At 36.9% G+C, this 109,730-nt stretch overlaps 11 protein-coding genes and 1 pseudogene across 15 annotated transcripts; 7 read left to right on the top strand and 5 right to left on the bottom strand.

Moving 5' to 3' along the window:
- Positions 1 to 549: 549 nt before the first annotated feature.
- LOC119998575 lies at positions 550 to 1,424 on the top strand (annotated as a pseudogene).
- Positions 1,425 to 5,996: 4,572 nt separating this feature from the next.
- On the bottom strand, positions 5,997 to 6,419 carry LOC119998573. The gene has a single exon (XM_038845921.1). It carries the CDS (start codon positions 6,417 to 6,419, stop codon positions 5,997 to 5,999), a length of 423 nt encoding a protein of 140 aa, XP_038701849.1.
- A 10,007-nt stretch (positions 6,420 to 16,426) lies between these two features.
- Positions 16,427 to 18,044, top strand: LOC119998836. Its single transcript, XM_038846285.1, has 4 exons — positions 16,427 to 16,708; positions 16,803 to 16,978; positions 17,067 to 17,268; positions 17,547 to 18,044. The coding sequence occupies exons 1-4, from the start codon at positions 16,630 to 16,632 to the stop codon at positions 17,768 to 17,770; spliced, it is 681 nt and encodes a 226-aa protein (XP_038702213.1). The 5' UTR covers positions 16,427 to 16,629; the 3' UTR covers positions 17,771 to 18,044.
- A 5,649-nt stretch (positions 18,045 to 23,693) lies between these two features.
- Positions 23,694 to 24,882, top strand: LOC119998572. Its single transcript, XM_038845920.1, has 3 exons — positions 23,694 to 24,069; positions 24,202 to 24,554; positions 24,817 to 24,882. Exons 1-3 carry the CDS (start codon positions 23,694 to 23,696, stop codon positions 24,880 to 24,882), a joined length of 795 nt encoding a protein of 264 aa, XP_038701848.1.
- A 7,232-nt stretch (positions 24,883 to 32,114) lies between these two features.
- LOC119999119 (probable pectate lyase 4) lies at positions 32,115 to 35,578 on the top strand. The gene is made up of 5 exons (XM_038846638.1): positions 32,115 to 32,590; positions 33,273 to 33,624; positions 33,707 to 33,917; positions 34,066 to 34,134; positions 34,955 to 35,578. The coding sequence occupies exons 1-5, from the start codon at positions 32,332 to 32,334 to the stop codon at positions 35,186 to 35,188; spliced, it is 1,125 nt and encodes a 374-aa protein (XP_038702566.1). The 5' UTR covers positions 32,115 to 32,331; the 3' UTR covers positions 35,189 to 35,578.
- A 4,066-nt stretch (positions 35,579 to 39,644) lies between these two features.
- On the bottom strand, positions 39,645 to 43,469 carry LOC119998571 (UDP-glucuronic acid decarboxylase 1-like). Its single transcript, XM_038845919.1, has 6 exons — positions 42,605 to 43,469; positions 42,403 to 42,459; positions 42,172 to 42,327; positions 40,350 to 40,460; positions 39,822 to 39,950; positions 39,645 to 39,740 (listed from the first exon to the last, which is right to left on the bottom strand). Exons 1-6 carry the CDS (start codon positions 43,268 to 43,270, stop codon positions 39,645 to 39,647), a joined length of 1,215 nt encoding a protein of 404 aa, XP_038701847.1. The 5' UTR covers positions 43,271 to 43,469.
- Positions 43,470 to 44,314: 845 nt separating this feature from the next.
- Positions 44,315 to 46,607, top strand: LOC119998838 (UDP-glucuronic acid decarboxylase 1-like). The gene is made up of 6 exons (XM_038846288.1): positions 44,315 to 44,424; positions 44,536 to 44,615; positions 45,257 to 45,340; positions 45,468 to 45,542; positions 45,859 to 45,951; positions 46,173 to 46,607. The coding sequence occupies exons 2-6, from the start codon at positions 44,586 to 44,588 to the stop codon at positions 46,374 to 46,376; spliced, it is 486 nt and encodes a 161-aa protein (XP_038702216.1). The 5' UTR covers positions 44,315 to 44,424; positions 44,536 to 44,585; the 3' UTR covers positions 46,377 to 46,607.
- A 444-nt stretch (positions 46,608 to 47,051) lies between these two features.
- LOC119998828 (protein SODIUM POTASSIUM ROOT DEFECTIVE 1-like) lies at positions 47,052 to 48,755 on the top strand. Its single transcript, XM_038846274.1, has 3 exons — positions 47,052 to 47,828; positions 48,079 to 48,154; positions 48,249 to 48,755. The coding sequence occupies exons 1-3, from the start codon at positions 47,145 to 47,147 to the stop codon at positions 48,401 to 48,403; spliced, it is 915 nt and encodes a 304-aa protein (XP_038702202.1). The 5' UTR covers positions 47,052 to 47,144; the 3' UTR covers positions 48,404 to 48,755.
- Positions 48,672 to 53,734, bottom strand: LOC119998827. The gene is made up of 4 exons (XM_038846273.1): positions 53,277 to 53,734; positions 50,140 to 52,107; positions 49,807 to 49,993; positions 48,672 to 49,394 (listed from the first exon to the last, which is right to left on the bottom strand). Exons 2-4 carry the CDS (start codon positions 52,039 to 52,041, stop codon positions 48,787 to 48,789), a joined length of 2,697 nt encoding a protein of 898 aa, XP_038702201.1. The 5' UTR covers positions 52,042 to 52,107; positions 53,277 to 53,734; the 3' UTR covers positions 48,672 to 48,786.
- Positions 53,735 to 66,092: 12,358 nt separating this feature from the next.
- On the bottom strand, positions 66,093 to 69,503 carry LOC119998097 (protein SLOW GREEN 1, chloroplastic-like). Of its 4 annotated transcripts, none has more exons than XM_038845317.1 (2): positions 68,338 to 69,503; positions 66,093 to 66,381 (listed from the first exon to the last, which is right to left on the bottom strand). In XM_038845317.1, the coding sequence occupies exon 1, from the start codon at positions 69,396 to 69,398 to the stop codon at positions 68,361 to 68,363; it is 1,038 nt and encodes a 345-aa protein (XP_038701245.1). In that variant the 5' UTR covers positions 69,399 to 69,503; the 3' UTR covers positions 66,093 to 66,381; positions 68,338 to 68,360. The 4 variants fall into 4 exon arrangements, with proteins under 4 accessions (XP_038701245.1, XP_038701246.1, XP_038701247.1 ...); XM_038845318.1 differs by lacking the exon at positions 66,093 to 66,381 and adding an exon at positions 66,528 to 67,039; XM_038845319.1 differs by lacking the exon at positions 66,093 to 66,381 and adding an exon at positions 67,834 to 68,013.
- A 4,985-nt stretch (positions 69,504 to 74,488) lies between these two features.
- Positions 74,489 to 75,330, bottom strand: LOC119998938. 2 transcript variants are annotated; one of them, XM_038846416.1, is made up of 3 exons: positions 75,153 to 75,330; positions 74,942 to 75,056; positions 74,489 to 74,828 (listed from the first exon to the last, which is right to left on the bottom strand). In XM_038846416.1, the coding sequence occupies exons 1-3, from the start codon at positions 75,183 to 75,185 to the stop codon at positions 74,734 to 74,736; spliced, it is 243 nt and encodes an 80-aa protein (XP_038702344.1). In that variant the 5' UTR covers positions 75,186 to 75,330; the 3' UTR covers positions 74,489 to 74,733. The 2 variants fall into 2 exon arrangements, with proteins under 2 accessions (XP_038702344.1, XP_038702346.1); XM_038846418.1 differs by having other exon boundaries at positions 74,942 to 75,047; positions 75,153 to 75,328.
- A 12,737-nt stretch (positions 75,331 to 88,067) lies between these two features.
- LOC119998978 (type I inositol polyphosphate 5-phosphatase 8-like) lies at positions 88,068 to 92,555 on the top strand. The gene is made up of 10 exons (XM_038846463.1): positions 88,068 to 88,239; positions 88,811 to 88,854; positions 88,956 to 89,130; positions 89,268 to 89,361; positions 90,028 to 90,132; positions 90,661 to 91,009; positions 91,143 to 91,321; positions 91,414 to 91,525; positions 91,664 to 91,812; positions 91,919 to 92,555. The coding sequence occupies exons 2-10, from the start codon at positions 88,825 to 88,827 to the stop codon at positions 92,160 to 92,162; spliced, it is 1,437 nt and encodes a 478-aa protein (XP_038702391.1). The 5' UTR covers positions 88,068 to 88,239; positions 88,811 to 88,824; the 3' UTR covers positions 92,163 to 92,555.
- Positions 92,556 to 109,730: the final 17,175 nt, after the last annotated feature.

Genomic DNA, 109,730 nt, shown 5'->3' with positions numbered 1-109,730 from the left:
ATACGAATCTTTAGGTTGATTAGACGAATGATTCGCAACAGACGTGTGTTAAAAGCAAGCTTTGAAGTTATTCATTTGTAAGAGGAAAGTTCAATATTTTGGTTTCAGCGTTATTGCCTTTCCGGGTAGGTTTGAAGTGATAGGATGGGAAGGAAGCTTGGCTCGAGGACGATTCAAGGTTTTTGATAGGAGGGTCTGTTGAGTACGGATGAAGGGATGATTGTTTTTGATAGGAAGCTTTATCGGATAAGAGTTGTTTTGATTCTGACACGGGGTTCGAGGTGGAGATGAGGGGAGGGTCGAAGTCGAGATAACCGTATAGTCGAAGTCGAAGAGAACTTCAAGTGTTTGGAGTTATACCATCAAATGAGAACTTCATTGTTGAAACCCAATGATTCTACTCTCGATCTTTAGTGTCTTGAGTGCTTGCACTGGTAGTGGTGCTCTTGGGAAAGGTACAAGTACTCATTGCCAAACAATTCCAATGGGTTTTGACTTGAATGTCCACATATATAATGCCCTCATACATATCTAATGTCCACATATCTAATGCCCTCATACATATCAGTGTATTGCAAGTGCGGGAGTGTGATGCACTCTGCATATTCGACAGCATGGTGAGTAAAGATGTTGCATCTTGGAATTCAATGATTGCTGGGTTTGCTCAACATGGGCTTGCAGCTCGGGCCATTGGTCTAGACATTCAAACAAATGAAGGAGAAGAGGGTTAAGCCTGATGCCATCACATTTCCTGGCCCCCTTTCACCATCATGCCAGTCTTGTTAACAAGGTCGAATCTTCTTCAATCTGATGGTTGAACATGGTGTTGAGGCAAAAACTAGATCACTATTCTTGCGTTGTTGATCTTCTTGGCTGTGCTAGATTACTCGAAGAGGCTTGAGAGCTCATTCGAAAGATGCCTGCCTATGCATCCCAATGTTGTTATATGGCGCTCACTACTTTCCTCCTGCAGGCTTCATGGGATTATGTGGATTGACATAGAGGCTGCGGAGAGTAGGCTATCGGCTATTTCTTGAGCCAGGTTGTCCTGCCACTCACATGGAATTTGTTAAACCTGTGTTCTAGTACAAGATCCTGGGATGAAGCAGCAAGAGTTCGAAAACTGATGAAGGATAAAGGTCTGAAAACAAATCCTGTGTGGAGCTGGGTTGAGATCAAGAATGAGGTTTTCATGTTTGGAGCAGAGGACATATCAAACGCCAGAGAGACCACCAAAAATAAGAACATAACTATACACACCAAATTTCTTAGTGTAAATTAAAATATACTTAGAACTTTATACAAATTACAAATATGTAAATCAAAGTGGACTTGATCTCTTCTCTTGAAGTATTCCATCCGAATACGGAATCCTCTGATTTTTAGTTGAACACTTCAAATAAATTCTACGAATTTGTAATAAACTCCAATTGGATTTAATTGCTGGACTTGAATTTGGGACTTGAAAAACTTAGACTTTTCACTTCCGAGACTTGACTTGGACTTGAGACTTGAAGGAATTCTAAGAATTCCGGATTTAGAGAACTTAAACTTGAAGGAAATTTGAGAGAGCCTTTAGATAGTTTCTCTCTACCCTTTTTTCCTCCTCTTTTCCAAATGAGCTTGTATTTATAGGCAAAGGGAAAAGCGAAATTGACTTGATGTACCGTTGGTTTTAACCCTTGACATTAAGGGTATTGTAGAGAAATCACTTAATCAAAGATGATCTCTTTGATTTTATTTTTTATTTTATTTGAATTTATCTTAGATTTTATCCATTTAACTAACTTAATTTGATTTGGGTTTCATAAATTATTTTAATTTAGAGCCCATTTAAAGTCCATTATTTTATTTAATTGGGCCGTAATTTTTTTATTTCTACAAATGCCCCCCAAGACTTAATTTATCAAATACTAGATAATTTAAGTCTTGAATTATCTAATAAAATTTGTTTTATCTAATCACAATTTGACTTGTATTTGGTAACTTGTAACTAATCCTACTTGATATAGGAGATTAGAATGAAATTAGGCTTATATAAAGCCAACATTTATCATAGAGCAGGTATACTCCTTTCACACATTATGCATAAAAGGTAAATTCTTTCTTTTAGCATATATCAGTGTTTTTTTTAAAATCATTGTCTACAGTCTCTGTTGATTCAAACGATATTAAAACCTTTGGAAGATAATTTCTATCAAGGGCTGAAGTGACTTTTGTTTGTCGAGAAAATCCAATACCAAAACGAATCTTGCTGGATGAAATCCACTTAGCAAAACCTTGCTCTGAATCACTATTCTCTGAATCAAAATAGGTCTTTGAGCTTGGCCTTCTATTTGCTCCATTGCCTGCTTTCTGCTTGTATGGCTCTTGAGTCTTGCCAAAAGTCTATTGGGGGAGTTCCAAGGCTTTCAGTGTATTGCCGGAGAGAAGGATATTGATCGAATCAAGCATGCAGACTAGATCAATTTTTGACTTAACGGGGTTTCTCGGAAACCCAATCCTCGAGGAGACTCGAAATATAAGAAATTATAGAACTTCAGAAAGTATGAATTTCTAAAAAGTGGAACAACAACAAAAGTGTGGAGGCCCATATTCATTCCAAACCAAAGTGTGTCTTCTGAAGACATCAGAGATCTAAAATGTTTACAAGAGTTAGATCTTGAATTATCTACTATCAAGATTGATGAGTTGGAGATAGCTACATATCTCTCTATTTGGCTTTGTTGATTTGTTCTTCCATCAGGCGATGGCCACTTAAGACCTACAACTTTTAAAGTTTCTTCCCGGATGGCTGCAAGTGTAAGATACAGTTTGGTTCCACCTGTTTTAGTGAGTATTTACAAAGGTCTTACACAGACTTTCTCTTTTGATAGAAAAGATCTTGGAAGAATTACTCAATCATTTCTGGGGCACTTTCTTTATGGCTAGGTAGCATTGCATTTCCCTTGCGGTATATTTGATATCATTGACACATCTTTTGGGCATCCCACACTTAGGAGATATTACAGAGTTCTAAATGTCTATCAGTTTTGGGAGCCTAACATGATAGACTGCAGGAAACTTCTTCATGGAAATATGGACTCAAAAAACTTTAAGTGGGTTGCGAGTCATCCTCCGAAACAAGTTAGTGACCAAAAAGATGTTGGAGACATGCCAGAAGAGATTCAAGAATTTATGATGAGTATTCGACCTAGCTATTTACCATGTCGTCGGGGGTCGTCATACACCTTGAAAGCGTATAGTCGACACCGATTTTTGAGACAACATGGATTCAAACAAATCAATCCTGGGTCTTCGAATATACGTTCTTTTGAATTGAATTCGAGTACCCTTTACATTTGTTGGTTATCTCTGACGAAAGTAGGGAGTAAGGCGAAATTTCATATTTTGGGGCCTTGTACTAATATGTGAGATCAAATTGATCAGAAGTATGAGAATTGGTGGGACACCACAGTGGCTCGCATATTGCTTAACGTTTCTACTACTATTTTGGAGAGTAACGAACGTTCTGATTTTAAATTTGTTGAGAATATTGCATCTACACTTTCTTGGACGAAAAGAAAAGCTGGAGAGGATGACTCCATCCCATTGCCACCGAAAGAAAAAATTCCCATTGTGGATTTAGACGTTCCAGAGGAACGTGCTTTAAAGAAATCTAAAGGTGGACCTTCAAAGGCCAAGACGAAGAAAACTTCAGTTGATAAATTAGTGCCAAAGGTAAAGTCCTTAATTGTTGCAGCTGCACCAGAAGGAGCACATATTGACTTTGAGTTTATTTATGACTCTGACGATATACCACTGGTTAGGAGATCTACTCGTTTACGTTTCGAAAAACAAATTGATCTCAGAACTAATACCAAGGACATCCCTGCGGAAGCAAAGAGTGATATGAATCTCTCTCCATGTTCTTGGAATAAAGGTATTCCTTTATTTTATTTGTCTTGTTATCTATTATTTGCCCATTTATTGTTCGAAAATAAACTATTTTCCCTTTTCTTTTTTTTTTGTGTAGCTTTCGATAAAATTCCTATAAGTGAGATGATTGGTGCCCTTTAGGACTTTGCTGATGAAGGTAGCCCAAATGATTGTCTATTGGGTGAACTTCTTGATAGTATTGGAGGAGGTGTTATTCCATCCACACATTCTTTAGAGAATGGAAGTCTAAATTTGACAGATGATGGGGCTACTTCAGGGACGTTGGATCGAAAAGTTCCCAGCACCAAATCCCAGCAATTGACTGTTGTTTTATCCGCATCAGCGAATCTTGAAGATGAGTCACCAAGTCTTTTAAATGAGCATGAAGAGATGCTCCGTGAAGCAATGACGACATATCTTGAGAAGGAATTTGACAAGGCATTGCATGGAGGCCTATCTGACTTGAGAGGATGGTGGACTCGGAAGTCATCCTGTTATAAAGACTTCTGTAGTCAATTTTTTCACATTGATATTTCTCCTTTAATGGCAAATGTTGTTGAATACTTGAATGACATTGATGACTTCCTTCATGAGGAGAATGACACTATCCGTTTTCCATCTTTAGAAGAAAAGCAAAAGTAGTTGGTTTCTTTGGAAGATCTTATTTCTGCTTGTATGCTTATTGTTTCAGACTTGACCAAGGAACGTTGCAACATAGAAGCAGAACAAAAAGAAGTTAGAATTGAGATTTATCGTCTAGAGAAGCGAGATAATGTTTTGTCTTCCAAACTTGGCTCCATTGATGAAAAAATGAAGAAAGAAAATGATGACCTTAATCAATTGAAGGAATCACATTCAAAGCTAGAGAAGCTCCATGTTAAAGATGCCACTACAACTGAGTCGATTGCTAGACGGAAGGCAACTTTTGAAGATGGATTTTATGGGCTAGCGAATTGGATCAAAAAGAATTAGACTTCTTTATTTATTTATTCCTATTCTTTGTCATTTCGATTAGCTTTTTTTATGTAATGAACATTCATATCAATGAATTCATTTGCTTTTTTTTTTTGAATGCTATAACTTGGCGCACCATCAAGTATGCACATATAAACAATAAACAAAGGTATTCTCATTAAAGAAAGGAACCTTAAATCAGAACATGAATGTATATTTTACATGCTTCGATTTTGTCATTTTGAAATGATAATACAAAGAAATTTTTTTTCCTTTTCATCGAATTTGAATGAACTTGGAAATAAAAGACAAAGTCTTTTTTTTATTTGGATTTGATTGAATTTGGAAATAAAAGACAACGTCTTTTTTTTATTTGGATTTGACTGGACTTGGAAATTCTCAAGCTGCCTACGTACTCCTTTTGAGGAGATCAAATCAAACGTAGTTCCATGCAAGGATATTTTTTTAACTCTTATTTTTGCGTAGACCGCCTTTTCGGGTTTTCGATCTAGCGAGTTTTTTTTTTCAATACCATTCATAGTTTATACTCATATGGGCAAGGAGTATTACAATTTAATTCTAAGCATAAAAATGCTTCAACAATTTTCCATTGATAGGTCCGATCCGTAGACCATCCTTGTCAATAATCTTATAAGCTCCATTTGTGTAGATTTCCATGACTACATATGGTCCACCCCTTTGGGTAGGAACTTACCCCCAGTCTGTCGAGTGATCACAATCGGTCTCTTTATAGCTAAGACCATGTCTCCTATTTGAAATGATCAAGGACGTATCTTTTATTGAAAGCTCCGGACGTACGAGCTTGATAACATTCCAGTCATTTTTGAGCTTCCAACCTCTTTTCTTCTAAGGACTCAAGTTCTTCCAACCTTAATTGAGCATTTTGCTCTGTTGTAAGGCTTTCTTGGATAGCAATCATGAGAGATAGAATTTGACATTCCAATGGTACTACTGCTTCAACGCCATAAACCAAAGAATATGGTGTGGCTTGTATTGGTGTCCGATAAGTTATTCGGTAGGCCCACAAAGCTTCTCCTACCCTTTCATGCCAATCCCTCTTTGACTTGGAGATAACTTTCTTTAGCAAAGTGTAGAGAGTTTTGTTATGCAAGTCCATTTGCTGTTGCATTGTACATGGAAGAATTGTGTTGGACAAAATGAAACTTTTGACAAAGTTCGTCCATTAGACTGTTATAGAATGGTTTCCCATTATCAGTAATGATACATCGAGGAACTCCATATCTATAAATGATTTGACCTTGGTTGAAATTGACAACGGTCTCTTTTTTAACTTCTCTTAATAGAAGTGCTTCCGCCCTTCTTGAGAAATAATCTGTAGCTGCCAAGATATACAAATGGCCAGCGAAAGATTTTGGAGTTATGGGTCCTACAACATCCAAACCCCAGGCATCAAAAGGCCATGAAGCAACAGTCAGATGTAAGGGTTCCAATGGTTGGTATATAAAGTTCGCATGAACTTGACAAGCTTCACATCTTTTAGCATGTTCCATGGAATCTTTCACCATGGTTGACCAATAATGTCCCATCCTTTTTATCCGAAAGTGAAGTTTTGGTCTGAACTGATGAGCACCACATATCCCGGAATGGGCCTCTTCCAATACTTGATCCGTTTTTCTTTACTTAGGCATTGAAGAAACACGCCATCAAAAGAACGGCGATAAAGCGTGTCTTTGTAGTAGATGAATCTAGAGGCACATCGCGAATTTCAATTTTATGGCGATGATTATTTGGTAACTTTCCATATTTAAGAAAGTCAATGATTGGTTGCCTCCAATCCTCATTTTTAGTTGTATCAACTGAGATATTATTAACTTCTGTTTAATCTTCAAGTGTCCATGATGGAATTACCCATTTTGAGAAATGGACATAACCACGATATCTTTATCGGAGTTAGCCAATATAATAGCTGAGTTAGCCAATGCATCTGCTTGTCGATTTTCATTCTCTGGGACATGAATAATATATAAGCATGTCAAATTTTTCCATGAGCTTTGCCGCATGCTATTGGTAAGGAATTAAATTGATCTTTCGGACTTCATATTTTGATAAAAGCTGATTAATTACCAACTTAGAATCTCCAAAAACTTCAAGCTGTCCGAGCTGCATCTCTAAGGCCATTTCCAAGCCAATTATCAAGGCTTGGTATTTCGTCACATTGTTGGAACATATCTCCATCAATGTGAAAGAGAAAGACATGACTTCATTTTGAGGGGTAACAAAAACTACCCCAACTCCTACACCATATTTTCGTGCAGCACCATCAAAGAATAATCTCCATGATGGTATTATATCAGTGAAAAAAGACTTCTTTATCCAGAAACTCTTCTGGAAGCTCCCACTCTGGTGGAATCGGATGGTCCGCTAGGAAATCCGCTAAAGCTTGTCCATTTATAGCCTTTTGAGGTACAAAAGTAATATCAAATTCCGATAAAAAAAGTGTCCACTTTGCTAATCTTTCGGACAGGACTGGTCTTGACATGATGAATTTAAGTGGATCCGCCTTTGAGATCAAATAAATAACATGTGCAAGCATATAATGTCTTAGCTTCTTTGTTGCGAAGACTAATGCTAGGCACACCTTTTCAATTGGCGAACAATTTAACTCCACGCCTACCAACGTACGACTCACGTAGTATGATGCACTTTCTTTCCCCTCGTCATCCACTTGTCCAAGAAGTGCTCCTAATGATCGCTCTTGGGCAGCAATGTATAGGATTAATGGCTTGCCTGGAATCGGTGCCTTTAGTACAAGCGGATATAGGAGGTACTCCTTGATACCTCCAACAAGTATCGTCCCACTTAAAAGAAGTCTCTTTTTTCATCAACTTATTGAATGGGTGGCATCATCCAACAAGGTTTGAAATAAACCTTATAATGTACGCAAGCTTCCCTTGCAAGCTTTTTAGCTCGTGTAAGTTAGTTGATTCTGGCATTTTTAAAATGGCGTCGATTTTTGTTCGATCAATTTTAATACCTCGATACCTTACTATAAAGCCAAGAAATTTTTTGGAAGTGACACCAAAGGCGCACTTGAGAGGATTCATCTTTAATTGAAATCGACGAAGTCTTTCAAAGATAACTCGTAAATCAACTAAATGATCCTTTCGGTTTTTGGTCTTTACGACTAAGTCGTCCACATAACATTCCACCTTTTTATCAACAAATCATCAAAGATCTTCTGCATGGCACGTTGATATGTGGCTCTGACATTCTTCAATCCGAAAGGCATAACTTTGTAACAATATATTCCTTTTGGAGTACGGAATGCAGTGAATTCCTCATCCTTTGGGTTCATCCGAATTTGGTTGTATCCAGAAGAGCCATCCATGAAGGATAACACTTTGTGTCCAGTAGTTGCATCCACCATTAGCTACGTGATGGGCATTGGAAAATCATCCTTTGGACATGCTTTATTTAAATCTCGGAAGTCAACACAGACCCATAGTTGCCCATTTTTCTTTATCACTGGGACAATATTGGCAATTCATGTCGGGTATTTAACTTCTCGAATGAATCCAGCTTCGATAAGTTTATTGACTTTATCGTCAATTTTTGGAACTAATTCTGGTCAGAATCGTCTTTGAGCTTGTTTTATGGGACATACTCCATGTTTGATAGACAAGTTATGGATAACAATCTTTGGATCTAGTCCTTACATTTCTTTGTAAGTCCATGCGAACACATCCATATATTCTTGCAAAAACTAGATGTATTTTGTAACGACCAGTCCTCGAGGGGGGTCCACGGAATTACCAATTTATCCAAAACATAAACTATCTATGCAAATCCTCCAAAAAATCATTTAATATAATAACAAAAATGAATAAAATGTATTTAGAAATCCATTAAGACATAATTAATAAGTCTTTAAAATTTAACAAAGCGGAAGTCTTTAATAATCAAACCCTACTCTACCCATAAACCACAACTGTATCCATGGGAAATCGCGCATGCCTCAAAAACTGGTCACCATCTCCATACTTGACTGAAAAGGAAGAAAAAAATAGAGGTTGAGCTAAATAGCCCAGTAGGGGTAAAATACCCGATAAGGACTCGGATATCCATGATGCGAATACTGAGAGAGAGAGAATCACAATGATAATCACATACGATATGACAGAGTAGAACTAGTCTACAAATATAATAATCAGCTCAAGAGTAATGCAAGAATAGGTAAGAACAATAAGAACATGCTCATGCCACAATCACAACCCAATATGCATATATATAAGCATGCAAATTATATATGCAAAACACACATCTCCTCCCAATGCGCATAGCGCCACAAATCATCCACATCCAATCATCGGCACACGGCAGTATGGATTCCCCCTCGGAGGCCGCGACAATCAAATCCCTGTATAATCACGTGGGTAACAAATAAAGGGGAATAAATCCCAGACAGTGATCACATCTCATGATGGTGTGTCGCGAACACAACCATCGCACAAAACCAACCAACCACAATAATACCATCATATCCTCCAATACAACTATTAGTCACAATCCAATCCATCCAAACACATAATCAACCATATTTCATGATGCATGTATATGATGATTTAATGAATAGAAATCAAGTAACAATCCAATGAAGCGAGTATTTAACGTGCTAGGAACATAATACAGAATCAAAACTCACAACATCACAATTAAGCTCTAGACGAATCCAGATAGAGACAACAGAATATCAATAATTCCCAATGTAAATAACATTAAGGAATTTAATGAAGAATCAAATAACGAGTGGAGTAATATTCTAGAATTTATAATAAACTGAAAGACTAGGTATAAGAGGCCAAAGAGATAAGAACCCCTACATGCCATGACAACGATCAAACCAACAATTCAAGGAACGAGCTCTACACAAATCCAAATCAGATATAGCAGAATACACATAATTCCTAATGTATATGACATTAAGGAATTCAATGAGCAAGCATATAACAAGGGGAATAATATCCCAGAATTTATACTGAACAGAAAAGTCAAGTATTTAGAAGGCAAAGTGAATCAGAACCCTTACCTAGATAGCAGTACGAAATCAAACTACGCATTTACAATGTCTCCTCAATCTCCAGTTTAACATAGTCGGTATTCGGGCACAATCGGGTCGAGCATCTCCGGCTAGTGTTCCGACCATCCAATAGATGTAGAATGTGGGCCTCACTACAACGAGTCCATTGGTTGTGTCTGTTTGCAGATACGGTAGAGGAGGCGACTGGATTAGGGCGACAAAGACATGGCGCATCGTGGCTTCAAGTGGATTTTTTGGTTGCTCTGGTGGCTGCCGGTAGTTTTGCTCAGTTGATTTGAGTTCTTGGAAGCCAAGCGGTTCCTTTGGTGGTCACGGCGTCCGATTCCGTCTCCGGACAGAGAAGGTGGCGCTTGGACATGGTTGGGGAGCTGCTACGGCGGGGAGGAAGAAAAGAGAGGAAACGTGCACGTATCCCTAGATTGTATATATATATATAAACACCTATGCATATATGTATTTCTTTAATCAAAAGAAACGTATAAACCTTTCATTTACTCTCTCCACTATGCTAGTTTACTATTCTGTCCACGTTTTCAAATTATTTACAACTATACCACCCATATATTTATGAAACTGCCACTTGACGAATTTACAATTATTATTCCAATGTCATTTAACTTAAATTCCAATTTAAACCCAGTTTTCATCATTCTTGAACCCCAAGTTTCCACAACATTTAATTATCTACTTTATTTATTTAAATAATATTTTCAATTTCTCAAGTTTCACTTCTCGAATGTAACTTAAATTCTCAAGTTTCACTTCTCAAGTTTCATTGAATTATCAAACCATCCATTTGAATGGTCTCCCAAAGCTTTTGGAAGCTCAATTTCCTTGACATTTCCTTATGTAGAATTAAGTTCACAACTTTCCTAATAGAAGGAATTGGAAGGATTAGGTCTTCCTTGAGAATGTCAATATCAGTCTTAGACAACTCAATTTTTGATGATTTCTTTACAAAGGTTCTTGATAAGATGTTCTCAATTGAGTCATCCTTTACATCATTTTTTTAATTCTGGAATCAACACTGGAAGCGCTTCTTGGGGCATATCTTCTTTTTAGTAAAATTTTGCATCCGCAAAATGAGATTCTTCGCTTGCGAACGATTTTGATTCTGTTACAATGCATTTTTCCTCACCATCTCAACTGTACTTGAAGCATTGGTGCCATGTTGAGGGAATTACTCCATTCTCATGTAACCAGACATGTCCCAAAAGTAATTCATAGGATGTCTTGGAGTCAATTACATTAAATAAAGCTGATGATATCAAGTCATTCATCTCAATCTTTAACCGGACTGTGCAATGACATATTGTCCTTTTTGATTGAAACCTTGGATTGTAAGTTTGCTGTTAGAAAGCTCATTCACTGAGATTCCAATATTTCTCATTGTATGAGTAGACATAATATTTACAGTAGATCCACAGTCAATGAAGATTCGAGATACTTTGTATTCTCGAATAAGTCCACTAACATAAAGTGGCATGTTATGAAGTCTTGTCCCAAGCTATAAGTCATCGTCCGTAAAAGTAATTGTTGTCATACAATCAAAGGGACTAACTTTTCTTATTTGAGATAATATTTTTCCTTTGTATCCTTCCGGATTGAGTTATGTTTGAACCAGAGCCAAACGAGTATCTGTTAGGAGTTCAAGAACTTCTAAGATGTTCATGTCAGAGGGAATTTCTTGGAGTGAAGTAACTGCTTGAGGTTTCCCTCTTAGAACCATCTCTTTCTTCATATGACTCTTTAGAGTCTATTGCATTGATCACATATGATGTCATATGTTCATCTAGAAAGTAATCTTTCGAAAAGTATTCCTTAAGAGTTATTTCTTTTCGGGGAGTTGAATGAGTGCTTTCAGTCTCAACATCAACATGTGTCTTCCTTGAATTTCTTCTTAATCGATTCTTAGGCCGAGATTTCTTAATTTCTCTCCTTCCAAACTCTTTATTCGGAATAGGTATTGGACTTGGAAGAGACCGGATTGGTGATGGGCATTGTCTTTTATTTTTCACCTCTATCCAACCTTCATCTTCACTTTCAGAGGAAGAATCTTACATTTCTGGTGACGAATCCCACACATCCAGATCATCTGTCATAATTTCATATAACGTTGGCCTATTTTGAGCTTGTGGTCTCAACATTTTGTGATATGCATAGACAGTGGTGGCTTCTCCATCTATAATGAACTGGACTCTTACAGCTCCTTCAGGAAGCTCAGCAGTTAGTTCTATATTTGATGATTCCTCGTTAGTTAGGGACGAGGGCATCGTTTGAGCTTCCATTGATATTGGAATGGGATCAAATGATCCAAAAGCCACCAATCCGCAATTAACTTCGACATTGTCAGAAAGATCAAGATCGATCTTGTTTTCCCTATTCAATCGCATAAGTCCTTCACGACAAAACATTTCCAATCGGATGACTACTGATCCGATGATACTTACAGTACTTAGGATTATCATTTTGGTCAATTTCTTCCTACAATTTCGAAGGTGGAAGCTCTATGATCTTCTATTCAAGTAATTGGTCTAGAATTCCAGACACTTTGGAATCCACAAATGGGTATTCCTTCTCTTGCATTTGTTTCAAGGTTGGTCGCTCCTTGATTTGAGTTTGATCCTTAAGAGTCTTGGACTCGAATTTAGATTTTTGTGTAGAAATCTTAACTGGGGCGGTAGTAACAGCCATGGATTCTTTAGTCCGTGAAGGCTTTGAATCCTTCTTCACCTCTTTCTTTAATTCTCTTTTTTCACGAGGGTCACTTGGCATATAGCTTCCATGCCTTGCTATTTGGATTTCCAAGTCATGGGCTCGAGTTGCAAGTTCCTCGAAGGAATGCGGCATATTAGCTTGAAGATTGTATAGTAACCCCCAATGCATTCCTTGAACACACATATCGATGGAGGAACTTTCGCTTATACGTTCCTTATAATTAGGACAAGGTTTCTCCAGTGTTCAATATATGCGACCATAACTTCTTCTTTATTTTGCCTCATTCTTGTGAGTTTCAGGAGGCTAACTATCCGCCGGGTGCTATAAAAGTGAGTTAGAAACTTGCACTAAAGTTGATCCCAACCCTCACTGAAGCCAGCTGGAAGGTTAGTATACCATTCAAATACGGCTCCTTTTAGGAAGCGCACGAATTGTTTCACCATGGAATCACCAAATGTACCCGCATTATTGCAAGTTTCGATGAAATGAGCAACATGTTGCTTTGGGTTGCCCTTCCCATCAAATTGTTGGAACTTAGGGGGTTGATAACCCCATGGCATGCGGATTTCATCCATCCGGCGGCTATATGGTTTTACGTACACTAGAGATGATTGTGGGGCTCCACCATACTGAGCTCAGATGGTGTCAGCAATCATATTTTGGAGTTGATTAACAAAGAGTGAAGCAACAAATAAGTTGGTGGAATCGCGGAGAGCATTTTGTGCTATCATACGATCTTGCTCTTCTTGCTTTTGTTGAGCTTTAAGAGAATTTGAACTTTCTGGAGCTTTACCTTCTCGTGAAACAGAGGTTTCATGGCTCGATTATGTGATTGGTCTTAGGGAATCCAATCGGTTTATGAGTGCAGCAATTTGTTTGTACTTCTAAGGACTTTGTCAATTGATCAATGGTGACATTCATTTGTTTCACCTGATCTTCGAAACTTATTGCCTTAGTCATCATAACTGGTACAGGAATCTCTGATTCCGACGTTGGGATGTAATTATCCCACTTCCGTGATGTGGATTCCTCATATGAGGGGTTGGAATATACATATTCCGTTCCTTTTGACTTGGGAGATTTGGATTCGGATTCAAGCTCCGAAGGAGAGGTGTAATCACCCCACTTCCGTGATACCAACTTCACGGAATGAGATTTGGACTCGGGTTCCGAGGAGCTGGAATATACATATTCCGCCTCTTTTGATTTATGGGATTTAGATTTAGATTTACTCAAAAGGGACTTCTTTTGACCATTTTTTGAGAATTTCTTAAGAGGAGAAATCAATTGTGATTCTTCGGCTTTAACTCGTGTACGAGTTGCGTGGGAGACGTCATCAGTGACATCAATCTCCTTTGAAGGAATCATGGATTCCATAGTTTTGGCTTAGATTGAATTTAATAAATTCAACTGAAAGATGAGAGGAGAAGAGTGTCCCACCAAGTGTGCCAGAAATTTGTACATACCAAATTTCTCAGTGTAAATTAAAATACACTTAGAACTTGATACAAATTACAAATATGTAAATCAAAGTGGACTTTATTCTTCTCTTGACGTATTTCACCCGAATACGGAATCCTCTGATTTTTTGTTGAACACTTCAAACAAATTACACGAATTTGTAATAAACTCCAGTTGGATTTAATTGCTGGACTTGAATTTGGGACTTGAAGAACTTAGACTTTTCACTTCCGATACTTGACTTGGTCTTGAGACTTGAAGGAATTCTGAGAATTCTGGATTTAGAGAACTTGAACTTGAAGGAAATTTGAGAGAGCCTTTCAATAGTTTCTCTCTACCCTTTTTCCTCCTCTTTTCCAAATGAGTTTGGTATTTATAGACAAAGGGAGAAGTGAAATTTACTTGATGTACCATTGGCCTTAACCCTTGACATTAAGGGTATTGTAGAGAAATCACTTAATCAAAAATTATCTCTTTGATTTTATTTTTATGTTATTTGAATGATTTTATTTGAATTTATCTTAGATTTTATCCATTTAACTAACTTAATTTGATTTGGCCTTCATAAATTATTTTAATTTAGAGCCCATGTAAAACCCACTATTTTATTTTATTGGGCTGTAATTTTTTATGTCTACAATAACCATGTTAAAATGTGACAATTTCACTAGTGATAATTGCCCCAAAATTCTTCAAACCAAAACTACAGAATCATCATCATCCTTTTACATTTGGAACCAGTATATTGTAGGACTATCCAAAAAAATCATACCAAACCAAATTGATTGCCAAACTGATTATTTGGTTGGTTATTATCAAATGTATGTTAGTGGGGATAGAACGATTGGTTATTTTTATATAAAAAACCGACAAAACCAACCGTGGACACCCTAATAAATTACACATTCTCTCTCCACATCATAGTTTTTTTTTGTGATGCGCATAACACATATTGTCACTGTAAATCATCTCCTCAGTCTCAGAAGTGAGTAAAAAACATCTCAGTCATCCCAATAGTGGATGTGTCACTCTTTTGTTCAATCACCAAGTTTTGTGAGCCCCACACTTATGTCAATCAAAGGACAAAGTCCACTATTTTTTTTAGTACAAATATAGATACAATATATGACACACCACCAGATCAAACCTAGGAAAATACAGGTGTCAGTAGACCCCAAGCAAGAGGCACAAACCAAACCCACACAGGGACACAAACCAAGCCCATGTAAGGACAAGGTCCACTATTGAGATAATTGAGATGCTTTTTATTGAGATACCTGACATTTTTGCCTCTGTTTTGACCATCTTTTTGAAACTTACCTCGCCTCACCACATGAACTTAATGTACCAGAGAGTAGGGCTGTTACTGGTATGGTAAATTATCCATTGGTATACCGTTACCGATCAATTGGTTACCGAAAATAGCAGAAAATTGGTATACCGTTACCAATTGTTCAGTACGGTAAATTTACCGATGATTTCGGTAACGGTAACGGTAAGCAAAGTTCAAAACCGGTAAATTTCCCGATTACCGACATATATATTAAATATATATTAATATTATTTTTAGTTTTAGTTTTATTTAATTATGACCATTAGATTGATCTAATTTAATCTAGACCATTGATTATTTTTAGGGTTATCATTTATATATCACTCGTAGCAATTTCATTAACTTTAAAGTAGCGTTTGCTACATAACAAAATGCTTTGTTGGTATTGATTACATGTTTTTCTTCTCCATTTCCATTATGGTCTTTTATCTTTATTTATCTTGTTTCTTATAGCTTTCATGCTATGGAGTTTAAAACACTTCGGATACTAAAAATATTAGAAATTAATGAAATGAAAGATTTTCCGTTATAGATTGTTGGAATAATGTTATGTGAATTCTCCTTTCTTTTTTTCTCCGATTGATAGGTATTTTCTCTTATTCACATGTAGCACAATGATCTTTCTCTTTAATCTATCATTTTTATTATTAGTATTATAGGCAAGATGAAAGTGTTGTAGTTTTATACAATGACTATTAAGCATAATGCTACTTGATGCATTTTTTTTTCTCTCTTTTTTAAATAAGTTTAAGAATTGGTAAATTTACTAATTATCGACTTACCATTACGTCGGTATACCGACCATCGGTATACCGACTCTTCCGGTAATGGTAACGGTAACGGTAACAGTTTTTGAGTTACCGAAAGAATTAGTATGGTAACGGTATTCCTTGTTTGATAACGGTAACCGTACCAATAACAGCCCTACGAGAGAGTCCCAAACCGACCCAAATGATGCTGGTGCGCACCACGCACCTAGTATAGGACGGAATCCAACCCGGTCCAGTAAGGCGCAGCGCTTAACCAGTCAACTTACCCTTCTCCCTCTCTCTCTGTACGCAAAGCAAATTCTCGAACCGCCAAAGCTTCCACCTTCAACAAAACCACGCCAAGGGAGCCCCGCCGTCAATAAAAACCAAGACAAGCCGGATCACTGAAACTCGCTATGTCGAATCGTTATACGTTGGATTTCGGCGTTTCTGCTAAGTTCCTTCTTTTTTGGATTTTGCTCAGCTTCTTTTCAGGTATATACTTTCCCCCAAAACTGAAACATACGGCTTCTTTTCTTTGTGGGTTTTTAATTTTAATCGGAAGCTGGTTTCTGGTGTTCTGATGCAGAAAGTGTATCATCGATGGTAGTCACACTGGATTCGATTGAGATATTCAATACACACGAATGGTTAAACTCTAAACCGGAGATTTATTTTCAGTGTAAAGGAGAGAACAAGACTGAATTACCAGATGTTAAGAAAGCACATGTTCTGTATAATTTCAATGGGGAAGAATCTTGGCAGGTATTGATTGAAAAGCTCATTCTTTGTTTTTTTTTTTCTTTCTATGTCCTGGGATTTTTTTAAAGGTTATTAGGTTGTTTGTTTTCAGCCTCTGATAGAGCTTCCCGATAAGAAATGCAAGAGATGTGGATTCTACGAGAAGGACTCCTTAAAATCTGACGATGTATTTGAGGAATGGGAGTTTTGTCCTTCCGATTTCAAGGCTCCTTATGGCAAATACGCACGATTCAAGGAGAAGGAATTCAATGCCACATTTTCTTGTGTACAGTGCGTCACTGTTGATGCAGCTGGTAAGGTGTCTCTACCGCTGATGAGCTCTGTTACAGTTATTGGGTTAGATTGGAGTCCATTTTTGGGTTTTTTATTGCGTGATGACTTATGCTAGGAATTCTATATGAGCAAGATTGGATGTTTTGTTTGGCCGTTAATATTTTTCTACTGCTTAGCATGCTCTATGCAGTTGCCTCAAATTTATCCATCGTACTTTGCAGCTGAAATTGGCTAAATTACTACTTATCTTGTTTTGCTAAGGTTTTAATTTTTCATTGTGTTCACCACATGATTACAGCTTCAAATTCTGATTCGGGTTCCCACAGTAGAGGGAAGGGAATGCACATTGTCCTGGTGATTTTGATAATTTCTCTGGTTACAACTGTATTGGTTCTTGGTGCGGTGGTTGCATACAAGTATTGGCAAAAGAAGAGGAGGGAGCAAGAGCAAGCTAGGTTCCTGAAACTCTTTGAAGATGGGGATGATATCGAGGATGAACTGGGTCTTGGCACCGTAATATGACAAATGAATGTCATGGGCTCGTCATCTGTACAGTAAGTTGATGTTACACAGGTGTTTGGGAAAAAATGAAAAAAATTGAGTTTTGTGTGCAATTTTTTATATCCTTTTCAACTTTGTGAATATACAGAGAAATATGGGTTACAAGAATAACATTACAATTAGCATATGGTTCAGGGTTAATAATCTCTCAGAGCAATTGTCCTCAACTATAGCAGAATGTAAATTGTTGCAGTTTTAAATGAAAGATTCATATTCGTCAATCTGTTAGGTTTCATATGACTGAAATTGCAACTGTTTGTACTTTGTGCAGAACTTAATTAGTTTGTGTTATTAGAAACGCACAGAGAAATGGGTTAGTGATCAGCTTCTGGATTTAATATATAGAGTTTTAACTTGAACTGCATTCTGCATCTCTGTTTCTTTTTTATTGCTTATATATCATGGCGAATTATACGTTTTTGATGTTGAGAATGGGATAACATCATTCCAAAAGGACCCCAACAAATCTTCATAATTAAATTCCGTTACTGTATTGGGTGGATCGCCTTGTGAAAGGTCTATTACTGGATAATCCCATGGGTAGAGTCCTAGGTCGGAACAAGTTGATAGGATCCCCTTTTTTACGTCCCCATGTCCCTCCCGTGTGGCGACATGGGGACGTAAAAAAGGAAAGAGAGGGATGGGGTTTCTCTCGCTTTTGGCATGCGGGGCCCAACAGGAGGCCTGCATGACTTGCTATTAGCTCAGTGGTAGAGCGCGCCCCTAATAATTGTGTCGTTGTGCCTGGGTTGTATGAGATCCACATTGTTCACAAATATTCATTTTTAACTTACAAAATTTCTTACAATTTAATCCATGACAATTTTCGCACTGAACCCAGTGATGCCAGTGATGCTTGTATTTTTGAGTTACATCGAGATCATTAGAACTTTCTCTTAGAGTGAAATCAATATCATTCGTGATAGGTCTTAAGAGAAACTACCTAAGTAGTATTAGAGCTAGAGAATTAGATGTTCTTCAACAATTTCTGCTATGTTTCATTGACCTATCTATCACCTTGTTAGGATTGTTAATGCTAACCTTCAATGAGCTTAATATCTTCTCAGCCTGTTAATTACAAGACAAATCCGCAGCCAAAAACGTATTCTGTGAAGAACTTAATTAAGTTGCTTGTGTTATCTCGTATGGCTGAAATTGCAAATGTTTGTATTCTGTGAAGAACTTAATTAGTTTGTGTTATTAGAAACACACAGAAAATGGGTTAGTGATCAGCTAGAGAATTAGATGTTCTTCAACAATTTCTGCTATGTTTCATTGGTATATCACCTTGCTAGGATTGTTAATGCTAACCTTCAATGAGCTAAAAACCTCTTTGCAGCCTGTTACTTACAAGACAAATCTGCAGTAAAAAACCGTTTGACGGCTCGACGAAGAAAAACAAAGTCGAGAAAGAAATGACAAATGTAGCATCTCCAACACTCACACCCAATTCATTCAGTAGAAACTGAGTTCTTTATCGATCGATTAAAGTTATCCGACTCCTCTGAATGTGAACCATAAACTGCTTTACCGGTGTCCCTGCAACTACCGCAGAGCAAAAACAAAATATGGACGATCTGGAGTGGAGGAATAAGCAGTTACAGTGCAAGAAAATTCACAGGTTGAGGCTTCCATTATTGAGAGCTAGACCAAAAATATGTCTAACGAGGGATATCCCTTGCGATGTAAGGAAACCTTATCGCCGAAAAAAAAAAAGAAAACCTTATCGAGTCTTGACTAAGGTGGAATACTGGAATCGAGGACACCAACCGAGGACATGGCATCTGAGAGTAAACATAAGGCCACGGTAAAGAGCATCTCGGCGAGACCAAGTGGCCTCTCTTGGTGTAACGTGTCCTCAATAACCCATAACGACTAAATGCCACGAGGAAACTAAAAATCCCAAAGGAGACCGACTCCACGAAAAGGAATCAGTATAGAATTCACCTTCTTGTAAATTCACCTAAGATCAGGGAGAAGAGAATTACTCCGTCATCTGACTCATATAAAAAGGGACCCTATTAGTGATAAACAATCTCAACTTTTACACTTTTGCATTATATTAGCTATTTGAGAGAGCGACTTCTGAGTATCGAGCATTCATATTTTATAGTTATAGACTTATGTGTTCTCTTATGAAACTCATCCTCATCAGCATTGAGGATACTTTCTGACATCAGTCCTACCACCTGATACGTCATCAAGATCGAAGCCAATTTTGAACATCATCAAAGTATGTTGTTTAATGGTTAATTTTATATATGTGCGTTTGTGTATTTAGGTGTTGGATGACTTTTGAGTGGAATCAATGAAATGAAAATAAACAAGCCTGCAGAATTTTCCCAATTAGTCAATTTGCGTACTGTTTGACGTCCTATTTCGAAAGTATTGGACTTTGTTGTGGTCCATCACAAACATGTAGGGCATACAAGAGCACTGACTAAATGACGACTGTTAGACATTTTCCCTCAATTGCAAGCACAAGTCCTATAATCCAGGAAACTGGAGCAAGCTACATGCCTCCAATATTCCCACGTCTATCTCGAACAAGGAGCACGACTTGAGAATTCTCTCACCATAAGACCCATTACCTTGAGAAAGTTGCAGTTACAAAGAACTTTGATCTAGAAATTCAAGCAACAAGTAAGAAGACTGTTCCTCACAATTACCCATGACAGAACATGTCCAAATTGTGTCAAGGGAACATGTGTTAAAGATCACCATGAAGACTATAAAAAGGAAGAAGAGAGATTTACAACTATCACATGTCAAATACAGACTCGGTGTCTACAAAACTTTACTGTTTTTTTTAGGCAATGACTCCGGTCACTTATCTTTACAATTAGCATGGCTCGGGCCAACTAATTATTATATTAGCCCATTACATTCAAGGGTCCACGGCTATGTTTCTGTTTTAGCTTGTAAAGCATGCCCCAATACATCCCAGAATGTATTCCCAATCAATGAAATTTCTCAAGCATTCTAGCAATGTGTTGTTTTTCATCTCATTTCAATAGGGATTCTTTCATTCCGGTGTTAAGTCTTCTATATCTTGTTTTTCACGCTTGACAGTAATTAAATCCTTTTCCTAGAAGGCAGTCTCAAACTAGCAGCCATGTGCTCTCATACTGCATATAACTCATTTGGTGACAGATCACAGTTGATCCAACTGCATACCGAGATATTTGGACTAACAACATGTCCTGGAACACCTGAACACATACATCATCCATAACTCAAACACTCTCATCCCCATAACACAAGCAAAACTTCAAAGAAAGATACATAACACAAATAAAATGTCGATTCTTATAAATTTTGATTATTGAGAGAGAAGACCCCATAATCAGGGGCGGAAGGAGGGGGGACTACACTAGGCTGTGGTCAGTGGTCACCCCAACCCCCAACCCCCACACCACAATACTAAATATATATATACAACATATATATGTACACATATATATACTATATATATATATGTATCCTACAATATATATATACAGCATATATATACACACATATATACACTCTATATATATGTTTGTATATATCTTTTATGTGTATTTTTTAGTAAGTGTACATATATATGTGTGTATGTGTTTGTATCTTTAGACTATGATGCTTTATTACCTAATAGTAACGAATGATAGATAACAATAGTAACTTTCATTCTATTATTATTATTTATATTAAACAATAATACATAATAATACTTAGGTGTTCTAGTTATCTTACATGGTCTTTAATTAATTTTCATCAATTTTAATATGTATTTATATTAAACTATTGGATTACTTTATGATACCAAACATTAAGATGAATCTTCATCCATAATATCATTTTAATAAGTTCTATTGTTGTAAAATACCCTTAAAAAAAACCAAAATGCGTCAACCCACCCCATGATCAATTCCTAGCTCCACCCCTGCCCATAACAATGCTATACATATACCAAGGAGAGACTGCTTCCATTCCTGCTGCATCGCCTGCTCTTGAAATTTCTTCACGGACATATCATAGTGGCTTCATATTCCACCATGCATTAGAACAATGCTGTAACATTAAACTACCATCTTGTATAAATAAGTATAAAGATGCAGTAGAATAAAGCTAATAGATCAATTCTACATCTATATTTCAAGATTTCCCAGGTCCACCGTGACACTATTCCATGTCCAACCTACACAAATATATTTATTTCTATTCATAGTGTGTGTTTTTTGTTAAATTTTTATTTCACCAAATTGATTCTTATGCTGCCTTGCTGGATAATAATAATCTCGAGATACAGAGCTGAGAGCTTCACATATGAGTAGATGAGCAAAAATTATAAACATTTTAATTTGTATTTTTTAGTCATTTTACAAAGGGGCGTTATTTGTCCAAAAATTATAAAAATTTTATGATATTTGTTTAACAAAAATTATTTTGGTGCACTGATTCAAAGCATGCACAGGTTTTTTAAAAAAACTTACACACACAACTAAACACATAAACACCAATCAACCACACACTAGGGACCCATAAGGGCTAAAACTAAAAACAATAGTTTAGCTTGTGGTGTGTGTGGGTCGTGTTGTTTGTTGCTTGTCTTCGGTTGAGAACTAATACGTTCTCCCACATTGCTTGTTGCTTGTGTGTGTGTCTAACATATAAGCCTTGTCAACCACATTAGTTTCAACCCTCATAGGCTCCTAGTGTGGTTGATTGGTGTTATGTGTTTAGTTGTGTGTGTAAGTTTTCAAAAAAGCTAAAAACAATAGTTTAAGGTTTGGTGTGTGTGGGTTGTTAGTTTTAGTTTTTCCAGTTTGGTTCATTATAATAATAACAAATAAGGGTAATGGTATTACACCAATAATGTATAGCAGTAACAAACAAGAATAATGAATGTTTAGGTAAATTTTACCCTTCTTTACCAAACAATGGTAACTTATTCTCCATAATTATTATTATCTTTGTAATATTTATATGAATAACAAATTATACCCCAAATTCTTACCCCCATATCAAACGCACTCCTAGTGTGATTGATTGGTGCTTATGTCTCTAGTTGTGTGTGCAGGTTTTCAGAAAAAAAAAGGGTTTCATTTAAAAATAACCCCCGGTAATAAACAATTTTGAAATATAACAATTTTTTTCAAAACACTTAAATATAACCCATTTGACGCGTGAAAAGACAAAATTACCCTTGCACGGTTCAAAACTCTACAAACCAACAGTAACCGTCTCGATTTGCGTTATACTCGTCCTTTCATCTTCTTCGTCTTCACACACAAGCAAGATAAAAATTTTTCTCTCACATCTTCATCTTCTTCGTTCTTCCGAGACTACCACTTTGTTGGAATTTCTTCTGGTTTTTTACTAACGAACAACAACAACGAACGCGACTAAGGTTAGTCTCATTTCATGGATTGACGGTGCTGGTTTACGTTATTTTTGTTTGAATATTCGTTCATATGTATGAGATTTTTGGAAGATGTTAGTGAAACAGTCATGCGTGTAACATATATGTTATAGGGTGTTGGGTTTCGTTGGTAAAGGCAGGCATGTTGGTTGTTATCAGTTTCCAGTACATGTAGAAAGGTGTTGTACTGTTCATGAAAGTTTATACCTTTTTCGTTGATAACTGTATTCCTTTTTCGTTGATAACTGTATTACTTAGGTTGATAACTGTATTACTTTTTCGTTGATAACTGTATTACTTTTAGGTTGATAACTTTATTAATTTGTCGTTGATAACTGTATTACTTTTTCGTTGATAACTGTCTTACTTTTTTTTTCGTTGATAAATACATGTATATTTAGTTGATAACTGTTTTGGTTTTGTGTTTATGTTTGATAAACTTATTTTACACTTTTCATATACATGTAGAATTGACATAAAATGACGTACAAGATTCCCATCAATGAGAGATTTGGTGCCAAGGTTCTTTCATTTTCAAAGTTATATGAAACAATAAGCGATATCAAAAGTAAACTGAGCGAAGATCAGCTGACTTTGTTTAGGGGATCTTGTTTTGGTGCGTTCTTACAACTGAAAAACATTAAATGGGCTCCACAGATTGTACACCAACTCATTCTTAGGCAAATACAATCAAAAGAGCATGAAAAAAAAGGGAAGTTGGTGTTTTTGATTGGTGGAAAAGAATCTAGTTTTTCAATAAGGAAATTTAACCTCATAACTGGACTGAGGTGTCACTCCCTACCAGACATCTCATTATATTTGAAAGAGATGGAGAATTCTGGTGAACCTAGGGTGGGTTTGCAGTATAAGTATTTCAATGGAAGCTATCATATTTCATGCCAACAGTTACAAGACTTTTATGCAGTGCCAAGATCCTGAAGATGTTTTTAAGTTGGCACTTGTATATTTGCTGAGTCTGTGCTCTTAGGTAGAGATGTTAAGCTATTGATTGATGTTGATTTGTTGAATCTGGTCAATTATCTTGATATGTTCAACAAGTACCCATGGGGAACTTTGTCATACAAGAAAACAATACAGTCTCTGACTAATTGTCTTGTTGGAAGGTCCGACAAATTTAAGGCTAAGCAGAATGATTATGAATGGTACAATCTACTGGGTTTTTCTTGGGCTTTCCAACTATGGGTATATGAGGTTATTCCCAGTATTGCAGAAAATTTTGCAAACTGTGTTGATCTGAATTTGCTACATAGAATGTTGAAGTGGTCATCAACTAGGGCACCAAAGTCGAAGATTGTCAATGATATACTAGAGGCGGATGAGGTAATTATATTTTTCTGGCTTATAATGAAAATGTTTAGGTTGATAATTTATAATTTAGATGTTTTAGTTGTTAATGAGAATTTTAAGTTGGTATTGTATATATTTACGTTAGTATTGTATATTTTTACGTTGGTATAGTATATTTTACGTTAGTATTGTATATATTTACGTTGGTATTGTATATTTTTACGTTGGTATCGTATATATTTACGTTGATAATATGATGTAGATGTTTTAATTTATATGATTTTTTCATCTTCAGGTTACAGTCTTTGAAATGGTCAACACGCACTTAGAAAGTGAGCAGGAGTACACATCTAATTGTTAAGGGAATGTAGGAGTCGTATTAAAGAAGGCAAAGAAAGCTAAGCAACCCATGCAGAACCCTGGAGCTGACTCTAATGTCAGTTCAGTTAAAAAGTCAGATGATACATTTGAGATGGGATTGCTTGTGAGTTCGTTGATCAGCGGATTGGTCAAGGATACTCTTGTTGAATTAGAAAATAAACTGGATGGAAAGATAAATGATATCTCAGTGAGGCTCAGTTCTATTGAGAACGAAATTGTGGGCCTAAAATCTGCTCAGAAGCTGAGCAAAAAAGAAGAAGAAAATAAAATTGTACATGATAAAGTTGAGGAAGAGGAAGAAAGGGTGGGGATTAAGAGGAAGATTGTGAAGATGAGGGCGATAAAAAAGGGGAAGCAGGTAAAGAAAAATACTCTGAGAAGGAGCACACGTTTAATGCCGAAGGCAGACAAAGAAATATCAGAGTTACAAGAGTTGGAGAAGAAGAAAAATGTGGGTTTGGAAATGCTCATTTCCAGGAGAAAGAAGGCTTCAATGAAGAAGAAGCCGGAAATAAATGATGATATAGATGGAGTTGGAGTTGAGCAGGTGGAAATTGGGCACCTGGACAAGGGTGATATAACATCCATCGAGGGGGAAGATCACTTACCAAATGAATCCAATGAAGATTTGGATAAAGTTATTAGCAAGATTATTGAGAAGGTGGATCATTTGCCAATTGAATCAACCGATGATGATGATGATGCAAATCGATTTTATGTTGCCCCCCATGTTGATGAGATTGTTGATGATGATGATCGTCATGTTGATAATCTTTCTGTAGCCGACAAGAAGGTTTACAATGATGATATCAAGGTTGATGATAAAGTAGATAATGATCAGTTTGAAGTTGAAAACAGCGAACTTAAGGTTGATAACCTTACGTTTATGGTTGACAACACGGTTGAAACTACTTCATATATGGTTGATACCAATGAGCTTATGGTTGGTATCACTGAAGTTAAGGTTGATCAACCTGATGAACTGGTTGATTTGAATGTGGATAAGGTTGATGCCTCAGTTGAAGAAACTATTGATGCCCTAGTTGAAGAAACTGAGAACGAAGAAATGGTTGATGGGATTAGTTCTATTGCTAATGAGGAGGATGATACTGATGCGAATAAATTACGTTTGTTGGCAAAGCTGGCAACCGAAGGTCAACAGTATCAGAGCAAAATATTGAAGAAGAGGGGTCCGTACCAAGTGTCACCATATACGGACCCTTCCAAAAAGAAGAGAAACATCCTACCAGAGTTCAATCCTATTTCAGAGTATCCGAACGAATGGGAAGTTGAAATGGATGAATTCTATAAGAATCCCATCAATCAGGATAAGATAATTGATCTAAAAATAATTGATACAAAAAAGATTGGTTTGATACAATCATGGACCAAAGCAAGTGGCTATTAGATATGGTACGCACTTATAACTCTTAATTTGTACATTATTTTTTCTGTTAATGATATAGAAATTTATACATTAGTTATTATGTTAATGAAAGTTTTTAAATTTTTTTTATAACTGAATTACTTTTACGTTGAGTACTGCTTCTATTTAGGTTGATATCCAATGGTTGTCGTTATACGTGAATTAATTATAGGTTGATATATGCATATAGATTTGGTTGATAACTGTATTGGTTTTGGTGTTTATGGTTGATAAACTTATTTTATTTCTTATAACGATATAAATATGTTCTGCAGCATCTTGACGTTGCATTCGAGTTCATTCATAAAAGAATGTCTGAGAATACTGATATTTTCAGACAAAAATGTGGGATTATGGATACACCTTTCCATGTAAGTGTTTTAATTCTCGTTGATTTTATCTATGTTTAGGTTGACATTTATATTACACTTTTCGTTGACAATTTCAATATAATTTTTTTTCCAGACATATCTCAACATCCGTTACAAATTGCACGAAGAGAACAATGAGCCTTCACATTGGGACCGTGATGATCTTCTACTGCATTTTGTTGACGGATCTAAGGCAAATATGGTCTCTTGGTCCAATTCGGATAAGGTTTATTTCCCAATTAATATAACTATTGATCATTGGGTTGTTGGTGTGATTGACCTTCAAAAAAAGAGGATCATTTGTTATGATTCACTTATCAAACAGACCAGACAGGAGACGTTTAATAATGAAATGAAATCCATCGCAACATTGATCCCCAAGATGCTAAAGCGGGCCAATGTCATCGACAATGAATCTCTATGGACCATAGAGCGTCAACCTGAAGTTCCTCAACAACAAAATGGGTAAGGTTTTCTATTCCTTTAATAAATATTCTTCTAATCAATAATTGATCTAATTTCACTTGCTTTTTCGTTCAGTTCGGACTGCGACATGTTCTATATAAAATTCATAGAGATTCTCTCAGCCGATAAGGACGTGACCATTTTGAAACCTGAGGACATGGGATTTATTAGGAAAAAATTTACCGTCGAGACATGGAAAATGGGCATGATGGGAATGTAATTATTATTTCATTAACATATTATCTTTATTTAATATATACAACTGTCATTATTTTATTTATATATATGATATTCTATATTTACCAACGAAGACAGTTTGAGTAATCAACGTTACGAGTAATAGTTATCAACGAAAAACTATGGACCATAACAGATAACTATCAACGGAAACAATTAGAGTAATCAATGTTACGAAGAATACTTATCAACGAAAAACTATGGACCATAACATATAACTATCAACGAAAACAATTGGAGTAATAAACGTTACGAATAATAGTTATCAACGAAAAATTATGGATCATAACATATAACTACCAATGGAAACAGTTAGAGTAATCAACGTTACGAATAATAGTTATCAACGAAACATTAGATACACTAACAAATAAAAACCAATGACCAAGTTCAAACATAATTCTCATTGTGCTGATGTGCTAGGGTGTAAACAAATGGGCTCACTACAAGTTTGACGGTTGTAACCATCTTATTTGTAACGACTGCATTTTCTTTTTTGTATTTGCTCACCGGATGATGGAATTCGATGTTTCTTTGGTCGTCCACTTTTTCTCCTTGTTTCTGGTGGTAACACAACCCTCACTTCCTCAGTCAGAACATTAGTGTATGTGTTCAAAACAGGGTTGATTGGTTCTGCGTATGCCAGTAGCAGCATCTCAGTACGATAATATTGCGAACAGAATGAAATTATTGGTAATTTTCTAACTCTACATGCTGCAAAAGCGTGGACGCAAGGTATATGGTCAATATCAAAAACTCTGCAGGAGCAAGTCTTGCTGGCCAAATCCACTTGTCCTCCATCATCACTATTTTTAACAGGAAAAGTATTTATACTAATAGGCTCCACAGTCATGACTCTAGCCCTAAAAAATTGACAATTTTTAATTATCAACGATAAAATTATAGTAGTCAACGAGAAAAAAATAAGTAGTTAACGAAAACAATATTTATCAACGAAACATTTATTCAACGAAAATAACAAAATTCTCAGCGAAATATATAAATAATCAAAGTTATCAACGATAAATTTTATCCACTAAAACAACAAAATTCTAAACGAATACATAACCCATCAACAAAAATTCTCAAAGTTTTATCAACGAAAATAACAAAATTCTAAACGAAATAAATAAATCATCAACGTAAATTCTCAAGGTTATCAACGAGAATTAAATTACTTTACATACCTATTCCTTCTTTCTTCTACAACTTTATCGTAATAGTCAGTCAATTCACCTTTCATTTCAAGAGCTATTGATCGTCTCTCATGAAACCATCGTTGTAATAAAGATTGCAGATGATCCATCAACTTTGTAATAGGTAAGATTCGAGCATCCCTCAATATTTCATTTAAGCATTCAACAATATTTGTTGTCATGATGTTATACCGTTGTCCAAGAAAATAAGCCCTAGACCATTTCTCAAAACCAGCTTCACTTAAATACTTAAAAACATTACCTGCATCGAATCTACGTATTTGATTCATGATATGGTGAAACTCCACCTTATCGTATGGCTTTGCTGCCTTGTAGAATACAGGGATGACGGAATCACTGAACTTTTTGGACTTCAAATTCTGACCAAGGTGATGCATGCAAACACCATGTATGGCCTCTCGAAAAACTCTCCAGATACTTTTTTCAATACTTGCATTCTTGTCCGATATAAAAACAAGTGAATCCATGCTTCCAATAGCTCCATTCAATTTTTCAAAGAACCATGTCCACGTATCATCATTTTCTAAATCCCCTACTCCAAAAGCCAAAGGATAAACCTAGTTGGTTCCATCCAAACATGTGGTAACAAATAATGTTCCAAGATACTTACCTTTCAAATGAGTTCCATCAACACAAATTACAGGTCTTATACAAGTACGAAAACCTCTTAATGATGGTCCAATGGGCATGAAACAGTATTTGAATCGATTGATAGAATTCGACTCCATATGTGTTACTGTTCCTGGATTTTTTGATTCCAATTGTGCAAAAAAAGAGGGAAGTTCAACAAAAGATTGTTCTGGCGTACCATGCAATGAATGTAGGGCACTTTCTCTAGCCCTCCAAGCTTTCCCATAAGTGATTGAAACTCCATGCACTCTCTCAAAATCCTTGACAATGCCATTTGGTCTATAAATGCAACTAACCCCCTCATATTTAGACTTAATGCATTCCCCCACAACCCAACCTGTTGCTTGTCGAGCTTCATGAAATTCAAAACAAGAAGAAGACAAATGTTCGTCACGATATACCTTTATCACGAAAAAACAAGTGTCCTCAACTCTTGTTGCTCGAAGCCACCACTTGCATTCACTTACTTTGCATCGAACAACAAAAAGAGTTTTTGTCGATTTTGTCACTTTGAATTCGAAGTGCAAATGAAGCGCATGCATGCATAGCTTTTTAAACAAGCTCTTTTTGTCTGGAAATATTTCTCCGATTTTCAAAACAACATATGAATCATCATGTACAACAGGTGAGATCATATTACCACAGCTTTGTGACGCACCAATTGAATTAGAACCGGCAAATCCAGCATTACCCTCAGAAGAAAAATTTTCCTGGGCAGTTGTATGATCATTGGCGTTAACTTCTGATATATTTATCTAAGATTCGTTACGATCATCAATGTTCTAGCTGAATCCAATTATGTCGGGTTCATCAAACAATTCTGTATCTGTAATATCATATCGATCATCATTTAACTCAAAATTTACCTCAGTATCATCATCATATACCTCTCTATCAGTGTTTGAAATGCATAGAGATGTCCCAGGTATGTTCTTGTCGCTGTTGCATTGTACAAAAAAATGAACATCCCTGTCACCTTCAATCTCAAAAAGTTCAGTTGGACCATGGACATTGAAAATATACTTCAATTGGATGTTATGTGTCCGACAATCGATATTGGTCGATTCGTACACCATATCCAATAATTGGTTGTAGGAAATGTCATTTGGAATGATCATGCCCTTCCTCTTGCCACCTTTATATGCATAACTGAGACCAACCTTTTCCCAAGACCCATAATAACGAACCAATATGTTAACCTCTTCCATTTCTGAATCACAAAATAAGTGAGTATTCAACCAAAAAATTCAATGAAAAGCAACAAGGTTATCAACCAAAACTTGCATGTGAAAAATTAAAAACCAAAAACATGCAATTTGTCAACGAAACATGCACAAATTATACATGTTTAGCAACGAAAAGTAAAACAGTTATCAACGACATACCTGCACTTGGTATGATTTAAGAAAAGTAAAACAGTTATCAACTAAAAAAGCTGTCTGATATCAACAACAATACAGACATTTATCAACGAGAGTACACACGTTTAGCAACGAAAATACACAAGTTTAGCAACGAAATATATTTACTGGTGTTTTTATTACACTAACAGAACCTAATACCGAAACTACAAACCCAGCAACGAACTAATATGATAACCATAAAGTTGCTATTATTCGTCGAGATTTGCTGCCTTTTGAACAGTTTATATGACATCCTCTGCCATATATGCCTTGGGCTCATCATCACTTGAATATTTGTGGGAAACAAAGACGTTGATACATTCGTATCCATTAACCGCTGCAATCATATCTCTTATATCGCAGTTGTTCTTCAATATCCGAAGTCCATGTTCTAGATCTTTGTACCTGGTACTTGGTAGTAGCACTCATCATATGTTTCATACCCTAAACCCTCAAGATACAATTCAATGTCAAACATGGACATCGAAGAAGGGTCACAATTAAATTCGTCTATGAATCCTCCAACGTACTTCACACGAGTTGATATTCCTGGAAAGAATTGAAGAATCCCAGAATGGTGAAGTGTAAGTGTAAACTTTATGCCATTTACGACTGGTCTAACCATCCTATTCATTATGTCTTCAACCTTATATTTTTTGACTGGTCGAACCATCTTTTGCGCTATGCATCTAGCCATGGTTAAAGTTGTTGGGTGAGAAACCCCCTTCATTGAAATCGTGATATTATCAACCCTATAAATGTTTTATCAACAAAAAAATTGTCTGAGTTAAACGAAAACAAACGAAGTAACTAACGAAAAATTTGTCTCACATCAACGAAAAGACATTTATCAACGAAATATTTGTACTGGTATAGTAACTCATAAAATGCACTACACTAACCTTAGTTTAGTGCTATCTTCCTTCTCGACTTAAATGATAAGATTTTTGAGCACAAAATGTTGTACGGTAAAATGCAGACTCGGTGAAGTAGGAGGTGAAGGGTTGGACACTTAGCGACGACGGTGAGCACTTATATGTTCTACAGAAACGAATACGGAGCTCGCGTTGCCGACTTTAGGCTTGTTTGCGCCTTCGACAACGTCGCTATGGCAGCTTACGGAGCTTAGACGTCCCGATACTTCAACCTTGAAGATTTGAGCTTTGGCATATGGATTTCACTAGATCTGTGACAAATTTTGAATGAAAGAGGTATAGATGGACGGTTTTACTGGGTTTGAAGAGGAGAGAGAGTGGTTTCGTAGAGGGAGAAGAGTGCTTTTGGGAGGGAAAACCATTTTTAGGGTTTCAAGATAGAGGTAATACATGAAAAGATGTGAAATGATATGAATGTTTTTTCCTCTAGTAAAAGGATTATATTTAAGTGTTTTGAAAAGAATGGTTAGATTTAAAAATTATTTATTAATGAGGGTTATTTTTCAAAAAAAAAAACCAAAAAAAAAAGAGCATGCACAGGTCCTCGGATCCAATTCAAGCGATCTTTACAACCAATCTAGAGCAAAGCGAAGCGAAGAAAAAGATAAGGTAGCAAAGCAAAGAAAAAGATAAGGTAAATGTCGGTTACCTCCCGACTAAACATGGCGACCCTTTGAGGTCAGTTTCAGACATGGAATTGGAAGTTGCAACAATAAAAATCACAATCAATTGCTATTAAAAGATTATGGGGAACGCACACGCTCACCGGAAGAATCGTAACGGCCGGAACGGCCCTTACCCCTCCGAAACGTCTGCTCCGCCTTTTAAATATGGACCGTCTGGTGACTCCGTACAACGCCCAAGCTCCACCCAGATGGTGCCCTCCTTACCTTACTCTCACGTTGACTCCAGCTTGCGAGCCCTCGCCGCCCAAGCTGAGGGCTTTGGTCGCTTTGCTGTCGGTGGCCTCCACGGTCCCCTCTACCATGTCACCACCTTAGCAGGTATTCATCCATTTTTCTCGCTCTGTCTAGGTAAAATATATTTACGTCGTCTCTCTCAATTCCCAGCCCAGTGGAATAGGGGATTAGGGTTCAATTTCTTGCTACTCGGTTAAAGTTGTATTCTTTTTTTTTTCTTTCTTCAAATTGGGGTAAATGATTTAAATTATTTGGCTTTCTGGGAGATCAAGTCTAGTGGCTTTACCAACACTTCCTCTGCGTTATACTTTTGATATTCAGTCCTCCACTGGTGAAGAAATGTGGGAAAAAATAAGTACAAGAAAAAAAACAGTTTAACAAGTGGAGGGATTCAAAAGAAAAAAGATGGGCACAAGTCATTATGAAGGATGCGGGCACTGAACTTTATGTAGTTTCTGATTAACGACTGTACTTATCTACGGCTAAAGGTTGTGTCGCTGCAGTATTTGTCGTCATTTATCAGCTTAAGCTGAATTTCATAAGCATGTTTTAATGATTCTTGTGGGAGGTATGGTTTGTCAAAGTTTATTTTTGATTTATTTACCATTTGTTTGTTAAATCCCTCAACATTTGTGGCATGGATTAACTTTTCTGTTTGAGTTCCATATCAACCATGCTGGATTTTGTGTTTGGGCAATCATGCATGCTCTTATGCACATTGGCTAGTGCTATAAACTCAAAATTTTCTTTTACCATGTGATTGTAGATGATGGGCCAGGATCACTAAGGGAAGGATGTCGCAAAAAAGAACCGCTCTGGATTGTCTTTGAAGTGTCGGGTATCATTCATCTCCATTCTTACTTGAGTGTCTCGTCTTATAAAACCATTGATGGCCGGGGACAGAGAATAAAACTCACAGGGAAAGGTTTGAGGCTAAAAGAATGCGAACATGTAATTATATGCAATCTGGAGTTTGAAGGTGGTAGAGGGCCTGATGTGGATGGCATTCAAATAAAACCCAAATCAAAGCACATATGGATAGACCGCTGCAGCCTCCGTGATTATGACGATGGGCTTATAGATATCACCCGAGAGAGCACAGATATTACCATCTCTAGGTGATATGAGTATCACACGTACATGAACGATTAAAATTTTTGTTTGGATATTTTTTCTCATTCCCCCAATTGTGATCTGTAGGTGTCACTTCTCTCAGCATGACAAGACGATACTTATTGGAGCAGACCCATCTCACACTAGCGACAGGTGCATCAGGGTGACCATTCACCATTGTTTTTTTGATGGCACACGACAAAGGCATCCTCGTGTTAGATTTGGGAAAGTTCATCTTTACAACAATTACACCAGGAACTGGGGCATTTATGCCGTTTGTGCCAGTGTAGAAGCTCAGGTGATTTATCGTGCTGTATTTTACAGATTGAATTTCCTTCACACTGAAAGCATTGAATTTTCTGCAATTTACTTACACTGCGTTAATTTATTTGCTTTTGATAAGTTAATACATTTGCTATCGTACTGTTTTCCTTTTTTGATATTAGATATACTCCCAGTGCAATATATATGAAGCTGGACAGAAGAAGGTAGCATTCAAGTACCTCAGAGAAAAGGTATATTTTTTTCCCTTTTCGGCCAACGTAATTCCTGCAAATTTAATGATCATCTGGAAAATTGTGGTTTGAATTTTCACGTGGTCTACTGATTACAAGCTGGGAAGATAGATTTTATTTGAAAAAAGTACCTAAAATTTTTAGAACTTAGCTACTCTTATTCTAGCCTGCCCTAATCCTAGTTAATGAAAAAGTGCTAGTGGACTTTAAAGATTCATTTAAGATAAAATAGAAATCAGTATGACCTTTCAGTTATGTTGGCTGAATGAACTTGGAAGTGGATGTTAAGCAACTGGAATTAATAAATGGATGTAGAGCAACTTGATTGAATTAGGTATGGATGTAAAGCCAACCTTTTCTTCGTTTCTTTGAGAGTTTGAAGAATCTACATAGGTGGTTCCGCAAATTTTTACCCTGATTATTTGATGTATCAGCTATTGTCTGGCCGTGGTTTTTGATTTTTTGTTTTATGAAAATTCTGTGGTTATGTTATGATGTCACATACTACTTGCACTCAACCACCTTCTCCCACATAAATCATTGGTATCCAATTCATTTGGCTCCCCTGCCTCTGCAATTTTTAAAAATCAAGTAGTCAAATGTTTCACATACTGCAATTTTCATGAAATTCATTTGGTGACTGCCAAAAGTGATGGTTCTTGTTAACTGTTCAACTAGTTAGAAGTACGCTCTTAGAAACTTTGATTTCCTATGGGTCATTGTTATTTTAAGTTGAAATTTTCTTTGATGTCTCAAATTGGCTACGAATGGGTTTGTGCTCTGGAACTAATTAGTTCGTTGTTGTGATGGTCCTTTATAGGCAGCTGACAAGGAGGCGGAAGGGAATGGCTACATAAGATCTGAAGGAGACTTGTTTGCATCTGGAACTCAAGCAGGATTAATGACCGAGAGTGAACATAGCATGTTTCATCCTAGTGAGCACTACTCTACATGGACGGTGGAAGCTCCAACAGATGCTCTCCGGCATGTGCTTCAGTGTTGTACAGGATGGCAAACTTTAGTAAGGCCAAATGACCATACACCAACTGCGTAATACCTTTATGCTAATTATATTTCCGTACCTTTACTTTTGTAAGTTGATCTCTAAATATTATTGGGTTTCTATTCATGAAATCCATCGGGTCCTGAACTTGCTAGACGCGCTGTCAGCCTGTCACATAATAGAAGTTGGTTTCCTACACCCAATTTTGTCCTTGGAATTGTTGCTTTCATTGACATAATATTGAGTGATGTTAGGAATGGTCCAACTGGTTTTAAAAAATGACCGAGATTGATTCCACTGTAAAGCCGGCTTTTGTGACGGGGTATCTAATGTGTGCATATATGAATATGTTACAACAGGTATCTTTATGAAATCTTGATTCAGTTTGTTGAAGAAGGTGCTTGTGAATAGATAAATGGATGCATATCTAATTTGAAAACATATTTTCCTTGGGATTTATGCTGTGTTAAATGTTGGAACATGTTTCCTTTCATAGTGGTTTACGATTCGAAACTTGCTTTCTTCGCTATAATTTGCAGCAGTTGTTATTTGATCTGCTATTTTACTGTGTAAACTTGATCAAAACACATTCTTCACTTTAAAAAATTTGTAGTGGGACTCGTGGAGTGGAACTGGCAGCAGGCCCCAGTTACTCAATGATATATTAGTAGTGTTTTTTTTTTTCATGGTTATATCGTTGGACTCGTAAACCCGATCAAAAGGCTTTAAAAAAAATTTGTTTGTAATCAATTTGTTTGTAGTGTGTCTGGTGGAGTGGAGCTTGCAGCAGCCCCAGCTACTCAAAAACATATTGGATTCGTAAAATCGAATAAAAACAATGATTTTAAAAAATAGTTGTAGTGGCTACAATATATGTTATGTTGTCCAATGTAATCAAAACAATGATTTTAAAAAATAGTTGTAGTGGCTACAGTATATGTTATGTTGTCCAATGTGTAGGGAAACCAAACCTTGTGAAAGAAGATGATAAGCAAAAAGTTATAAGCTATCCCATCTGTAAAAAGACACTTCCATTTTCACAAGCATAAGTTGTATCCATTACTTGCTTCAACATGAAAAGTGCATGATAATCCTAGATTGTTAGATATAAAATAAAAGACATTTCATATACATTTCAGGTTGCATTTTGATTTTTGTTTCGAATAAAAAATATATCGTTGGGTTCGTAAAATCGATCAACAACACAAATATATTGTTTCAAATTTTTGAAAAATATTTTGGACCTTAAAAATGAATCCTAAAAGTTAGGAACTCAATTTAGGATATCATGAGAGAACTCCTCTCGGTTAATATATATACCATTTTTTAAGGTGTAGTTGAGTGAGATGACATGTGGGCTTCACTGCTTTGGGTCTGTTTCAAATCAATGGTGTTTATTTTAAACCCTTATATAAGAATTGATTTAAGTGAAATAACAAGTGGGTCATTGCGTTGGCTCCCATATCTTCCAAATTAATGGTGAAAAAGTTGGCTCCAAATTATGTAAGTATCTGCTTCTTAAGAGAGACAAAACGATATAGTTAAAAAGATACTGATATCTTCACAGCCTCCAACCAGTTCTTGCTTCTTAAGTCTACCGCCTCCCAGTCCCAGTCCCAGTCCCAGTCCATTTTGTTGATCTTGGAAGAGCTTAGAGTTAATTCGCTCTGTTTGTTGATTGTTGAAGGGGTTTATGGAGATAGAGAGTGAATGACTGAGTAGGAGTAGGACGGACCGTTGCTTGGGAGGGAAGGGGCTAATCACTTTTTGAGTCACAGCTACACACGTAACCTAAGTAATTTTACGCTATGACGCATTATCATATTTTCTTTTTCTCTGATTTCTTGATAAACCAAAGCAATTGATTAATATTTTCCTGGAAAATAAAAATGGAATTATTTGTGACAATAACTCGTGAAATGAAAATGACAAGTAGCCCATCAATTTGGTAATCCATGAAAGCCCAAGAGCTTTATTGTCCAATGAAATAACTTTATTTCACTATTTTATCATAGAATTCATCGTCTAAAATTTATTGTTTTAATATATATTCCATTATTTTTTCAAGCACAGTATAAAATTCATTGTTTTAGTTCTAAATCCATTGTTTTTGAAATTCCTTTGAAAAGAGCAATGGAATTAAGATCCACCTGATAAAATTCATATATAATGGATCTCATTAGAAAGAGCTTTGTGCATTGATTAAGAATATGTAAATTTTTTTTAAAATCTAACATATATTTTAAGAGTTAAAACGTTTTAAAATTTTGTTCAAGATAGTTTGTTTTTTGGCGCTCCTATTTACACCCCAGTTTTTGCTTATTTCACCCCCTTATCAGATTTAAATGTCACAAAGGTGCCCTGATTTTTGTTTTGTGTGGTAGGTTTTGAGGCATAAAGAGAGTGACGTCAAGCTTATGGCTAAAGTTCTTGTTTTTTAAAAAATTTGGATGACACAAAATAATGAATGATATGACAATGATGGTTCTATCACGTGGTAACAAATAGACAAAAAATGGTGAATGACACTTCCATCGTTGATGGCCACATCTGACGTTCAAATTGGTTACATAAAAAATTTTATTTATCTAACAATTTTATTCTATTAATTTGACAGCTTAAAGTATGAGAGGAGACAACGATTTATATTTTATTTATTGAAGGCACATTTACGCATGCTACATCTTTATTTTTCCATTCCTTATACAAATTACGTAAATTATAACACAATGGCTTTAGAAGGAAATATAGAACTACTACATTGATTGTATACTGCAAGTTGTTCGGTATATGGTGTAACCCATGCAGCTGCACTATCGTACATGTATCTAAACCATTGAATCATAATGGGAGGCATCAGATAACCCTCTGTCAAGGCAACATGGACAAAGTGATTATTATCAACGAACCCGATAGTGATATTAACATGTTCATGTGGTGGTGGAGGCATTGATCGCAGTGGCAGAAATATCAAGCACCGTTCAGAACTAATAAGATGTAATACAACATTGTACCTTTAAATAATCAAGTGACCCATGTCTGGCATTGTCATCCAGTTCTGAAGTGGTGCTGGTCTACTGATTCCCAAAAGTTTAGTGAAGTGTAAATGGAACATGCCCGATCATAACCACCGAATAGATTGATATACTCTGCCCAAAATGTCCTTAAGTCATCAATCAAGTTTTGCCGGACATTGATCCATGCATCCTTGTCAAGATCAAGCAACCCAACAACAACCCGAAATCCATAATTTCCATCATCTCTTACATCTTTTACGAACATAATTTAAGGATGCAATTTAGGTGAGAACTGACTAAGATATACATGTCCATGGTCAACCAAACTCGATCTTAAACTCTTTTGTGGAGGGAGTGGTGGAGTATTGTAGAGAGATGAACAACTATGTCTACCTGGTTCCTGAGAATGAAGAAAATCGTGCTCAAAGTAATCGAACGCGGACCCCTTACTACTAGTAGATCTGTCTACTTTCTTATTTGAGGATGGGCGTACTGATGAACAACTGTATCTACCTGATTCATGTGAATGATTCAAATGTCCCTGAATGAACTCAAATGCAGTATGATTAGCATGAGTAGATATGTCCACTTTCTTCTTTGAGAAGTGGCGTCCACGAGTATTTGTCTTAACAACTGATTCAAGAAGTGCAGTTAACGATGGATTTATTATTTCCCTTAACTTCCTAAGCACACTGACTTTATCAAGCCTTGACTGATGCTTAAATTGTTATGTGAACATCTGTAGCTTGACACGACAATCGAGGTAATCCACTTCAGGAGAAACACATGGTAATAAGTCAAGTTTCTTCCAAAATTTATCAATGCATGATAGTGGTATGGGATGACCTTCATTCATATATATTGCAAGCTCGTGGGCACATGACAGTCCATTACTTGTACGAACTTTACATCTGGCACAAGAGTAGATGTCTTCTCCGACAACTTTAGACCGCTCAAATTCATCCCAAATCAGATTTAGTGCTTTAACTGAAACAAAACTCCGTAACTCTCAGAATTGCTCAGTATTGAATCGATGTTGGACCATATTTATGCTCTTCTCCAAACTAGCTTTTATTGCTGTGAACTGAGATTGGAGAAGCTGATGAATGAATGATAATCTCGACTCCAAATCTGACTGTGATGTGCCCAAATATCATTTTAATTTAAAATGCTGACTCTCAACTTTATTAGTTGTCTAATTTCTGAAATGCATATGGGTATCTGTCCAGGTGGATACGAATAGCTCCTTGTATGGCGTCAACCATACATCTTTAATATAATTCACAACTGTGGAGTAGTTTTGTAAAATTACCTCAAGAGTGGATAAATTGTATAGATACGCCCTCTCAGTTTCTGATTCCAGTAATGTGTGCTCACATGGAGTAGAATACATCCCAGGATTGCTTGTCTTGAAATGATTTTTTGCAGTTGGCTATAACAACTCTGTCTATGTGCCATCTACATAGTAGTTTCATTGCCTCAGGGAATACTTAGGCACACGACCTCATCAACGCCAAATCTCCATTGGTGATAATAACTCTTGGAGTAGTGCATTCATTTATCATTGACCGTAAACAATTCAGTGCCTAAGTATAATTTTCAATTTTTTCTGATTGCAAAAATACAAATGCTATACAAAATGTCATCTTCGTTGAAGTCACTCCTACAATCTCAAATAGAAACATCCTGAACCTGTTAGTTTTGTACGTCGCATCCATCAGTAACACTTGCGGGAATGCGCGTAACAATTCTAACGAGCCTGGATGTGTGAAGAATAAATCTTCAAGCACACCAGTCTGAGCATTGCTTCAATGAAAGAAAACAACCCGTACTGGTGAAGGAATGACATAAGTTGTTGCATTTATGATCTACCTGCTTTCTCTGCAGTCCGAAACTTCTGTCATGTATTGTATATGGTTTTAATGGTGGACACGTTGTTCAGATCTCTGTTCTTTAACATGTACAAGATGTTTCGTGACTTCATCAAATTCTTTGACATATTTACCACTATATCATTTTCAATAGCAGAAAGCCTATGGGCGAATGAATGACCCTTCATATACAATGCTGCGGAATGGTTATGTGTTCCACATAGCACCCTTACCATTCAATCATGAATTGAATACCTGAGAATATAATAATTTTGTTAGAAATTATCAATAAATATTATATATTTATTTAGTTATTTAACGTACCATATCGGTAAAAAATTCTTCTGTGACATCAACTTCAATATTATTTTCTTCACTTTCATCCACAAGATCAGGTTCTTCTTCTTGTTTTATTTTATTGACCCAAATATCATCCTGCCAACAATATAAATTCACTTTAATCTATGCAATTAATGAAAATAATTTTCAAAAAATTAAAAACTCATATATTTACCTTATCACTAGAATCACTTGACAATCTTAAATCTTTAGCCCAGAATCTTTGGATGATCCATGTTTTCTCAACCTCATATGAGAGAAGGTGAATATAAGCAAAGAAAAAATAGACGGAACATATATAGAAAGTTTACATATGTTGTTCTTATAATATATTGTATATGTATTATTGACACACAAATAATACAGGTATACATTTCAACAAACATTTGAGTGCACAGAATATTCACCTTTTTCAGAATCGTAAAAGAAATTTTACCGAACAAAAACGAAACAAAATTATCGCGTGAACATAGATAGACGAACAAATAGTTATGTTAGTAACACATGCGGAGTTAATCACGTGAACACATATATTTGTCTTGTCCCCATCATTTCTCGAGGAAAACCGAACTTGTGTCATCATTTGTAAGTAACATTTTTTGTTTTTAAAAAAAGAGAACAATTAATCACTTTGTTTTTAGTGTTGACATTATTATCAAAGTAACATTTTTAAAAGAAAAGAACCATCATTACACTTTTATGGATTTGACTAGATTAGGGGTGCTAAAAGTTAAAAGGGTTCATCTAAATACACTCATGTTTTTACTCTATGCATCCCCTTCATTTTTTTTTATTTTTTTTTCTCTATGCACCCCCGGTCCCACAATTGATCCCACCTCTTTTATATTTTTATAATTTTAAATTTATTTGATTGAAAAAACAATATTATTAAAATACAATATTATTAAAAATAATACTATTGAAATATAATATTAGAATTTTTATTTTAATACTTTGTGTTATGATGTGAATTTTTTGTATGTTTATAATTATTTTAATTTGAATTTTTATGATGTGAATTTTTTTGTAGGTTTGTAATCATTTTAGTATGAAATATAATTTTTATGATGTGAATTTTTTTGAATGTTTGTAATTATTTTAGTTTGAATTTTTATGATATGAATTCTTTTGTATGTTTGTAATTATTTTAGTTTGAATTTGTATGCTGTGCATTTTTTTTGTAGGTTTATAATCATTTTAGTATGAATTATAATTTTTATGATGTGAATTCTTTTGTATGTTTGTAATTATTTTAGTTTGAATTTTTATGAGGTGAATTTTTTTTGTAGATTTGTAATCATCTGAGCAAGTTGGATCAACGTTCAAGCAAGTTGGGTAAGATTTTACTGATGAATTTACAACAGATATGGTATGTTTATATTTAAATGGTATAGTTTGAAATACTATATTGCAAAATTCTAATTATTTTATAATATGTGCAAATATTCCAATCTCGAGAAGAATTGATCCAATGGACACGTCATACTAGACGAAATCTTGGGTTCATTGTTATCATCTTACGGTCGGAAATTGGAGGTCCTGGAAAGCGTCACAAATTGTTAATGACATGCGAGCGTGGTGAAAATTATAGATCTTTGAATAACTCGACAAAACTTACAGGGTCTAAGAAATGTAATTGCCCATTTCGATTGAAATGAATGAAATTAAAAACCAATGATGATTGGATGATCTCAACTGTACGGTTGAGGTGGAGCAAATTGTGAAACAGTTTCAAATGAAGCCACGATCTGGTAAAATTGGACTATTGAGGAAGCTACGAGAGATAATAAACTGTCCACTACCTCACTTTTGGAACCAAAAGTGATACAAAATACACGTGGTCGACCCTCATTGAGAAAGAATGATAAATCGACTCGTAGAGATTCCTCTGCATTTGAGTATATGGAAGCTTCTTTGAAGACTTCATATGTATCTCATCGTCATAGTTGTTCATCAATTGGCACTGCTTCATCAACTATATCAAAACGAGGATGACAAGTTCCATCATCAAGTTATGTCAACCAATTTCCCCTAATACTGAGAAGATACGTCGTGAAAGACCCAACATATTAAGAGTACCCATCACATTTGTCTTGTAAAATCACAAGTCAAGGATCTCAGAAGCAATGCAATGCCAGAATACCATATTGAACTGTGAGCTAGAACTAAATGCCAATTTCAATCAAGATCACAAAAAACATGTAATGACTTAAAAATAAATGTATGTATGATAAGGATATGATTGTCTTGACGGGGTTGTACTTGTAATGGACCGGAGAAGCTGGGAAAGCCAAGTGATAGATCTGATCCACCTCCAAGAGAATTGGCTCCACCACATCATGGCGGATGAGCTCAAATCTTGGATTAGAAAATTGGTGAACCAAATTGTCCTTCCTCCCAGTGAAGAAATTGTCAATGACAATAACCTCGTCACCACGATCGATAAGCTTATCCACGAGATGGCTCCCAACAAATCCAGCACCACCAGTGACAACAATCCGCAGCCTTCGGCTCCCGATCGCCACCGGTACGCGTCCAACTACCTTGGCAGCGGCCGAGAAAGATCGCCTCTGATATACGGTGGAGTCAAGGTGACGTTCCTCGTAGGATCTAGGGATGGTGGCGTGATTGGTGGGAGAAGGGTCGGCCGTTCGGAGGCGAGAGAGAGTAGGCTGGAGGATGAAGAAGGTGGCGCCAATGAGAACCCCGACGAGAATGAATAAGAGGCGCTGTTCTCTGAAGAGGTAGTTGATTGATCTGGGAAGGGATCTGGGTTTCAAGGCCTTGGGAGAATATGGGGATTTCTGGGAGGTCGGGAGCTCCTCGTCCCTTCGAATGCTTGATTGCTTGTGAAGCTGCTTCATGGCGCTCTGCTTTCTCTGTGCTGTGGGCAATCTGTAATGCATCAAGGCTAGAATCAATTTTGGCGGTTCTTCTGATCAATGAGTACTCGTCTTCTTCATCGTCCTCCTGTCCTTCTTCTTGGTGTGCGAGACCGAGAGCGTCGACGCAGTGTGGCATGAAATGGACAAAAAATAGGAGGGGATTTGGGACTCATTATCCAACGGCCATCAAAGTGAGCAGTTCATGCGGAGATTGGACTGTACTGTACGTGATGTATGGAACTTTGTTTTTCCAACGAAAAAACAAGGTTGTTGTTATTTGCACCATTTTTTTAATTGTTAAAGTCTACATGTAGCCATGTTTTTACTCTATATATCCCCTAAAAAAAAAAAATATTCTCTATACAACCCCAACCCCACCTCTTTTATATTTTATATTTTATATTTGTATAATTTCTAATTTATATTCTTATAATTTCTAATTTATTTTGTTATAATTTTTAATTTATTTCGTAACAAAACAATATTATTAAAAAATACAAACACATTAATAAGAGGTTATGTCTACAATAGGTTGAGATATATTTATCGAATGAATAAGCTTCTCATAATCACGGAGTTGTTTCTTATATGGTATCATCCATTTTGTTGCACAATCATACTTGTATGAAAACCCCTAGATCATAATAGGGGGCATCGGATAATTCTCATTCATAAATACTTGAACAAAGTGGCTACCATTCACATATCCAATAGTGATGATCCTACGTTCTGCATTTGGAGGTGAGATGGATCGCAATGGTAAAAAAGTCAAAGATTGTACATCGCTTACGAGATGCAAGACGATGTTGTACCTTGATGCAATAAGGTGTCCCATATTAGGCATATTCATCCAACAGTTGACTGGTGCTGGTTCATTTATCTCAAAAAATGCAAGCGCATTGTGAATATATCATGCCCGCTCATATCTATCAAACAAAGATACATACTCTTTCCAAAATGTCCTTAGCTCTTCAAATTAAATCACGCCTAATAGAAGACCAGCAAATTCACCTCCTTCGAGACCTAACAAGCCAGCAATAGCTCTGAACCCATAATTACCATCGGCTGCTAGAGGGTTGGTGCGAAGTTTCTGCTCACGAGTACCAGTGAGGTATATGGTGACCCCCTTGAGCATCCTCAGAAGGAGACTTATTGGGGAAATGTTAATCCAATAGGTAAATGGCTAGTTGCAATGGCTCTATGGCGGTTGGTTCTGTATTTGCTTCAGCTGATTGAGTTACGTTATGTTTGATGCTTAAAATTTTTCTGTACTTCCAAATTATTAGGTGAGAGGAGCTGCTATGATGAAGGAAAGCGGACAGCAGAGACCTTAGCCATGGATTATCACCGAGGTGACGGTGTTGAGGTAACTCATGTTGATATTGGCTTTTGAGATAATTAGGCATGTAAAAGTGCATATATTATTATTTACATTATCATATCCAAGTTTTAAATCCGTGTACCTAGTCGTAAGTATGAAGACCAACTTCAGAAAGTACATGAAATGAAAACTCCTGCAATGTTATGTCTCCTTCCCATACTACCTACATTGAAATTATTTTGTATGTGAGTTCTCTTGTTATCATGTCTAATTGTCTATATATGATCTGATGACTTGATGCATCCATATTCAACTTGACAGCCATTTTCTTGCCACTTCAGATAATTATTTCCCTGTAGACATGTTAAGTATAATTCCATTTTTGTCGTTCATTTTTGTAGTTTACCTTAACTGGCCTTGGAGTTACAGTTGAGATTTAACACATTTAATTACCAATTTACTAAATGATTGATGTACTACTCTAGGAATTGTATTTTAGCACCCTGTGTTTCAGGGCAGTTACACTATGACCTTGTCTTTTGGCCATTTAAAGTATCATTTTTGGTCAGACTCCAGTGTCTACACAAATTTTAACCATTTACTTGGATGGAACTTGTGTTTCATTGCATTTATAGTTCCCTGTCCCACTACCTGGCGTGACGAGTTATCAGGTTTGATGTTTTCAGGTGCGGATTGCTCGCATCTTTAATACATATGGGCCTCGCATGTGTTTGGATGATGGACGTGTTGTTAGCAATTTTGTTGCTCAGGTATAATATGCAGTCTTATTGCTATTTTACCTTTGGCATGTAGCAGTTAGCTGACATTTGGATAGCTTGAGACATTCCAAAAGGTCATCAGTGATGGATTTTCAGCTGTTATTGCTGAATTGTGCAGGCCATCCGCAAACTACCCTTAACTGTGTATGGTGATGGGAAACAAACTCGAAGCTTTCAATATGTTTCTGACCTGGTATGGTGGATCATTATCTTGTGCATTTTTCTCTGTTTGCAATGCTACTTCTTTATGAAGTCTATATACTCTTTTACTCTTTTCCTGTGATGAATGTTTGCTTTTTTTCTTGCTTTTGTTATTTCTGTTGTGGGTGTTGGGAGTCTCTGAAATTTCATTTGGCAGATGGTGGCATAGTTTGTTGCATGGTTAGTAGTAAAGGTCTTGATAAAACTTAAGCAATGGGGTAAATTTGGAGCAAGGTTTAATTACGTTGAGCTCCAACTGGATTCCTTAGATGATTTGACGGCTTATCGATGAATGCTTTCTGTGACAGGTTGAAGGACTGGTGGCTCTAATGGACAGTGAGCATGTGGGTCCTTTCAACCTTGGTAATCCCGGAGAATTCACCATGCTAGAACTTGCTGAGGCATGTCTTTATATAATGTATTTTTTTATTTACTTATTATGACTGGCAGAGTATCCATTGAGACGGGAAGGTGCTGTGCATATGCATTCCAAATTCATTTGCACTCGTTATTGTTTGTGTTTGTGTTTGTGTTTGTGTTTGTGTGTGTGTGTGTGTGTGTGTGTGAGAGAGAGAGAGAGAGAGGCGGGCTCTAAGGAATCATTTTTCCTTGTAATATGCAGGTGGTAAAAGAAACAATTGATTCAAGTGCAACCATAGAATTCAAGCCAAATACTGCTGATGATCCACATAAGAGGAAACCTGATATTAGCAAAGCAAAGGAGCTTAACTGGGAGCCAAAAATTTCTCTGAGAGAAGGATTGCCTCTCATGGTGAGTGATTTCCGCAATCGCATTTTGAATGAAGATGAAGGAAAAGGGCCGTGAATGAAACGTTAAACCCCAACATGTATATAGTGTGAAGAGCATAAGTATGTTGTTGATTCATTTTTATCACACCATCAGAAATTCCAGTTAAGTAGGGCATCTAGAAAAGAGTTATTTGTTTGTTTACATTTTGTGCTTGGAGAGCACCAATTCTTCTACAGTTTTGTAGTAGAGGAAGAGAATTAAATGCTGAATTGAATTGGCAGTTTACATTTTGTGGTTGGAGAGCAATTGGTTGCGGTCTTTCCTTTTTGTTTGCTGTTTTAGGTTGAGATTTCCTTAGCAAGGAAGATACTTGGGTCGGTTGGTGCTTCTGCTTTTTGATGGGTATACAAGGATCAAAGCAGAGCAGTGATTCTTAGTTCTTACTAAGGACACTTGGGCAGGGGACCAATGATGAAAAGCAAGTCTTTCAAAGGTTATAAAATTCAGTGAGGGGAGGTAGGGTGGTGATAACTAAGCATCTGATTCCATGATAAAAACAAAAATTTGTGAAGGAGAGAAAGAGAGACTTTGTGGTGAAGAATCAAAATTCCAAATGGCTTTTATTTATTTATCTGCAGCATTTGTTCCATTAGAATTACAGAACCAGAATAAAATGGTCATGCTCCCCAACTATTAAAGCTTTAAGGTCTAGATATGTAAATATTTCGTAAACAAATGTTCTTGTCCAACTCAAAGCCGAATATTTGCCACCCCTATTTGAGTGTAGGGATAAATAAAAAATTGCAAACCTGATTGGGTCCTCTCTCTTTCTATACAACTCAAATGAGTTCTTACAAGAATAAAAGCAGAACAGGCAACCTTCTCTGGAGCTTCTTTTCTCCATCTCTCTCCCGTCTTTCCGTCTCTCACAAACCCAGATTCCTTGAAACCCTTGTACTAGTTCCACTACCATTGAAAGGAATAGCAGACATGTTGTGCACATCTCAAGCTTCAACAGCCATTTGCTTGAGCATGGATGAAGCCTCCTCCTCCTCCTCCTCCTCCTCCATTCAACTGGGCGGTCGTGCCATCGACCGCCACAACCCCATCATTCGGGACCAAAAACGACTCCCCAGAGGAGGTGACCTCCCTGCAGCACCCTGTTCCTCCTCTCAACAACACATTAATCCCAAGAAGACCTCAACAATAAGACCAAATAATAATGATCGTAAAGGCAAGAAAAGCTCCTCCTCCAATAAGCCAAAAAAGTCTTCTGATAAATCAACTAGTGGTAGTGCTAACCCACTTGAAAATCATCGTTTGGCTGCTCCTCTACGTGACTCATCCAGATATCTCTTAAGCGAGACGCCCTTCTTTAATGGCTTATCGGATTATGACCCTGTCTTGACTATAGTTCCTGCAGAAGCTGAACCCAGTAAGATTACTAGTAATAGTACTCAAGCTCTCACTATGGCAAATGACCAAGTCTCTTCAAAGCCCTCATCTTCTTCTACGTCTTCAGACCAGGTATTGCTTTATCTGTGTGTTTGGTAGAGTGGTTGGATTGATTTTCAATGCTAGTAGAAAAGCTGTGAAAAAAAAAAAATAATAATAATAATAACAACGTAAACGCTTAAGTTTATTTTTTTCTGGCATATCGCCAGAGGATCCCGCCTGTTTGATGGGGCAGCTCCTAGTGGATTTGATCCTCCAAACAGGCGGCAAATTACAAAACCTACTCTGGAAATTTTGATATTTATAGATTTGCTTGCCATAGGTGGTGGTGCTGAGGGTGTCCCTGCACTGCAGAGGCTGCGAAGGAAAATTGAGGAAACATCTATCTAGAATGAAAGGTAAGGCCATGAGACCACCACCCAGGTCGTAGCCAATTAGCAGAAGATGTTTGTTTGTGTTAATGTGTTGTTGTGAAATGTGAGTGATGAGCAGGTGTGACATCTTTCAACATAGACTATGCAGCAAAGAAGGTGACGATTATTGGTGACATATCACCAGTCACTGCCCTGGCAAGCGTCTCCAAGGTTAAGAGCGCACAGTTCTGGACATCTTCGATCGCTCAATCATGTGCCTCAGCTAAGATATAGGCTGAGTTTGGTAGGGCGTGTGGCCAGCGATACTGCTAGCGGGGAACATTGGGACATGCCCGGCTACCAAACACTCAGGGAAAATGACAGCATATATGCTGAATTGAGGATATTTTTCAGACGCAAGGGAAATTTCCTCTCCTCACGCGATCAGAGTTCACGATGATGATTACTCCCTCTTCCCAGCCAGACCAGAGTTCACTTTGCTACCACTATAAGTTGACGGTAAGATATAGGCTAAGTTTGTTAAATATGACTGATTGTACTGTTTTGTTACATATGCTTAATGTTCTCATAGGTAATTTGACAACATATACCATGTCTAATCAGCGTGTTTTACAATTTCATCAAACACCTAACAACTTCCAAGCTTAAAATACATCCTACATTGCTAGTAATTCCGTAACCAGATCTTCCAATATAAACTTCTCAATTTCCTTACCAATTACCTCATTGTCATTTCTCAAATCCAACCACTGGGATTCCTTCCCCAGGATCATCTCGGTTGCGTCTTTGCTTGCTTTCTTGTCTTGGCTGGTAAGCACTCTCAAGACATTGTCTTTGATCCCCTTCTTTATCCACTCACCACAAATCCTGGTTCGCTGCCTGGTCCGGGGGTGTGGTGGATCTGCAAATTCCTCGTAAATCACCAGTAAGGCCGAATTTATGCGGTCAAACAGCAGCCTTCTCTCATGCCTCACCCATGTTTCACAGTCACAATACTTCTTCTCAAGTTCTTCAAATACTGAGGGATTTACCGGGCACTCAGGAGAGTCCCAGGTTGCCCTGAAAGTATCAAGATCAATATCATTAATCCCAGAGTTAATTAGTACAGTCACTGCATACGAAGATTCCCGACTCTCAGTAATTCCCTTCTGTTGTGAAAATCCAAGCGGGGTTTCTCTCAGATCTTCATCACTTGAAAGGAACACAGACCCTTCTTCATATGCTTCCGACTCCAGCTTAAGTAGCTGAAGCTGCATGCGAAGCCCTGGCAATGGAATCAAAGAAGAGGACTGGTGAGGAGAGGAAGTTAGGGAACTTTTTTTAAGGGAAATTAAAATGCATGAGAAATGTTAACAGGACATAAATACATTCCAATCCATATTTAAGAAATTATTCAAAGGAATGGAACCCATTCCCCAAATTTGCTAGCATAGGCCACATATGGTATATATAAAGGGTTTCATTTATTAATTAAAACAGTGAAACCACAAGCACTGGAAGACAAGAAGCATACCTATACATCTGACAGTATTTTATCTTATCATCTACCTAACTGTGAACGAGTTTCTCAGTGTTACACTGGGGCGAGGGAGTGACTATTAATTAAATGTCTAAATATAAAGTCCAAGGGAAGCTCAACTACAAGGATAATTAACACAATCAGATTTTCAAGTTACCATGTAGGTCTGCACTGAGACTCTCAAAGCATTCAGAGGCTGAAGAAAGATCATCCGGAAAAGTGGCTTCCAGAACTGATATTGGACTGGGCTGATCAGGCTCCTTGGAGCTTGACGGAGATTGTATTTCTGCAACAAAGTGTTGCAAGTTCTCCAAGCTTTCCTCTGTGTGCAAATCTAATGGTTCCTGAGACAAAAACAATTTATTCAAGTTTATGTCCCAGACAAAGTCATATGAATAAGTTGCAGCCCTGATAAGAATGAACTTGTAAGAATTAAATTATCTAGTTTGTACAAAACAAATAAATATCATTCCGAAGTTGAAAGCCAAACCTGTAAACTTAAACTATTTAGGTTTTCAGTTGAATGCACGCCTTCTACCAACATAACTGCCGGCATTTCTTGGCTGGGATGATGAAAAGCCATGGTTTTATTTTCTATTTCCACATTGGCTATATGGCTAGGAACATAACTTTCATCTCCAACCAACCTAGTTGGCTTCTCAGAATCCACATGATCACATTCAAATGAGGCATCATCCCTGAAATGGCTTTTTGATTCATATTCACACAAATTAATACAAGGAGCAGTGTCATTACTCTCCTTAAATGTGGAGGAAGAAACTTGAGATTTCTTCACATTGGATCTTGACTTTCTAGAAGCTGACCATTCTCTCTGATCAAAACTACCCCGTACTACCTTGTCTCTTTCCTGATTCAAGGGCTTCTTTGGCATCAAATGCCTGTCACTGCGGAAAGATTGACGGTGCACTATTGCCTCATGTGTCTTGGGGCTTCCAAAAGAAGTAGATGAAGCATGAAGGGAACTTAATCTAGAACTTGATAAATTAGTCATATATTCAACCTTCCAGCCGTCCCTACTGCTAATACCCAATGGTTCAAACCCCTCTTCCAGTCTATCACTGCCATTGAATTTGCCACTGAAACCTTCTTCACTGATAATGGTATCCAAATTTGCTGGCATTACTTTACAATCAGGACTAGCAAGCATCTCAGCCAGTGTGCTACCCCTTCTAGTCAATCCCAAATCTAGAGAATTATGAGTCGATTTCCACCTCTCAGATAGTCTCTTCTTGGCTTCCTGGCTGATAGATGATTTGGTCGAACGGGATGACGAAGATCTGCTCCGGGAACTTGAGTTGATGGATCTGGTGATCAATGTTCTCACTCCTAATTCATATGCAGATTCATTCTCAGACGTGTTAGGAGAACTCTCGTCTCCAGCATATCCTTTATTTTTGGACCTCAAATCATTAGTTCTTATCTTTCTGGAGATTTCTCTAGACTTGTGCCTCAAAAGGCCCATGTCATCAGGTAAGGTCTTCCTCCCCCACAATTCTGAGTCTTTGTTATTGATTGTCATGAGTTCGATTTTTGAACTACAATCTTGAAGAAAAGCATGAGGAGAACGAGGTGACCCAGCAGTTCTAGCAGAATTCTGTATATTCCCTAGGTTTGGCTTTAAAACAACAATCCTTGTTGGAAGTTTAGCAGATTCATCTTTTCCTTCTAACCAAACTTTCGGTGATTTAAGCTTATTAGGAGCAGTATGTGTATTGCAAGGTTTACCAAGGAAACCATCATGATGCTGAGCATATTTAGAGCGACTCTTTCTTGTAGCTTCCCTCTCTGTTTTGCAGCCCATATCAATGTTTTCATTTACCCGATCATGTGATGATTTCATAGCTGATATTCGACCACCGAGAAATTGAGGAGTCATACACGGAGGAGAGGAGCCTTGCAAATCATGCAGATGCTTTGCAAACAATGAATTTGGTTGTTGAAGAAATTTCAGAAGGAGATCCTTGTTTGACTCAAGCAGCTCAATTGCATCACGAAACTCCTGTGAATCCTGAAGTTTTTCATCAGTTGAAAGGCGTTTGGCTTCCATGAACTTCTGGCGAACAAATTCCATTTCGGCCTCGGAGAGCTTTGAGTTTGAAGCACCCTGTGATGAGTGACTACTGCTCTCCTTGTTTGATGAGTCTAGAACTTCGTATACATCTTTAAATTCCTGCTCCTCCTTTGAGGTCTTCCTAAATGACCTCCAGCTGCCACTTCTTCGAGCTCTTTCTACTGAAGCTGTCCTTCGTTGATAAGTCTCAGCGGGACTATTTTGTTTATGAGTAGACTGCTGAGGTGGAAGCCCATCAAGACCCATCAATCTAGCAATAACACTAGGTGACCGTCTTTTTGATTCGAGTACTCTTGACATCTTTTCTGCTAATAGTTTCTTTCCTACAGCTTATGCAAACCGTCTCCACCCAAACTCAATCGCAGCCTGCAACAGGCGATGCATTGGATCACATGTATCAGCATATTGCTTTCTCAATGCCAAAAATAAGTGAAAGTACGTCTAATGCAGGCAAATTTAGGGAATACTTGAATCATAAATGAACAAAGAATAGAAAAAGACAGCGCACGGAATCTTAGTCCATTGAACAAGCACCGCAAGAACTAGAATCAATGGAGTGACTTAACCGAAAGGAAAGAGTCAGGGATTTATTTTCCCCTCCTAAAAAGAACGAGAGCTTAAGGGCAGTCACCTCTACAAGAAAACAACTACAAGGAGCCCTGAAGACAGAAAAGGTCTTCAATCCGCTTTAGTTCTAATAATGAATTCTATATTTCAGATCACTGGTACAAAGAACAACAAAGTCCAAAATAAAAGGCGAAAGGAAATCAATTTAGTAAGTTATTTATGTCAAAAACTTGGAGCCAATCTTCAAGTAGAAGGTGATGGCAATATTAGAAACCAAAAACAAATTGCAAATACTTTTACAAAAATTTCAAGTTCAAAACCGAGTCAAAGCTGCTTTAAGTTAATTTACTTGGCTAAAACTTTTGAGGAAGCCACCAAGCCAAATATTCAAAGACCAAAAATGGAGAGAAAAAGCCATGCAGAAATTGAAGAAAAAGAGAAGAGGTCTTTTGAAATACTAGCAGACAACTAGACAAGCGATACTGTATTGTTTCTTCGATCTCATCATAAACCCCATAGCTCATAAAGAAGAGAACAAAATTATGCTGATTCCACTATAGAAAAAGTATCAAGGCAATTCAAGTATTCAACAACCTACTTTTACAAAAGCAAATGAAGGAAAGCCAAAAACCAGCTAGTTTTTGACCTCTACAGGGTAAAAACGGAGTAAAAGGAGGAGACAACACGGAGAAAAAAACAACACTAGAAAAAGAAGCAAATGAGGACCATCGCCGACCGATTACACAGCCAAACAGCACACGAGTTAACGACACAGCAAATGAGGGAAAAGGCACCGACGAAATTTTCGAATTCCAAACCTCAATAACAAAATTCAAATATTTACGAGTGCCATTTGTTGCAAACCATAACAGAATCCAAATAATCGGTGCTTTATGTATTTTCTCAGCTGGAATTTCTTGGAGCCAAACAGAAAGTATACGGAAAAGAAAATGAAAAGGAAATCTCACCTCCACTGAAGCTCCGATCAGCAGCCACGATTGAAATGTATGAAATCGTCATGCCAAATGCCTCCATTTTCACCCGAGGAAACCAACAACAACAACAAAAAAAAGCGTAATACCCGATAAATCTAGATCGAAAATCCCAGCAAAAATCCAGCGAGCAAGCAAGAGGAAGGATCCGAGAAACTCAGAAAAGTCTAAGAACCTAGATTTTTTACAGTTCCTTCAAATCGAAAGCTAAAAACACAGGCACACGAAAGACTCGCATTCTGTCAATCACTCACTCCCTGAGCACGTTTCCAGATCTTGAGCAGAAGAAGCACACAGACAGAGACAGAGGGAGCGCAAGCGTTCGGAGCTGAAACGGTGTCGCATAAGAGAGAGAGTGGTGAGGGGAAAGCTCGTTGAGGGACGGAGAGAGAGTGTTTTTTTGAACTTTCAAAATGCCGATAAAGTTATAAACTGAAAGAGAGAGAGAGAGAATCAGAGGCTGAACGAGGGCGAATGGGGGATAAAGGAGGATGGGAACGTGGGCCCTACTTTCCACGTGGCGTCCTAAAGAAATCCACGCCAAGCTCCTGCTGGTAGCTTTTGGTGGGTCTGGCCTGGCCCCACTCCCTCGGTCAGTCCCCACTCCAATAAATAATTAAATATCAGATCTAGAAACTCAATATCTACTACAATTAATTAAACTCAAGTGAGAAGAGAAGATCAGAAGATGATGTCAATGTTATTAAAAGCGACAAGTGATTGTCCATATACATATACGAATATTATCATATCATATGTAAAAAAAAAAAAAGAAGACAAATAATGAAATTATAAAAATAAAATCCAATATTTTGTGCAACGACATTATTGTCAGGACCATGCCCACTTTATGCCGGGTCATGGATTACCGATCCAACCAGCCAGCACTGTCCAATTTTTATTTTATAATACTGGAATATGTGGGGTTTAGGTAGAGGATTGTTGTTTGTTTATTTCTAATTTCCTTAATTTAAATCCAATTTGTGTTTTCCTTAATAAATTAATTTGAGGGGCAATATTGGTGGGCCCAAAAAATGATGGTCCGTGAATTTCTCCCTTAAAGCCCGGCCCAGCTGAGCTGATAGAGAGATAATCTTGAGGTTACGGTCCCATCATTAGTAATTAGTAAACACGAAAGCTTGCAAGTAAAGCATGTTTTGGATCAACGATTGGAGGAAATTAAATCAAAAGTGCATGTTTGATGCCATAATTAATCCACCAGCACCTGCTAGAGGTAGTGTCATGTATGTTTTGTATTTGTATGGTAAAACATCGTCTTTTTTTTCTACGTAACAAAGAAGCGATATTGACACCCCACAAATTAGTATTTATATTCCAATTTTTTATTTTTTTTTTATTTGTGCCAACACCACCCCTCCTTGATTTTGATGGATCCCAATAGAACACCTCAATAGACTCCCAATGGTGTCAAACAGCATCTTCACATCATTCAACTTATCTCATCTAGCTAACCTCTTGTACAAAAAGCTGTCAAATGTCATTCTTTACACATACTCATCCCCACACATCTCCACTAAAGCCTCCCTCACCGCATTACTACCATAGAACACCTTCTCCAACAGATTCAAACCCCTAAATCGGGTGACACATCATCATCGATATACATCTCCATGAGATTTTGATTGCACTCCATTTTCTCGACAGGCAGTTTGATCCTCTCTTGAAATGCGATGGCACAACTGTAATTACATGCTTTGATAGTATTGGCGACTCGGCTATTGGTGCCATCCCGCCTCGACGATTACATCAATGCCTAGGAAGTGCGGAGAGGAGTTTGTCGTATAGTGTATCACGTAGGGGACAGAGGGTTGCGCTCGAAGAGGAATGTCTCAATGCCACCGGAAGCCAGAGCCTCAACGGCTGAGGATCTGGCCGGACTAGCACTTTTATGGATCAAAAAATATTGGGGAAGTGAGCTGTGACTATTTTAAGAGAATGTTTGGTATTGACACAACTATTAAAAAAATATGGTGTGCAAATACTAATTTGTGGGGTGCCAATAACGTCTAACAAAACATGTCCTAAGCAACTCCAATGGACACTTTTTCAAATGCTTGAAAGTGCACTTTATGGATGTTTTGGAGTGCTAGAGCTCCATAATGGGTGAAAATAGCCTCTTGAAAACACATAAAAATCTTAGAGACACTTCAAATTTGAAGTGTACAAGATACAAGAGGGAGGGAAAGTGGTTGGTATTATAGAGTACTTGAAAATGTGTTACCATTATAACATAAACACTTGATATTAGTTTTTTGCACTATTATCAAGTGTATAGTCCACATGACAAATTCAAAAATAAAAAATCAAACCCCTAAAATGACTCTTATCGCTCTTGGAATTTCAATTCTCTCTCTCTCTCTTCTCTCTCACACGACACTCTCGCCCTCTCTTATGGCCAACGAAGAATCTCCACCGTCCAACCACCAATCTGACCGCCACTTTTGTCAAAAGAAGTGTCCGGCGCCCACGAGTAGAGCCCATCAACCACTTGCTGTCACCAGCCACTGGTAATCGCCCAAAAAAAAGCTCTGATCCAGCTAATTTTGATGTTGATTTGGCAATCCGATACCACCAATAGACTCCCCTAGATGAGGAGCACATAGCCCAGCCCTTCGTCGACATAAATGGCCATTGACAAATGGAGACTCATTAATGATCCAAATTATATGGGTATTTGAGATTTTGATTTGGGTTTTGTTTGGATTTTCATGGGTATTTGAGATTTCGGTCTGGGTTTTCATGGGTCTTTAAGATCTTGATATGGGTTTTCATGGGTGTTGTAATAAGGTCATTGTGAACCCATTGATGTAGAATGAAATTAATTTTAGATGAAATTTTTTATGGGATTTTATGCTCTGCCTTCTTATTACACTTTGTGGTGCGTTTGGTGCAGGAGTAATGGGGTGTAATGGTTACAAGGGTAATTAAATTTTAAGTTTACTTGTGTTTGTTATGTCAGTATAACTTTTACTCCTGTAACAAATTTTAGTGATTGAACTTATTTTTTATACATAAAGTTTACTAGTGGGGAGACCTGGGTAATAAAAGGTAATAAGAAGTTTTACTCCAACCTATTACCCCTTTAAATAAAAAATTCTAAAAGCCCATAAGTTATATATACACATATATATTATATATATTATATATATATATATATAAATAAAATAAATAAAATATATATATATAAATATATACATATTTTATATATATATAAACATAAATATTATATTATATATATATATAGTATACATATATACATATACACAGATAGTGCATGCAATGTCTGCGTACGTGTGTGTATTATATATATATATATATATATATATATATATATATATATAATGTCGGGCTTGGGTCGGGTTCGGGTAGGGCCAAAATTTGCCTGAGGTGTCGGGCTTCGGGTTGGGCCCAACCCAAAAAATGGAGTCCATGCCCACTCAAGGGGTCGGGTCGGGCCGGGCTCGGACCTAGGCCTGGGGGCCAAATGGTGGCCCCTACTCTTGTGCTACGTCTTTGTCATGGATTTGAATGTTATCATATTATTTTGTTGAAATTGTTAACAATTGTTATTATATATATGTCTGGCTCTGTGTGTATATATATGCATATGTATCTATATTTTTAAAATTTTGGTACATAATAGTCGTAACATTAAAAAAATAACATAATCTCACTTTTTCTAGTTTGGTTCATTACAATAATAACAAACAAGGGTAATGGTATTACACCAGTAATGTATAATCGTAACAAACAAGAGTAATGAATACTTGGGTAAATTTTACCCTTTTTTACCAAACAAGGGTAACACTTATTCTCCATAATTATTATTACCCTTGTAACATTTACATGGTTAACAAATTATACCCCTAAATTCTTACCCCCATACCAAACGCACCCTTGAATGTAATTAGTTACATTGTCAATGTAATAAACCACTAGTGAGTAAACTTGACAGTGTTGGCTTATTTAGTTTGGCAGGTGCTTATTACACTTTACACATAAATTTTACGTTGTCAATGTAATAAGACACTTGTGATTAAACTTGGCATTGGTGACTTAGTAAGCTTGGCCGGGGCTTATTACACTTTGAATGTAATTAGTTACATTGTCAATGTAATAAATCACTGGTGATTAAACTTGGCAATAACTTTGTCAATTACATTGTGTTTTGATTGATATGCGTTATTTTTTGATTTATCGTTTCAACACAGACATTTTATTCATTCTTTAAAAAAGAACAATGATTGGCTGGTTAGAAAATTTATTCAACCTTCCACATGTAAAAACCAAATATATGTGCATCCTATTATTGTCTTTAGTTATGAATCTCTTCGTAAAGAGTTCCATTAACTTATCCAAAATCTTCGTAAAAATTAAACAAATCGTTAACAAAACCAAATAACATCCCGATCATTGACTTATTATCTAGGCAGTGACTTATTATACTTAGAATGTACTTAGTTACATTATAAATGCAATGAGCCACTGTCCCAAATAGACACATTCGTGTCCTACAAGGGTCGTCGAATTCCAGCTTCTGGAGGCATTTTCGACTAGAGAAGGATGGGTTCGATACTCCTTGTCAAGATAAGTCCATTAGTGGTGTCAGATTATTCCAAAAGTGATCTGATTGTTTTGATAAGACGATTTATTTCGTAGTGGCCGCATACTTATGAGCGTGATTTTGGAAACTACAGTGGACAAAACTCATCAGGATTTGTTGGATTTTGTTTCTCATCTCTTTGTGGTTCTTTTGAGAATGGCCGCGTCATGAAGGGTGGCTGGACAGATGTGGAGAGAGAAAAAAAGAGAGCTGCAAAAGTAAAAATGAAAACCCTTAGGAGAGAGAAGCAGAAAACATTATACATCTATTTTGATTTTTTTCATTTTAATTTAGTTGGCATGTTGAGTTGACATGCCACTTAGATTATGGACAATTATGGACACTATGTTATGGACATAAAGCATTTCGAGCTCCTTTTTTTGAACCGTAGGTACATTATATGTTTACCTACAATCACCTGCTGACCGCGAGTGTAAAAGTATGAGCATTAAGGCTTTTTGTTGTAGTGCTACACTTGGAGAATTGCTGTTTAATTTCATATCTATAACTTTAACGCAACGCAGGTCTCTCTCAACCTTAGGGCTGGTGAGAGGTTTTGCCCTTGCTCTAGTAAATGTTCTGGTGGCGGCGTCTTGGTTAGTCTATAGTGCGGTGTCTTTTAACTGGAGTTATGAATGACGATTTGGAGGTACGATGGCAACGACTTTCCTTGACTATCGATGAGAGTCAGGAGGTTGTCCTTCTTATAAATCAGGCCATTGAACAAGAAACTGAAGTCAAATTTAGCCTTCTTGGACAAATCTTATCATCAAGATCGTTCAATTAAGAAGCTCTGTTTGCTACCATGAGATCTATATGGAAACCCGTCAAAGGTGTCGAGATTTCAACAATGGGTGAGAATTTATACCGGTTTCATTTCTTCTCCAAGGGAGATTTGAATATGGTGCTTGAGGGATCCCCTTGGAAGTTTGATAAATACCCCTTTCTCCTCACCGAATATGACGGTAATCTCCGATCAAGTGAGGTCATCTTTGATAGATTTTCGATCTGGGTTAGATTCCATAACTTACCTTTTAAAATGATGAATAAGAAGGTGGGTATCCATATTGGATCTACTATAGGGTTGATTGAAAAGGTGGATTTTGATAGGAACGATTATGGTTAGGGTAAGTTTCTGAGGGTCCAAATAAGTCTGGATATCTCAGAATCGCTTTAGAGGGTGGTGTTGGTTGCGGGTGAGAGTGGTGGTACTACAGTCAGAGTTGGGATCCAGTATGAAAGACTATCCAATTTCTACTACTAATGTGGGTTGATCGGTTATGTTGAGGGAGACTGTGAAAAAGGCTACTCGGAATCCTCTCAAATCAAGCCCTATGGAGAGTGGCTCTGAGCCTCACTTACTAAAAGGCGTAGAACCACAAAGCATTCTGATAATACATCCAGTCTAAGTTCCAAGCAAAGGGGGTGACTCATCCAAAATGAGAAGTATTGATTCTATTGGTGAAGACAACATGAGCAATCATATTGGGAAGATTATGCCGCATCTTGAGGAAAAATCTGGATGCTCTTCTGAATCTACCAGCTGTAATCGGGGAAGTGTCTAGATTGCTCAGGAGATTGGCCAAACTATGACACTGACTAAGACCCTTCCTATGGGAAGTCAAGGGGAAATTGGTGATGATACCACGAAGAATCAAGAGGCCGTACATGTTTTGAAGTCTCCAACTGGTTCAGCAGGGGGAAATAAGTTAAAAAGGGGTTAGTGATGGGAAAACTAAGAAGAAACAAGGGGACTTAGGTCAGATCGGCCAAAAAGTCAAACAATGTGGGTGACACTGCTATGGAAAATACATAATCGCACCAAGTTAAAAGGAAGCTTCAAGATACTGAGAATCTTTCTGTTGAGGTTGGTGTTAGTGAAGGTGGCCAAGAAATTTAGGAGGAAAGGGAGGATGTGGATGGAAAACTTTTTCTATCAGTGGGTGCTGGTCGTAACCAAGCCTGCCAAACTCAATGAGTGTCTTATGTCTGAATTGTAGAGGTTTGGGAGGTTCATCTACAATTCATCATTTCAAAAATTTCTTGGAGAAGTCAAGCCTAGTTTGGTGTTTTTATGTGAAACAAAGATGTTGAGTGCAGAATTTGAGAGAGTTAGAAGTTGTTGTAATTTTTCTCATGCTTTTACTATTAGTTGCCAAGGTCGTAAAGGGGGTTTAGCCCTAATGTGGCAAGATGATATTGTCGTTGATGTAAAGAGTTTTCGAAGTTCCATATTGATGCTTTTGTTGAGAAATTAGGTGGTTCTTTTGGGTGATGCTTCACTAGTGTTTATAGGGAACTAGTCGCTGAATTGAGATTCAATTTTTGGAGGACTATGCAAGCTTTAGAAACTTCTCAACTAGCTCCGTGGTTATGTGCGGGGGATTTTAATGAGATTTTATATGATTCTGAAAAGAAAGGGGGTTTGCCTAGATTGAATTCTCATATGCAGCAGTTTCATGATTCGTTGGTTGTTTGTAATCTAGATTCGTTGGATTCTGTTGGTCCTCTTTTCACTTGGTCTAATGGGAGGGATAATCCTAACAACATTCATGTTCGCCTTAATAGAGCAGTGTTCAATGCATAATGGAGACACAAATTCCCCCATCACAAAGTTCATGTCCTCCCCCATATGCGAACTCAGATTATAATCCTTTGGTTGTCAATCTCGTGGAGATAGAGCATATTAGTAGTAGAGTGAGGAAGCATAAATTTCTCTTTGAAGAGTCCTGAACGAGGTTTTTCGAGTGCAGGGAAGTAATCTGAGAGGCTTAGAGGGGCTGGCAGCTCCAATTTTTTTGGTAAGGTCAGGAGAACATATGATTTTTTAACTACCTAGAGCAAAACTAATTTGTGGACTAATCGACGTAAAGTCAGTAAACCTTCACTCTGAGTTGTTGAAAGTGCAATCTGATTTGGGTGTTGTGGAAATGAGTTTCAAAGAAAAAGAACTTAAAAGAATGATAAATGAGTTGGAGTTACAAGAAGAAATTAAATGGCGTCAAAGATCTTGGATTGATTGGTTGAAGTTGGGGGATAAGAACACTTCCTACTTCCACAAATTTGCTACTAAGAGGCGAAGGAGAAATTCTATTAGGCAACTACAAAATAGAGATGGAGAGTGGCAGCACGAGGAAACTAAGACTGGGAGAGTGACTGTTGATTATTTTTAGGATCTCTTTGCTAGTATGGAGGGTTTGGAATTGAGCAGTGTAACTGATTTAGTTGAGCCTCTTGTCACTTCATCAATGAATGAAGTGTTGTTGAATCACTACATATAAGGTGGAACAAAGACTTTTTCAGAAAAAAAACCCCTTAAAGCTCCAAGCCTCAATGTATTAAATACCCTCTTCTATCAACAACACTGGGATATTGTGAAAGGTGAAGTTATAGCTTTGTGTCTGGAAGCGCTGAATGGAGGTTGTAGCCTAGATGATGTCAATTTCACCAATATTGTTCTCATCCTGAAGGTGGCAAACCCAGAAGATATGACTAAGTTTAGGCCAATAAGTCTTTGTAATGTAATTTACAAGATTATTGCTAAGACTCTCTCAAACAGGATACGGCACGTACTCCCCCTTATTATCTCAAAGTCACAGAGTGTTTTCATTCCAAATAGGCTCATATCTCAGAGTCACAGTCCGCTTCTCAATTTTGATTAATGGCAATGCTCATGGTATGTTTAGACCCAGAAGTGGACTTCGCCAAAAAGACCCTCTTTCTCCTTTCCTATTTATTATTTGTGCTGAAGGCCTTTTGACGCTCCTGGTCATTGCGAAAAGGAATAGCCTTATAAGTGTTGTTGCTGCCAGTATAAATGGTCTGAAAGTAACTCATTTATTTTTTACGGATGATAATATTTTATTTTGCAAAGCTAACTCCCAGGAATGCAGTATTCTTCAATCTCTACTTCACACATATGAAAAAGCTTCAGGTTAGAAAATTAATTTTGAGAAGTCAGGAGCTTACTTTAGTTCTAATACCTCTAAGGAGACCAAGCATCGAATTTCAACCATGTTAGGTGTTCGGCACATGTGTAATCCTGAAAATATTTAGGTCTTCCTGCAATGATTGATAGAGAAAAATAGAAGATCCTTCAATCATTTAAAGGAGAGGGTCTTGAATCGCATCAGTAGGTGGAAGGAGAAGTTTCTCTCTCAATCGGGCAAGGAGATCCTCATTAAAGCAGTAGCACAATCCATCCCTACTTATGCCATGTCAATCTTTTGCCTTCCAAATTCTTCTTCGAGGAGATTATGATAGCATTGAACAAATTCCGATGGAAGAACAGAGGTAAAAAGGGATATGTTGGACTAAATGACAGGCAATGTGCAAGCCAAAGGCTCTAGGTGGTATAGGTTTTAGAAGTCTAGAATATTTTAATCTTGTCTTATTAGCCAAACAAGGATGGCGCTTGTTACAAACTGATAAATCCTTGTGCTTTAGGGTCCTCAAAGCGAAGTACTTCCCAAATTTTCATTTCATGAGGGCATGTCTGGGGTCGAATCCCTCACTGTCTTGGCACGGTATTTTGCAGGGCTTTAAGTCTTGGAGAAAGGTCTGGTATGGAGAGTGGGCAATGGCGAAGATGTGTCCATTTGATTTGATAAATGGGTACCCAGACCATGAAAGTTTAATCTTGTAACCCCAATTAAACTGTTGGAATGAGACCAAATTGAGGGAGATTTTGCTTCCTATTGATGTTGAAGCAATCATGGAAATCCCACTTGGAAATGTGAATGCTCCAGATGTTAGGTGATGATATTTTGAGGCCAAAGGCCAATACACAATTAAGAGTGGTTATAATATTTTTTAGAATTGGCTTAGGTTCACAAAGGGAGACCCTGAACCAAGTGCTCCCTCTACTCCTGATCTATGGTATGCTATTTGGTCAAGTGAAGCACCTCCCAGAATAAAATCTTTCTCATGGAGACTTTGCAATGACTTTATTCCCTCATTCTCTAATCTACATATGAAGTTTATAGAAGTGCATCCATGATGTCGTCTTTGTGGCAACAACTCGGATTCAATGCTTTATATGATTTTTGAATGTAGGTGGACTCAATGAACACTTAAGATAGCGGGTATACCCTTCCTACCTAAATGCAATGGAGAAGCTTTGCTCATGCAATGGATGTGTGTTGTAATGCAATACTTAAGTAAGGACCTCACAATATTTTTGACCCGCATCTGGCAAATCTGGAATATGAGGAACCAAGCTCTTCATCATAATATCATGGGGAAACCTGAGGAAGTGGGAAGAAGAGTTGAGATTTTGCTAGCTGATTTTAAGGATGCTCAGATTTCTAATTCCCCTACACCTACAAGTTGTGGCCCTTCTCCATCCAAATGGAGCCCTCCCCAAACTCTACTATAAAGGTCAATTTCGATGCAACTCTCTGGGAGTCAAAGGTGGTGATAGGATTGATTGTTCGTGATGAGTTTGGCAATCATATAACTTCTTGGTCATTGTGTTTTCTACTCCTTCGAATCCTCTATTTGTTGAGAGCATTGCAGCTAAGGAGGCCTTGGTCTTTGCAAAGTTTATTAATTGTATCTCTCTTGTACTGCAAGGAGATTCTCGACTGGTCATACAAACTTTGAACAGTGCGGATAATGATTTATCAGAATTTGGTTTACGCATCAACAATGCTAGAGATTTGATGAGCCAATTTTCCCCTGTACAATGTTGTCATGTTAGACGTACAATAAATCAAGCTGATGATGGTTTGGCTAAACAAGCCTTGTCTAGTTGTGGTAACAGTATTTGGTTAGGAGATAGTCTTGTGTTTATTTCCCATGTAATTATTGAGGATTGTTTGTCTCGTTCTTCTTAATAAAATTGTTTCTTTAAAAAGAACCCTTTGATGCAACACAAAGTCCAACTATGTCAGATTTTACAAAGTCAAAAACTACAAGTTGAACGCAACATAAGTATGACTTCTATGCCTTCCTTTTTTTTGTTTAGTAATAATTTGTGAAGCGTGTCATGTACATTGCAACATGTATTTGTATGCTCATGACTCGATGGCCGTAAACAAAAGCAAAAGACATCATTAATAACAAGGAATCATTGTTGTCTAGATCATCCAATCCCAATCCCAATCCCAATCCCTAGCTAGCAACTGCATATGAAGTTTAATTTGTCAAAGCTTTTCTTTTGCATTCAAATGATACCCTCCTCTGGTGTTTCTTATTCTACTATATATTAATAACGTTTATCCTAAGGACATTTGTTAAAGATTTACTATAGCATATCATGCTATGCCATGTGATGAAAAATTTTCACATAATTTTTTAAACTTAAAATACATATCTTTTTCGAATTTCAACGCACAGTTTCATTCTTATCAAATGTCATAAAGACACATTATTATTTTCTTATCTTAATTTCTTTGCTCATAAAATTTTAATGTTTGTCCATGGAATCATGTGAAAGAGTTTTTGCAAAGGTAATTTTTGTAAAGGACAACAAAATGTATTGAAATATGTGTTTTATTAATGTGATTGGGTATTTGCTGACTTTATTTTTTGTATAATAAATATAGGGCCCAATATTAATCTTTATGTAGATGTGAGTGTATTTAATGTGAGGGCCCAACAAACAAGCCAACATGGGAGGCCAACCAAAATCCTTTATTAGAGCAATTGCAATGGTGTTATTTTGTCTGGATCAACAAATATGTATGGGGTTTTGTGTTTTGCTGATGTGGTTGTATTGGGTTTTGTGTTTTGCTGATGTGGTTATATTGGGAGATGTGTTTTATATTAAAAGATTGTGTTTTGGTGTAATTTTATTGAGGACAACACGGAGAGCATGAGAATTTGTTGGCCACCATGTTGGATGGGAAGGAAAATATATAGGAATTTGTATTTTGTTGATGTGGTTATATTAGGAGATATGTTTTGTTGATGTGGTTGTATTGAGAGACTTGTTTGCTTTTACCTTTTATGTAATAGAGATGAGACCCAGTATTGATTTTTAACTCTATCCTTGACCCAACAAAAAGAGATTAGCAAAATCGCATTGTTGTACCATCATTTTCTTTCATGACCCATCATAATTCACCTTTTCTCAATTCATGCCCCTTTAAAGTCCCAAAATACTCATCATGCGAGTCCTCTCCTCTCTCTTTATTAATCTCTAGGACGCATGATATAAAAGGTCCCTCCACTGCAACATGCATATAATCATGAAAACCCTGCCTAAAGAACTTTTAACAACAACAAAACAAAACATGCAGTCAATAAATGATAATTCCATTCCATGCAACTACCTAACTTAACTTGTATACACAAGTTTATATATATATATACACACACACATTGAATATGATGTGCAATGCACTTTTCATATTCAATTAATCACAAAGTCGACATAATTCAATGATCAGTACTTTTGCTTGTGCTGTGTTCTACCACCATTTGTTATTCTGGGTCAAATCATAAGCACTTGAATATAATCATACCAGATGGGGCCTCCACTCTCTCTAGATATATTATAGAGTACAGAGAAAACTGGAGTTGTTTCTCTTCTTTCTGCTTTTCTAGAATAAACTAATGGTTATTTATCCCATAGAGATCAAAATGGGCCGAGCTGAATCAGTTGCTAAGAACAACCACAATAGTGATTTTTTACTTAGTGAATTTGTGTTTTATTGATGTAACTATATTGGAAGAGGTGTTTTACTTATGTGATTGGGTCAACAAATTGTATTAGTACAATTGTGTAAATTTGTTAACATTTTAATATAATAGAGGTGGAACCCAATATTGATTTTGTATAGTTGTAAGTATGATATAAGTGAGGCTCATATGCTGGAGCCAACATGAAAGTCATCCATAGTCCATTCCCTAATATTGCGTTCTATCTCTCAATCCAAATACATTATTAGGGAGGAGAAGTACTAGTCACAGATATTGCGTTCTATCTCTAATCTTCTTCAATCCCTCCTCTGCCAACAGTTAGACCAATAAAATAACTAGAATGAAAAAAAAGGGAATGTCAACGCATCTGGGAAAAAACGATTAATCTCTATCAATAGACCTGCTAAAGACCATTCATGGCAGCAGTCAAAATTTAGGGACAAGATCATAAAAACATTTGGTTCAGCACAACCCAACCCAACCCAGCCCAACCCATTTAAAACCAAGATGAATAAGGGAGTCACAACACAAGATAAACAATCCATTTAAAGCCGAGGTGAATGAAATGTAAAACACAAGATATTAAGAGCATAAATTCACCTACTATTTAAGATATAAAATTCTACATCAGAACAAATGCAGCCAATAGACGCCCCACCTCATCTTCATCATATACAAAAGGGCCCAATTCTCCTTCAAAAGTCTCTTAATTTTCCTCATGGTCTATGGTAAAAGGTTAATTCACCCAAAAGAAAGAGGTGCACAGAAATCAGATTTGCTTTCATCTCATTCTTCAAAGTTTTCCAAGGACTGAATACATAACACAGTCAAAAGAAAAACTATTAGGAGATCAGATTTCACTATGTAAAATTCGCAAACAGATACCGATCACATGAAGGATATTTATCAGAAAAAAGAAGAAGAAGATTGAACACATGAAAGATATGAGTCTTTTCGAATGATAAGACTCTATTCTATGCACAAAAGCATGGGTTTGGAATCCGCAATGAACCACTATGAAAGTTTTGCAGACAGGTCCTCTCTCCACAAAACTTAGGAGTCCATAGATAACCCTGCCTCTGAAGCAACCAATTATGCCACACAACCAACAGAACTTAAGACTAAACAACCCCTCCAGAAGTTTCCCCTTACCCAACTTCTACCTTTGAGCAATTAATAAAACAAAATGCTCAATTTAACACTACCCAGGAACAAAGACATTTCATCGACGGACAATGTCATCCATTCAAGAGAAGAAAGATCTGGCAGTATTCGCCTTAACCAGAGAACAAACTAAGCAACAGGGGAAAAAAGCTTGGTTATTGTTCAATACTTTAAACCTATGATTTGTTCCTATCTTAACTTATAATTTTTTCCCCCATAATCCCTCACTCTAGCATCCTTATATCCAAGAAATGCATTTCCTGTCAGGGACACTCTGTCTGCCACTGTCAGTTCTGTAAAGGATCTGTACAATATGAGAACAAATCACAACAGTTTCCAACTGAACGTAAACAACAATGAGTACTCACAGACAAAAAGGCAATCAAAGAAAATCCAAAATGTCTTATTGAATCTCTCATCCCTTTAGTCAAATAGAGTCGATATTTGTTAGAAAAACGCACTATTTTCAGGAGTCGGCTGAAGAAAATAGTCGTACCAAAGGAAAAAGTGTCAGATTCCCACCAAGTGAATTTCAAGTGAGAAACCCAGGTTGTGAAGAATTTCCTTGTCAACAGAATTGCTACCATCAGCATTGTTACAAGAAATTGTAGAAATAATAACCAAAAAGCAGAAAGGAATTGATAGCCAATGTATGTAAGGTTATTAGACTAGCAGATTCAATTCAGATAATGCCACAACCAGAAGTAGATAATCAAGGAAGAAGAGCAAAACATGGAGCTAACAAGATGGGGAGATACCTTGTCTTCCTACTTTAGGGGGATCAACTAGCGTTCAAAATGCTCAATTCATGGTTAACAGTCATTCAAGAAGCAACAGCTCGAGACTTATCTTTATCAAAACATAACTCACCTCAACAAATGCACAACACAAATAGGACTGCAAAATGCTAACAAGATGGGAAGATACCTTGTCTTCCTACTTTAGGGGGATCAACTAGCGTTCAAAATGCTCAATTCATGGTTAACAGTCATTCAAGAAGCAACAGCTCGAGACTTATCTTTATCAAAACATAACTCACCTCAACAAATAGGACCGCAAAATGCTAACAAGATGGGGAGATACCTTGTCTTCCTACTTTAGGGGGATCAACTAGTGTTCAAAATGCTCAATTCATGGTTAACAGTCATTCAAGAAGCAACAGCTCGAGACTTATCTTTATCAAAACATAACTTACCTCAACAAATGCACAACACAAATAAGAGCACAAAATACAAGCCTAAAACTTCGGCTAGCACTTCCCGCTAAGACTTTCATTTCCTATAATCACCCAGTTCATGACACACCAATACACAATATCAGAAAGCTAGAGCAAGGAAATTCAATTTCCATGCACATTTCTGCATAATGTGATGTACCTAGAAGAAAATAGAAGCAGCAAATTAACGATTTCTATACCAAGATTTCCCCATTAAAATTAAAACGCAGAATACAGGGTTCCATTCAAGATTAAATCTCCACCAAGCTTCTCTTTAATTACCTTAAATATCGCTCTAGTTACCTAAAATTTGAAGTAATCTACAATCCAAAGCATTGAAGAAAACCAATGAACCAAATTCACTCTTCTAAAACACCATACTTCACCTTGAATTGCCAAGTATTCTCTCTTAGCTCTTCAAACCTGCCTCCTCCCTCTCCACCTTTTCGGAGAAAAACTTTGTGGCAAACATGTTGTCGAAGAAATATTCCTTGTAAGGATGATTCTGGGGCACAAGCCTTCGGAACTTCTCAAACTGTTTCTCTGCCTCATCTTTCTTTCTTAACAAAGTATATATGATACCCTGACACAGATAGGGCCTGAAATCCCTTGGTTCATCCTTTGCCAGCTGCTCATACAACTTTATGGCATCGAAATAGTTCCCCTCAATAACCTTACTTTGAGCAAGCAAGAGCTTGAAATCCCTCAATTCCGAATCCTTATTCTCCTTCTTGCACCTGTCCATTGCTCCCTCGATTCTCTTCAATACTTGGTCCATTGAACCATCAGTTTCCGAACAAGCTATCAGCAGTCCGTGATAAGCCTCCACATGAAATGGGTCTTTCGCTAATATCTCCTCAAACCCTTTTCTGGCCTCTTCGTGATGTCCAGTATAGCTTAAGATGTGAGTTTTCAGCAGCGGCCACTCCTCGTCGTCAGGCTCAAGCTCGATCAAGCGGTCCACAACCTCAATTGCTTCAGAAAGCTTCCGAGATTTTATTTTAACTTCCATAAGGGAGCGTAGAGCTTCGATGTCGTCGGGCTGGCGATTCAACTGCTCTTGGAGGGCTCGCTCTTGCTCTTGCTCCTCGTGGGGAACGTTATCCTGGGTGGACACCGTGGGTGTAGCAACCGGGGCAGCAATTGCGGGCTTGTGTTGGAGGCGCATGAAGAACAATGCAGCAGCTGCGGCGACGGCGATTCCAGCTGTCTTGAGGATGGAGGGTTTAGGAAGTTTGGGGGTTTGATAGAGTGGATTGGAGGAGGATGGTGTTGTTGAGGATGAGACTCGTAGAGAAAGCTTGATCGGTGACGACGATATAGAAGAAGAAGACAGAGGAGTACGGAAGGAGAGTGAAACAATGGATTTAGGAAACGGTGGAGGGCGGCTATTGAGTGAGAGTTGAAGAGGCTGGTGACGGCAGTGGAGTGTAGCTAGAGAATCCATGACAGTATTGGAAGAAAAAAAAACAGAGAGAGGGAGTGAGAGTTGTAAAACCCTGGAGATGATAATGGAAGGAAGAGAAATGTTCAAAACCCTCGACGAGGAAGGATATGCGGGATTAAGGAACGAACCATCCATACGGGTCGTTTAAGCACTTGGGCCCTTGAAAAGTTTAATTAAAAAAATAATTATCAATTGGGCCGGCCTATGAAGTTGAAAAACCCCAGAAATTAAATTGAATGGGCTATGTGTACAAATATGTCATTCTATTTCAATAGATACGTCTTATAGAAGAAATTACAAGAAATTGTTGAAAATTTCAACAATTGGAGCCAATGAGTAAGTTTCTTCTCTCCGCAAAATTTGACAGTCCATATAGTTTGGAAATCAACGTTCGGTGGTGCTACATATCCCAGCAAATTTTGTCCCAAAAACATCTCAGTCTATGTGGCATTGACATATCACCATGTGATATGGAAAGTAGATATTTTGTTATTTTTTTGAGACAAAAATACCTTTTTTTTTGGTATAATTTCTTTTCCTATATACGCTGACATCACTGATCTTTTGTTTTTTTTTTCTTGAACGAAAATTCTAAACCATTTATCTCTAAAAATACATATTAGATTTCGGAAAAAATTATATATTTGGAATCATCATGTAATCCTCTTTAAAACAAGATCCATTGTCGATATGTTTTATCGGACCATTCTTAATTACATTATTTTTAAAATAATGTAATAACAATCAGGAAGCTTAAAAACAATGTAATAATAATCTAGAAACTTAAAAATAATGTAATAAAAATCTGAAATAATAAAAAATAAAAAAAGGATCACAATATTTTTCAAAAAATAATGGAAATTGTTAAAACATAGAAATTATGCCTTAAAAAGGTAAAATTTATACTAAATTCACATTACAAAAGAGCATAAATCTTTGTTTCTTTATTCTTATTGAAATTATATTGTTTTGAAAAATAATGTAATTACACGTATGACATGAGAAATCTCATTGTTTGTTTTAAAAACATTGAAATTTGATAACGTAACATATATATTATTGACAAATAACTAGAATTGACCCAATTTTATTACACAATCCATTGTGTCATGTGTTCTTTTGCCATTACAATGTAATAGCTATCCGGAATATCGAAAAACAATTTAACAGCAATCTGTATCATTAAAAAATAATGTATAATAATCTACAATACTAAAAAAAATATAATAACGGATGTTTGAGCTTAGGCCTTAAAATTGAAATGTTTCCTGAAGAATTTAAATGAAATAAAGCAAGTTGGTTATGAAAAAATTGATCATGACCAACTTTCAAGGCAGATTAATTTAAGTTGGAGAAACTATGAAATATGGATTAGAAAGAAAAGAGAGATCCACGTGCTTTAATGGCAAAAGTTGAAGATAAAGCTTACAAAAGACGAAATATGCGTAAATCCATTCTCTTTTAGTCACCTATTGGTTCATATTAAGTCATATTCACTGATGATGTTGCTGCCATCAATGCAGACTTAATTCATGTTCATCTGATATAGCCATGGCCTATGAAGACGACGACGACGACGACGACCACTTTGTCACATAAAAGATAAGACGCTCTTCGAGATAGGAAAGAGGGGCTGAAATGAAGGGGGAGAGAAGTTGCTGGCTGCCCCAGATTTATCAGTAAAAAAAAAAGTTAGAAGAAAATATATTTTTTAAATAATCCAACTCAGCAATCCCAGTCAACTGCCACATAGACTGGGAAACTGCTGGGATCTAATAATGCTGGGATATTTAGACTTTTCGATCAACATTCATATATTCCGACGATCATTGTTCTATGTAATCATTCTAAAACCATTATTTTTAAATAATTGAATTATTTTAAATTAAGTGAAATAACAATAAAGTCTGATTTAAAAATAACTAGAATAAATATATTCCATTGATTAGAAACAATTATGTGGATGTGTATTTTAGCATTCAAAGTATTGTTCGCTTAAGGGTACGATTGTGGGGATGCTAACTGGAATGAATATATTCAATTGATTAGAAACAATTGTGTGGATGCGTATTTTAGCATCCAATGTATTGTCCGCTTCGGGGTACAATTGTGTGGATGCGTATTTTAGCATTTAAGGTATTGTTCGCTTCGGGGTGCGATGCGGGTTTTCTTACCCTCCCTCACGATTTTATCTAAAAAATATTCTTGTCTCTTTTAAAATTAGGACTCATAACCTCTTTACTTATGGAATATCAACACACATCTTACCATCTAGCCTAGATGGTAAGATGTGTGTTGATATTCCATAACTAAAGAGGTTACGGGTTGATGCTAAAATATGCATGCAAATAAAAGGCGCCTTTTATGTGGATGCATATTTTATTAATCTCTAAATTTAGTAGTCCGTGAAAAAAATCACACAACGTAATAACGTATATAGTAATAGACAAAACAAAAGAACAAAATATCGAAATGGAAAGAAAATAGAGAGTTTAGAAAACATAAAAACACTCAACCCTTGGACTTGGACTTCTTGGCGTGGTCCATGCATCTTGTCCAACTATTGTAAGGTTATGCGATCCGCGTCAGATTCTTTACAAAATGGCGGTCTTATTGACGCGTCTCTGCACATTGAAAATGAGAATAAAGAAAATTACTTGCCAGAATGCGAGAGTACGTTGAGAATAGTGATGAAGTGATTGATCAGTATGCAAGGTTTTTTTATTACAGAACAAGTGCATATATTTATTCGTAGTAGAAATCTGGAGGGAAAGAGGGAATTTCGGAGCGAATTTTATTTGTTCAAGGGACCGTAATCATGAAAGGGATTCTCAACTCAAGTATTAAACAATCCATTTGGAATTACCCATGATACTATGCAAATTTGCTGCTTGTTCATCGTCTTTTACCTTTGAAGGATCACATTTATGAAACCTGAAGTCAACCTGACCATAATTCTGCCATCAAGCTTACGTGTGTTTTGTCTTCTTTGTGGCCCCTATACGATCAAGCTCTTGTTAAGCAATATTTCTTGAAGTCTTATGGAGGAGATTGGAATTTGAGTATATCCTAGGGACACTTGATATAAAGCACTGAAGGACAGTAACACCTGCACATTATCATGAAAAAACACATTTCCATGCCCAAGATCATAGTATTAAGGTATAAAGGCACATTATTAAAATATACCTTGATTTCCACGAGGTTAAATGTTTATCCTTATCTAGAGAGAGCACAATACAAAGGAAGAGAAGGATTTTCGTTCTTACACTTGTGAGACCACAAATGGTCTCTTGGGGGGTTGTAACTCCAATTGGGGAGTTACAACTCCCCTTTGGTTCAAGACCCCAACTCAGTTGGGAACCCATCCTTGGAGTGTTTGACCCATCTTGCATGCCCACACCAAGTGTACCATGACTAGCCAATGCTAGCCATGCCAACAACCACCAAGGGAATACTACTTTCAATGGGGTTCTCATGGTGCAGGTCACTATCGTGTCAAGAAAGAGGATTTGTTACAACTTATTATCAGTCAATTTTCATGCAATAAACATATTTTCTTATTAGACACGGGGGCTGCAACTTTTAGAAGCTTTGGGTGTGGTGGTTGCGCAAGCTAGTCACTTGTCTTTTATATCCTTTTCAAGACTTTGCTATCGCCTATCTGGATTATTGGAAGAGCCAATAACTAGCATTTCTCATTGCTACTGTCCTTCTTGGAATTGTCTTTGGCTTACAAACTACTATCATTAGTTCTTCAAAGAGGAGTGAAGCTGTTGAGATGCATGGGGCCGAGTCATGCCTTGAAATTGATCACATTATGAGGGTGTTTAAGGTGAGGAACCACTTGCATTGGAGAATTTCATTGAAGTATCGGTTCTTGCAAGTGCTTAAAACCCACGAAAAGGGTGTTAGGAAGTGCTGGAAAATTTTCATTGCAGATGTAACGAACAAGTATTGCAGCCCCAAGAACATGTGCAAGTTAGTTACCGTGCCAAATTTTGCATATGGTAAGGACAGGACTCAGGAGGTTGAACCAGTTACGTTGGCGAGCAGAGTACTTTTTTTCCGGACCCTGGTTTCGGCCATTTGGTGCAAGAGGAACCATGAGTTTTTGGGAGCCGATGCAGTTACAAACCTATGTAAGTTTTGTTCTATGCTGGTAGGTCAAGCAACTGCATTTGTCAATGCTCCATTCGACGAAGTCGAATTGTTGTGGGTCAGCGAGAATGATGCAATGAGATTCCAGGAATCTAAAACATGGCTCAAGTGCAAGATGAGCTTAGATCCAAAGAAGAACCTTAGGGCCAGACCCGCTTATACTTGCTATAGTCGATATGTTATAGGCTTCAAGGTGGGGAACAGTAGTTTTGAAGTGTTGATAAGTCCAAGATCTAACCGAAGGAGGAGACGTTCCTTTGGGTGCGATACAGTCAGATCGGGTGGTTTTTGATGGTGAGACTCCATCAAATCAACCAACTTTGGCTACTGTTAAGTGTTGTAGTGCTTATATATTGAAGTGGTGTTGGATCTAGAGGGGTTTTTGTGTTTATAACTTCGTGTCCTGCATCTGGTGATGATTTTTTGAACTTAATCTAGTCGGAGTTTGTGCTATTTCGGGCTGAACTCGTGGAGCACACCAAGTGTTTGACAAAAGTTCCGACCCAATTTCCATCATGCTTAGCATCACCCGTCGAATCATTGAGAGTGACTAGTAACTTTAGACCAGACCGGGATTTATTTCTTTGTCCGGGGGGTTCCTACGTAATGAAACTGAAAGCACACTTGTTTTGGCTTGGTGACCATATACTTTTCCATCAATGCAAAAGCTTTGGAAGACGACAGCTGACTAATATGTGAACGGTTCCCATATACGCAAAAAGCTTTATTGTCCTTTTTCTTTTCGCCAATCAAAATATAAAAATAAGAAAATATAAACAACGGATTTCTCACATGCGCATCAATTTTACACACTTATTTTTTAATAATAGATGTAATAGGTCCTCATTTTATTGTGTTATATTATAATTATTGAATTTCGAGTGCATAAAATTAATGGACACGTGATAATTATTCTATGAAGAATAATAGGGCGAAAAAATATACTCCCACATATAGAGAGGGAATTCATATAGGCGAAACAGGACAAAGCAGCGCCACGTGTTAGCCACGTGCAACGACAAGCTATGGTGATCCGATCCCACAAAGCTTTCACGCATCCCAATCCCCCATCCCCCACAGACTGAAATCCGATGAGCTCGATCGTTATTCCTTCTTTGTTATCTGGAATTACTTTAACTTACCTAATTACAGATCCAGCCATTGAAGTAATTGATCAACTGTCTCCAGCAGTATTGGGAGCTCGGACTTGTCTTTTCTTGGTGTAGGCCTCGAAGAAGTCCTTGTTCTCCTTCTCCAACTCCTTCCACACTGCGTTTATAACAATTTTTAATAATTAACTATCAACCTGAACCAGAATCCTTGGATATAGATAGGATCATGAGTGATATATATATATATGTATATATGTATAGGTATATAACCTGTTGAAGTAATGATTGGCTGGATGTTTGCATGCTTGGAGAGAGCATCCATGCACTCTTCTTTACTCATGTTGAATAAGATACACTCTTCTATCAGATGATGCACCTGCCCCATCTCATAATAGTATGCAAAGATCATTAATTCAGAGATTGGCAATATATATTTATATTAGTTGATTATATATACATATATATATATATATATATCTACCGTGCGAATATAGGACGCAGATGAATCTCCCATGCCGGCCGGGCCTCCGCTCCGCTACTATACTGATGGTATATGTATATATGATTCAGAGATCAGAGTTTCAGAAGATATAACAAAATACAGACAAGGCAGAGGAAAAAATATACAAGGGAGATGCGAAGAAGTAACTAGATCATCCTAATAATAATAATAATATATATATATATATTATATGATAAGTATATAGTATATTTGATTTCATGTGGGGTCCAACTCCCACGTGGGCCGAGTACTATGATTGGCGGATAAGAGATTACAAGCGGCCCATTGATTGTTTTGTCTATTAGTGGTATTAGAATAGAGTCCACGTGACAACGGGGCCCATAAGCTTCCTCTTTTCCTTGCTAGTTGCTACTACTTGGTGAGCATAATGGAACCCAATATGATTCTATATGATCCTATCTATGAAAGAGCTGATGCAGTCTCTCACGGTTTATGGGCCCACCCTCATCCAACGGCCGTGATTCAGCCACTCCAGTTAATGGGCCATGGAAAAAAAATGGTTTAAATGGTGTCAATATATTGTCATCATTTTGTTGGATCAAACATGAGAGCGTGAACTTTGGCTTGCCCCTCATGTTGACTTGCTTTGTGTTAATATATGGGCGCATGGAAAAAAAAACATGTTAGCATTGCTTGCATAATATCATTTTTTGGTTCAATCATCGTGTTTTCTGCACTCCTAAAGTTCACTACCCTTAATTTTTCTTATTTCAAAGGCTTTGTTTGTTTTGTTATTTTTTTAATGGTCCTTTTGACTTGTCTTTGTCTTCTGTTTTTTTTTTTTTTTTTTTTTTCAGAAAACGATTTTTATTCATTTTTTCGGTTTTCAAACGATTTTCCGTATTACTTCTTGCGTCCCAATTTATCCCCTATTGATTTAAAATAACTTTTTTTTCCTTGAAGTTTGGTGTTTTAAAATAACAAAGCTCATTTTGGAATACATTAACGAAATGAGTAATTAATGAAGAAAAATGATACTAGTTTTAGAACAATCCAAAATAAAAAAATGAATAAGCAAAATGGGACGAAGGAAGTATCATATTTTCCTAAATAATAACCAAACGTATATTTCCTAATGCAGAATTAAAAAATGGTAAGCAACAACCCCACCAGACTTTCTTACAATGGTGGATACTTTTTGGACAAAAGTAAAAAAATAAGATAATTACAAAGTGGACTTTTACCATAATAATGCAGCTTAAACTATTATTCCCTGGCCGACTCTGAATATTTTATATAAGTTAGCACAATCAAACACACGAAATGATGATCATCACATGCTTACCAATTCATCTAACCATGCATCATCCATCACTAAAGTTAATTTCTTAGTCCCACGATTGTGACTGATCGGTAAACAAGGGGAAAGAGGGAGAACTTGACTATACACTATAAACAGTATATGATTTTCAGAGATGTGTACATGATTAATTGCTTCATCATTCTAAAAACATGCAATTCCTCTTTCTAAAAACGATTCTCTTAAGACTGAAGATGAAAAATGTGCAATGAGCAGGGGCAGAGGGAGGGGGACTGCACTGGGCTAGAACTTGACTATACACTATAAACAATATGATTTACAGAGATGTGTACATGATTAATTGCTTCATCATTCTAAAAACATGCAATTTCTCTTTCTAAAAACGATTCTCTTAAGACGAAAGATGAAAAACGTGTAATGAGTAGGGGCAGAGGGAGGGGGACTGCACTGGGCTACAGCCCAGTGCATTTTTTTTTAATAAATATACGTAATATAAATAATTTTAAATGTACTGAACATTATATATGCTATAAACTTATCTTAATATCGGGCGAATACTCTAAGTACATATCGAAACTTGGGCTCAACTTTGCCTATTTTGATGATTAGGACTTATATAATTACGTCTAAATCCTTAAATATAAACTAAGATACGTTTATATCCATAAACCCCTAGTGTATCATGGGTCCAACGTATGAGTTTTAATTCCTAGACTAACTCTCAAATTGTATTTAGGAGTAATTCTTGATTTAGTAAGATGGGTCAGAATATTTTCTAGCCCATATGTTTTAAGAGATGGATCAATTCAATTAAGTGGTGAGGCTAAGTGTTTGATTAATGGGGCTAATTAAAATAGGGTCTGACCAATGGGTATTGTGAATTGTAGATGGAAATGGCAAACAAAGTAATACAGGTAGACAACTTCAAAAGCATTTTAACGTGACTGATGTTATGAATTCACTAGGTTAATGAATTCCATGAAACATTTTCTAACAGATATAATGAAGATGGGCATATGAGGTATGGTTGGTTTTAAGTTTTCAGTAGATAAAAAAATGTGGAAGTTCAAAAGTAGGTGAAAGGGGGTTTAAGAATTTTCTTTCAAGTAGTTGTTAATCAAAGACATATGGGTAACATGACATATTTGAATTTCATAGATAATTGTGTTGGACCAAGACTTAGTGTCAAATTGTGTGTGAGTTTACTTGACTTGAATATGTCTTAAAATGTGGGAAAACATGTTTTGATGATTGCTTGCCAAAATACATCATGAATATTTCGACTTGTTTGTCCATCAATTCGTTCTTAAATCATACTTTGAATACATGATCTTAAGTGAGAACTATGATTATATCTTGACTCAATGATTCACGTGTTAAATGTTTATGCTTATAATGCTATATGTGCAAAGATTGATTATTTGAACTCTACTAACCTAGGGTTCAAGCATGAAGCTCGAATGAGCTTACAAGCACACTCTAAGGTTTTCAGGTTAGTACTGAAGTTTCATTAGCTATGTGAGCTATCCGATAATTCAAGAATGGTCTTGGAAGACCTAAAGTTTGCTAAGAAATACCTAAGTACCGTTGCAAAATCCACTAGAAGAAGTTGAAGAAAATTTGGAAAGTTTAACTTATTTATGCAAAGTGCCAAATTGACTAGAGTTGCATTTAATGAAGTGGAGTTGAACAAAGTTTTGTTAATGATCAAGCATTGCAAAGATAAAAGCATTTCAAATGGAGACTAGTTGACCAAGAGATATCATATGATTAAAGGAAAAGCTACACTTACCTAATATGTAGCCAAATTCAAGGGTTTGAGTGATTGCTAATTAAGAGGAGAAGAGATGACTTTTGAAGCTAATTTTGTTACCATGATTACAAGGGCCGAATTCAAGGTGATTTCCTATTTCATGGAGACAAATTAGGAATTTGACAAAAGGAGATTTTGAAGTTGATTCTCAATCAAAGCTAAAGGAGATGGATTTTAGGATTGATGAGAGAAGAATCAATCTCTCATCATATTGGTTAAAAGGAGCAGAATTTGTCTCATGTTCTTAAGAATTTTTCAGCCGTCTACTACAAGTCAAATTGAAGATTTATGTTCTTCTAATTGGTGAAGATATTCTCAAGTCAAGATGTACTCCAGAAATTCAAGAGGAGAATCTGTTGCATATAAAAATACATCGAAACTACATCAACGCTACGTGGCATAACAATATGGTTCAATTCATTGAACGAAGGCAGAATTAAATGATCAGGATTGGACGAGGAATAAACAAGCTAGGAACTTGAACGAATATAGATCGGTCAAACAGCTGATGAACGATCAAAATAAGCGGCGATAGTTACACAAACACCTCGACATGTAAAAAAGAGTGGCCAACGTGGAAGTTACAATTCAACGGAATGTAGAACAACACCAGAACGTGGAGTACACGTGTCGGGCATAAAGGAAGCAGTTATTCCATACTATCAAGTAGTTGAGAAAATGTGGGACACTTGGCAACAAATCAACGAATCCAATTGTAAATATCAGTGTTAATAGTTTTGTAGATGACATGTATATAAGCCTAGATTTTAGATATTACAAGACCTGATCAATCAAAGACTCAAACAGAGCATGTAATTTCCGTTGTTTAACTTTTAATCTAATTAGCCCATTTTCCATTTTCTTCCTCGTGTGCTCGCGCCCCTTGGAGGCGACTATCTGTCTTGCATTTGCGCTCCTTTTTGGGACTTTATTCATGCACACATCATCTGATCATATTTGTTCACAACACTCAAATTTCGTCGCAAACAAAATCAAAGCCATTATTGTTGATTTCACGAATACAAAACAAGGAAAGTTTCCTTTTCTATTCTGAAGCATTATTACCAAAAATCAGGAGATTTTCCTACTCTACATGGAGCCAATTCAAGACTTGATATTTTGACTTTTAAAGAAATAAAAGAAGGGCGCTTTGATTAAGGTATTTATAAAGAAAAAAAAAACATATTTTAGATTTGAAAAGGGGAGGACACTATATAGCCGCCTACATCAAGTCAAGAAGAGGATTTCATTTCTTATTTGGTGAAGACTAAATTGGAGGCAAGTTTCCTATTCTATAAAGATATTTTTGGGACGAAATTGCTGAATTCATGGAGAAAGAATATTACAAAGCTTAATTGCCGAAATTCAAGAGGAGAAAGTTGCTCAAATTGTGAAGAGTTTTTTAGGGTTCTCAAACTTTAGTTGGCATATTTATAAAGGAATTTTCCTATACGCATCTAATTTGCATACTTAAAATATGCACATATGTTTTCACCATTGATTTGAAATATGTGAGACCTAAAGCAATGAGCTCCACTTGTCATTTCACTCATCCACAGCCTTAAAAAATGATATATATTTTAAGTGCTCATATATATATATATTATAGTGCAACTAATAACCATTGGCTAGAATATGCCGCGAGTCCAATACTGTGTGAGCCCAAAAACAAGAGAGCCCAATCCATTTCATAAAAAAATTGTTAATTCATTTAAGCCGAAAAGGATTTCAGCCCAATTCTCCATCAATGAAATAGTCAATTTCTCCTTATTTGGCTTCATCTCTCCCCTATATGACCACACCATACCATATAATAACCAGTAAGATTATCAAATGACGTTAGTCCTAAATTAAAATTAGTTTGTTGAGACTTTTAGTTCAAACTCGATCATATAGATGATTTCTACTCAATAAAAGTTTGTCAAGCACAACTTAAATGATTTTTTTACTGGAACATATTATATTTTAATTTATGATATATAATTTAATAAGTATATAGATATTTTTTTATTTTCGGTAACTTTCAGTAAATTTCCCTTAAAAAATTTCCTGTGACGTTGTTTCCGAAGCCCATCATTTTTTCGCACCCTTCTATAAAATCTTGGCTCCAACACTGTTGTGGAAGGTTGGAGGTCCCGTTGGTAGTGGTGTGTGCGTGGTTCTGAGTTTGGGTTAGAAGGTGGAGTGTTATATTTGTTGCAAGCTTTTGGCTGTGGTCCATGTGCTTGCGCATGTTTTGGTGAAGCTTTGTCCTTTTATTTGAACTTTCATCATTGTTTAGCCATATTTTTGGAGGTCGGACTTAAAGAAATGGTGTCAAGCATCATCACCGCACGTTGAGTTATTAACTAGACGATCCTGCAAATTAATTAGGGTTCTTCCCTCCAATCATACCTAATGATGCAATGATTGCCTTTTAAGTTGTATTTGCAGCCTTTTTAATTAGTAATTAACTAATCTAAACCAACGCCAATTAATTAGCTAGTGACCACCAGTAACGTTAGTTATCAAAAGTTCAGATGGGTTCACGACATACTATTGATTTATCATATATATATATATGAGAAATTCTCATATAAAGATCTAAACTAAGGGGTCTATTTTACACCATTGATTTGAAACATATGGAATCCAGAACAATGAATCTCATTCATCATCTCATTCATCCACATCATTAAACATAGATCCTTATTTTATACACACTTCACAATATTATAAGATCTAGCAGTACCATATTGAGCTCTACGGACCTTAATTGATTGCTTGGGCGTTGTCAATGTGCATTACAGATCAATTAGACGGTTTAATTATCAGTGTCTATGGCCTACTCTATATCATATATGAAGTCCCGATATAAAAGTCAAAAAGAGACGTCAAAACCACCAACATATATATATATATATATAATTCATTTATACTTAATAGAAGAATGAAAGTACGAAATGAAGTATCACTTTGGCAAGTGTGTTTGCACTGTATTCAGGTGCACCTCACCTTATAGCACTATAATTTTTGTGACACGTCAAATGCTTTTATAACAGAATTCACCTCATAGCGTCACAACTTTTTACCTCGCAGCACCTCACCTCACCTCACAGCACTCCCAAATGTTTATAATATATGTTGAATTATCCCACGTAATCAAATTAGGTCAATTATTTTATTTTAGATTAATGTACAGTGTAAACTTTAAGTGATTTTATATTAAAATTATTAGTCATGTAATATAACCGTAATTTAGATACGCCAAACGCACCTCACAGCACCACACCATAGTTTTAAAAGTGATGCGCCAAACAGCTTTTTGCATTCCAACTCACCTCACAACACTTCACAGCAGTTGATAGCACTCTCAAACAGCTCCGAAATCTTCTATCCTTTTGAATTCATATATAACATCGACTTCTCGTTTGTTCCAAGAAAACTTTAACTACTAGTTAAAGCTTGCGCATATGAAATTACCATAAGACCCTTTGACAAGTCATATATTTTCTCCTCGTTTCAAACCCTAATCACTAGGATGATACATATTGATGGTGTCTAAAACAGGTTTGCCCTATCAGATGAATCAGCCAAGTCAGACTAAGCCAGAATAACTGATATCTCCTTTACTGGTACATGATCTCTTCCTCCCTTCCTGCACAAGAAGGGAACGTAAGCTTCAGTAGGGCCCTAAAGGTGTACTCGGGTGACCTCTCCGACGCTCAAGTCAGTACAGTACTAAACTTAGGAGGATGGCTCGTTGCTACGAGCGTTGCCTCTTGCTCAGTAACTATTTCAGAGTGCAGGCAGAGGTTTCCATTTTATATGAGCTTGAAGTGTTTGAGTTGCAGTAGGAGTCAAACACTCTCATTGGCTTTCGAGAGGATTTCTCGGATGATAAATTTCATCTGTACCCCTCTCCAAATGGGAGTTGGACTCTGTTGAGTGTTGGTGTTATATTGGGACTCTTCATTGTATGACCTGATCTATACCTACTTCGGTTATGTAGGGACATTACCAAGGTTGTACTTCAGCGTGATAGAAGCAGGGTCAAAGTGTACCCTTCGACTCTTCCTTCATCCGGGTCTACTCCAATTAGTGTCTTAAGTGTGTATCTCGCACCAATTTGTTTGTTCGTTTGGTTTTATACATAATTTTAGCCATAAAACACTTAAAAGCCGTTATAATATACTTTATGTGAACTTTAAGTCATTCGTTTTTTTTTTTTTTGGTCAATATTAAGCTCTCTAACAAATTTCTTTGAATTGAAGAAGCCCTTCTATAGTAGACGTTAGACATCCAATTTTCTCCTTTAATTTTCAGGCAAGTTACAAAGCATATACAAAAAGGACATGTGTTATGGTTTAATGTTTAACACATATATAAACTCTATGTCCCTATGGGGGATCCGACAAATAAAAAATCTATATATTGGCTATATTACGTAATAGAAACTTGTAAATAATTAATAGATGTCAATGCAATATTTTGTCATCAAAATTGCGCATAGTCCGTTTGGTACAGAGGTCAAGACTTAGTGTAAAATCCTATCGAATTATTTTGGCTGACAGCAAACCCTGATACACCTATAAATTCATCATCCACATCCACAAAACTCATGTTCCCAATAATCAAAATTATGAGATCTCATGTCCAAAACAGAAGATAACTAACAGTATTTCGTAATAAAAGGTTATAAATAATTAATTAATAGATGTCAATGCAACATGTTGTCATCAAAATTGAGTCATAATGACATTTGTAAGTATATATTTAAATTTTATATACTTTGTAATATGTGTTGTCGTAAATCTATACATTCGCATATAGCAAAAGTCATACACGTACACTACGTATAGTCACCCCGTGGTAGCTAGGTGCATGCACTACATTTTCTTTGTATATGATGCAACTCTACATTAACATATTAGTTTCTTTCATTGTGCATAAAATTCAGACTAGGATTTGTTAGAGAAGTGAAAGGATCTATATTTTTCACTATATCTTGATTGTGTACAACATGCCTTTATATAGGCGTTAGAAAGGAAAAGTAAGAAAAATAATGTCAATAAAGTAAATCAAAGATGTTGATATCTTTGACAAATTCAAAGATTTTGTTGATTTGTCAAAGATATCATTGATATTTTGTAGATATCTTTGACAAATTCAAAGATTTTGTTCATTTGTCAAAGATATCAAAGATTTTGTTGATATCTTTGACATCCCCCCTCAAACTCAAGTTGGTGCAGTAGAAGTAAGCTTGAGTTTGGAAACTAAGTCTCTGAAACGACCTGGCAGGAGTGGCTTGGTGAAAAGATCAGCAGGTTGGTCAAGAGTGGATATTGTCAAAGATAAATTTCAAAGATATCAAAGATTTTGTTGATATCGTTGACAGAATTGAATATAAAGAAACCAACAAACCGAGAGGCCAAAAAAGGAGCAGTCCAGCGACACGCACCAAAACCCAAACACTAAAGGATGGGGATCCAGCTCTGAGAATCGAGGCTACCAAAAAGCAAGAAAAAATCCACATGGGAACCCAAGAGAGCAGACAAAGGAACACCAAGACTGCACGCAGAAATCCGGAATGGGACCAAAGAGGGCAAAGTTTCTTTTTATATACACACACTATACAGGTGACGCGCGCAACCATATATTTGCCTCCCCTATGGTGTCCTAGATCAAAGTTTCTTATCCAGGTGACAGATTGTAGGTGTATATATATAATCAAATTCAAAATGCAAGGCGTATGATAATTCTCGATCATTGGATATAAAATAAAAGATATTTCATATACTTTTTATGTTGCATTTGATTTTTGTTTTCGAATAAAAATATAAAAGAGTTCATAACCTAATAGAATTATGATTTTACAACTTTGAGTCAAAAAAACTCCTCACAAACATTATGTCAAGACTATAAAATCTCATATCAGTTGGAGAACTCCGAGTGATTTGGTTTATAAGCAAAATACCCACATCCCCTCACACATCCAAAACCTTTTTCTTTGGTATAAGTACCATTAAATGAGACTGGTAAGGAAGAACAAATTAAGTCGTGTCCAATGTATTTTCAGAAATCGAATAATTCAAATTAAGCGGATAATATTATTTTGTTGTGAATGTGATGAATTTTCTCACACATTATACAGGCATGACGCAAAACATATATATATTTGGCACCCCTATCCCCTACGGTGTCGTACACAAAAGTCTCTTACCCAGGCGACCGATTGCAGGTCATAGTTTATGTTATCAATTATTTATAAGGAGTTAGGTTGTATTTTCATATTTTGGCATGATCTTCCGGAATCCATTTGGACTAATGAGAGCAAGCCACAGAGAGAGCTCTCCCTTTAGTACTCAAATTTAATATTAAGTTGTATCTTGATAAAGGAACATGATTGACCAAGCCACTAATTAAATCCCTATCCCAAACCAATTTATTAACCTAACTATGATTTCTTTACTTAAGTGAATATCCATATCGATAAGGTAAGTCACCTGATGCATGATTAACGTACGCCATCGCTGAACAGATGTCTAATTACTAGACAAAAAAGATGTCACAATGTTGCACTTTCGGATTTTAAATTACTATTAATTGATTACAATCCTTCGCAGCAGTGAAAGTTATCCTACTTTAATTATTTCTTATTAAATTGTTTTCTTTATACAAGTTTTAGTCTGGTATGGTTACGAAAGGTTTATGCTACCGAGACATTCGGCTCTTTTACTTATCTGCACTTTATTCATTATTTTTCGCGTTAACTCTTTAGTTAGTTGTTTGTATTTCATCTATTCAAATTGCATTTGTTTCCCAATGGCTTCGATACCGGTCTCACCGGATTATCACTTGCCGACTATCTTCAAGTTGAGGTAAGTTCATCCACACATATTTTAATGTCAGTCATATTTCATGAATAAATAAATAATCAAGGTACACGTGTCCGGTCATCTTGGCCAGCTCCCAGACGAAAAATTACAATTTTTAGTATTTTAAAGTGATGCTGTTTTTGCATTTAACTAATTTTGGGAGACAAAAGAGACAACAACTCTTATAAAAGAGGGGAATTTGATGACTTATGCATTGGATCCGATCCTATCAGACAAAAAAATTCTAATATTTTTTGTAATCTTGTGTTTGGTTGACAACTATGATATTTGTTTTCTTTGTGAGTTGTGGGTGAAATGGATATGAAGAAATCTGGGGAGGATAATTTTTAATGTATTTTTATCATAATTTTGTTAGTTTAATTAGTAGCTCAAGTTTTTTATTTATTAACTCAATAATATTAATAGGAGATTGATGTCGTAAATTGGAACTTCACAAACAACACAGATAATAGAGCAAATAAATTAAGCAATCAAAAACAAACAGAGAGAAAAGAACGTAAGAATCTTATGTGATTCAGCAAGAGTGTTTATGTTCACGTAGTCTATAATTTATTTTCATTATACGAAATCCTGTGTGTGCAATTGAGTTAGGATTTCGCCTTTATAGTTGGTTACTTGGTTACCTAGTTTCGACTAGTATGCTATGTTCTCCTCTCGCATAATTTTTTCTTCTTTAGTTTTCAGATATAAAGTATTTTTTCTAATTTGGGAGACTTTATTTAACAGAGATTTGAAAAGTAAGTAGAGTGAAGTAGTTCACCTAGTTTGTGACTCTATAGTATCATAGTTGAGGTAGCTAGTGATTATTAATTCATTGGTACACCTCTCATCTCATATCATGTTTGAAAAATTAATGTGGCGATTTAATATGGGTAGGTATATATATGGCATGTCAAATGGAATAATTGCTCCTTGCTTTGAAATTAAAAAATAGTTGACAATATGTATGGGTGTACATTCGATTTTTAACCGAAACCGAAATGTCCGAATTGATTCGGTTATGATATTTTAGAATCCATAACCATATCATATATAACCAAACCGAAATAACCATATTTTTCGAATTGAATCGGTTTTCGGTTTTTAAAGAAACGGAAGAAGTATGAATAAATCTTAAATAGAGGGAGAAAATAGCTCATAATCGACTCCTACTCTATCTAACAAAGTTTGATAAAAACCCATGATAATAATAATAAATATATTATCTCATCACAGTTGAAATGATAGTCATCACGAGTTTCAATTAAACAATCTTAATTTATAATTTGTGTAATGATTAGGTTAATTAATATTTTAATTTATAATTTTTTATAGAGACATAATCAAAGTTTTACAAATACTACTTGGCCTCCCATCGCGTCTCAACAATTCCAATATATAACATATATATATGTATATATAAAATATTTTAATATATATTATATATTATATAAGATATATAATATTATATAGTATATAATATGTAACATATATATATAATATAGTATATAATACATATTAAATATTTTTTTTAGTTTTTTGGTTATAACCATAATCGTAATCGAAATAAACGTAACAGAAAAAATATCCAAAATATTACTAAAATTATAACCGTATCTGAAATCATAACTGAAAAAACCGAATCTGAAAACCGAATAACATGATTACATATCAGTTCTCGGTTTACGGATCAATTGTAGACACCCCTAATTATATGGATGAAACCACTCTCTTCACCTGAAGAACCAGAGAAGTCCCTTGATGTTTGAATTGACGGTTGGTGAATTGACGGTTCGTATTTTCTCAAAATACGAAGAGAAGGAAAATGTTGTAAATTACATGCACATAGTTTTCATTTAAATCAACAAATCCAAAAATATTGTGCGCTAATCAAGTAACAAATATTTTTCGTTTTGAGTTTGTCGATTTTCATTGTGAATATACATTGGGACTCTATGATTTTCTTCTTTTCTTCTGTCTCACTTAGAGCACTTGCAATTAATATTAAGTTCCACCTATATTACATTAAAAATTAAGTCAATAAATTTACATTATCATATCAATGCATTTTATTGGCACAATCATATCGGCAAAACACATTCCCCAATATATTTTGTTGACTCCAAGAAATTTATACCACTGTAATTGCACTTACGAGTAGTTGAGTCTAGAAAAGATATTTATTAATTGAGCGAAAGTTGAGTTTTCTTATAAATCCTTCAATACCCTATTGAGATTATAAGAGCAACTCAAATGGACACACTTGTGCCCACACTCCAAACACTTCAATTTTTGTACAACTATCTATTTAACAAGTATTTCATTTCAATACACCCATAATAGATACACTTGAACCGATACTCCATACTTCTTTTCTCTCTTATTTTTCATCATTTCTCTCCCACTTTCCATCACCTCTCTCTTCACTTGGTCCCCCTTTTATGTATCTTTTGATTTTTAGAGTACACTCCAAATAAGAAGTGTCTTCAAATTTTTCAATCCATTTAGAGTGTAATTTTGTTCCCATTGTAGACAACTAATGCTACACTTATCAAGAAAAATGGTTTTGCAGGGTTTTATACCAAGTCCATTGGAGTTGCTCTTAAGTCTAACATAAAAAAGTCTTAACATAAAAAAGTTTACTGGAAAACGAGAATTTTAAGTATTGAGATTTGAGAAACACAAAATCCCACGCTTCTTGAAAATTCCGAGTCAAATGTAGAGATAAAACAAGAGGACCAGGTAAAATTTTGACACGAAGAAAGACTACAGTGCCCCGACCATGAACCAATGGAACGGATACGCGTTTTACGGACTACAGTGCCCCCACACCACGGACGTCCTTCCAACATCATCAACTCTACAAGACTACAACTTCTTATAAAAATGTGAGAACCAACCCTTTCCCGAATCCCCTTTTTGTGTTTTACGAGGAGCGCCTCCAAACTAAACTAAAACTTCCTCTCCAACCAACCAAGAGCTAGAGACCAAACCAACTACTGTATGTATGTACCGTTTTGATCTGAGTTCCCTACCAGAAACGAAAGGGAAAGAAAGGTCTATAGAAGAAGAGTTGGACCAGATTTGTGAAAATCCTACCAGTATTTCTCCCCTGTGAGTGCTCTCTGAAACCCGTCTTTCTTTTCTTTTTTCTTTTTTTCGTTGTGGGTGTTAGCATCCATTTTGGATCCGATTAGCAATGTGTCAACTCCAGAAAACCATGATTTCTCTACAAAATGAGATTGAGTTATGTTTGTATTTTGTGCCATTTTCTCTTTTGATTTCTGGAGAATAGAAATTGAGGAAATGGGTTGATTGTCAATAGTCATAAGATCTTGGTTTTCTGCTGAGTGATTCAATCTCTTTCTCTCTGTTTTTTTTTTTTTTGTATAAAGAGCAATGTTTGATCCCTTACACTTTTGCTTTCGAGATTCATAATAAAAAAGTTGATCGCTGTGTAAAGTCTTTCAAGCTCTCGATCGCCTCTCTGTAAAGGCCAGACCTGGCCTTTTCTCTTTCCCTTCCACAAAATTATTCTCTTTTCTTTTCTTTTCTGATACGGTTCTTTTCAAGGAGCTGGCTCCGTTCCGCCTGCGACACTGCAACTCGTTCTTTTATACTATGCCAGTTGAATACCCCATTTGACTTTCTATTGTTGATCCGGGTTTTGATTTGTTTTGATCAGAGGGCGACGGTGCAATGAGAACAGAGGAGTTAAAGACGGCTAAAGTAAGTTTCTGAGTCCAACCAAATATCCCAATTTTCCGATTCTGACATTAACAAGAGCTTACTCAAGCAGAACAATTTTCTTTCTGTTTGATTTTCATCAGTCTTCTTGGCCAAAAATCGTGGCGCGAAAGTGGTTAAATTTGCAACGAAGAGGCGACGAGTTTCAGTCTGACTACGCAATAAGCAGAGGTCAATGTTCAACTCCAGATAAAACCGAGAGAAGAAAGAGTTGCTCCGATCACGTTTCCATACCGGAAGAAGATGTTTCTGTTTCAGGTACTTTTATTATTGTTCCTTCGATTCTCCACGGATCGCGTTGATTTTGATTGATATTTAGTTATCTTGCCACGTGGACGGCATAAGATTAGGATTGAAATTGACTTTTCTGACTTTGGAGTCTTGTTTTGGCGTAGAGCGGTGTTTTATTGGAGATACCGATGAAGTTAATCGACGGTACTGCACCGCCGAACCGGAGGCAACACCTGTCGCGGACAAGCCAAATCTCAGGTACAAAGGGTACAACCTCTATTTTGACTTAGGGGTAACAAAATTCGATCCGTCTGGTTGATCGAATTTATCTGATCCAGATTAAGTCAAATTTGAACATAAGTTGTACGTTTGAAATTTGTATCCAAACAAATTTTATTTTGTCTAATTTAAAACTGGGTCCGAATTCAAACATAGAAATCTTATTCGAAGCTTAAGCTAGATTAGGTTGTTGTCCGATTTACTTCTCTAGTTCATTATACCAATCTGGATTTGGTCAATTAAGTACGTTCAAAATCTGATCCGAATTAGGGTTCAGACATGTAAATATTTCGTAAACATGTGCTGTTGTCCGGCCCGAAACTGACCTGGAATCAATTTTTTGTCACCCCTACTTTGACTACATTTCTTGAAAAGACAAAAATACCCGTACTCTTTAGTTATTGTTAGGTTGATTATACTAGTTGCTTAATCAATATATTTGTGGAGAGAGGGAGTTGTTTATTATGTTTGAAGCATACATTATTATGGCAATAATTGTTGGATCAACCAACTATGAACTAACCAAGTTTAGCATTTTATAATTTGATTAAGATGCTAAGTTGTTGTGATCATGAGCTATCCATTTGTTTTGGCTGAATTACATTAAAAAAATATAATTAATTTGGGGTTGGAACAACTACTTAGGATGTTCGTGGGGACATGGAATGTGGGAGGGCAGGCTCCTCACGAGGGCTTGAACTTAGAAGATTGGCTAAACTCACCTGGTCCTGCTGACATCTATGTTCTTGGGTAATCCTCTCTTCTACTACTGTCGTGTTATTTATTTGAAGCGTGAGAATGTTGTTATTTTCATTATATTCTTTGCCAATTTTTTTTTTAAATTTTGTTATGGATATAAAATATCACATTGGATCCATGACGGTCTAGGAGAATAAATCGTGTGGGCTCAGGTCTAACGATGATAATATTGATTTGTAGTGTCTAGAGTGGATTTTCGAACATGGTATCGCAGCAAGTTCTTGGTCAATTTAAATATGATTTCTACCTATTCACTTGTTAGGCCTGACATAATATAATGTGATTTCTTTTTGGTAACCGATAACGACACTATACAAGTTTGTCATTTAAACATCCGATATGAGTTAAACTTGGACCATTAGGCCTATGCACACAAAAGTGTTCAACCTAATGACAGGATAAGTGAATCAAAGCCGAAGCAAACCTGCTTGATTAGTTGACTGTATTTATTTTATCATAAAATTAATTTTAAAAAATTAGTTTATTATTTTTTAATGAGAGTGATATTCGATGGATCAGGTTCCAGGAGATCGTGCCTCTCAATGTAGGGAATGTGCTAGGAGCAGAAGATAACGGTCCCGCTGCCAAATGGCAGTCCCTCATTGGTCGTGCTTTGAACAGCAACAACATCCACCAAGAAGATGAGATTGGCAGTGACGATTTTGAGACATTGCTAAGCTTAAACTTGAACTCAAGTCAATTGGAAGGCTCACCGAGCCCTGAACCACGACGTTATTGCTTGGCTGCAAGCAAGCAGATGGTTGGGCTCTTCTTGTGCGTCTGGGTTCGAGCACATCTTTATAAGCACATTAGTAACTTGAAGGTCTCCTGCGTCGGCCGTGGCATTATGGGGTATCTTGGAAACAAGGTTAGTCATCTTGGTCTGTCATATATTTTTGTAAAATAAGCGTATTTAAGTTGTAGGTTCAACTCTCCCGTCCAATAATTTCGACGTTATTTCTCAATCATTAAGAGGATCTCATTATTAATTTTGGTGACAGGGTTCGATTTCGATTAGCATGACATTATATCAGACAACGTTATGCTTCGTTTGTACGCACTTGACTTCCGGGGAGAAGGAGGGCGATGAGATCAGGAGAAATTCTGATGTCACTGAAATCCTAAAGAGAACAAGGTTCTCCCATACTTGTAGAGCTCCTCAAAATATACTTGACCATGAGTAAGCTCTCTTCTCTTTAACTATACGCACAATGCAATGAAAAGTAATTGCGCGGGATTTGGATTCTCAAATGTTTCTTGGTTCAACTTCAGCAAGGTCATCTGGCTTGGCGACTTGAATTATCGGCTCACTACTGGTTCTCGCAACAACACACATGAGCTGTTACTGAAGAACGATTGGCAAGCACTTTTGGAGAAAGATCAGGTGACCCATGAGTCGTACTACATATAATTTCTTTTGAGGTTTCTTAAATTTTTTGTGAAGAATGGAAGAGTTGGGAGTGAAAATGATGATGTTGTTTCTGGACGTCCTTTTCTGATGTTTGGATTTTTAACTTTGCAGCTGCAGATAGAGCAAAAGGCCGGTCGAATATTTGAAGGGTGGGAAGAAGGGAAGATATATTTTGCTCCAACTTACAAATACCTAACCAATTCAGATCATTACGTCGTTCAAACCTCCAAATCTAAGGAGAAACGGCGTACCCCTGCCTGGTTAGAACTCAAGATTTTCTATGTTAGCCAAGTCCATGATTCATTTTTCGTTTCGTAGCTGAAAATTCTAACTTGCTTTTGCTTGTATTTTGGGACACAATCATAGGTGTGATCGTATACTATGGAAAGGAGAAGGACTGAAGCAGATGTCATATGTTAGAGGGGAGTCCAGGTTCTCGGACCACAGACCTGTTTATTCAATGTTCTCAGTCCAAGTTGATTTGGTTCGCAAGAACAACAAAATCGTTACGAGGTATTGCCCTCCAAGATGTTCCACAAGTGCTGTATATTCTTCAGCGGCAGCTTGCGTTGCCAAAGTTCAAGTTGAGGAACTTTTGACAATCCCGTGATAAAAACTGTGACACAAACGGTTCAAACAGGTGGTTTGAATAATGAGAAAACAGTAACAAAATGTAGTTATTAGCGACTGGCACGTCCTGCATCACCCGGCATTTTTACGGGTTTGGCACCGGAAGCTAGGTGGAATCGATTATTGGACACGCATAGGACCCTCTCTAGAGACCTTCCCCCTGTTTGCATTAATGGTGAAATACATATAGCTGAAGCTGTACTTCAATCGCATAGCTTTCTGCAAGCCTTGCGGTCGCAGAATCATTGGCCAATGGATCGCCCTATTTTAAAAATCATGTGGGTTTGACGTGTATGCATTGTGGCATTCCGGATGATTGGTCTGTTGGACCTATGGTCCTATATGTCTAATTTTGATGATATTAAATCTTTTATAAATGATAATGAAACATTAAAGCAATATTTGATTTATATGAATTGAATTTAAATGACTATATATTTTTGAGATAGTGCTGGAAATTAAGTTTTGAAAACAAACATACATGAACTAAGTTAGAGCATTAATTTTCCAATTATCATATCTTAACCAACTTAGGTCGAAATGACTTGAAACTTGAACCACATGCACATGAAGGCTTAATATATGTTCTAGGACTATAATCATGAGAAATTAAGTGCATCACATATATATTTGGTCATATGCTTAAATTCCGCCAAAATTAGGTTTTACCTAATTTTGTGCATATGTGTTCTTTGTGAACGTGGTGAACCAAATGAACTCCGATTTAAATGAAATTTCGTGTGCATCTTAGTTTCATCACTATGAACATATTTGATTTAGTAAAGTTCAAGAGAAAAGGTCATTTACACTGAGTTTTCAAAATGACTTTGAATTTACACTTAGAATTTATCGGTTTTACTATTAGTGATCTAATTGCTTGGTTGAGTGACCAAACGATTTCCGATTGTTATGAAATTTTACATGGACATTCTAATACATATAAAATGATTTATCATGCAGTAATATGAATTTACTGGGTTGTTTTTCTAATATAATTAACCTATGCGCTCTATATGAAGCTCTTTGAGCTTACATGCAATTGGGGAGTTCTACCTCCTATTTCCTTGTAGGTTAATCATCATTGTGGTCTCATATGGCTCAGAATTCAGTATGTTCAAGAGTGGTCGAAGTCCAGTTTCTAAGAATGAGCTTGGAGCTCTAGGAAACTATGAAAAATCCTATATTTGCCAACTTTCCACTAAGGCACTTAATCAAGTTGAATGAATCAAACATTGAGGCTATTGGTTGTGGTCTTCATGGAGATACAACTCTTTTCAAACATGTGGGACAAACCTTGTCCTCTCTATCACTAGTGATATATTCTTGTTTGACATTTTCACTCAAGACATGTGCTACCAAGAAAGTTAGGTTGGTGCAATCAAACAAGATCCTTGACATTTTCACTCAAGACATGTGCTACCAAGAAAGTTAGGTTGGTGCAATCAAACAAGATCCTTGACTAAGAGATCACTTTTGAAGTCTTTGATTCAAAATGAAGGGACAAGATGGCATAGTACAATCTACATCCATGGCTGAGAATTAAAGAGAGTTTGAATGGTCAAGATTTGAAGACATACATTGATCAAATGGTTGTGCATAAGACAACTTTCTTGCTTGCAATTTTTGACTTAAAAAAAAAGGAGCATGTGCAACGTCTATATGCTCTATGGTGGAGATTTGTTTGCTCAAATCATCAATGACCAAGATTAGGAGCTGCAATGGATGGTAGAGATCAACTCTTGAAGTTTGATCCAATGGCTGCAAGCATAGGAGAGAATTGCCTTTAAAAGAGGATCTTCCCTTTCATACAACTTGGAGAAGCATTTGCAATCAAGAGAGAACTTTGTTCAAAGCTTTCAAACATTCAAGCATCCATTGTCTACTAAAATCCCAGCTTCTTCTTGAGCCACTACTCAAGGCCTTCTCACCATTTTGCTGCTGCAAAGAGAGGGTGCTTTCACTTGAGCTCAAGGTGTTATTTCTCCCAAAATCACCTCACCTTACCTACTTGAAAATCCTACCCGTGAGTGTGTGATTGTTGTTATTGAAAGTTCTTCACTTAAAGTCCCTTTGTTAGGGCATATTACAAACATTGAAGTTTGAGGGAGTTCTTAGAAACCCTTGGTTGTAAAGTTTGAAGATTGTCTTGAAATCTTTAGTTTCAAGGGTGACCTAAAAACCCTTGTGAGTTTTGTGGAGCTCTTGAGAAAACCACATCCTTAGTGGAGGTTGAAAATCCTAGGTTGGTGAATCTAGGTAGTAGACGTAGGAGAAGGGTCTCCGAACTACTATAAATCACTGTGTTGATTTCTTTGTTTACTTGTTTATATTTACTACTTGTTTCAAACTGCATGATTTTCAAAACCCTAATCTGTCCGAGATTAGCAGACTGCCTTAAACTTTGAATTTTGATCTGAAATTTTGATATAGTGTTTATTAAGGTGTTGTGACATTGCATATAAAATTTCGTTGCATTTTGACATCATTTGATAGGTAAAATCTGAGTTGAAAAATCTGTGTGCAGTGTGTTGCTTGAAAATCTGTTTTGTGCAATTCTTGATTATTTGATATTTGGTCATTCACTATATTGTATCACATCTTGCATTGGATTGAATATTGATTAGGAAAATCATTAGAGTCCAAATTTGTGTGCTACTTGTTAATTGCCATTAATTTGTTTAAATTGAAAAAGGGATTCCAATTGGAATTTGGGGACACAATTCATCCCCCCTCTTGTGTTAAAACTCGATCCGTCATGGTCATGGAGGCGGAAGACATGGACCAACTGACAAGGAGGGAACAGTTGCACTGTTGCCTAATTTCTCTTTGTATCATGTCCTGTAAATGGATGTTTTTGGATTAGAGGGTTCTAGTCTTCTAGAATTTGGATAGTTATCTTTTTGGATGAGAAAAGTGTAAGATTCCAAGGATGAACTTACGATCCTATAGTCTGTAGACACAAACCCTTTTTTGGTGTATTGATTCCTTATTAATTCCAAATTTTGTTATATCCTCAAGTTTAATTTTTCATCCTAAACATCATTAATTGAACTTTTATCCCAAAAGTTTTTTAAGACGATCACAAACTTGAAAGTTGTCGATAAAATACGCAATGAAAATTTAATAATTTTTATACATAAACAACCAACAGGTCAATTTACCTTGAGAAACAGCAAAATAACTAAAAAAAATTTAAGAAAGTGAAATTTGTGGTATTTATGTACACTTATGTATATGTATCAAAATACATACGACATTGACCCAAAAATCTAGCAAGTGCCATGCACATGAGTGAGTGATATTTGTTGGAGGTATGACGCAGCAGAAAACAATCAAGGAAATATAAATGTAAATCCTTAAGAACAATCTTAAAATTTACTAAGGAAAACTGATTGTAAATCCAAAGAGTTTTATTAACTTCAATAATCCCCTCAATAACAATCGACCAAACGGCTTAAATTTAAGTAAAAATACCAATAAAGACATAACTAAAACAGAACTACTTAAAACTTTAACCACACGCAAACGCCACTTGTTCTACGTTAGTTCCCTCCACTTCAAAAGAACTCGACCCCGAGTTATCATCAGGATAGATGGGTCCATCCTTTTTTAAAGCAAATAAGTTAGCAACATTAAAAGAATTTGAGATCCTCATAGACTCAGGCAGATCAATCACATAAGCATTGTAATTAATCTGCTTCAACACCTTGTAAGGGCCATACTTCCGGGGCTTCAACTTGCTAGATGTACCTATAGGAAAACGCTCATTCCTAAGGAACACCATAACTGTATCCCCTTCATTAAACACCTTCACTCTATGATGCTTATCGACTGCAGCTTTATATTCGGCATTCATTATCTCTTGGCACATCCTTACCTCTTCGCGAATTGCCATAACATCTTCAGCCATCCCCTCTACAGCAACACTAACTCCCGAACCTCTAGGCAACTTCACCAAATCCACCACATGGTTAGGAACAACAATATATACGACAACGAATGGAGATTTACCTGTGGCGCTATGAACTGTACTATTATAAGCAAACTCCAATTGAGGTAGTGCAAAATCCCAATGTTTCGGGTTGTCTCCACAGACACTATGCACCATGTTACCAAGAGTTTGATTAGTAACCTCGGTCTGGCCACCAATTTGCGGGTGAGCTGTAGTGCTCCTATTCAACTTAGTTCCAAACATCCGCCATAAATTGATCCAAAAGTGACTCAAAAATTTCGTATCCCGATCAGGCGTGATAGTTTTAGGAACACCATGTAATCGAACTACCTCTCTGAAATAAAGCTTGGCCATGTTGGACGCATTAATAGTCTTTTTACAAGCTATAAAATGAGCCATCTTTGAGAATGTATCCACCACCACAAAAATCGAGTCCACATCTCGCTGTGTACGAGGCAACCCAAGCAGAAAATCTATGGAAACATCCTGCCAGATATCATCAGGAATAGGAAGTAGCGTGTACAGACCTGTATTCTATACCTGACCCTTGGAGGTCTGACAGATATAACAATTGCTCACAATTGTTCCTACATCTCGCTTCAGTTGAGGCCAAAAATACCTCGCCTGCAACCTTGTAATTGTTTTGTCACGCCCCAAGTGTCCACTCAAGCCTCCACCATGCAAATCTTGAATAAGCTTCTCATGCAAAGAAGAAACAGGGATACACAGTCTGTCTCCTTTGAATAAAACCCATCGTTGATGTAGTGATCCGCAGCAGATTCCTTGTCAATGCACTTCCTCCATATTTCTTGAAAATCTGAATCTGTTTCATATAATTCTTTCAAGCACTCAAACCCCTCGATTTCTTGGGTAAGAGTGATCAACAACGAAACCCTCCTACTAAGAGCATCAGCAACTCGATTCAAAGCTCCAGATTTATGCTTGATAACAAATGGAAATTTTTGTAGGAATGTCGCCCACCTAATATGCATCTTATTTACCTGCTTCTACCTGTTAATAAATTTCAATGCTTGATGATCCGTGTACAACACAAACTCCTTTTGAATCAAATAATGCTCCCATTGCTTCAAAGCTCTGACAACTGCATAAAATTCTTGATCATATGTACTCCACTTTTGTCGAGCCTCGGAAAGCTTTTCAGAAAAGAAAGCGATAGCCTCTTCTCTTGCGAAAGAACAACTCCCACTCCTACCCCACTAGCATCGCATTCGACCTCGAATACTAGCTCAAAGTTTGGAAAAGCTAAAACTGATGCGGTACATAGTTTCTCTTTAATTAAAACGAAGCTGCATTCTTGAGCTTCTCCCAACTAAAATTTTCCTCTCTTCAAACACTCTGTAATAGGCGCAGTGATGGTATTGAAATCTCTCACAAATCTCTTATAAAAAGTGGCCAAACCATGGAAACTACGCACGTCTGAAACATTCTTTGGCTCAGCCAATCGCGGATGGCTCGAGTTTTCTTCTCATCCACATGTATTTCATCCTCGCCTACTACATTTGTATAGAACATACACTTCTTCAGATTCCATGTACAACTTGTTCTCTCTCAATGCACAAAGAACCTGCTCCAATTGTCTCAAGTGCTCCTCCCTTGTTTTGTTGTAGATTAGTATATCATCAAAATAAACTACAATAAAAGATCCAATAAAAGGACGAAGAACCTGATTCATGAGTCACATAAACGTGCTCGGTGCGTTAGACAAACCGAAAGGCATCACCAACCACTCATACAACCCATCTTTATTTTTGAAAGCTGTCTTCCATTCATCCCCTGGCTTGATTCGAATCTGATGGTGCCCACTTTGAAGATCAATTTTAGAAAACAATTTCAAACCTTCAAGGACATCCAACATATCATCCAGTCATGGAATAGGGAATCTGTATTTAACGGTGATCCAATTAATTGCCCGACTGTCTACACACATATGCTAGGATTTTGCCGCTCCTTCACTTTCTTCAGAACTGAAAGGACTCATACTTTCCCTAATAAAACCCTTTTTCAATAAGTCTTCAATCTGTTCATGTAAACTTTCATTATCGACTGGGCTCATATGATAATGTGCAGATTCGATAAACTAGCCCCAGGAACTAGATCAATATGATGCTGTACATTCCTCATAGGGGGTAGTTTTTCTTGTAATTCGTCAATAGTAAGTTCCTGAAAATCCTCCAATATTTTTTTAACATTCGAAGGAATCTATACCTCCCATTTGGTTGTCGTCAATAATCCCTTCACTACTACAGGAAATAGCGAATCCGTCTCTCTTATATCTTCAATCATCTCTCTCCCATCACTAGTCAGGGTTAGGAAACTAACATTCTTTGCCTTTGACTACCTGGAATCTGAAATAGGAGCCATGACAATTTTTCTATTATTCCAAGTGAATAATACTATGTTATCTTGCCCCTTTATAGTTGAATCAACATCAAACTGCCACGGACGCGCTAGCAGTATATGACAAGCATCCATGTCAAGAACATCACAAACCACAACATCTTTATAATATTTTCCAATGGACAGTGTCACACGAAAAGTCTCTGTAACATAAACAGAAGGTCCCTTCTTTACCCAACCAAGAGAATAAGGACTCACATGTGGTTCTGTCGTTATCCACAATAACTTTGAAAACCTTGTTGTTAATCAAACATAGGGACCAAAAAATACTATTTCTTTGCCCCTCTTCCTTTGGTGTTAAAAGAATACGCTGTATTACCAAGGCGAGATGATCCATCCCTTCCTCGATGGCAAACTCAACTCCTTCATAGCCCTCCTCTCCCGATCCTTCATTTTCTTCCTCATCGTCATATCCTTCAGCCTCCAATAAATTAGCTTGCTTCCTCTTTGGGCAAACATTGGATCTATGACCCGGTTTATTGCACATGTAACAAATAACTCCAGCAGGTTTTGCACAAAGGTTTTCTTTCTGAAGTTGACTTCGGTTTTGCCCTCTTTTTGGCACTTTACTGCCTCCATCTCCAATCGCAATCGCAGCTTTAGCCCCACCAGAACTTTGGGCTACCGACTGTCCTTTAGTTGTGGAAGATTGAGCTGAATAATTTGAGTATTCATTCACTCCTCTTCGATAGGATGTCTGCCATTTGTCCTTGTCCATTTGTTCTGCCTTAAGAGCCAAGTTGATAGTCTCCTGTAAACTCCATAAATTTTGCAACCCGATTCATTCTTGAATTGTCTGCTTCAATCTCGACACATATCTTGCTACTTTCTGATTTTCAGTCTCGCTCAACTAATTCCATTCGCACAATTGCATAAATTCATCCGTGTAATCATTACTGAACGATAGTTGATATACAATCGATATAGCATATGTTCATAATCTGCAGGCAAGAAACGACTCATCAATAATTGCTTCATTCTTCTCCAGGCTGCCACCTTATTCTTCCATTGTCTCTACCGAGTGCTCTGCAGTTGATCCCACCAAACTTCTATAGTTGCTTTGAGACGATAAGCCATCATCTTTACCTCCTTGGAATCTTGTATTTCCATAACATCGAAAAACCTCTCCACCTTCATAATCCAATCCAAGAAGCCTTCAACATTCAAGTTTCCCGCAAAAGATGGAATATCTGCCTTGAGACGAAAATCACGATTCTGATTATTGGCTTGGGTTGGATCTTCAATCTCTTATTCAGACTCTGATTTGCTATCTTGAATGCGATCTCTTCCTTGAGGCCGTGGCCTCTGTTCTCCCAAATTTACATTCCCACTAGCAGCCCTTGGTTGATTAGGGTTTAGGGCTTGCAACAATAATTCTCGCAACTCACCAATTTGGGTAGTCAAACCGGTGATCCTTTCGTTCTGGGCATCGAAATCTGCTCGAGTAATTGGTTCACAATTACGGGCAGCATTACGATCGGCCATAGGTAAAATGAAGGATGTAAAATTCGGCAAAACATCCTCTGATACCACTTGACGTAGCACAAAGCAATCAAGGAAATACAAGCATAAATCCTCAAGAACAATCTTGGAATCCCCCGAGGAAATTTGGTTGTAAACCAAAGAGTTTCATTAACTTCAATAATCTCCTCAATAACAATCGGTCAAAAGGCTTTAATAGTCATTAGGAACCCCTAATTTAAGTAAAAAGACCAATAAAGGCATTAATTAAAACAGAACAACTTAAACTTTAACCACACGCAAACGCCACTCGTTCTACGTCAAGGTAGAATAGACAAATTAAAGAAAGTATGTTCATGGGTCCTATTAGGATATGAATATTGGTGTAAGGTGACAAGATATATATATTTATAAAAAATATATATATGTAATTAAGGATATATGTATATGTGAAAATATAAATAAGAGACATATATAGCACGAATGTTTATACTAGTATAGCCATGACACCAATGTTTCATTGTTGAGAAACCTAATATAAATAATAGCCAATGAGCTACTAGCTTCATGTGGATAAATTTTATTGGGTATGATATAGAAAATAGGCAACTGTTTTGGGATAGTCAATTAAAAGGGATTAATATATAGATAAGGTGATTTTTAGCATGTGGTGAAACGTGTAAGGCTAGGGATTTAGATTAGTAATTACAAGTGGTAAGAGATGGAAGAGGGAATGGTAAAAAAACTTAACATATGGATGAGAATATGCCAAGAAAGGAGAAGGCTAATCATAAGGTAAGTCCTTGCTAGACACATGTTGAACCAAGAACAAAGATAGTAGTATATAAGGAGTAAAAAGGTGAAGTGAAAATAAAACAAGACAAGAAAAAGTAAACATGTAATACCGTGAAGGAAGGAAGTGTGGGCCATTAAGGAAGTAAGGTACCAATTAGCTCCAACCAAGGTAATATTGTGGAGATCATTGTTTTTACATGATTCCTAGTCTAATAGGTAATAAAAGGGCAAATTACGTACTTTCCTTTTTCCTACTTTAATGATGAAATTTTGATTTAATGATATTGTTAGTAAGAAATGTTAGACAAACACCAAGAAATTCTTTATTAAGGGATGGTAATCGAGGTGATTGTACGGGTAAATTGCTATAATCATTGAAAGGTCAACTTGTATTTATGTGGGGTTCGTCTGCAACTTTGAATCCTGCAAACGTTACAACAAGAACAACCGTAAAAGCTCCATAACCGGTTTGGATGGTGCCGGTCGTGGAGGCTCCGACGATCAAATTAGTGTATATCGGAGATGGAAGACCAGCTATGATTCTGGTGTTTTGTCTGAGTGTATTTTGTGAAGGGTTGGTAAAAACTGTTTTTTGTATCTAGGTTAGGAATTGCTCGATCCCCCACATATGGATGGAGGGGGGTACTTATAGAAGAATGATGATCAACCTCGGGAATTGTGTGTTTATTCCACTTGTCTCATTGGACCAACTTGTATAAAGGAGATGTATGAAAAGTCTATTATCTCGGTTGTGTCAGGGTTGATAGATAGGTAAAATGATAAAGTAACAATATGAAATGAACAAGACAAATGTCGATGAGGATATGGGTTGAATTGTAGGCGGTAATTAATGAATAGATATGTATATGAAAGAAAGTCATACCTAGGGATATGAGCTTGTCACATCCATAAATGTCGACCGTAAACTGGATTGACAGAAACTGCTTTAGAGGAAAAGTTGTCCATGAAGTGGCGCTCGTACGTGCCAGTGCCAGTGCCCTTACTATATTGGCGCCTCTACACGGCCGCCAATATAGTAAAGATGTCTTGAAACCTAGTTCTTGTTTGTTAGGAAAAGGTTACTATGAACATAGTAAAGTAAATAGACTATAAGATACCAGCAGCAAGTGTCAGACGATATGTCAGATATATTGTCAGATGACTGTTACATTACTTAGCAGTGATGTAAAGGTTATATATGGGCCTCGAGGTGGGCTTTAGACCGGGCCTAACTGTAGTGGTTAGGTTTGCGAATCCAGATGGTCCAACTAGATTTGTCGTTACATGACCATGTGGGGCCACACCATTTTGGCACCTACAATTGTCCCCCACTCTCCAAGCATGAAAACAAATTCATCTGGGAGAGTAGTACGTGATGTATCCCTACAATGAACAAGAAATGAACGAGTAAGTATAATTTGAAGTGGATTGTATAACATAGGTAACTGAAATATCGTGTATATGAAACGCATCCTGATGAAACGTATCCTAAAGAGGCGTGTACAGCCTGGTAAGACTATATCCGTTTGATGCTGATGAAATACAACTTCGTTTATTTGAAGCTGTATGGTAAACAACCTCGTTTATTTGAGGTTGGCGAAGTATACAACCTCGTTTGTTTGAGGTTGTACATAGCCAGCATGGGCATTATCGTAAAAGCTATATTGGAGTCATAGCTGTGACCTGAATTGGTGCTAGCATGATGACTGTAGTGAAGCTGTTGTTGTGGCCTGAATTGACGTTAGCATGTTAGATATCCGATGAAATTGAATTGTGTTTGAGGGCGATCGTACGTAACCATGTATGTTTGAAACTGTATGTACCACTGAATATAGGTAGTCGTAATGTTCAATACCTATAAAAGAATACTCAATGGCAACCACGTGAGTAATCAGTATAATCTACTAGATAAGAAAGTTACTCAACAAATGTCTTCATTTGAAACCAACTCCAGTGGTCACATATAGATATGCATAACACTGCTATTGGCTCAGGAAACACAAGTTTGATGAACAGAAATAGCGAGTGATGAGCAGTTGGTAATGTGAATTGTCTTAAAGGAAGGATTGTTTATATCAAAATGTAATGCTGTATGGACGCCATCATACTAAGGTAAAAATAAAGCTGTAAAAGAAATAGTAACAGAAATACTTCGTAGCACGTGTCAATGTGAAATGACGGGTATTTAATGCACCTGACGTGCACAGTAAAAATTTGAATTATTACGGCCAGCGTTTCTTGGGGAGTACGTTTCGAAAACCGTGCACCATGATGAACGTAAGGGTATATTGCTAAACGTATAACTCTGAAACTAAAAAATTGTACTCATATTACTTGGATAAAAAGCTCTCAATCAGAACTCATTGAAATTGTTATGGATCCTATGAAGACGCAAAGAAAGGAAATCAACCACCACACATACCATATCAATCAAAGGTAACTCTTATCTCCTTTTGCCTTAAGTTTATATTGGATAGAATGGCTCGACCTGGTAATCAAGAATCACAAATGAAGAAGTATCTGGAAGCGGTAGGGCTTCCGCTGGTCAAATCAGAGGTGAAAAAGAAGACAATGTGAATTATTCATGGACTGGATCGGAAGGTCAAGATTTAGGCGAAGAAAGAGCAGAATCCAACGGTGCTGCCAATAAGGGTGAAGATTCAAGAAGAAATGGTCATATCAAAGGACCTTTGATACTGAAGGATTTGAACCCCAAATCGGTACTAGCATCGAGTGATATGGGTTATTTCCGAAAGGAATACAAGATTCATTCATCCATTAAGATCAGACCTGGAGTTGATACGGAAGGAGTTGACCACCAAGTCCCTGGATGACACCATTTTATACAGTGTTATCAGACCTAGCCCGACCCGTCTGTCGAACCGGTTAAATCGGCATTTTTGAAAGTTGTCGGGTCGATTCTGATGTTGGACCGAGCAAGCAATCCACCCGTGCTGAACCGTTCAAACCCGCTGTTAAACATTGACCCGTGTGAGTTAAAAAGGGCTACGGGCTGCACTGCTTTTATATTAAACTGGTCATATTCTCTTTAATAATCTTCTGATGTGGGACAAAGAAAAAACCACCAAAGAACTGACATTTGTCATCTATTTGAAGAGTGGGTCCCATATCAACTTTACTTGTTCTCTCTGTTTTCTGTGCATTTTTATTATTTTTCTAATACTTTAGGACTTGTCATGTGTGGGTCCATTACAAAAAATTGCACTTTTATTATACTTTACGTCTTTTGCTCTTTTATTATTTTTATGAACTTTTTATAACTAATTTAGTTTCAAGATTACTATTATATTTTGAGATATATTATTATAGTTTTTTCTAGTCTTATATTATTTAGTTATTTTTGTTGATCTATTTGTTATTTGGTATAAAAATAACACAATCATCTATGATTAATTCAAAATTTCTATTTATTATACTATTATTATTATTATTTATAAATAAATTAAATTATATAAATAAATAAGCGGTTCAACCCTTGACCCTTAGAGTCAACCGGTTGAACCTTTTAAAATTACTAGCGCGGGTCGATGCACGGGTCGGTTCTAATAACACTGTTTTTATATGCTGTCATTTCAAATAGGGCTAAGATTCCCTATCCCAAGTTTGCTCGCGGATGCTTGTAGAATATGGAAGATATCTCCAAGTCAATGGATGCCGAACAACCTCAGAATCATATTGAGTGTACAATGTTTAGCTGAAAAGGAAAGTCTTGAATTTGGAATTAACGAATTGGCAGTAGTATACTACGCCAAAGAAAGTGGTCCTGAAAGATACTGCTTGGTACGACGAAAAAATAGACAAGACCTGATTCTTGAAACGGTCTCCAATGACCATATTGGTGGTTGGAAAGACAAATACATATTAGCTAGGGGCGCCCTTGTATACGGGCTTCATGGAGATTTAAACTCGAATTGGGTTAAAGCTGATAGTAAGTTTCTTTTCTCCTACATTTGATTGCAACTGTTACTAAATCTCATGCGCTGCTTCTTTATAGTGTCGCGGAACTCTGCACAAGTGGGATACCAGTCCAGAGGTACTCCACCGATTGGGTGCATTCTACAGCTTAGGAGAACGTAAAAGATCCCGTAAAAATATCTTTACACCACGTAATTTGAAGAGATCGTTTCTTTGGAGATATATCAGTAAGTGTATATAAACGCATGAAAGAACATTTCATTTCTTTCAGTTGATATACTTTGTAAATTTACTCTCCTTTTTTATATATGCAGGTGACGAGATGTTTGACAAAGTTTTTGTTGACATTACTGACGCTGATGACCTGTACAAGGCCCTGGTGCAAGATGCTGAGCAAATAAAGAAAAACTAGGAAACCTCTGGTGGAAGATTTGTTGCAGCTAAACGTGTTGCGGAGGCGTTTAAAACTAAAAGAGTAGGTGAGAAAAGAAAGACAACGGAAGAGCATACCGAGAAGAGCTCGAAGAGAAAAAAGATTCAATTGGCAAAGGAAAAGGAAAAGTTACTGAAGCCAGTAAAAAATCAACACTTGAAGTGGCGGTCCCAAATGTTGGCGATGGAACAGAAGTTCCTAAGAAACTTCTTCATGATGCTATAGTTTCTGGACCTAGAGGTAAGGGTGGCGCTCCTACCATGACTGCCATGTCTACATCTGCCGCCATCGTTCTGGATGATGAAACAGATGAAGATGAAGGTGACACAATCCCTTTGATCAGATGACTTCCAAGAATCAGAGCAGCAAGAAATGGACTCTGCTGAGCTAGAGGAAGCGCTCGGAACGGAAGACTATGGGGACTTTGATCCAATAGCTACTAACTTTGTTGGCGCGATGCTTGAAACAGATATGGCTATAGGAGGAACTGTGGGCAGTGGCTCAAGAACTAAAGTATCGCTAACCTACGACCAAAAAGATAACACTGCCCGAAGAGAAGAAGAAATACAACCTCGGCTCAGGCTAGAAGTTACTGGGAGTGAAATGGAAGAAATTTCCATGTGGATCCTCAAGTCATTAACAGTTACTTCTGCTCCCGTGCTGCCCCCAATTGGCATCAGGAAGTTTGTTTTCTCGAAAGATGCTAGGAAATTAGATGCCATGCCTTTGCCCAATCAATTCAACTATACAGTAGCCCATTGCTTTACGGTAAAATTGCTCATTATTCAATATAATAAACGTTTTAACACCAATTTTCAGACAATTGTATATTGTACATAATCAACTTTGTTTCCTCCGCAATCTGGCAGGCTCTGCAAGGAGTGTTAAGATCAGGAGAGAACGCCATTGATGATCTGGCCAGGGAAAGAACGGCTAGAGGGTGTGGTACAATCTCTAGAAAACGAATTGTCCAATGCTAATACCTCCTATGAAGAACTGAGGCTTCAACTGGTTGGAGGAAAGAACAAGAACGCTGAAATGTCCACTCAGATCATAAACATGGAAGGGAAACTGAAAGAAGCAGATGAATAGCTATTGCACTCAGCCGAGGCGATGAGTGCACTGGAAAAGAAAATAAACGATGATGCATACAAAGCCAACCAGTTTGAATCAAGAATTACTCAGGCAACCAGGGATGCTCTATACTTTAAAAACTGCAGGGAAGGAGTCACCAAGCAATTGGAAAGTGCAGAAAGCAAAGTAAAAATAATGTAATCCCAAATGCGCAACCAGTCGAACAAGCTTGGTGAGGTCTCCAAAGAAAGAGACCTCCTAAAAAATTCATTGGCAGCGCAGACATTAAAGACAGTAGAAAAGGTTGAAATGACCAGAAAAACGGAAGAAATCTACGTCATCAAAATTGTAGCCATGGGGAGCGTTGGACAAGCAATGGAAAGGTTCAAATTCCTAACCCAATATAAGAACAATGAACATCATAAATAGGATGTAAATTTGATGCTTAAGAAGGCTGTAGTAGTGCTTGAAAATTATCAGCCTAACCAAATATGGGTTGTTGACGAAGAAGAACCTAAAGAACCTGGCACTGGGAAAGAATTGGCGCCTCCAGAGAGCAATATACTTCCTTCTGCAGAGCAACTGCCCATAGAGGCAGTCGAGTCGCCAGCACGCGAGAGTAGTGATACTCTTTCTACCTTTGGTACTATCAGAGAAAAACCTCCAACTGGACCTCTGATGATCCTTGGAATTGAAGCTTCAGCTCCTCTGCCAGAAAATGTGGATCAAGATATCTCACGTGCGGAACCTCCCGTTATTACAGAAGCTATAGGAACAGAGACTATGGAAGAAAATATTTAAACTTTTGATTTAATTTCCAATTATTTGTAGCAGTTGTCTGACATTTCGCGCTTTAACTTTCCTTAAATTTTACATAACAAACGATCACAAGTACTTAACATTTCTGTTTATAGCATTTCATTTCTATTATTTATAATTGCTTCTATTAGATGCTTACACATATTTGTCTTGACCACCCTACTCTATCCCCCAGTTTTAGTTGGACTTTTGGGATATAGCTAGGAATATTCAATTTAAACTTTAGCACTTGGTTTTGAGGAAGACTGGTTAAGTTTAGATGGGACGTTTACTACCCATTCTATCCAATTTAATGCATGTGGCAGGGTATATCTTGAAATATAGTAACAAATCTTGACTAAGTACACCCTAAGAGTTAAATAGCTATGCCAAGTGGCACTGGAAAACCTGGTAAGGATGCCAAGTGTCCCCAAACACTATTGACAGACTCAAAAGGAAGATAAATCCGCGAGACTGTTACGCTCTATATAAGAGACATAGAATAAGCTGAATCACAAAAATCTGAAGAAAATCTGAAAATAGAAGTCGGTGATATTGGTACCGATGATCAGGCTACACTGTCAGTTCTGGCAAAGCCCATATGGGTTGCCTACCACTGACGGTGGGTTTGATCATCAGTGCCTTATATCACAGTGTAGTAGAAATCTATGTTTACGGTTGAGGAACATGAAAGGCTCATTGTATTAGCAATGTTGGTCTGGCTTCATTGCCAGTCCTGGATACCCCATGGTGGTAGCCTAATACTGGGAATGAGTCAGTCCAACTGGGCTTCTATGATGTTCAACCATGGTCGATCGTTTCGGCGATGCCACGTTTTGGCGATGGTACCTTGTAACACCTTTGTGCACATCTCAAATATTAACTTTTAATAATTGCTTTAAGCATTTAATGCTGGGCTAACCGTTGTCCCCCAGTGTTAAATACATTGATGGCATATACCAATTAGGATAATCTAAACTTTCATTTATTATTGTTTTAACTATTTAACACTAGTTTCAGAAGCCTTTTACAATTCTCTAGATTAATTGAATTTAGAGATTTAGAGTCTTTAATACGTTAGACTTCTTTGTCTACATTAAATGTTTATGTAGAGATTTTATCGTTATAAAGTTAATCCTGATTCTTTGATTACCGCAAAGAATTAATTACAGATTTAATTATGGGTATGTTCGAGAAGATAAAAAGGTATGATTTCTCCCTATATAAAGACTAACTTGGATTGCCAAAGAAATCAATATTCGAAAAATATAACTTTACTATCGTAGAATGGCTGCCTCGCAAAGCTTTGTCAACTCTCCCTCAGACTCGGACGATTTCAAAGACGTGAGTTCGTTCCTTCCCCCAAACTATCGAAATCCTACGGAGTACATTACTGATCTGAAGAGGGAGTTGAAGGAGATGGACAAAGATATGGAAGATTACGAAGACAAGATTGCGGAGGTTACCAAGGCTCTGCAAACTGCGGGAAGCACACTATCATAGCTCCACGAACTCGCGTAAACGCGAGCCATGGAACTAGATGTTCAAAAACTTCAAGACTCTCTCCTTAATCTCTCTGTTTTGATTAAGGAGATTGTAGAAAAAATAAACGAAAATTTAAATCTATGGTCTTGAAAGTTCTATGTAACAAAACTTAAATTTTCAATAAAATTATGACTTTTTGTTAATACTGTTTGTTATGATTATTTATATTTATACCGCAAATAGTAGAAATTGCAAAATGATAAACAATAAAGCTTTAATAAGTAGAAAGAATAAAAATTCATTAATTAAAAAAGCTTATCTGTAACGATGGCGCCCCAATATTTTGGCGCTTGAACACCTTACTGAATTGCAAAAATTCACACTACTCAGTTCCTGCACTCAAAAGAACCATCAAAGGTAGTCGATGGGACTCCCATCGACACTCCGATGCTTAAATTAGTCCATATATTATTAACAGAGAGATTACTATGGACTGTAGTACAAGTTAAATATTAAAGACATTCAAAGAAATTCATACAAAAAGTGATAACAGTATAAAGACAGAAAGTCAGAGTTTTAGGAATGGTACAACTTTAGATGAATGACGTTCCAAGGATGTAAGATCGTTTCACCGCTCTCTTTGCGTAGCTTATAAGCGCCATTCCCTAGTACTCTGTCAATCAAATATGGGCCTTCCCAGTTTGGACCCAACTTCCCGACATTCAGTTCTCTGGTATTCTCAAAGACTTTTCGAAGCACCCTATCTCCTTCCTCGAATGTTCTGGTTCGGACATTCTTGTTAAAATACCTTGATAATTTGTCACGATAAGCTGCTGTTCGTGTGAGCGCTCCGTCTCTGAGCTCATCAATTGTATCCAACTGATCATTCAGCTCTTGCTAATTTCACTGTTCATTTGTCCACTGGAATCTGGCAGATGGAAGCCCAACTTCGACTGGTATAACAGCCTCAAATCCAAAAGCAAGAGAAAAAGGAGTTTCCCCTGTAGGCGACAACACTCCAGGTAATTCATCAGCACAAGCTCCCTTAGCCTTTTCCAAACTCTTCTCCAGGGTTTTCATCAAGGTTTTGTTGGATGCTTCCGCTTGACCGTTGCACTGTGGATGTCTTGGCGTTGCAAAATCCAACTTTATTCCCCAATTTACGCAAAACTCCTAAAATTTGTGACTAGCAAACT

The sequence above is a fragment of the Tripterygium wilfordii genome, chromosome 5, assembly GCF_013401445.1.
Source record: "Tripterygium wilfordii isolate XIE 37 chromosome 5, ASM1340144v1, whole genome shotgun sequence".
In the NCBI taxonomy this organism is placed as follows: domain Eukaryota; kingdom Viridiplantae; phylum Streptophyta; class Magnoliopsida; order Celastrales; family Celastraceae; genus Tripterygium; species Tripterygium wilfordii.
This window is presented reverse-complemented; position numbering and strand designations above follow the sequence as displayed.

Excerpts from the sequence above, each read along its gene's own strand:
- LOC119998827 (XM_038846273.1), bottom strand. The coding sequence starts at position 52,041 with ATGTCAAGAGTACTCGAATCAAAAAGACGGTCACCTAGTGTTATTGCT. Across the intron at positions 49,994-50,139 it reads TAAATAGTTTAAGTTTACAG|GAACCATTAGATTTGCACAC; the intron begins GTTTGGCTTTCA and ends TTTTTGTCTCAG. Across the intron at positions 49,395-49,806 it reads TCTCAGTGCAGACCTACATG|GGCTTCGCATGCAGCTTCAG; the intron begins GTAACTTGAAAA and ends TTCCATTGCCAG.
- LOC119998097 (XM_038845317.1), bottom strand. The coding sequence starts at position 69,398 with ATGGATTCTCTAGCTACACTCCACTGCCGTCACCAGCCTCTTCAACTC.
- LOC119998838 (XM_038846288.1), top strand. The coding sequence starts at position 44,586 with ATGGATTATCACCGAGGTGACGGTGTTGAG. Across the intron at positions 45,341-45,467 it reads TTAGCAATTTTGTTGCTCAG|GCCATCCGCAAACTACCCTT; the intron begins GTATAATATGCA and ends TGAATTGTGCAG. Across the intron at positions 45,952-46,172 it reads CCATGCTAGAACTTGCTGAG|GTGGTAAAAGAAACAATTGA; the intron begins GCATGTCTTTAT and ends TGTAATATGCAG.
- LOC119999119 (XM_038846638.1), top strand. The coding sequence starts at position 32,332 with ATGGGGAACGCACACGCTCACCGGAAGAATCGTAACGGCCGGAACGGC. Across the intron at positions 32,591-33,272 it reads CCATGTCACCACCTTAGCAG|ATGATGGGCCAGGATCACTA; the intron begins GTATTCATCCAT and ends ATGTGATTGTAG. Across the intron at positions 34,135-34,954 it reads TCAAGTACCTCAGAGAAAAG|GCAGCTGACAAGGAGGCGGA; the intron begins GTATATTTTTTT and ends GGTCCTTTATAG.
- LOC119998572 (XM_038845920.1), top strand. The coding sequence starts at position 23,694 with ATGACGTACAAGATTCCCATCAATGAGAGATTTGGTGCCAAGGTTCTT. Across the intron at positions 24,070-24,201 it reads TTCTGGTGAACCTAGGGTGG|GTAGAGATGTTAAGCTATTG; the intron begins GTTTGCAGTATA and ends CTGTGCTCTTAG. Across the intron at positions 24,555-24,816 it reads ATATACTAGAGGCGGATGAG|GTTACAGTCTTTGAAATGGT; the intron begins GTAATTATATTT and ends TTTCATCTTCAG.
- LOC119998938 (XM_038846416.1), bottom strand. The coding sequence starts at position 75,185 with ATGGGAGATTCATCTGCGTCCTATATTCGCACG. Across the intron at positions 75,057-75,152 it reads CTGCGTCCTATATTCGCACG|ATGGGGCAGGTGCATCATCT; the intron begins GTAGATATATAT and ends TACTATTATGAG. Across the intron at positions 74,829-74,941 it reads GCCAATCATTACTTCAACAG|TGTGGAAGGAGTTGGAGAAG; the intron begins GTTATATACCTA and ends TTATAAACGCAG.
- LOC119998573 (XM_038845921.1), bottom strand. The coding sequence starts at position 6,419 with ATGGTGAAAGATTCCATGGAACATGCTAAAAGATGTGAAGCTTGTCAA.
- LOC119998978 (XM_038846463.1), top strand. The coding sequence starts at position 88,825 with ATGAGAACAGAGGAGTTAAAGACGGCTAAA. Across the intron at positions 88,855-88,955 it reads AGGAGTTAAAGACGGCTAAA|TCTTCTTGGCCAAAAATCGT; the intron begins GTAAGTTTCTGA and ends GATTTTCATCAG. Across the intron at positions 91,322-91,413 it reads CAAAATATACTTGACCATGA|CAAGGTCATCTGGCTTGGCG; the intron begins GTAAGCTCTCTT and ends GTTCAACTTCAG.
- LOC119998828 (XM_038846274.1), top strand. The coding sequence starts at position 47,145 with ATGAGTTCTTACAAGAATAAAAGCAGAACAGGCAACCTTCTCTGGAGC. Across the intron at positions 47,829-48,078 it reads CTTCTACGTCTTCAGACCAG|GTGGTGGTGCTGAGGGTGTC; the intron begins GTATTGCTTTAT and ends TGCTTGCCATAG. Across the intron at positions 48,155-48,248 it reads ACATCTATCTAGAATGAAAG|GTGTGACATCTTTCAACATA; the intron begins GTAAGGCCATGA and ends AGTGATGAGCAG.
- LOC119998571 (XM_038845919.1), bottom strand. The coding sequence starts at position 43,270 with ATGCATTACAGATTGCCCACAGCACAGAGAAAGCAGAGCGCCATGAAG. Across the intron at positions 42,460-42,604 it reads ACAACCCCGTCAAGACAATC|AAGACAAATGTGATGGGTAC; the intron begins ATATCCTTATCA and ends TTGTGATTTTAC. Across the intron at positions 39,741-39,821 it reads GGATGTTTCTATTTGAGATT|GCACTGAATTGTTTACGGTC; the intron begins GTAGGAGTGACT and ends AATTATACTTAG.
- LOC119998836 (XM_038846285.1), top strand. The coding sequence starts at position 16,630 with ATGTCGAATCGTTATACGTTGGATTTCGGCGTTTCTGCTAAGTTCCTT. Across the intron at positions 16,709-16,802 it reads TTTGCTCAGCTTCTTTTCAG|AAAGTGTATCATCGATGGTA; the intron begins GTATATACTTTC and ends GTTCTGATGCAG. Across the intron at positions 17,269-17,546 it reads CGTCACTGTTGATGCAGCTG|CTTCAAATTCTGATTCGGGT; the intron begins GTAAGGTGTCTC and ends ACATGATTACAG.